General features: G+C 36.1%; 5 protein-coding genes across 13 annotated transcripts; 1 reads left to right on the forward strand and 4 right to left on the reverse strand.

The window, feature by feature from the left end:
- The first annotated feature begins 399 nt into the window (after positions 1 to 399).
- Positions 400 to 2,505, forward strand: LOC126967259 (insulin-related peptide 2). The gene is made up of 3 exons (XM_050811749.1): positions 400 to 461; positions 946 to 1,114; positions 2,295 to 2,505. Exons 2-3 carry the CDS (start codon positions 955 to 957, stop codon positions 2,438 to 2,440), a joined length of 306 nt encoding a protein of 101 aa, XP_050667706.1. The 5' UTR covers positions 400 to 461; positions 946 to 954; the 3' UTR covers positions 2,441 to 2,505.
- Positions 2,506 to 3,661: 1,156 nt separating this feature from the next.
- Positions 3,662 to 7,801, reverse strand: LOC126967167 (uncharacterized). Its single transcript, XM_050811631.1, has one exon. The coding sequence runs from the start codon at positions 7,799 to 7,801 to the stop codon at positions 6,017 to 6,019; it is 1,785 nt and encodes a 594-aa protein (XP_050667588.1). The 3' UTR covers positions 3,662 to 6,016.
- A 197-nt stretch (positions 7,802 to 7,998) lies between these two features.
- Positions 7,999 to 9,818, reverse strand: LOC126967170 (uncharacterized). Its single transcript, XM_050811635.1, has one exon. It carries the CDS (start codon positions 9,746 to 9,748, stop codon positions 8,000 to 8,002), a length of 1,749 nt encoding a protein of 582 aa, XP_050667592.1. The 5' UTR covers positions 9,749 to 9,818; the 3' UTR covers position 7,999.
- Positions 9,819 to 9,949: 131 nt separating this feature from the next.
- LOC126967206 (guanine nucleotide-binding protein G(q) subunit alpha) lies at positions 9,950 to 52,032 on the reverse strand. Of its 6 annotated transcripts, XM_050811693.1 has the most exons (10): positions 51,747 to 52,025; positions 51,067 to 51,270; positions 42,872 to 43,056; positions 36,307 to 36,461; positions 33,110 to 33,238; positions 29,241 to 29,279; positions 23,801 to 23,930; positions 21,846 to 21,999; positions 19,728 to 19,835; positions 9,950 to 13,510 (listed from the first exon to the last, which is right to left on the reverse strand). In XM_050811693.1, exons 2-10 carry the CDS (start codon positions 51,182 to 51,184, stop codon positions 13,428 to 13,430), a joined length of 1,101 nt encoding a protein of 366 aa, XP_050667650.1. In that variant the 5' UTR covers positions 51,185 to 51,270; positions 51,747 to 52,025; the 3' UTR covers positions 9,950 to 13,427. The 6 variants fall into 6 exon arrangements, with proteins under 6 accessions (XP_050667650.1, XP_050667654.1, XP_050667652.1 ...); XM_050811697.1 differs by lacking the exons at positions 29,241 to 29,279; positions 33,110 to 33,238 and adding an exon at positions 32,701 to 32,829 and having other exon boundaries at positions 51,747 to 52,027; XM_050811695.1 differs by lacking the exon at positions 29,241 to 29,279 and having other exon boundaries at positions 51,747 to 52,022.
- A 2,271-nt stretch (positions 52,033 to 54,303) lies between these two features.
- Positions 54,304 to 94,729, reverse strand: LOC126967164 (fatty-acid amide hydrolase 2-B-like). 4 transcript variants are annotated; one of them, XM_050811627.1, is made up of 9 exons: positions 94,596 to 94,729; positions 69,250 to 69,432; positions 67,547 to 67,766; positions 62,999 to 63,216; positions 62,134 to 62,263; positions 61,122 to 61,261; positions 59,085 to 59,225; positions 56,864 to 57,133; positions 54,304 to 56,292 (listed from the first exon to the last, which is right to left on the reverse strand). In XM_050811627.1, exons 2-9 carry the CDS (start codon positions 69,424 to 69,426, stop codon positions 55,990 to 55,992), a joined length of 1,599 nt encoding a protein of 532 aa, XP_050667584.1. In that variant the 5' UTR covers positions 69,427 to 69,432; positions 94,596 to 94,729; the 3' UTR covers positions 54,304 to 55,989. The 4 variants fall into 4 exon arrangements, with proteins under 4 accessions (XP_050667584.1, XP_050667583.1, XP_050667585.1 ...); XM_050811626.1 differs by lacking the exon at positions 94,596 to 94,729 and adding an exon at positions 81,292 to 81,345; XM_050811628.1 differs by lacking the exon at positions 94,596 to 94,729 and adding an exon at positions 75,665 to 75,766.
- Between the last annotated feature and the right edge of the window lie 49,450 nt (positions 94,730 to 144,179).

Consider the following 144,179-nt stretch of genomic DNA (forward strand, 5'->3'; position numbering starts at 1 on the left):
CATTCAACTATTGTACGTGGAGTAACTTAACTCTTACGCTAATAAAATAGCGGCAATTTAAAGGTTATACAGGGTGAAGTAAGTCCACGTAGGTACAGGGGTGAATTTATCAATTAAACTACCTGAAAAAGACCCCATAAATAGCGGTAAGGATTAAGGACGGGCATACCCGGAAAGACCTTTTCGCTTTACGAATCTTAGGTGTAATAATGTTGTGTAAGCTTTTTCATTCGCAAATGTTAAGGATAGTACTTATGTTTTATATTTCATATTTTTTTTTAAAAGAACGTTAATATTGTACAATACAATCCTGAAAACCGCTAGCTTGTGTAAGATATTCTTACGCTAAAAACTTCAGTATCATATATAAACAGGAAAATTTCAAAATTTATACACATTTCCAACCGATACTTTTGTGATCAGCTTCACAACTTAATTTGTCTGCAAAAAGATCATAAAAGGTAGATTACTTTGGATATTTTTTAATAATTATGTTTATCATTAAAGTTAAAATCAAAGTTCTTAAGGTACCGGCGCTTAATAGCTATTCTCCCCATACCATGCAGGAAAAGTTTATTCCAAAGCTTAATGGTGTGTGAAAGATTTCTAAGAACCGAAAAGAGCTTATATATAAGCTTATGCTTCAGTTTGTGGCAGATTCCTTACAATCCTGTCGGTGATGAGGGGTTTGGATAGACGGGGTATAAGAATAAATTTTTCGGTGTTCATTGATGCAAATTTTAACATAACATTGACGTTAAAGTAGTTGGTATAGAGCAATCAGAGCCTACGGTGTAGAGATCCGTCAGGCTAACTAAAACTTTACTCGATTTTGCTTACTTCCACTTTCCTAACTTCATTAATCCACCCAAAGAATCAATATAGATAACATGAAGAGTCAAAATTATTGGTGATAAAAACATTAACCGCTTTGAATGCTTTTAGGGTCAAATAATGAAGTTTCTTGTGGTTTTGGCTTGTGCACTGGCATTTGTGGCTGCTGAGAAAGAAAAGCCAGTAGTGTTATGTGGCCGGCAACTAGCAAATGCGAGGGTTTTAATATGTTATGGAGCTGAGTACATCATGAAAAGGGCTTCACCTGAAAACTTACTCGGTAAGCTTGTAACAATTATTATTTAATTTGTAGATTTAGAAATTTATATAAGAGTACCTCTTAGCAGAATAACATTTTATGAGGTTTAAGTTAAAGTCTCCCTGCAAATATTGAACGGAAGTTTTGAGAGAAGTGCCTTGTGCCATATAGGATCAGCCTTCGCCATATCCAGGCTATCGGCTAGGCCTTCTCCCTTGCTTTCAATATCCACCGCCGATCTATGTGTAAGGTATACCAGAAGATGCCTGCCGACCGTCCATGGCGAAAGCAGTGCTGTCGGTCGTTGATAAACAGGTGACCCTCTAGGTACTCCAAGAGCTGGCGGTTAATTATTATGCTCTCGATGATTTTAGCGAGCAGGGAGGTAATAGCTATAGGACTGTAGTTTGCCACATCCGAACTGTCTCCTTTTTTTTTTTGGATCGGATGGACGAGGGCTGACTTTAAAAATGTCCATGCCCTGTAATATCACATCGGCTACTGCAGTTGGCACAGGCACTGGGATCACACGAAGGGAAACAAACCTTGCCCCTAGGGTAGGATGCAAAAAGGAACGCATCCTATCCCTATCTGCGGACTTGTAGTGGCAAACGCGGCGGATTCATATTGGATCTGGATATATTTTGCAAACATATCTGTTAGGCTGCCAAGCGGAGGCCGACCAGTTACTTTTTATGAGCCCCATGATATAGATATCAAATGTACAAAAAATGTAAATGTAAAGTGTACTAAGATGAAAAAAAAACAAATTATATCAAATATTATCACGTGATCAGTTTTGATAATGGAATCCCATCAATTAGTATATAATAATACATCAATACTTACTGAAGCACTTCTACGTAACCAGTTGATCTTATTTATATTCTACCCTATCATGACTGCTGTAATACGCTGGTTTAGTAGAGCTATCGGGTAGGAGTTATTATCTTCATTTTCAATAGCAAGGATGCATAATACATAGTCCCACTCTTAGTCTCACTACCTTACATCCAATCATATACATCCTAGCGCAGATCTTAAGCGATGAAAAAATACATTTTGTTACGTTGGGTACTATCTGCTCATCCCCTGGCCATCTCATAGTCCCCATCTTTGACTACTCTGCATTCAATGACACTGTTCAAGGTCACTTATATGTCGATATAATAAACAGATATCGTCTGTCCTCTTTTTCCAGACGACGATAAATGGCTGGGAGAGTGGATTTGGAGAGGTCGCCAAGGTGCCATAAGTGCGGACTGGACAAGATATAAGCGCGACGGTTTAGCTGACGAGTGTTGCTTACGGCCTTGCACCACAGAAGTTATACTTAAATACTGCTGAACATTTACTAGTTAAAAATCAAAACTACCCTCATACGCTTAATTTAAAATGTTGTAATTATGGTATAGCCAATCATATTTTAATGTATTTATATACCTGATAAAATTGTTAAAATGGATGGATTATATGATGTAATTGCAAATTATGCTTTTGTTTTATTTTAGTAAACATCATTGTATGTTTATGACAAAAATAGAATATAGGTAACCACAAAGTGAGCTGTTTTACTTTATCCGTCTGCAGTCTATGGTCTGCAGCTGCAATTTCTATTTAAGACAAAAAAAACTGTAAACTGTAACCACAAACTTACTGTTAACAAAGTCAAAGTAATTTACAACAATTTTTTTTTATAAATAAGAGGGGGCATAGAATAGCAAACCGCATCTCCTCCCGTGGATGTTGTAAGAGGAGACTAAGTGATACAAGTAACGGAAGATGTGCAGCAGCATTTTTCCGAGAGAGCATCAACATCTACTGCGCTCGCCAATACGACACACATCCAGATGGTGGGGATGATATCATAGCTGGTGGCGTGTCGTGCGAAGGTGGAATTTGGCGGCAGGAATCAGGTTAAACAGCTCATCGGAACACTCCCCGTGATAAATGCGGTAGAAGACACACAATGAAGCGACGTCTCTACGCAACGCCAAGTGATCCAGCCGTTCACAGAGCACTGGGTCCCCGACAATTCGAGCAATATAATTAATTCTTATTCACAAACTCTGTCGAAAAAACCTTAACACTCGCATTTTGCAATAAGGTAAGCATTTTTTAGCTGTAAATGGTAGAGATGTATTTTCTATTCAGCTGCATTACTCGAACTCCGGTTCCGGACTCATGGAAGTCGACCCTTCTCTATCCGATCAAACAATAAAGAGACAGTTCGGATCCGGCTAACAACAGACAAAATATGAAACTTCCTAGGCGTGAGATGTCAAAAGTGCGGCGTATGTATGCCGTTATCTATGTGTTAACCAATTATAGGTCTGCGTTATTGGTTAATTAAAATAAAGTTATTACATTATTAATTACATTATTAAATTATTAATTAAAGAGGCGGAATTGTTATAAAAGTATTAATAATTTATTTTTATTTCGATATATAAGAAATTGTTTAAAATTAAAAAAAAAAACATACATTTTAAAACATGCAACTATCGATTGCAAGTTCTATGTGAATAATAATCGAATAGATTCAACGATCAAACACCATCCCCATACCTAGTGAATTGTCAAAAGTATCAAACTATATTTGTCAGACCATAGTGGTTGACAAATGAAAAAATGCTATCGATATTTTTTGTCGATAATTTAGATCAATGTATTATAAATTATATAATATTTGTTAATAACATAAGAATACTTTACATAACAGGTAACCTAGGTCAATGTTTTGTAACTATATATTGTATAGTATTAGTTGTTATATATTTTAGTTATCTTAAAGTGTAACTGATGAATTTAACGTGTAAAAACCTTTTTGACACACTGAATTCGTAGATTACAGTAACATTTTCCAAATACATATATGTACAGATTTGACTCAGAATCTTATTAGTGCATACATATAATTTCTGAAAAATAATGTACATATATATTATTACTGGTTATTAATAGCAAAACACGACATTATAACACTATTCATCGTAGCTACGTTCCTGACGCTCTCTAAACATGAAGTACAAGCAGTCAAAAAACTAACTAAGTATGATTGTTTAATCATAGTGATGGCGCGGCTTTTACGCCCACATTACCCTTTCATCCCTTTTTATCTATTCCGTGTATGTACAAATGTATACATATACTTAATATCGACATTGTTTACAATTAGATACAACCCTATCGATACGCATGGATTCAAACTTTGATCTATTTAATAATGACAAATATCTCTTGTACCTATTTGAAGGTTTTTGGACTTTCCGATGAAAATAAACTTGCTGCTCGGGCTACACTACACACCAGGGTTCTCTTTCGACGCGTTATCATGGTGCAAGACGGCAAAATTCATTATTTTCACAGAGTTTCATACGTTATCACAATAAGAGCGCGATTGCCCGCCGGTCAAGCTAATTTCGTTGAAATATGGTCCATCGCTCATATATGCAGCGCACCTGCCCCGCCATAAGGTCATTCTAATCTCTTTTAACTGTTCTGTGGTCGAGTCCATCCTCGGATTTCGCGTTCGGGAAGCCCTGTTAAATCTTCTCGTCCCAAATACCACAGTGTTTGTAGATTAAGCTTTGCAACCAGTGTGTGTTGCCAGTAATGACTTACGGTACGCAGACGTGGTCTGCCACTATGGGCCTGAGGAGAAAGCTCATGGTCACTGAGAGGACAATAGAGAAGGCTATGCTCGGAGTCCTTGCGATATCGAAATCAGAAATGAGGAGATGCACGTAGGAGAAGCAAAGTCAGCCAAATGATTGCGAAACAGGAAAGGCAGTGGGCAGAGCACAGTTTCGGCGGACAGATAGCCGTTGGGGCAGTAAAGTTCTCGAAAGGCGACCACGTTCCGGAAGACGCAATGTTGGCAGGCCCCCAACAAGATGGACCAATGATCTGGTTAAGATAGCCGGAAATCTTTGTATGAGGGCAGCGTAGGACTGATCGTTATGGAGATATTTGGGGAGGCTTTCGTACAGCAGTGGACGTCTACCGACTGATATAATGATGACACATAACACCAGAGGTCAAGATATACTTTACCGGCCTTTAAGTTGGGATGGTGGTATACTCTAAGCTTGAAGGTTTCTAAGTCGCATTGGTTTGGAAAAACAGAGCCGGTCATTGATTCCACAGTGGCTGTGCTCGCAAAACGCTCGGTTATAGAATGTCAAACGTCAAGATAATGCGATTAGGAATTTCGTAATTTTACGTAATGTCCGATAGTGATGTTTGGCTGCTGCTATCAACACGAACAATTCCTCTGAGCATTCCCCGTAATATTGCGGTAGAAGACGCAGAGAGAACCCACATCTCTACGTTACGCCAAAGAACCAAATCGCTTCGATAATTCGAGTCGCTCTTTTTTGTATAAAGTTAAATGGAAGAAGCTGCCATCGGGGGGCGTCTGCTCAAAGGTGAGTACAGTACTTCATGAGTGGTGGAATTTGTGCTTTATATAGTTACAGACGATGGGTTGTAGTGGAATCCTAAACTGGCTACCTAACCCACTGTCTCACCTTACTGAGTACACCAAGCTTTTTATAGGCCAATTTAGCGTTCTCTTTCAAGTGCCCACGGAACTGAACGTAGCTTATACAAGCTGTGGCAGTAAAAGAAGTCTCAAGTCAATCGGATACGACAAAGGGACATTAAACGCACAATCTTATGTTTTCTTAGGGTTCCGAGACTTTGCATAGCAAGTCTAGATTTCGGAACACTATATGCTTAGGTATGGCTTTCTCTGAGGCGCATTTTATGATATGCATATTATATATCATATTATATATAAGTCAGTTCAAAATTTATATTGTTGAGTTCATTTGTAAATAATATTCACCGTGTTTCAGTATTTTTATTAGTGGTCACGAAAGAATTACATATCAATAAACACTACTTTAAAGTTTAAAACTACTCAGAAACGCTTCCGCAATAAATTTCAATACAAAAGAAAATTATACAAATTATCCACCCAAAAATTAATATAAAAAAACTACCCAAGAAGTGTCCAAAGTTTAAAGGTTCCGGTCCTCGGAAATGAGAAATATCGAAAAACAGCCTTTTGTTTCGTAAAAATTGTGCGTGCATGCGTTGCGTGAAACCCGACTCAATGAGCGCACTCAGTTTGAAATTAAGTGGGCCAGCAAGTGGTGAATGTTTTCTCATATAAATAACTGTAGGACTGTTAACTATCTTCTCCGGAATAATTTGGAGCTGTTTTCTTCCATTATTTTTAATTAAGTGATTTATTACCACGTCCTTGCTAATGGCCAAAACAAACTCTGAGGTCTCATTTGAGATAGTCTCCAGAATTCTTTTGGATTTCGCAAAATCTAAAAGCTTCCAATTTCTTTGTACTTCTCGATCATCTGCATAATATTCTTTTAAATAAGCCATGCCGCCGTATTCATATTTATTTGATTTCACCACCTTGAAATCTTCAAGTGCTTCTTCATAAATGGTCTGTTTTATCGCACCTATAAGTGCTGCTTGATAAGAACTTCGGATCACATAACAGAATAATATCCACGAGGTCAGTAATATTAGGAGCGGGGTTCGCGAAGGGATTTTCGTAACAGGCATGCCCATAATAATCATCCATGCGTAAAAAAAAATACTTGAATTAGTCTGTGAAATGTTTAATAACATTGCGGTCCTTTTCCAAATGTAAGTTTTTTTCAAGGAATGAATTGAGGCAATCAATAAAAATACTAAAATCAACGAGAATCTGACGGAGATCTTGAAGGGATGCAGAAGTTTTACCCATGGCTCTTGTTGCTGAGGTAGTTTTGCCACCCAAACCATATCCATTGTATTATATACCATCGATATCTGGAAATTTCCATAGTTACTAATGGTCAGAGGTATTATAGAACAGATTGACGCAAAAGCTTTTCCATTGTGGAGGTCACCGAAAGAGCCTGTCCAGTTATTGTTTTCGTAATGTCCACAATCTTTTTCATCATCAGGAGTTTTAATAACGAGGGTTGCGTTGAATCGGTTTGCTACTAACGACAATAGTTCGCCATCGGTGCCGCCAGGCGGTCTAGAATCATTATAAATCTTGATAAAGGGCGGTTGGTCGAAGCTTGACACTTTAATAGGACATTTATAGAAGTTACTCACTCTTTCTGAAAACAGTGCTTTGAAGCAATCATCATTTGGACATTCGAGGCTTATATTAATCTGGACAGGTTTATCGTTAAAGCATGTATCAGGTTGAAGGATTTTGTAAGTGTAGCTCCGAATTTCCTCACTTCTATTATCAGCTTTCAGAAATATTACATGAGGTACGACTAGTTTGGCCATAGTTTTAAAAACAGAAATTTCATCACATTTACCAAGATCAACAGTTGAACAAACGATAATATATTTTCCCGCACGATTGAACTCGGTACTAACAAGCCATTTAGTCAATTCAGATATTTCAGAAATATCTTCCCAAAATATTACACACTGCGGTATAGATACCGTTTCCGTGGGTCGATACTTCGCCGTAGCTACTACTGCAGATTTATCATAATGTTTTAAAAAGTCAACTGGACTAATGGCGTATTGCAATGTTCCAAATAAAACTAGAGTCACATACCGCCATTCAAAGTTGTAATAAGCTAATTTGGCTGCAGCTTGTCCTAAATAAGATAACACATGTGGACTTGCAGATATCATAATTTCACTCGATGTTTCGTTTAACATAATCTTAGTATTTATAATATGAAATTTTGCAAATTAATAAAAAAATTCGATGCACCTCTCTGTTGCTATGTAGGTACCTAATGACTGCAAGCTATTAGGTATAACGTGAATGTGAAGTGCTTGCAAATGGAAATTTTTCCATTATGAATTGTAATTTTTTAAACTTTCAATCCATTAAGCTGCAATCACAAGTATACATCAAATGTGATTTTTTTTCGATAACATCTTTCTACTCAAATACTTCTCTATAACAACGGCTATTCCAGATATTAGCCAACCGAACAATAACATCACAAAGCAACCTGTGAAGTGCTCTAATTGGATTGGCTTTTCTATTTCTTTTTCGTTTTTCAGTCTAATTAAAATATTATCAGCTATAAACTTTTCGTATAAGCCGCCTTCCACTAAACATGTCAAAATTCGGTCAATTGACGGTTGCAGGCCTGAGTATTTCTTAAAAAATATTACGCTTGGACTGCTTATTACATATTGAGGTAGAATATGCAATTTTATGTGTGACTTTTTTAAGAAAGTTTCAGCTGTCTCCAAATTCATAGCCAAAACAAACTTCAAACCGTTAGATAATTTTAACATAATAGCATGTATTTCCGTACTTTCTACGTCAATCCAATTTTTTGTGATGGTTGGTTGATCTCTATAAAAATCTTTCAGCGCTGGTCCTCCGCCAAATGGGTAGCCGTAATATATAGCATCCTCAATTTTATTAATTTTATCTACATATACGTCTGTTTGTAACGAGTTTATAAGATAGACTTGATAGAACGTCCTCAACCAAAACGAGTACCAAATCCAAAACAACATTATTTGCAAAACTGCCTTTCGTTTTGGCAACTTAGTACTGGGGAAACCCATGCAAATTTCCCAGGCATGGAAAGCGAAGTCGCGTTTACAATGTAACAACCGTGATTTCCATATGTTACTGTTTGATAGGGTGGACGTTAGGATAATAGAAATAAATAGTACGGTTAAAGCGATTCTGGACATGATATTGTAAGGTCTCAAAATTTTAAACGAAGGAGATTCTAATTCGGAAGGATGGGTGACCCAACAAACTTTGGTGTGACCATAAGTAATGGACATTTGAAAATAGAGATATCTATGGAGGGTGATGCTTGCGGAAGTTATTGAAAAATTAGCTTGATCATAGTAGATATCCCCAAGAGAGCCGGTCCACGTGCCATTATCTTCAAGCTTACCCCAACCAAAGCCTACCCGTGGTGTCATCAGTATCATGGAGGCATTCAGTGCTTGTATTATGATTCGAAGCAGGTCACCATCAGCACCTCTCGGTACCCCATTTTCAATATGCATGTATGGTACTTGGTTAAAAGTCGAGACTATCAATGGACATCCGTGAAAGTTTTTAAACTTTAAAGGAAAAAAATTCATGCAGCTCTGTGTATGATTTCTGTAAAAGCAGTCATCCCAAGCGCTCAGTTTAACGGGCGGACCACTCTGGCAATTGCTATCTTGAAAGTAAGTATAACCACTGATCGAATTATCTGTTCCAGTTTTAACAAAAACAACATTGGATATTCCGTAAGTCCAGAACGTATCAACAGCTTCATATTCATTGCAATCAACTGTTTCGATAGAGTTACACACAACTATATATTTCCCTGCATTATTGAATTTGAGTGTTTTCATCCATTCCAATAGATCAATCATTTCTGCAATATTGTTCACGAACAAAACGAACTGTTTTGTGTTTTCAACTATCCCGGAATTGAATTCGTTTTGGCCAATTATAACGCTTTTATTATACTGTTTGAGGAAAAGGTTGGCGCCATAGAGAAGTGTTGTATTAAAGATGACTAAGGAAGCGTATTGCCACCTGAAATTATGGTTTGCTATTAGCGATGCCGTTGTAGCGAGTCGCTCACATGTGGAACAATCAAGCGGTGTCTCCAGTAACGTGCGCCCCATATTCCGTGCCAACAGTTACAACATCGTGTTACTCCGCTCTAATATGTCTATTAAATAAATGTACACTAATTGTCGCTAATGGATCGCCCCGCTGCCCCAACATAACACTTTACAAATAATAGCGTGTTTAACGTTTATTTTTAGATTGATTTGATAATCTTCCGTGTATTTAATGGTTCCGTTGAAAGAAAAAAAGGCACATAGCTGAAAAAAAATTATATTTTATGAGAAATTATAATTTACAATATTACATACAGGCATCCATCTTCAGTCCAAACTTAAGCTAAAATTCTCACAATCTCACGCAAAAAGGTAAAGCAACGTTAGACTATAGTAAAGTTTTAGCAATATTTTAGATATATATGTAGACATCGTCCAATCGTAAAATAAAATCACACCAGTATATGAAATTCAGTCCAAACGTGAAAGGAAGATGGCGTTTGGTCCGACTTCCGGCCGCGTGCCAACATTTACCGACATCAATAATAAAGCTATAACATTATTTTATCTACACCCATGCTATAAATCCTCTATTAAAGATTCTAAAACAGTTAGCTTAATGCCAACATTAAAACACCCAATGCCCTAATAACCACTAACATCAACCAAACGAGTGTTGTAATGAAATTCAGTACAACATTACAACACTCGTTTGGATGATGTAATGGTTACTAGGACTGGCTTTTTTAATGTTAGCATTAAGCTAACGGTTTCAGAATCTTTTGTAGAGGATTCATATTAGGGGTGTAGATAAATTCTTGTATGCAACTATTGATAATTAGCTATTAAAACACTCATTTGATACTATTACCACATTCGCGTTTTAATACCCCTTATTGCACAACAGTTGCATAAATAACTATAAACAAACCGTTCTGTATAATCATAATATGTATAAATAAAGCTAACGTGGTCGTTCAGAGGTAACTCGGCGACAACATACCTAATAGTTCAACATATTTTGTGCTCTTCACTGTTCACTTGTTGCGGCGTGCGCATCGCCTATGGCATAAACAGGTCACTTGACATGTTAAAATATTTGTGCATTAAGCAAATAAAGTCCTATAATTGGATGTAGTTCCTAAAAACGTTCCAAGTCACAAACATCACATTTTAAGGAATTCGTGATTAAAGTTTATTAAACATTAGTGTATTCCATACCAAGTTATGATATCATTGAAAGAGTGACAGTAAGGCATCCTTTTTTTGTCAGTCCGTTAATATGAATCACGTGACCAGTTTTGTGTTCTTAACTCAATTTCGACATGATTGTTTGTTTTCTCTGGAATTACGTCCAATTATATTCCGAATTGCACATTATAAAATATTACGGTACTCTTAATAATAATATATTTAAATCAAGACATAATAATATACACGGATGAAATCTTCCAGGTAAGTTTATTTTCGAGAACATATTCTGACGATTGATTGCACTTAGTATTGCACGTAAATAATAACAAAAGAAACAAACTATTCGATTCGATTCAATGACAGTGATTTAAGTATACACATAGAATTGGTCCTCGGGTTAAAGTACGTGTACATGAATAAAATTATTTAACAACCATTGAATACATACTTATAACGAGTGAAAAAGTGAGATGTGATCGGGGCCGCCCGCGGCGTCATTCAAGACGACTGCAAATCAATGTTAAGACAATAAATTTCATAAAAATGTTCTTTGGTTAAACGCACAGTCATTTCAAATCGACGTCACGAGCGATCTGCCCTCTACAATAAACACTTTGAATTACATCTAGGTAAAATAACAATTTCATAAAAAATCTAAGCAAATCATAACATGGCCGCGAAATGTTGGCACGCCGCCGGCGCGAGTTATAAACCGAAACGCCGAATTAAAATAAATACCTCGCTGTAAGATTGCACAAATTATAATTCCCTATGTACAGACATTAGTTTGGGTACGAGGTACGATACCGTTTGTGCGCTAAGTTCCAAATTCACATTTTGAGCATTCAGGACAGCTGTTACTTTGTACGAAGCAATCAGTTTTGCTATTGACTGTGCTAGGTATCGCGGAGTACCGAGAGTTACACACAGGAAGTCAAAACAACAAATAAGTTAATACGAATAAGTTACATGATCAAAATAGAATCTCTGTTTGCTTACTATACGTAAAATAACTAATCATAGACACGAAACAGCACACTTAATTAAGCATAACTAAAATACTCTTAAATATGGAAGAAACAAAACAATGTAAGTGTTCGCATAGTTTGGGCTTCATTCGTCTACCGCGAGCGTCCCAGTCGTACACGCGTCAGTTCCCTTAGTGGCCGCCAGGGGCGCTTCATAGCTGTCAATGTCACACTAGACAAAACATAGTCGCTGACGCACTGTCGGTAGACACGGGCGTGCCAATAGCAAAAACTGGCTGATAGCACTGTCGGTAGCTCATTCCACTCAGCACATTTAAACCCAAATGTACAATATATTACATACTGTTGCAAGCTTCCGTGCAAAAACATCATTTTAAAATTTAACACATGTCACATTTCGCTTTATCGTTATTAATTGGGTTTCTAGTAAAAAAGGTTTTTATCAAATGCATTTAAAAATGTCCTTATATAACTAACGTAGGTATGTTGTTATGTGTTTAGGGCGCAGCAGGCCCCCGAACGAAAACTGGATACCGGACACAATATTTAGGTTAATTTGTAAACATCTGAGCTTGGGTCGAGTCAATCCTGTAGAAATATTTTAAAAATATACATTAATGTACACAATTGTAACACACCCAATAATCAAAACATAAGATAAAAATAATAATAATAAATAGTCCACATATAACAAACCGGTTTGTGGTGAAGAACACCGGTATCAAGTCACCGTCGGGGACCCTCGACGCATTCCCATACATGATAATAATTAGCTACAAATATTATACAATATACGAAAATTATCAATTGCAGATTTATATTTATTTTATTACACAATAAATTAACTCATCTAATGTGCCAATATAAAAATTAATAATAAATAAATAAAATTTGTAAATCATTTGAACTTTATAGGTTAGTGGCGGTCTCCGATAGCAGTCCATTATGACTTCCAATGACAATATCACCTCGCAACTACATTTCAGTTTATAACATTAAAATTGTTCAAGGGAAGGTCGAGCCAGGCCATAGGCTACAAAGAGACATCGCGTCGGAAGAGGCTATTCGGCTGAACCGAAGCCGGTCACAAGAACATCTTACCTGGCTCGGTTTGCTTTCACTAAACGTCATAGAAATAGTTGAACCGCACGAGGCCAGCCACCGACCCGCATCTTGGACTAGTTTGTTCAAATCCATTCCTCTGGACGTAATTGTATACTAATGTAGTTGTATATTATGGCAACAAACTTTACAAAAATCTTAAAACAATGACTAAAAGCAGCCCGCGTTCGTGGTCGCCCGCGAGCTAATATAAAATGCACAATATTCATCAATATAGACACATACATAAACTGTGGATTACCTCATCATAAAAAAACATGTCAAAAAGATCCCGGGACGACCCGGGGCCGGCCTGTACGCCTTACAATCTAAACCTTACTTCTCATAACCTTAAGGTGAACAACGTCCATCGGTCGAGCGAGCTCAGTTCGTGGATACAGTACACATTCCGCCATGGAGTGATCACAGATCGGTGTCGGCTGGCCCGGCGTCACCTACACGAGGTTGTACTCCTTCAGGTTGGACTGTAGGATGGTGTCTTTCACGGCGGCGAATACGAACCGAATATTCTCGGTGTCTGCAAGCATAACGCACGATCAACCATCTGTTACGGCTGAATTTGCACAATACTACTAATTCAATTTCTAGCCCTCAAAATAACTGCACTAAATAATTTGAATCTTCTAACCGAAACTTGTTGGCCAATTTATAATGTAGAATATATTTGGTTTTACGCTAAAACGAAAATAGGATTCAACATCACTTATTGAACGTCAAAAAACATTCAAAATAGTGTGCCTCAGTTTTCCTGTGTTTAACTACATAACAAATAAATATTAGCGGCAGGAATCTACATTTCCATGCTTCTACATGCACAGCAGTCGCGCCCTTAATAGGGATTTAGAGCACTCCAATGGACAATAACTCTCTTCTTTAAGGATTTATGTGTTTTAAGAAATGATGTCAAATGAAGATAGAAATAAAGTTAATGAAAAAAAAAAGAATAGGCGCACAAACCGCACGCCAAATATGGATTCTAAGGCTCGAAATTTTCAGGTTGGCTGTTATAACAAAAACGAAATGAGCTGGAAACCGCTCTTTTATACCCTCGTTGTATGAATTGGCGCGATCATTGTGATTGGTCGATTGATGTAACGTATTACCCCCGGAGGAGATACGTTACACTGGCCAAGAGACCAAATTTGTTCATTCAACAATGAAAACATTTTATTTTTGTGTTTTATTATTTCTAATTGTTCCATCACATTCAAACGGAATCATTTTTCACATATATGTAAAATATTTAAATTATTATTGTCTCAGAGTGAGTGACCGATGTCAACTTAATGTTTCGCGAAATGTGATTGATATCATATAAACTTTTTTTTTCTTTTAGCATGTAACCTTCACAATCCAATAGGTGCCCACGACGCTCGAGTTAATACCTACTTAATCTCTTGGGCTCCCCTATCATTATATGTATCAAATGACATTAATTTGCAAACATTGACATTTATTTTTTCAAATGAATTTAAATGCATGTCACTCTGTCAGGCTATCCAGCAGATCTATGGTATTTGCTACTAGATCCATCCTATAATTTAAATGGCGCTTATTTGCTAGATAACAGTATTTATACACTGTGAAACCCAAATGATGTCTTATTCGATAGATAAGTAGCAAATAGCCTATTCGTAACTTTACTTAGACATTGTGAAACAGCCCTTAGTAGAATAGTTTAGTTTGTAGATAAAATATATATAATAAAAACGTTTATACATATTGATTCCAGTAAAAGCGTTTTTTAAGCAAAAGAGCGAACCATTGCATAAATCAATCAAACTATACATACAAACATAAAAAATACAATGCAACAACGGCTTACCTTATCATGCTTTTAAGGTTTCTTGAAAAAAAAAAGTATTAAAAATAAAAGCGTAATTTATTATGAAAAATATTTATTACTAAACAACTTAGTAGTAGGAATAAGGTCAAACTCATGCTAAATTGAATTCCTTCAGCGCGGATTGCATAATTGTGTCCTTTACGGCACAAAACACTAATTTAATATTTTCCGTGTCTTTAAAAATATCCAAGGCAGCATGCAAAACACAAAAAATAAATAAAAGAAACCTGTAAGTAAAGTTGAGTGCAAATAGCCAGGCTGAACACTATTTAAGAAGGTACATAAATACATTCATCAAAGCAAGCAGTAGCTATATACAGGTTGGCCGAGAAGTTGACCACCAAAGCTATGATGAGTATACGAATCACCCTATAGTACGTTCTACGATTTTGCGTAGTTTAGGAGATAATAATTTTTTTCCCCTTTTATCCGCTTTTTTCACCTCTTGGTTTAGGACTTTGTTATAATTTTTTTGAACACTTTTAGTTAATTTTTTGTTGATAATTATTAACTACAGTTGCAATAACCACATAAGAAACTATGAATATAAAATAGTTTAGACAATGCGGAACTAGTTTAGAATTGAGTCGTAAGTTCAAGATAACTGCTCCAGCTAAATTCATGAAAATGTTCAAGGTATCAAAGAAAAAAATGGGGAGCCTCTATGGCTTCTAACTATTTTTATAAACTTCCCAGAACATTGGCCAATAAAATGAGTCAAATTAAAATTTTAGCTTTAGACGTCAACTTCTCGGCCATCCTGTATATTTGCGTACTAGTGTCGTATTATTAATTAAATTAACCGTACTTTTGATAGAAATTTAAACAATTAATTAATTAGAAAAAAATAATCCTTACATAATCTAATATATATAAATTACGTGACACGTGATCCGCGATGTACTCCTAAACTAATGAACGGATTTAAATGGGGTTTACTTCATGGAGTGCAGTTTAGTTCAACTTGAGAGATAGGGTAGTTCTTATTTTGATTTGGGACTCATAATTATTTTTATTTCCAATATTTGTTATGTATGAACATATTTTCTGTGAGAGAATTTATTGACGCACGGTTTGACAGATCTGCTGTGATACAATTTCATTATAACAACAACGAGCATATGTTACGAATGATTCTTGATGTTTTGAAACATTATTGGCAAATTCCTATAAAACAGTATTTTGTTTATTATCTACAGAACAACGTGTGGGGTCAGCTAGTATATTATATGAACTGGTAAACAGAAAATCAATACATAAAGATCGTTAAATCGTGTCGGTTGTTGTTGACTATTCGAAAAGTAAATGTACCTTACGCAGGCATTATTATCATCATGCTCCTATTCTTTTCTATTATTTGGTGTTTTTTTGATTGCGATGTTTTAGGCTGGGTTGAATTATATTAGCTGATGGATAGCTAAGGTTTAAGTCAAATTTAACGTTACCACTAACGCGGACTGCGGAATGTGTTGCACCATCGTATTCCTTGGCCTAGTTAAAGTTAAAGAGTCAAATATCATAGTACAAGACCCCACTTATCGATTCTGCAGTTATGTGTTTTATTGATAAAACTAATTGAAGTGATATCTTTTTAGCGGCGTTGAGCACTTTTCTTGGGACTAGTATAAGATTTTAAACTCGCGTCAGGACACGTTACCTGATCGAAAATTCGTAATACAGTAGTTGAAATTATGGATGAAACAAAATTTTTCTGAGAGATAATTTTTTTATGCAATATAAATTGTCATTTTTGTGTACGATAGCGCAATAAATTAATCTTTTATATAACCACATAAATGCTAGTACTTTTAATACTACGTAAAAATTCGTTTTATCAAAAAAACACATATCTGTAGAATCGAGCAGTGGGATATTAGGCTATCAAGTCAATATCGAATATTTATTTGAAACTTTTGACAGGTTGCTATTAACAATAGCTTTAACCGGCGCAGATTGGACGGTTACGGTAAAGTTATGACGTCATCTTAAAATTGTCAAATAGTGCAACACATTTTTTACTGAAACCAACCCAGCTTTAGATGTTAAATGAAAATTAAACATTAACGGTGTCATTAAAAAAAAATTAAGACATGGCTTAGACACGTGTTTTGTTACACAGTCACCTAAATTTATATTTACTAGGAAATATTTTTTAATAATAATTGCTAACAACGTCAGTGACCAAGCATAAAAATAACGACTTCTAAAATTGAGTTTATATTTCTCTATAACAAAACCGTGTTTAACTAAAACATTTTTAAGCACAACATAAACTGAAGTGTAAAGGAACGGAACGCAATTTTTGTCAGCTGTCATCTATCTGTCATCATATAATCTAATATATCGAATATGATCAATCCGTTAGACAAGTTTCTACTCGTCATTAAATATAAGCAGTGTCTAAGTCAGTGTCAGTGTGTGTGATTGTTGAACGCTAAACAACACACAGATTTGTAACAGAACTTTTTTAAATCAAGTGTTCAACACACGTTTAACTTTTTTGTAATATCAGGGTAACTGTCTATATAATAAACGCAGTGTAAAGTTACTAGAAGTTTGAAACTATTTATGTGTTATTACAAAAAAGTTAAACATGTACACGGACGAGTAAAAAAGAAGGACTCCGCGCCGTGATATTAGCAAGTGAAGCACCGTTATGCTAGTGTGTGTGCGGTTACGGGGGATACTAGTTACACAATTTTTTCTCTCTTAAATAATGTGGGCACAAATACTTATATAGTATCGTTTTTACACTCTTTCACAACGCACGACGGCATTTTTAAAATATTTATTGAGACGTAAACTGATCTGTCACAGACGATGACAATTCTCATAATGGCCGCCTATCGGCCTGTAGTAGTGTAAGTGTGTGGGGCTATATATTTACACGTTAACCGGCTTGTTTTGGTGCTTCACAGTTATGTAGGCGAGACAGAGTTCTTCTTTTTTACGTCGTCCGTGCCCGATTATTTGAATTTGGTTGAAGATAACTTGCTACTTCGCTCATCATGGCAAAATCAACTGGCCGCGTTGCGTTGGAGCCGCGCGCCGTAGGGTTGTGCGTCAAATTGAAAGCCCAAAACTTTGGTACACAAAATATGTACAAACTCAAATGCTTTAAATTTACATTACTTAGAACTAGCGACGAACCAGCACCATCTCACGCTGATCTCGCTGAAATACTGCTGCTCCAATGACAGAAGCGCGGTCAATCGCTTATCGATTAGTAAATACTACTGCATTCTCCTACAGACCTGCTACTTTTAGCTGTGATTAGCAAGTGGGCGAGGGACACGCATGTCGATAACGAGTGTCTCTCACGCACCTATGATATATTGCTAGCGAGTATCGAGTGTTTGACAACATAAGTCATAATATAATCATAATTAATGTCTAGCGTAAAACCAAACAATGTAATAATAGCCAACAACACATATGAACAATAATAAATATAAATACGTACCGTGTTGTACATTTCATCATACTAGGAGATAGTGATTTTGAGGACTAAATAATTGAAATACAGGTAAAACTCTGCCACTATTTGCATTGTTGAAACACCTTCCGGGTCATCTGATGGTAGTTTATCGCAATACAACATGACTGTCACCAGCCATGCCAGCTGTCAGACTATACCATTGATATAACTTTATGTCATACGGTTTTGGAAACACCTCCAAGGAGCAATAGAGGGCGTGCATTAAAGACGAGAACAACACTTTTTTTCTTTTTAATATCTGCAATCAGTCTAGATGTGTTGGACATCTAGAATTGTGTGGGAAAAGCGGTCCATCGAGCTTTCTTCCCTTTACTTCAAGTCCAACTCGACAATGCTATTTCGCTTGAGTCTCTTTGGATAGTTTATAGTGAGTAACTCCACTGTCAATGGGTTTGGATGATTTGCTCTTTTGAGAACCACACCCTGGATGTGTTTGTAGATAATGTACATTTATAGCAGACGGACGGATTTATTATAATATATAATATTGTACAATCTTGTACAAACTGATCAGTGGGAGGCGCCTCGCAATACCTTTATTTATTTACGGTGTGTGTGGATTGATGCATCTACTGTACTTAGTAACTTTGTTTGTACTTATTAATTTACATTTACTTTTTTTTTTCTAGTCTTACGTAAGGCGTAGAACACCACTATACATATATTTTAATTAAAATGATTTGTAAATCGATGAAGCTGTAAATGTTGATTAATAGAGTGGTAATGAGTTTTTTGCTACTTCTTCTCATTAAAGCTCAACCTTTATGAAGTCGTAATTGTAATAGGAAAAGAAAACTTTTGACCTTCATAATTAAATATAAATAAATGTCATCTCCTTGACCTAAGTGAATAAAGTGATTTTGATTTGCTTTCTGAAGCAGTAATGTGTAAAGCATTACTGTGTTTCGGTCTGAATGGCACCGTAGCTAGTTAAATTACTGGGCAAATGAGACTTAACATCTTATGTCTCAAGGTGACGAGCGCAATTTTGGTGCCACTCAGAATTGTTTGGTTTTTCAAGAATCCTCAGCGGCACTGCGTTTTAATGGGCAGGGCGTATCAATTACCATCAGCTGAACGTCCTGCTCGTCTCGTCCCTTATTGTCATAAAAAAAATTCTTAATAACTATTTTACTCATTTACCCCAATTAATATGAGATAGTTATTCCATGGTGTGGATGCCATTCAACAAAATATAGAGTTTTCTCGTTACTTTCTTTAACTAAAAAGAAATAATATTAGTATGTACATATTCACTTTAAAAAAAATATAACGTCGTATTAAAAGTGAATTCATTCAATGATTGTCAACATTGACATTCCGGAGGACCGCACCAATTAAACAACATTCAGCGATGGATGGTAGAAAAAAAAGTGAGACATTACGTACCCGTCGCACAAGTGAAATGGGAATAAATAATCTTCTCGGCGTCCGGGTTCAGGTCGACGAACATTCGCAGGATGAATTCGCGCGCTCCCGTTGCGTCGCGTTGTGGGCCTGTCAAACTCGCTACTTAGCAATCTAGCACTCACACATACCTTATAGCTAGCAATCTAACTAGCAAATTATTGAATATATTAGGCTAATGTAATAGTAATTTATGCAACTGTTGAGTAAATTAGGGGTATTAAAACACGAATGTGGGTTTATCACACGAGGTGAAGCATAGTATGATAATAGTATCACATAAGTGTTTTAGTACTTACCTATTTATAAACAGTTGCATACAACACTTTATATACACCCATAATATGAATCATCTATAAAAGATTCTGAAACAGTTAGCTTACTGCTAACATTAAAAAAGTCAGTCATAGTAACCATTACATAATCCAAACGATTGTTGTAATGTTGTACAGAAATTCATTACAACACTCGTTTGGATGATGTAATGGTTATTAGGACATTGGGTGTTTTAATGTTGGCATTAAGCTAACTGTTTTAGAATCTTTAATAGAGGATTTAAAGCATCGGTGTAGATGAAGATATAACCCGGCCGCGAAAAATTTCGGTCACCGACCTTGCTGTACTTCGCCATTCACAATATTCGTTTGTTCCAGCTGGGCCCCCGTGTGAGTGAAACGAATAAGACGCGCAGTAAAAGGTAAATGTGCGAAATCATGTTATGTATTGTAATACTTAAAATATGAAAGTGAACTCAAAACAACACACACGTTCTAGCAATGTACATGTCACAATATATCTACCGTAGCGACTAGCTCAAGTATGGCGTGTCACACTGTTACATATATCAACCTGTGGCTGTCGTGAAGTGTGAGTAACACGTTCTGTCGGGATCAGGATTCTCTTTTAGATATTTTTTAAGTATGTACTCCCGCGCTGGTACCGGGTCACATTTGGGACCTGGGAGTCACATAATATCAACAAATATGGTGAACTTATCAACTTGATCTTCACATAATAATTAAAACTCAATGAGAATATAGTTATATTGTAATTATTATGGCGGGCACTCACTATATATTTTATTAATTTGATTTGAACTGGACGTTCGTGTGTCGTGAATTGGGAAATCAAAGACCAATTAGGGACAAGTGGATAGATTGATGTACTATTAGTCTATTCGGTCTGAACAGCGCCGTAACTATTGATATTACTGGGCAAATGAGACTTAATATCTTATGTCTCAAGGTGACGAGCGCAATTGCAGTGCTGCACAGAATTTTTGGGGCTTTTCAAGAATCCTGAGCGGCACTGCATTGTAATATGCAGGGCGTATCAATTACCATCAGCTGAACGTCCTGCTCGTCTCATCCCTTATTTTCATTAAAAAAAAGTGTTAAGTGTCAATGTTTCAAGAGTTTCTCGCCGCCTCCGCAGTTCTACGATTCATGCAATTAGATCGAAATATCGACATCAAATTAATAAAATATATATCGTGAGTACCCATTATAATCACAATTTCAAACTTCCGCGATGATAAAAGTTTAAAAAAATATAGTTATATCTAAAAATAACAATTCTGTGAGAAGTTTTATATCTTTATAGGGTTTAAGGGGTCAGCAGACAACATTTATTCCTCTTGAGACAACCTAATCGCAAGAAAAGTGGCAAGATAAGGTGTCAAATAAATTACCACGTGACAAGGGTATTATTAGATCCTTAGATAATTATCTATTCGTCTAGATAGAGTCTGTTGCTGTTAGAAAACCAATAAAAATAGACAAGGACTTTAGTGTGCGTGTCAAGCTACGTCTTACACTCGCGATTTGTATGACACTTTGTGTTAGTGTGCCTGAAATGCTCAAATTCAGTTCAGTTCTAAAATCAATTTATTTTGACGTTTTCACAGCTGTCATAGTCTATCTAAACGTATAAATGATCTAAGATTAGATCACTACACACAAAATACACTCGAAAGTTTTAAATAAAGGAATCAAACTTGTAAATGACCTTATGGTATATGATCACCACCATTGCTGATAACCGGAGCGCCCTGTAGAGGCATTGCCGGCCATAGTAATAATTAACCCGAAAGACGCTCACCTTCGTACTCCGGAAAATAGTCTACCAGATGTGAATACATGATCTTCTCTTCTAGCAAATCCTTTTTGTTGAGGAACAGAATTACCGACGAGTGCTGGAACCACGGGTATGTGATGATCGTCTTGAACAATGCCTTTGACTCTTCCATTCGGTTCTGGAAACATTGGATAGACAAAAACGGTTTAGATTCATTGATAATAAGTTAATAACATGGCTGGGTGGCCACCTCACCATGATGAGTGACACTACGTTTTTAAGAATCAATCGCTTTTTTTTTAAGGAAAAGGAGGACACATGAGCGTATGGGTCACCTGGTGTAAAGTGACCGCCAACCGTATTCTCTTGCAACACCAGAGGAATCACAGGAGAGTTGCCGGCCATTAAGAAAAGTGTAGGCACTCGCTTTTTTGGGAACACCGCACGAGGAAGCTCATTCCACAGCTTTATAGTACGTGGAAGAAAACCGCACTGTGGACGAACGCCACACATCCAGATGGTGGGGATGATATCTTGCTTTATGGCGTGTCATACGAAGGTGGAATCAGGTGAAACAGCTCTCGTTCATCTCGTTGTCATTTTTTTTCTATTTAAAAAGGGCAAGACCTCATATATACAGGATAAATCTATGATAATAATAAACGATCTATGTCAGGACATCCAAAGGAGGGATTTTTATATGAGGATGGCGAGTACCAATGATCAACGAACTTAGCAAAAAGGCAGTGTAATGCGTCTACAACGGTTTGTCTTATCACGGGAGTTGCTTGTTCTGACACGTCTGACGGAAGGGTCTGAAGAGGAAATGACTTAACGAATCTCGAAAGTACAGACAACGATTTGCACCGCTTCGACCCGTATGCACATTACAGAAACTGACACGGAGAGTTAAGGATGATTCAGTGAACCCATGAGCTACTTCATATAAAATAATAATATAGCGGCCCGGTGAAACGTGGATCATCGTTCAAACTTAAAATAGTCCGGTACCAAGTGATGATCGTATTGCTGTATCAGTGGAAGGTCACCAAGTCCATCTGTCATCAACTCCAGATTGTCCTTCACATATGCTTTCGAAATATCCTCGGTATTTACTGGCCCGACAAAATTCGATTGGAGCTGGATAGGCCCATGCACTCCGAAGTGATTCCAACCTACATAATATTTACCGAAATAAACTCTGGACCTTCAAGAAAAATGCAAACGTGGCCATCCTAAACGAACATGGCGGTGGAATGTAATTGACGAAGCGAAAGAAATCGGAAAGACCTGGGCCTTGATTTCACTCAAGAGAGATGCTCCTGCTAGAGGTTACAGAAACCTTAATGAATCGTTGTGATTAAACCTTTGGACCGGTATTAGGCATAAAAGGCATTGTCTCAAACTGATTCCTTTAGAATTATTATGATGTCATTTCTAATACTACTACCGCTTCGAAAACGCCGCAAGAGACTCTCATTATAAAATACATATTATTTACTTTTCAGACGGGTTTGATTAGGGTTGCGGACGGCGGTTTTTAAATCTCTCAATTAAGTTTAATATATGTTTAACAATGAAAGAAGTCTTATTTAGTTGAATAGTTCTATCTTCAACATTCAAAGTACCCATCGTAGTAAGCGTAGATAACGCAATATTGTTAAAAATCAGCGGAACACGTGGTTTAGAATACAATATGTATTATAATTCTTAGAACTCATTGTCTACTCATGTATTTGCATTTCCGTTTGTGTTTTTCTTATAAAATAAATAAATAAAACATCCTTCCGCGTGGCGTAGCCGTGCATATACAGCGTGTATAAATTTAAATTTACGAAATAATTAATGTTAGAGTTAGAGTTCAGTTCGCTCGTTTAAACCCTTAAACAATGTTTTATTTAAATATACATCAAAAATAATCTACATATAACAGTGTAGGTATATGTTTATGATCTACATGATTACATAATATGACTCACCTCATTTTCAGACTCGAATAGAATTTGATCATATTCACTAAGAGCTACTAAGAATATGATGGATGTGACATTTTCAAAACAATGGATCCACTTCCTTCTTTCGGATCTTTGTCCACCGACGTCCACCATCCTGTCAATTAATAATAAAATTACTAAGAATAATTATTAATTATTATACTATAGTTGTATTTGTATAGAAAATAATACCACTCCAATTTATATTTATTATTATATTTTTAAACACACTAAGTAAAGCGCCTATTAAAATATGATAAAAACGGTCATTTTGAAACACAATTCGCAATAATTGAAGATTCAGTAGCAATTTTGTACGCCAAAATGGGCGGAGGTACATACATTACAGTGCAGTCACACGGGCGTTGATAATGAACGGTGACAGTCAACTCAACAGGATTTTGTATATTGCTATATTCTTGCTAATAATGTAAAATAACACGAAGCGTATATTAGTAACAAAATTTGAAAGATGCCACGCACACAAGCATCTTTACAAATAGCCAATACACACTACAATATAAAGTTGACGTAATAAAAAAGCTATTGTTCTAAGGTAGAACGGTATCTAGTTGGAGCGCAGCGGAGACCATTACTTTCTCTAAGATTTATTATTAATTTTTTGAAAAGCTCATGACAATGATTGATTAATTGACATTCTTAAAATTCCGTTAGGTACATGAAAGTGTGATGATAGATTTTGTGATAATTTTCGAAGAAGTGCTATTTACAGATATATAATAAAAAAATTATAAAATATGAACTAACATTTAAAGCCATTAAACTTATAAGATATAAGAAAGTTTTATTTTAATATATTCCTTTCGCCAAACGGAACGGAGCTGCCTATAACGGCCGTTCCCAATATACTATCTACAGATAGAGATAAAATACTACCTTCTACTGTCAGTAATTAGCTGTCAATATTCTGAAGCTGTCCCAATATACTCGATAAGTCATTCTTATCGCCTTATATTGGGACGCGTGAATTGCAAAATCCATACAAACTTCTATCGCTGGTAAGCTATACGTCATCCTATTGACAGACAGCGTGTACGGATAAGGTGAGTTACCGTAGACAAGTTTATTGGGATGGAGAAGTCAACGATAGTTACGATTTTTATCTCAAGTAAGAGATAGACTGTCATCTAGTAAATAAACATAGCGGTGAAGTGACTGTTAAACGGAATCTGTGTTACTCGGAACCTTTATGTAGCCAACAATTATTTATTTATCCTATGACAATTTGCTAGTTTACTTTTAAATTGTGAAACAGTGCCTTAACTAGCACTTTCATGCACATTACAGAACAGTTTTAATAAAAGGTTACATAGGTTGCATGATCATAAGGTATTGTTTCAACCTTAGATCATTTACAGCCGTTTTCAATAACCTATCTATGCTTAGTTTAACTTACTAGTAGTAGACAAATATATCCTCTTACGCTGACTTATATTTCAATAAGCTATTGACAGATAGCATTGGAACATATTGGACATCATTATGGACAGATAAGATCCAGTCATTAAACGGTGACAGCAATGTATCCGTAAGGTAAAACTAAGGGTAGATATGTTATTGAAAACGGCCGTTATACGTCTAGATAGACAATGAAAGCTGTGAAAACGTCGACAAAAATAGACTTTAGAAGTAACCTCTATTCTGAGCAATTCACGCACACCAACACAAAGTGTCATGCAAACCGCGAGTGTAAGACGTAGCTTGTCACGCAAAATAAACAAATATTCCAGGCATGTTTTTATCCTTTGTCTAGCAGCAAAAGAATCTATCTAGACGTATTAATTATTTAAGATTTCTACGGTTGATTACTACGGTTCGAAGCTTACCTTGCTTGAAGTACAACGAATTTCCGATCATAAAAACTCTCAAAATGCACATTCATATAAAAACTATAGTAATTTTAGCCTACAGTAGTGGGGTTAATACAAAGTGCCGAAAAATAAATTAATAAAACATGCTATGAAAAGTTGAAGAGTTTACAACTAAATGTGAAAAATTATGAGTGAAAGGGAATAAACATACGAAATTCTTACAAACCTTCGAATGTAAAAAAACATACGAAAAGCAGTATCCTCTGTAAAGTCAATCTTCGGCATTATGACCAGAACGTAAACGTAACATCGAAATAGTTATCTGACATTCGTACGAAACAGATGTCTTCTGCCATCACCAACATCACAGGATAAAAGGTATATAAATAAATGAGTTTTAAACCTGGAGACGAACGTGGTTTTGTGTGTGTGTGTTATATTAAAATATCATAAGTATACACTTTAAACTTTTATTTATTTGTTTTGTATACTGCCTGAAACTCCAATAAGCCCATTAATTATTAAAAAGGACACTCATGGGCGGCATAAAGACGAAATATCTCTGCCGAGTCGGGGTTAATATTATCAAAGAATATATAGAAGTACAAGTACTCCGCATAATCAAAGAAATAGGGACTCTTGCGGTCATACAATAAAGTGTAATTTAGATCACACCGCGCTACTAACCTACATTTTTATACACCTAGAAGTTGCCTCTCTTTCTATCGCGTGACTCTTAGCTCTTCTGACGACATTAGGGTTGTCTTCTTTACTTAAAACTGCACCTACCCTAGTATAAGGTCAACTTATAACATGCACAGATTTTTTCACAGCAATATACGTATGTAATGTTAATTTTAAATCAATATTCTTTCGTTGTAATACCTACGTTAGTTGCAGATAGTAATGTATCGTTCCAAGACCACGACATAGTCAAACCTACTTAGTATATAGGAAATAAATAGGAAGCTATCATGAATGGTAATTTCATTATAATACTATTCACTTTAAATTAGATTGTTTCAGCGTCTTTAGGGAGCTTAAATTTAATTTGGATCGCAATGACCTTTAATATATGATAATTATTTTAGTGCCACAATTAATTATATTTTGCTTTTAAACTATGTCAGTTCAGCTCCAAACTTCACACAATGGGGTCACTGAAAATCAGTGTTGTGCTCATAATGTATGGACACAACTATAACTGAGTGGACTCCAGTTTTGGAAAACCACTGCCACATCAAGTTTTGCTTTTGTTTCTTTTGTATTAAGTAAGTTAAGTATTAGTTAATCTAATTTGTTCTATATTTTGTTCTAATAAACATTTTTGTGTGAATGTGTCAGTTTTTCTTTCAAAATAAATTCATTTTCATTTCATTTCATTAATATGCTTTGCTTTATTTATGTTTCTCCATTTTTAAAATATCGGTCGGACCGGTGAAATAGGTAACGACAAAGCTCGGTCGTGCGTCACTGCTTGCTCGTGAGTCCCTACTGGCTGGTCTACTGTGTAGAGGCCGCCGCGTGAACTTAAGATTTCGAAACCTACACGGGGAGTGAGACAGGCTTGCATGAAATATAATCAAATACAACAAAATTTATAGAATTAGGCGTTACTTTGCGGAAATCCATAATTATACAAATGATTTGAAGTTTTTTTTTTATGTTTTCTTTAGTGTTAATTCCGCCAATATTTGTTCTGAAAACAATTCGACACATGTTTCGCCTCTACACGAGGCATCCTCAGGACGTGTTGTCTCGCCAAAATCTGGCACGAGGAGTCTCGAAGCCAGAATCGTCCAGAATCTCTTTATAACGTCACCAAGTTTTACTAAAATAACACTTCTAAATGAACTGCGATCATTCGAATAAAATTGAAATATTGTTGACCATCTTCCATCTTTGTTGTATTTCACGTAATAAATTATGGTAAACACCAGCTTCACATCTCGTAGAAATCCATTCTCGAACCCAAATTGATCCATTTTTCTTATTCAACAGGAATATTATTAATGCAGCTGCCACACGTGCACGTCTTGACAGTTCCTATCGCGACACTCGTAAGCTCTCGTATGTAAACACCTCCGCGATAAGTTGCGAAAGTATTATCCGCGAGCTTCTCGCAAGACATAGCAGAAATAAATTGCAGGAATTAGTAAAACATGTAAACACTATTGCAAGAACTCATGCAAGACTTCCGCGAGTTTTCTTGCATGTGGAAACGTGGCCTAAGTCTTGTTGAAGGTTTACTTTCGATTAGATTTGCATCTAATAGCCCAAGATCCCACCGGTCGATTCTGAAGATACGTGTTTTTTTGATAAATTAATTTTAAATGAACGTTTAGGGACTATGCCATGTATTACCGATAGGTTTGCTATAAAAGTTTGGCCGCAATTAGGTACCTGTAATTTATTTCAGGATAATTAATTTTCTGATGTAAATTGTTCGTCATTATATAAAATTATATAAAAACTTCGATATTGTATTAAAATAAAAAATGATGACTATAAATAATCTAATATATAAAATTCTTGTGTCATGGTGTTAAACATTGAACTCCTCCGAAACGTCTTAACCGATTCTCATGAAATTTTGAGTGCATATTGGGTAGGTCTGAGAATCGGACAACATCTATTTTTCATCCCCCTAAATATTAAGGGTGGTCCACACGAAATTTTTCTTTTAATTTTTTTTTAATTTGCTCGTTTATGAGTCAGCATTAAAAAATACAAAAACTTTTCACTCATCTACGATCAACAGTTACTTTTTTATCGAGATTTTAATATTGGCAATACAACGTTTGCTAGGTCAGCTAGTTAACAATAAAATTCCTGTTTACATTGGCAAACCTAACGTTGCGGCTAACTGAGAGCTGGCAAGCACTTTTTTTTATTTAAATAATTTCCTTTAAAATGACATAAATGAGAATAAATGCCTTCAAACGGAAAGTACATTATCTACTAAATGATTCATGCCAAATTCGTGTGCTTTATTGGTATGCTATGCTGAACCTAGTACGTATATGCCAAGGAACAAATACAATGGATTTCTTTCAACAATAGGTCTTAATTAAATATATAGTGAAGCACAATACGCCTCTTTTTCTCAGATCATAGTAAAATTATTTTTATAGATAACTAGCTGACCCAGCAAATGTTGTATTGCCGATATCAAAATCGCGATACAAAAGTAAGTGTTGATCGTAGATAGGTAAAATTTGAAGTTGTATGTATTTTTTAATGCTGACTCATAATAAAACAACTTTAAAAAAAATGGTCAAAAAAATAAAAAATAAATTTCGTGTGGACCTCCCTTATCATTTAGGTGGATGAAAAATAGATGTTGTCCGATTCTCAGACCTACCCAATTTGCAATCAAAATTTCATGAGAATCGGTCAAGCCGTTTCGAAGGAGTTCAATGTTTAACACCATGACACGAGAATTTTATATATAAGATAATATAGATATAGATAATAATACCATCGGTAATTTATGACTTGTTTTAAAAATGTGTGTTCCCCTGCTAAACAAGAAATCCAGGTTTTCTTTCCTAAATAATAAAAAAACCGATTATAAAATCAAAATAAATTACCTAAATGACAGACAAAATTTCCAAACCCGTCCTAGAAATCTGAAATCGAAAAAATATATATTTACAAAAATCGTATATTACAAAGTTGAATTTTATTCTATTCTGAATGAATACTAGGTATTTTATACGTAAAGTTGTGTTTTTAATTGCGTTTTCAGCCATGAAAAACTTGCAACTTGGTCTATTGTTTCATCGTGTAAAAATACAGTGTCAATATCTTTTTTGAATTTTGTGACATACTCAAAAATTAATTATTAATTATTTTGTAATTTTGATGATTTACATGTATAAATTTAAATTCTTAATATAAATTTAATTTTGTTTTAGTTACTTTAATAATACCAATCGCAAATAGCATATTGTTAACTTGTAGGTATGTAATAAATATCTAACAAGCGAAGCGTAGTATTAACGTTTGCAAAATGCTCACATCAACTTTATCTTAAAATATTTATATTTTTATTATATAGAAAAAAACACCTTCAATAGTCTGACAACTTCGTGCGCGACCGTCCTACGGGGTGACAGACGGTGCGGTTAGCGGGGTTACAGGTCACAACACCACCCTTTAGTACCCCGTCCCCGCCCGTCTGTCACCCCGTGGGACGGTCGGGCACGTAGTTGGCGGAATATAGCAGGTCGTTTTGAATGTTTCTATTACGTTTCCAATAATCTTGAATTTTGACTCATTGTACATGCTAGATCTTAATAAGACAAAACTTTAAAAAATGAGACTAGGATACCAAATACGGTTTACCCCGACGTTAATAGGATTTCATCTTTTTTACAGGTTTTCAGGATAGGCATCTTTGTTCATAGTCAATACTAAGTTACCCAAAATCTTGTTGGGGTATAAGGTCCCGGATACTTTTCAGATGAACAAAAAATGGAGGTTACCTGGTTTGGAGAAACAGTTGCTAAAATTCGTCTTTGTAACATGTGCATTTTCAATTGGATTCCTGTCGGGCAGGCCGATCCATAACATCATGCTCCCGAAACGCGGTTGTGATGAGCCGGGCATTGTCGTGCATGAGTTGGAACTCCGGACCCATTCACAGTGTGTGCGGGGTAATTACAGGTTCCACTACCTTAGTGTGGTATTTAAATGCAGTCTCGTTTCCTCTAATCCAAATCAGATTGGATTGTGCGCCCATACGAATTGCAGCCCAAACCATTATTGTACCACGTTGTTAGGATCTCTTGTGTATGTTGGAGACATCATTGCCTGTATGGAACTTGCCAAACTCTTACTCTTCGTGAATCTGAATAAAATCCAAAACGAGACTCCTAAGAAAAGAGTATATGTGACCATTGAACATCAGTCCATTCTAAATGTTCCTCAGCCCACAAAAGTATTCATTCGCGATTTCCACGCCGTAAAGCTGGAACTCTTGCAGGTCTACGAGAGTGAAGATCGGCTTCATTCAATCTTCTTCAAACAGTTTGTTCACTGATAAACAACTGGTGGTCGGTATGTAGCCACCGTACTATTTGCTTGGCCGTAATGTTAGGTTCTCTTCTGCCTATATTATGAAGAAAACGATCCTGTCTGCCCGAATGCCGTTACGCGACATCTCCCATGACACGATAACGTGCCCATAACCTGGAGATTACGTTTTAGCTGGTTGGTAAAGACACAGCAACTGCCCGTTGGCGTGTGCCTCTTTCCAATATGTTGGAAGCCAGAAACATGTACGCAATATCTATTTCTTTTCGGCTTTCACGTTCGAAATCTTTGATTTAACTTTGATGAATCTTTGAAAATGAAAAGAATAGCGATAGACAGGTTTATATAAAATTGCCGAGTCAACTTATAAAAATATGTTCAACAAACGCAGCAGAAATATATTTAATTTTTGATTGCTACTTAACCGGGATATCGGGATCTTAGACTATACTACCGAAACCGTCAACTTCGTGGATGCAGACGTGGACTCCGAAAACGAACAAAAAGTCTTGCGGCTCCAAAGTGGAGGCAAGTACCTACCTACTTCAATCTCTACGCAAGAAAAAGATAAATATAAAAGAGAAGAAATTGATATTATACACTGGCGTGGCGAGCGCTTGTACACTGGTTACCAAATGGACAAATTATTGAAAAAAAAAAATCCGAAGTGTTAAAACTTTTGGCGACAATCTCAAGGAATTGTGACGACGCTGCCGTCCTTAGGTTATTGTACTAAGAAATTTTGCACACAGTAAGTGATTCAGTACTGTACAACTAAAAACTAAATTTTAGGTAAAATACACACTCAACAATTATACATAAATGCAAAATTACAATGATGAGATCGTTACATCTTAATATATATACATCCAGTGTCCTGATGTTGTTTCCAGTGAACTCCTAAACGGAATTTAATGGGGATTACTTCATGGAGTGCAGTTTAGTCCAACTTGAGAGATAGGCGAGTTTTTATTTCGATTTGGGACCCATAATTATTTGACACATGGTTTGACAGTTCTGCTGTGAAACAATTTCATTATAACAACAGGGAGCATATTTTACGAACTTATTCTTGATGTTATGAAATATTATTGACAAATTCATAAAAAAACGTCTGTCGGGTCAGCTAGTAAGCCTATATAATCGAAGGTAATGCACAATCATAATTAAACTAGCGAATGTAAGTATATAATTATATTTAAAGATTTACCGCGGGGCAGCACCGCGCAATGCAACCCCTACCGACAATACGATCGACCTTGCTTACAATTAAGCAGATTACTAACGTAAGGTTTCCGCAGTTACTATAGCACAGATACTATAATAGTGGATAACGACATTCCGATTCTGAAACAAAATATCTTAACTTCCACTTTTTAACCGACTTCAAAAAGGAGGAGGTTATCAATTCGATCGGTATTTTTTTTATGTATGTACACTTATTATGATACTCTGAGATTTATGATCTGATTTACGATTTATTTAAAATACTATTATTTGTATGTGCTATATATTGATAGCTTTGAAGTCGGTGCCAAGCCAAATGTAATAGTAAGTACCTACACTCGCCACGCGTGACTTTGAGCGGGATTGCTTCGTCTACAACAAAACAACCCATGCGGACAGACACGCGAGGCCAGACAACCTAAATAGTTTTTGTTTTAGTTTAGGACTTGGCACCGACTTAAAACCTATCAATAGGTAGCACATATAAATAATAGCATTTTATTAATATTAAAGGTAAAGGTGTACTAAATAAAATTTTTACTTATTTGATACTTTTCAGTTTTTGAAGTCGGTTTTTTTAAACGAATTTTTTTTTTTATTGGATTGACAGTTGACCGTCGCACAACTTTTCGAGACTCATAGATAGATCATTTAAACGAGGAACTTTCTGGAACTTACATGGAAAATTTAAACAGTAGTTACAAGCCGTGGATATAAAGAGCGTCATGGATTAGAAACCTATAGCATTCTACAGGGTCACACCCCGGAGTGTTTCTCCGGACGTACCTAAATATGATGCCGTCTAGATCGAATGGGTATTCTAAGATGCCCGTGGTCGGCTGGCGGGCGCGAAGGATATCCTGTTCCGACGGAAGAAAATCCGGTTTCTCGATCCTCTCCAGGTCACTTAAGTAGCTGTAAATTCATGCAATAACTGAAGCACATGCACACTTAACAAATAAAGTGATTCATACTTGCCGTTGTCTGACTAGGGTTGAAGATTTTTGTTGGACACGCGATATCAACCCATAGTTTTGAAATCCATTTTTATTTATCAAAGAAAGGTTTTAATTAGAGGCAAGTAGGATTCACATGACATTCCGGTTAGAAGACACAGGTTCCCATGAGAACATAGATCATGCGCGCACATATACCCAGCGAAGCAAGCAATCCATGTCGGAGCGTGTGGGTTTACCTAAATCTTATCTCTTCCAGGTCAAATGGGTATTCAATGATGCCCGTTGTGGGCACTCTCACGCGCAGTATGTCTTGTTCTGTCGGTAAGTAATTTGGTGCCGCGACACGATCGATCTCCTGCAAGTAACTGCACAAACAACAATCCCTCAGTAGTATTCAAACTATACAATATTTTTTTTAAGAAAATACGAGACGAGACGAGCAGAACGTTCAGCTGATGGTAATTGATACACCCTGCCCATTACAATGCAGAGCAGCCCAGGATTCTTGAAAAGCCCAAAAATTCTGAGCAACACTGCAATTGCGCTCGTCAGCATGAGGCATAAGATGTTTAAGTCTCATTTGCCTAGTAATTTCATCTAGCTACGGCACCCGTCAGACCGAAACACAGTAATGTTTACACATTACTGCTTCACGGCAGAAATAGGCGCCGTCGTGGTAACCATAATCTAGCCGGCAACCTGTGCAAAGGAGCCTCCAACTGGTATTGGCTAACACTACTAGGTGACTCACCGAGCTTACAGCTTTAGACTCTACATCTAGCATGTAAATGATAGCAGTGTAAAGCTGTAAGTACTAAATAAGAATAAGAATTATTTATTCCATGCCACACACATAAAAATACAATCTAAATACTTAATTATATATTCCTAATCCTAACTTAACTAAATATGCTGTGTGGCAAAGGAAAAGGCCGATACTCAGCTTGTGTTGTAAACCATTACTGGCTGCAGCGCTGATTTTCAGCATCTACCTGGTTAACTGTCAATATTGGAATTGCATAACTGTAAAGATGCAATCTTCATAGTATTACCTAATAGCCCTGGCTTTTCATTTGACTATAAATATATACTAAATCTCAAATTCATTCATAAAATCAGAATAATACTTAGAATAACAGGAAAATCTAGCATAACAAAATATCAGGTACACTACCCTATTAGTGACGTAAATCTGACCATAATTATTAACAAACCGTCATGTAAACTTCAAGAATCAAGGGCCACCTTATTTCTAATGTATACTAATGGAATAGTCACTCGATTGTAAACAATATTTATCTACGCCCATGCTTTAAATCCTCTATTAAAGATTCTGAAACAGTTAGCTTATTGCCAACATTAAAAAACCCAATGTTCTAATAACCATTACATCATCCAAACGAGTGTTGTAATGTTGTACTGAATTTCATAACAACACCCCTATGTTTTTTTTCGATCCCTTCATGAGTAAAGAGTTACAACAGACAGCCACATTCTTATTGCTCGATGCGTGGTATCTGTATCAATTTCAAAAAAAGAACATTTTCGTTTACGCGCGTTTTTTTTATTGTTTTGTTTACAAAAAATGAGCGTTCATTTTAAACGCTGCAAAAGAACCTTATATTCGAGTGAATTTTAATTATTGCACTATACAAAATATAAATTACTACTAAAATAAATAATTGTTACATTAATACTTACTTTATTTGTATATAATCAGTAATGAATGATATTAGGTTACTACTAGGACTTGTGTTTTAATTTTAGCAGTAAGCTAACTGTTCCAGAATCTTTTAGAGGATTCATATTCTGGGTGTAGATAAAGTCTTGTATGCAACTGTTGATAATTAGGTATTAAAACACTCATGTGATACTATTATCATTCAGTTCAGTTACACGACAGTTGCATAAATTACTATTAAACCATTTAAAAACTTTACTTATTAATTTTGTAATGAAATATTGTCGGATACCTACTCATTAAAATTTTACAATTGTAAATTATTAGAGAGAGTTTCTTGCGCCGCTTCTTCTCTCTCAGAGCGCCATTTGATTTCCGAAGCGTTAGTAGTATCTAGTATATTAGAATTGACACCAAAAATTAGTCTAAATGAATCAATTTTGAGAAATTAAATGCCTGTTATTCCTTATTATAATAATAATATGTAATAAAAACAAATCTTTACTTGTGAACTTTAAACTCCTGAATATAGGATATTCTTGTAAATTTTGCAAATTTTGATAACGGGATAACTTAGATTTTTATAATCAATAATCAATTGAATATATATGTAATTTAACATATTAAATTATTGACAAAGTAATTTGTACTCAGAACTCTTAAGTAAAACATTCGATATTATATAATAGGTGTGTATCGATATGTTAATTGTTTATGGAAAATGTGACAACAGAATAAAATAATAAATATTATTTTTCAATACAATGGATGTTTGTTTTTTTCATTAACTTGTGACAATAACGGTTCTACAGACAATCATCAACACTATGAAATCATTGGCTCTAAATATTTATATTTAGACAAAATCTATCTATCTTCTTGAAAAGACACGTGGTCTGGTTGGAATTTATTAGTTGGGCATATTTAAATTGATGTTTATATCAATCTTCCTTCAACCAGACCTTACTTAGATTTTTGACTTCCCAATTTCAGTTTCAAGTTTTACTCCAGTGGCAATGGTCTATGTGTTATCAAGAATTTTAATGATGTTCAGCAATATAATATACAGTCGCGAGCAAAAGTCCTTTTTTTATGGAATAGGAGGACAAACGAGCGTACGGGTCACCTGGTGTTAAATGATCACCGCCGGCCACAATCTCTTGAAACACCAGAGGAATCACAGGAGCGTTGCCGGCCTTTCCTTCACTTAATCCGGGATAGCTTCTTAAATACTGGCTTGACTTTAATGAGTTCGGTATCAGTTGAAATGATGTCATGTTTATGATAAGTAATTAAAAATTTATTAAGTAAGCAAGATAGCGCGGAACCAATTTCAGGTAAGTGATTCCAAACTTTTGCTCGCGACTATAGTGTGATTCTTAATTAGCCACATTAAGTTTGAAGTATTCTAATTATTGTAATACACTATATAATACACTGGGTATTATTTGTATTAGGATTATAAGGATGTTTAGTAAAATAACCCAAATAGTTTATCAATGTCGTATCATTGACGATGTGGAAATACTATATATGACAGAATATCCATCTATATATCCTATAAAATGGAAGTCGGTGGAGACAGTCTTAATTGAACATGTATGTAACTACACAGACAGGCAATAAAAATTGAGTTCTAAAAAGTAAATTGTTCTGAATTCAAAAATGACAACAGAAACTCTACTATTACGGCCATTGGTATATTAATGATTTTAATTTTTTTATAAGTTGAACTAATTGAAATAAACTCACTATTTCGCCGAATCTGTTAGTTGGTACTCTCGCCTACGATCGTAGCACTCCTGAATGCCGGCGTCGGCCCACAGTCCCTTGATAGCCTCCACGTACGGACTCTCAAACGTTGTCACACTTTCAAAGTCGATTGCAGAAATTAACTCCGCCTGTTCCTGAAAATAACAATACAACCATTTTTTTTAGTGTGTCAAATTACTCTAACTAGCATGTCTTGTTATAAATACGATTCTTTTTCTTAATCGGTCCCTGACTGCTGATGATCGTGACTCCGTTCGCCATCACAATAAATGCAATTTAATATGCACAATGTCATGGTCCAGAACATTCCGGCCAAACCGCAATATATCATAGGCCCGGCTTACATAGCGCATCGCACTGCTGGACAGAAGCCTCCCCCAAAGATTTCCACGACGATCGGTCCTGCGCGTCCTCATCCAATCCATGTTGTACTATCCTACCAACACTGCGACTTCCGGTACGTGGTCCACATTCGGGGACTTTTCTGCTCTACCGGCCATCTGTCCATCTGTACGTGCCCTGCCCACTGCCACTTCAGTTTCGCAATCATTTCTGATTCGATCTCGCAGGGAAACTTCGAGTATAGCCCTCTCCATTGCCCCCTGAGCGACCATCAGCTTTCTCATCAGGCCCATAGTTAGCGACCACGTCCGCGTACCGTAAGTCATCACTAGCAACACACACTGGTTGAAAACCTTCGTCTTCAGACACTGTGGTATTTCGGACGAGAAGATTTTACGGAGCAAAGCGCATATCTGTATCAAATTACTAGGGACTGCATGATAATATATACGTAATGTACAAGGAGATCCATCCCTACGAAGTCTTGGACCTGACGAGTTGTATGAGTGTTCTTTGATAATCTATCAAACACATTCCTATTTGAAGCCGATTTGCTTTTATCGGAAGTATGTTCTAATCTAGTCGTAACAATCCGTCATTTGGAACGTAGGTACGCTCGGCTAGTATATAAATCTATGAATACATATTTCTTCGATGTCTGCGACAGTATTTAGTTGGTATCTAGTTTTTGGTATATTTTTACCGACTTCAAAAAAGGAGGAGGTTCACGATTCGTCGAAAGTTTTTAATTAATCTTATTCTAGTTTGTTACTTTTGGAGTTAGTGTCAGCAAAGGCATACATAGTTATACGTGAGATGTGCTTGAGTCGCACGCGCGACGAGAGGAGGCGAGAGGCTAGAGCGGGGCCGCGGCGGGAGGATACCGATTCCAAAAATAACAATAATCGTAACTAGAGTTTGGAATAGAGTTTGTAAGTCGGTTGTTTTTTTTTTTTAATTTTTTTATCTGTTATATATGCCCACTCAAACAAAATTCGGAGCATTCAGCTTCTTATCATATTTTATCAAGATATGTTTGGAGATCTGTACAATACCCACTATCATGTTTTTAAAGGCGTGTCCTTATTTTATATAATACTAATAATTCAACTATAACAAAATCCAGTTAGCGATGTAGCTAATACTATTTGGAAGAAAAGTATGGGGAGTTTAAATATAATAAGATATCTTATTATATGAGATATTTACAGGAATGTTACTAAGTGGTCGGTAATACTATATTTTGATGCCTTTGGTATTTTAGTAAGTGGAAGTCAAACAATCTTTATTCAATTAGGCTTAAAATAAGCGCTTTTGAATCGTGTTCAAAGTTAAGTTGTAAATATCTTAATATATATAAATTACGTGACACGTTGTTTGTCGGCGATGGACTCTTAAACTAATGAACGTATTTTAATGGGGATTACTTCATGGGGTGCAGTTGAGTCCAACTTGAGAGATAGGATAGTTTTTATTATGATTTGGGACCCATAATTAATTTTTATTTCCGATATTTGTTATGTATGGAAATAATTTCTGAGAGAGAATTAATTAACGAACCAATTTGGTTATATAACAGGAAACAATGACATTCTATACATAATATTATAGAACGTCATTGACAGGGACCATATTTTACAAAATAATTCTTGGGGTTATGAAATATTATTGACAAATTCATAAAAAAGGAGTATTTTATTAATTATTCACAGAACAACGTCTGTCGGGTCAGCTAGTTATATATTTATTGTAAGAGCACCCGCGTTTATTTTCTTATATATATATATATATGGACTACTACATAGTATAGCGCCTGTTGCAACACATACAGACATCATATGGGTCTTTAAAAATAATCCATAAAACAATATGAACACATTCAGTAGTTATACTTGTAACAGTAGACTCAGTAAGTCGAGACAGTACTTCACTATAAACCACCACTTACAACTATATAAGGCACGAATTCGGCCTCACATGGAGTACTGTTCTCACCTCTAGGCGATCACTCCCAATACCAGCTTCTTGCATTTGATCGCAAACAGCAAAGAGCGGCTCGAATGATTGACTCAAGTCATCTCCGATCGAATTGATTCTTTGGCGTTGCGCGAGTTGCGAGATGTGGGGTTCTCTCTGCACCTTCTACCGCATTTATCACGAGGAGGGGAGGAGCGGTTCGGGTTGATACCAGCAGCCGAATTCCACCAACGGACATTTCGTCAAAATGCTAAATACCACCCGCATCACGCTGACGTCTGGCATTCCACAACCGTGCGAATTGCAAGTAATTTCTTGCCTCGAACGGCCACTTTGTGGAATCAATTACCGACTGCTGTTCTCCCGAACCCAAACGACTTAGGGACCTTCACGAAAAGAGCATGCTCCCACCTTAAAGGCCGGCAACGGATCTCTTGACCAATGGGGTTGCGGATGTCTGTGAGCGCCTGTCTCACCTTATGTTGCACTCTTATTTAGTCCTACTAATATCTTCCCTTTCTTAGCGTGCGTCCGTGCAGAATGTGATGTCGCTATGCCAACTTAATGGCTGACAGGCTTGCCCTGCATGTTTCAGTATCACAACTCGATGACAATTGAATTAGCAGACGCCTCTGTTTATGACATGATTATTCTCACATTTTATTGAGATAAAACCTTTAGTTGCGAATGCAACGGGCACATACTAGTAAAATTCTATTTTTAAATAATTAATTGTGTAATTTGTCCTTTTACGTGCCATATAACAAAGGAATTTAAGAAGTCGAAGAGATAAGATGTAGGAAGGATGCTCAAGTCGTGAGGCAGACCAGTAAGCATAGCAAATGTACTAGAAACAAAACTGTAGCATTGAGCGCGCTTGTTAAATTAAAACCATTAATTATTTGCCAGACGTTGAAGACATGTTGCCCTTATGGATCTATATGTTTACTAGTCCTAGAGTCGTTCCTTTCCCAGACATATGGACAGGAATGCGATGCCTGATCAACACGCCATGATCATAATCGGCATAAACAATTTTATTCGTTACTTTAATAATAATTTTAAATCAAATCAATCGTTTTGTAAATGTATTGTAGAATTACACTACGAATTATTTTTATTGAAACTACCCTTTTATTTTATCTTTCAGGTCGGCCTTATAAAGTTATAGTATTAACATAATTGAAGTGCGGCCGTGTACAGTTCAAGGATTCGATGCCCGCTAGGGACCTGAATTAGAATTCTCCATGTCTGAGGGCTATTCGATCTAATCTAGCACCGGTTGCATAAATATATTAATATGTTAAACGCGAATAAACAAATTTTGACTAGCAAAACTCGCAAATTGGGTCTCGCAAAAAATTTTGAGTGCGCATAGATATTGCTATCGCAGGTCGCAGTTAGCCGAATGCCGAAGGCGGAATACTGGTCGGCATCCTATGCCTACGTATGTATTCTGGATAGAAATCAGTCACAGAAAACTATCGAAATCGACGAACTAACTGGCCGAACAATTTAGCGGCATTCAATGGCTACTAAGAAGACGGTCTTATAATATATGCCCAGAAAATAAGATTCTTACCAACAAAGTAATTCTATCTTTTGCATAGGGTATAGAGTTGTGGGAGTCACAAAAAAACTCAAAGGCTCCAAAATTAATCTCTGAGAACCTTAACAAATTCACCTCTTTTCACTAAAACACTGAATTGCACAGAAATAAAAACACACAAATTAAATTTGTAAATAAAAATTTATGAACGATGCGGGACTCCAACCCGCGACCTCTCGCGTTCCATGCGAGCGCTCTTCCACTGAGCTAATCGTTCGAGTGTTCGGTTGTGGCTGCATCTACAGGATCCACTTTACAGTTGATAACCTGCTCAACCCCAATATTTGCATATTAGAAAATTGACTTGTCGCATGTTTCAAATCTAAACAATTTTTTTAATTAAACAAAAAACAATGAATTGCTTAAAAAAAAACAACCTCAAGAGGAAAGAGAACATACAGGGGAGACATACACCTATAGAAATTAGACACATAAATTATTGTCCAGTCTCAGAACCAAATCAAACCTGTATCACTCCCCGTGTAGGTATCGAAATCGTAAACTGTACGCGCGGCTGCCTCTACTGTGTGGCTTCCTAGAAAGGACTCACGAGCGAGCTTTGTTCTTCATCTACATCACCGGTCCGACCGATCTTTTAAAAATGGAGAAACGTAAAGCAAAACATAAAGGTCTTTGCCACCCAAATTTAATATTTTTAAGCTTCCTAAAGACGCTGAAACAATCTAATTTAAAGAAATTACCATTTATGATAGCTACCTATTTATTTCCTGTAGGTTTATTGGGACGCTTCACGTCCTCCCATTGACAGACAGCGTGTACGGATAAGATGAGTTACCGTCGATAAGTTTATTGGGACAGAAAAGTCAACGATAGTTACGATTTTTATCTCAAGCAGGCCACAACCGGGGATAGACTGAATATTGGGAACGACCGTTAGTCGTGGTCGTCTAACGCATACATTACTATCTGCAACTAATGTAGGTTTGACAACTAAAGAACATTGATTTAAAATTACGATTACATAATATATACCTATTTATGTTATAGAAAAAACTGAGCTATTTTTATGAGATGACCTTATACGGGGTAGGTACAGTTTCAGATAAAGAAGACAACCCTAATGTCGTTAGAAGAGGTAAGAGTCACGCGATAGAAAGAAAGGCAACTACTAGGTGAATAAAAATTTAGATTAATAGCACTGTGCTATCTGAATTTCACCTTATTGTATGGCCCCAAAGAGGCCTTATTTCTTTAATTTATTTTGCGGAGTGAGACTTCTGTCCTTGTACTACGAGTGCATGCACTAAAAGTATCGGGAATGGAATATTTCCACTGTTCCTGTCATATTAAAATCTTTTTAATTGAAAACTCCTTGGTTTTAAAAATCAAATACCATTTATTTACTTAAAACAAGATTCTCGGTCTTGTCACAAGGTCTTTTCAAACTTGTTTAGTCGTTGAGAAAACGGAATTGACTCGAGAAAATTCTAGAGCGATGATTTATTATGACTTTCGAAGTGGCTTAACACAAAAACTGTGTTGACCGGATGATTTGTGCATTCCCTAAAATAAATAATAAATTGCGTGGTCAGAGATTTTCATCGCCTGAAGAAGCTGTGGACGCCTACAAAACGGCCATTTTGGAGACCCCAACTTCCGAAAGAAAGGTTGCTTCAATGATTGGTTCCATCGTATGGAAAAATGTGTCAAATTTCGCGGAGAATACTTCGAAAAGCAATAAATACATTTTTAAATAGTAATGTTGTGTCAGTTCCTTGATTCCCGAAATTTCAGTGCAACCCTCGTATTACATATTATTTGACCAAAGAAGCAAATAAATGGTAGAAGGTTATAAGAAATCACATATGGTTAATATTTACTACGGTAAGAACGGTTACCTGGTGGGAGGGACAGTTAAACACGGCATTAAAATCTTTCGTTATTGGATTGTGAAACCAAACGCAGATTTAAATAGAAAAAAAGATAAATTTCACAAAATGCTGCTAACTAAAGTTAAGGCCGTATTGTTGATATGCATCTTAATCCTGCGATGACTAACATAATCTATTCACCTCTAAATTTATTAGTTCCTTCAATAATACAGGCTTGATAATTACAAAACCATGCACATATCAGTTGGCATACAGGAAATATAATTTAGTGATTTCATTTAATGGTAATACCAATGTTATTAGTAATAAATTGTGTATAATATAAGGATATATTCGCAGATAGAGTACACGTATCAATTAATTGTCTCAATACTTTTGTTTCGTTTGTCATTCTGCTATAGACTAGTCATTGAAATGGAAATGTTTAGGTGGACTGATGATCAGTCCACTAAAACATAGAAAGTAGAGCATGGTATGAAAGAAGATTAGATAATATATAGAAGAGAATATAGAATGACCTGTGGGAGGCTCTTTGCACAGTATAACGGCGAGATTATGGGTACCACAACGGCGCCTATTTCTACCGTGAAACAGTAATGTGTAAGCATTACTGTGTTTAGGTCTTAAGGGCGCCGTATCTAGTGAAATTACTGGGCAAATGAGACTTAACATGGCAACAATGGGCAAGGCGTATCAATTACCATCAGCTGAACGTCCAGTTCATTTAAATCAACTGTTGAGTAGATATAAGATATAAACTTACTGCATTGGACGGATTTCCATACTGTATTTTGAGTAGATCCATAGCTCTTATCATACTCTGCATTGCCATGAAGATGTTCTGGTACACCAGTTTGATAAAACCGCGTTTGTCCTCGTCGCTGTAGCCCGACCCGTGAATGATTCTCATCTGCTTGATGAATGTAGACTTGCCCGACTCGCCAGTACCTGAACCATTAAGCAAACAAAAATACTTTAATATTTTCCTTTGGAGGAATTGTTACAAATTAAAATGGGTGTTATTTAAATGGAAAGCATAGTATTGGTATTGTGAGCAGAAAAATATATTCTGTGAGCAGAAACAGCAAATTGATCAGCAACTCATGGCCACCAAACATTTCAAAATCAATCACAAATTTATGTCATTCTGGGTGACTAATTATTTTTGTACAGCATATTAATTATACTAGTTGCAATTAGCTGCTCCTGTTTAATAAAATTTTGGCAAGCCCTCAGAGGGTAAGCCGCCGGCCACTGCCGCGGCCCGCTACGCTCGACTCGTGCGTTGTATTAACTGTTATAAAACATTTTTTATAAATTATGGACTGGACTGTCACATCTTCCTTTTAACCAATCATTTCTTTCAAGGTTGTTTTTTGTGGCTCACTTTATTTTATAATTGCTAAACATTTAATTACTTCTCAATTAAAATGTGGATGGGGTCTTAATCTAACAACTTATTCATAAACGAGCTGCACGTCGAGCTCAGCAGTACCAGGGTCGGCTGCTATATAGACGGCATTTGTATGAATAATATTAGTTATGCGGACGACATGGTGCTGTTGAGTGCGTCGATCTGTGGCCTCAGAAGGCTGATGACACTGTGTGAAGCTTATGTGGAGAGGCATGGCCTAACCTACAATAATAAGAAAAGTGTAGTGATGGTTTTTGAGGCCGAGGGTAAAGTACCAAAACAACTACCACCCATTAGGCTAAACGGCAAGACAATGGAAAGGGTGTCGTAATTTAAATACCTTGGGCATGTCTTGACTCCCGGCCTCAAGGACGATGCCGATATCGGAAGGGAACGGAGAGCGTTGTCTGTGAGGGCGAATATGCTTAATATGCTTGCTCGCAGGTTTGCGCGTTGCTCAAACAGCGTTAAAATAACGTTTTTTCGAGCATATTGCACGAGTTTTTACACGTGCAGTCTGTGGGCCAGGTACATCCAAAGATCCTACAGCGCAATCCGCGTCCAATTTAACAATGCCTTCAGGGTGCTACTGGGGTTGCCTCGTTTCTGTAGTGTATCGGGGATGTTCACGACAGCGCGAGGAGATTGTATTTACGCAACGATACGCAAAAGATGTGGTTCCCTGGTGCGCAGAATGAGGGGCAGTACCAAAGGTGTCCTGAAGACGATTGGTAGCAGGATAGACTGCAAATATATGAGTCACTGTTGCTCTATCTCTAATGGTATGGAGAAATAGTGACTTTAATAATAGTAATAAGTAGTTGGAGTAATTGAATAAGTTGTTGGAAGATTATGTTTTAGTACTAACGTAGTTTTTAAGTCTAACTAACATTATTTTGAGTCTGTAGTTACTTTGAAATAAAGTTTTATTATTATTATTATTAATAATCTAAAAACGTACATTTCATAGTCAGGGAGTTGTTGTGTTTTTACCTAACAATCGTGTACGAAATAATTTTATTTGATAAGCATTATTATCAAATTTATGATCTGTTAAAATTATGAAATAAAAGTAATTGTTGAGTTTCTTGCCGAACCTTCGAGCTGCTTTACAAATCTATGGTGGATAATTTGTTTATTGACAATTCAAGTTTTATGTTTTTGATGTTTTTCTTTATATTAGTATGTAGTTTTAAATTGCTTTCTTTTTCTTTAATACTTTGACGACCCGATTTGCCAATTATAAATGTAATTTGTTTATAATAAATAAAAAATAAATAGGTAAAGTGCTTAATGAACATACTTGCACAAAAATATTTCCCTATGACATAGTCTTATAGGTGAGTTCAATAGGGTCACCACTGCCAGAACATTGCATCACAACAGTGGTGCCAACTCAAAAGCTCGGAAAGTTGTAGAAGCACCTCCAGTTTGAAATTTATCCACTTCATGCAAGGTGTAAGTCTTTTGTTTAGCAAACATTTACATAGTACATACCATCGAATTCTAATTCAAATATTTTCATTAAAAATAGGATGTGACATCACATTGAAAGTAAAAAAACTACAACCCATTCCAAAAGAATGCCTCAGACCTGAGAAGAACGGGCGCAACAAACTCAGCGGGCTTTTTTTATAATAAAATATGGTTACAAAGTAATGTCGTACAATGAAACTTATTATCTAATAGCCTGAAGACGGTCGCTCCATTCCCAATTGTGGTATCATAAAGTCATTAATGTTATAGTAAAATTTAACACACAAAACGTTTTTCAACAATTCTTTTGAATATCGTAATACTTTTGTTTTGAACATTTTCTGGGATCTTGATGTAAATAGCAATTAGAGATGTGGATTCTCTCAAAAAAGGATGAGACAACCAGTCACTTTTTATGAAAGAGGACAAACGAGTATATGGGTCACTTCATGTTAAGGGATCACCAGAGGAATCATAGGAACGTTGCCAGCCTTTTAAAAAAGTGCACGCAGACTTTTTGAAGGTGAACCCATCACGTATCGTCTGAATACACCGCGCCAGGTAGGTTATTCCATATTTTGGTTGTATGTGGAAGAAAGTTCCTTGAAAACCGTACTGTAAACGGACGCCACGCATCTAAATTGTGGGGATTGATATCCAAATTTGTGGCATGACTTTCTCAGGCAGAATTCGCCGGATGGAATCGGATGAAAACATTCCCCGTGATAAATTCGGTAGAAAACACATAATGAAGCGACATCTCTCAGCAGTGCGAAGTGCCTAGACATTCGCAGATCACTGTATCCCCAAAAATTCTAGCAGCTCTGCGTTGTGGGGTGCACCAGACCAGAGATGAGAGCAATATGCGGACCTGTGCCATGTAGAGGGTTAGAACGCGGGAAAGCTTGAAGTGTTGCCGTGCTCTACTTATAGCCCCCGGTTTTGTTGAAGTCAATTTGGATTGGCCTGCCTGATCGAAGATTTGGCAATCGCTGGAGATTTACTTTTCCCATACTTGGCGAGACATTGAGGGAAGTATTGTTGAAGGTGGTTATAAAACAAATTATGTTGTTTTTTTGTTCAAACACATTACCATTATTGGAACTACAAATGATAATTATATGATATTTATAACTGTGAATAATTATTTGAATCTTTTAGATTAATTTAATGAATTAATCGATGAATGATTTTTAGAGATATCTAAAAAAATTCTTGGAACACAGACAGACCTACAACTTGAACCTAATTTATCAGAAGTGTTTGCTTTTACTTAAGTTTAAGTATGTGTGGGAAAATTGCTGTTTTATTATTAACAATTAATGAATACCTTAACACAGGTATTGAAAATAGGATATGTGAAGGATTTTTTTAACTTTGTTGTATCAGAAATAGGTTTATAGATATCTCAGCCAATTTATTATAAAATAGTATCATTTACTTTGATCTTGAATGTTTTTACAAATGAACAAAAATAATTTATACAATTGTTATACATATAAAAACAAATAAACAAAACGGGACTGCCTCATAGTAATTATTAGCAGTGCCTAGGCACCAATAAAGAGCAAGTTTTTGGAAGAATGCCACTAGGTTCTGGAATAATTTATCTACACAAATAAAAAAAAATATATAAAAATTCAAAACAAGTCATTTAAGATTAATTATATCATAATTAATGCTGATGTGTAATCTATTTAGTTAAGACAATATTATTATTATTATGAATGCATAATTTATAATATTTCACTTATTTAAATATACAAGAGTTTCTATTCCGACTTTTAATATTGACACACTTTTTACACAAATTATTTTGCCCCAAATTAGGCATATATAGCCTGTGTTATGGGTTGCAAGACAACGATATATTGAATACAATATACTTACTTAGACATACATAAATACATTTAAACATCCATAACTCGGAAACAAACATCTATATTCATCGTATAAATGCTTGCACCTACCGGGATTCGAACCCGGGACCTCTACCATAGTCGGTAGGATCGCTAACCACTCGGCTATATAGGTCGTAATATTATACTTAGTCTGGCCAGAAATACTGTTACAATTAAAAATAAACAAAATATTACATTTGAATTGGAAATCTGTCATTTTTGTATGATTGTTCAGTGAGTTTTCTCATTTTGACGCCAATACATTGCACAATATTTTGCGATATTAAAATGGAGTGGGGTGATAAAGAAAAACGAATTGCTGTTATTGCATTACACAAAGTAGGTATGGAGCCAAATACAATTCTTAAAACTCTCCATATGCTTGGTATTAGTAAAATGTTTGTGTACCGGGCTATTAATAGGTACAATGAGACCTCCTCTGTGTGTGACAGAAAATGATCTGGCCGTCCACGTAGTGTTCGTACTAAAAAGGTGGTCAAAGCAGTAAGGGAAACAATTCGAAGAAATGCTGTCCGAAAGCAAAAGATTTTAACATGTGAGATCAAGATATTACCTAGAACCACTTCGCGTATTTTAAAAGATGACTTAGGACTTACAGCCTATAAGAGACCTACTGGTAATTTCTTAACATTTTTTCCAATTTCCAAGAGGTGTCCAATCATATCATTGATATGCAGAAGAAACAGTGGGAGATAGCACACAGCCTTGGGGCAGTCCAGCATTCATAGGCTTGGGATTCGAGCAATAACCGTCAATAACGACCTGTATGCTGCACCCACTGAGAAAGCTGGAGGTCCACTTGCATAAGTTCTCATACACAATCAAAAGCCTTCGCTATATGCAGGCTAAGGTATATATATGCCTTCCCCCAGGGGAAGACAAAAGCAAAGATCAACTCCAAATGTGAAGAGGGGCTGCTGAAAACCAGTGCTGTGCTGGTGTCTTCTGCACTAACACAACAGCTATCCACATAGCACTTTTTCATTTAGAATAGTGTTTTAGTTTTTAAGGGTTCCACGCGGCAAAAGAAAAAAAAACTGAACCCTTAAAAGATTTCATTTTCATTGTTGTCTATCCGTCCATCTGTCTGTTAAGACCCGACAATGTGTGGATGTATCAAGTTGACATTAAAACATATGAAAAGGCTTCATTATGATTCGATTTATGACAAAGAGTGAATGAGACCTTTCCCTTTTTTGTTCCTATAGATAGGTATCTAATAAATATATGGACTTCGGTGTTCCGGTCCGAGTTGAACCTGTCTGATTCTTTTCTATTATTTAATAAAATACTAAATATAGTATTTAATAATTTTCAAAATGTAAATGGAAGGCTGTGTGATTCTTAATATTGCTAATAAAGTTATTTCTATTCTATTCTAAATATGAGTCACTCATATAATGAAATAGCCAAATTAGACATAGATGTTATTGATTCGAGACTTTTGATATTTTTTAATAAATAAAGTGAAATAATTAAGTAGATTAGGAATTTTACAGTTGATTTGATATTAAAATCTTATTCAAGCTGTGTGACCCTATAGCATTGCAATAGGATTAAAATTTAATTTAATTAAGGCTGTAAACTGTAAATGTAATTAATTTAATTAGGTTAGAAATTATTGTAATCTGTTTGGATTGCCTAAATAAATAGATAAATATGGTACATAAGTACATTACAATATTTCTTATGAGATTTTATAAGTAAACTTCTAAGTTTTTGTTTCTAAAAAAACAAAAGAGTTCTTTATAATTTTACTTCTGATAAGTGTTATATGTAAGAAAATGCATGGATCAAAACCTTTCATAAGCACTGGTAGCCTGTTCAACAAATAGGATTGTTTATAAGGTTTTTAGATTTGATAACATTAAATGTTGTGAAGTTATACTTCTTTTGGCGCGATGGAGAAAAATGATGAGAGAGAATTTTTACGATGCGCGCGCATACCGACACCTGAATTCTACATCGTAAAGTTAGTGGTGGCATGAAAGAAAAAAGTAACAGGGTGAAGTTGGTTCCTAAAATTTTCTGATGTATTCATTATTCATTATTTTTTTCTTCTTCATCCATTATTAGAACATCATTATTTAAGAATTGATTGTCAAAGCCATCTTTGCAAGATTTTTACAAAATTCTCCTTCTAAAAACGTAGAATAGGACGTGGAAGATATCATTTTAATGATTTTTGCTTCGATAGGCCAAAGAAGTATAACTTCTTGCCTGCATACCTAAGTACAAACACACATTTTTTTTCATATAAGATGCTGATACAGTTTTACATTAATGTCAAATCTGTATGGATCTTATGTGTGATAAGAGTTAAATACATGTTCAGCAGGCAAAGAAACACCAAACTGCATTGTATAGGTTATTTTAATCAAACAAAAACGAATCTATGTGAATCTACAATTTTGTTAAGAGGGGGACAAACAAACACATAAGCAGCCTTAATCGCTGCCTTAAGCCCAAACGTTGTATAATAGCTGTTCAAGGGAGTTTTTATATAATACTTAATGTGCCCAGTAGCATATTTAAAAGTGCTTGAACAGGCATGCTGTACATTAGCTGTAGAAGATTCAATATGAATCCATAGGAGGTTTAAAGTTTCATGTCATTTCATGTAAAGAGCGGAGTTGTAAATAATCTTTGTAACGCTGTAAGGTTTTATAGAGGACACTTGTAGCTGGTAGTGTTTAAATGCGGTTATACAGTCCTTTTAAAACGATTAAGGTAGTATAATTTTCGTACAACCATTCTAAGAACAACCAGCAAAGCTAAATTATAATATATAAATTAATTTAAGAATTTCACACCATATCTAAAATGCACTTTTTATAGTGTGAAAATTTTAGTGTAAACATATGTATATATATTACAATAAAATTGTACTCCCACTGGTATTTTGCATGCATTATTTGAAAGTCAACTCTTAGCTTAGCATGTTATTAATTTTATCATATTGGATTGGACTTCAATCACCTTCCATATAGGTATTTAAATAGAAGATATCTTTGTTAAAAAATAATATATTATGTTGATTTCCCTAAAATATTGCTCCAGTAAACATAAAACAGAGCCCAACACTAAATTAGAGATACAGACACATCTTAATAGGATTCTTGGGTTAAAGTGGTGCTAGAAGAACTTATTATAGATAGTGAGGACCACAATACTGCTCGCATAGCACTCTTGTAAATTCGCAGAAACATACTTGTCCAATGTCCTTTTTATGTACTTTAATTCGGGAAGTGTACGGCTTGTTATAGAACTTGCATGCTAGTTGGGTAATGAGCAAACTTTCTGGTCATATGATTGTAACTTAATCTATTCACTAGTTTATGTGTGTTGCTTGGACATACATACAGAGAAACAGACAAGAAAATATATAAAGTACACATGCAAAATATTATCTATAAATAGATGTATAGGTTCTAAAATTACCTTGCAATTTTATCAATTATAAATTATAGTGTATTTGTTATTCTTTAAACACAAAAATTTCATAGAATACTATTAAACTACAGCTTAAAAAATTTTATTCAGCATTGTTAACTTTATGTTGCAATTTTATGAATTATTTTAAAATGTTAGTTTGTATATAATATACAACATGATCTTGAAAATACAAGATGGAATAATGAATGTGTTCTTATAGAATTCTTATTTGATTATTTCGTATGGTGATACATATTAAAGATCACCCCAATATAAATATTTGCTAGATTTTCAAATTGCAGTAATACACAGAATTCTGATTTCAAGGCCCTTATTAAGGTTATTGTGGTTTTGTAGCCCCATTGATTACCCATGGCCTACATTATGCCATACCAACAAGTAGGGCCAGGCAGGTAAATCTGTACATACATACAAATTCACATAATATTGTACTGTCAGCAATTATTATAATTTCAAATGCACATCAAATTAGATGAATTATTTATCAAATTGATAATTTGGTTAATTAACAACTAAGTATAAATATGGAAAATAATTTGTTTGACTGATTTTCTAAATATTATGATTTCAGTAAATAAAATGTAATAAAGTACCTAGACACTATTAAGTTTTTACATTGAAAAAATAATTCTTAGATGTACCTATTTACGAATTTTTAGCAATTATTATATACAATATTTTAAGACTCACCGAGCAGCAACAATTTGAGCTCCCTCCTGGCATCTCGTTTGTCCTTTCGAAGTTGCCTCTCTATTTCTTGATTGATTCTTTTCTGTTCTTTGGCTTCTTCTGACATGCAGCACTCCATGTTTCTTCAGAGTGGAGGGTCGTAACTCGTCCTCGCGCGGGCAGCCCTGTCCTTTCGGCAGGCCTTTCAACCGAGGCACACCACTCCTAAAACGATATCATAATTTTCACTCCATTTCTCACAAAACTTTTATAAAGCACGAGTGTTCACTATTAACTAACAGACCAGCTCGACAGCGCGTGTACAACCATCCGAATTAGGAACCGATAAATACTAAAACCGACAATCCGGTCACTGGGTGTGGTGACTTATGATCGCTCATATACATATACGCTTCTGTCAACTGCCGACATAAACACTTCGAAATCCGTTTATATACGACCGTGGAACCTTGTGAAGCAATCGTATAATCTTATTAATGTAACTAGATTCAAGAAACCTATGGCTATTCTCCGCACGTGTGTTTAATGTAATTAAAACTATGAACAAACATAAAATTAATGATACCTAAGTAATCTACTGATAACTGAAACGGCCTATGTCTAGGTTACTATGTGACTTGTAATAGTTCACTGCACCTGCTACAACACGAAATCGTTGCATTTCTTAACACCTTACGTACCCAAATATATATCCATAGGGCACGATCAAGTCTTTCACTTCAATTTATTGCACTAACCACGGTTTTACACTCAAGTCATACAACGTCCGCCTCTCAATATGGCGCTGGGAGATTTTAGGCAATGTAACTACTGCGCGTGCGTCGTGACAGCCTTAGAATATAAAAATTATAAAATATCTATTCAAAATATTTATAATCCAATAAGAATATTTTAATAAATAATGTTAAAATGCAGTATAATTTAGGTGTGTCATAAAATGAGAAAAATTAGGTGGTGCTTTTAAAATATTCATGCATCTCAGGTGACACTTGACATTTGACAATGACAATATGAATAAACATTATTATGATTGATTGACAAAAATTGTCACCTGTCAACTTTGTTACATTGAGGAGGGCTAAGAAAGCTACGAACGACTTGAATAATTGAAAGTGGTAGATAAATAACTTTTTATTATAACGTGTGAGGCGTGGCTTATATAGTCTGTACTCTATTCACAGTCATTTTGACTCTGACATATTTTGAAATTTAACTTTATGTGAGTTTTGCATGTATTTTTCTGTATTGTCTTTTGATTAATATTTAGTTGTTATTCATGCCAAAAAATATTAAGAGAAGTAGTAGAAAAATTGCGCTTTCCGCTCATTAATTTGTGAAAGGAAAATTGCTATTTAAAAAACTTGGACTACTAATAAAAAATATTTGGAAGTGTTAAGTATGTAGTTGTCAGGTATGTATAATAGGGCTGCCTGCCTTATTTGATTTTTTCCCCCGTATCAGGTAGTTTGTAGGGCCATTTTTAACCGACTTCAAAAAGGGGGGAGGTTTTCAATTCGACGGTTTTTTTAAGTTTGTTACCTCAGAACTTTTAACTGTTTGAATTTATTTTGATGATTCTTTTTTTGTTTGAAACTCTTACAAGTTTCGTCCTGTAAAACAATTTGGATTTACAAGGGGAAGTTCAACGATAGATGCAGGTGTTGAGCTCATGAAGATTCGAGTCCCGCATCGTTCATAAATTTTGGTTACAAACTTAATTTGTATAATTAATCCCAAAAGTGAGGGATATCACTTTAAAAATAACAAATTGTACCGCCCCATTGCCATTACCTCAATTTTTTCAAAAGTAATGGAGTCGATTGTAAACAGTCAGCTCTTGGGTTACCTACGTCAGGATCACCCAACTGGCAATTTTTTTTGCACATCTCACCCATGCTGGGCAAGCGGTTGAGTCAGAAACTGTCATCCCATGGATTTCCCGAGAGTTTGTGCAAATAGTTCAATAGCTTCAACGGTACATGCTCGAACTTAAAATCCATAAACGCTGGTTTCCCGCAAGGCTGATTGCTATCCCATACACTGTTTCTTCAGCATATCAATGATATGCTGCAAATCAGCAGTATTCATGGCGAGAGCACAGGCTATACTTCCTACACCGGCCGTGCCAGCATCTGCGAAGATAGCGTCGACAAGACTATGCTTTGCAAAGTATCAGAACGGCACCTACAAAATTTATTCCAATTCAACCCTAAGAAAACACAAGCGTTCACCGCTGAAAAGTAGGTATCCCTTTGTCGTATTTCTTTCGATTCGACATCGCTCCTATCGAATCATCGATGATGAAGTCATCTCCGATTGGCATGAATCAAGCTATTGGCGTTGCGTAGAGATCTGCATCTTCTACCACATATATCACGGGGAGTGCTCAGAGGAGTTATTCGGGATACCAACAGCTACTATGGGACCCGTGCCCAGCAGTGGGACATAAAAATGGATGGCCTCTAAGGTGTGTGAAGCCCGCCAGCAGGCAATCAAAAAAAAAATGCTGGCAAAGATAAACTACTACAGATTTTTCGGATGCCAATTTCGCCGCGCAGTGAGGCCTGGCATTAAGAAATATTTGATAGTGTATAATTCAAGATTTTTAATAGTAAGGTTCATATAGAATCGCCCAAACTTGACAAGAGTATATCATGATTCCAAAGAGGGAAGCATTGGAGAACATAGATTAGCTTGGGGGAAAAAAGACAAAACCGAAATAAAATAAAACACTTTTAAAGGATTGACGCTTGTAATTGTAACAGTGTTTTCACATAAGATTTGTGCAAAAACAAATCCGAACTTTTTGATATTGTATTTGGGAATGTATGCGTAGCAAGCGGTCTGAATATTGTTAATAATTTTATTTATTTATACTAAGACCGGCTCTTACAAAATTGGTGTAATTTCACACTTTGAAAAATTGAGCTTTAAACCAATTTCATTAAAAAAAGTTAAAAAGTTTTGAGAACTGTTTTTGTTAACCCCCCTAAAGTGCCGTCATCTATGTACCACATTTAATTTAGAGATAGTGAAGTTAGGGTGCACCTATATGCCGGTCCGAGTGGATCACCCTGATGACATCTAGTAGAAGGATGGATAACATTGTCCCTATAAAATAATTATGACTCCGAACCATAACATTATACACGTATTGAAAGCAATTTTTACATAAATTTTCAAGACCATCTCCAACATCATGCTTCAAAAAGGAACATAAATGAAAATGATTAAGACTTGTGTTTTTATGTTTTTATTTTATAAAATCTGTAAAAATTTAAATACACACAAACTTACAAAATATACAAACGTAAAATTAATATTTACAAGAAGAAGCACTGTGTGTTTCGGAACATACGACAAAAGTGAAAACTGCATCAAGGCGACGTAAATAATAAATACAATTATACCCACCGAGCGAGTCTCCCTTAGTCTGCCCGAGCTGACTTTAATCGAACCAGCGTTTCCGATTCGAGCGTGACGGCTGAGCCTCATTCATAAAGTGCTCGGCTCGCCTACAGTTTTCAATTATTAAAATATAGATATTGTTTGCGTTATCATATTATTAGTTTATATCTTTAGTATTTTTATTTTGTCCTTCATTCTCTACTCACAGGAACATAATGGATCTTAAAAACGTAAAATATGTTTGAATTGAACTTAAAATTATTTTTTGATCGTTTATTACTTTACAAATTTCAAGAGGATTTAAATATATAGTATTATTCAAATGTTGTAAGCCTTCTTGAGTGTAAATTCCGCTAATTCGACACATGTTTCACCTACACACGAGGCATCCTCAGGAGATGTTGACTCGTCAAATTTTGGCACGTCACTATACCAAGTACGTTCGTAAGACAATTACTGTCCTATGTTTACCTGTTTTTTTTTTCAGAAGCAATAGGTACGAGGATGCCTTTGGATAATGTAAGTAGGTGCCTATATGAAAGATTATTAAGATTGGTTTTCCTTGGCTGTATTTTGGTTGCCTTTCCTACATGCATAAATATATGGAACTAGATACATACTACAAAACCTCACAAACGATTATCGCCAAATTCGTGCAATGATTATTTATATTACTTTTTCAATTCAATTCAATTTTCTTTATTTCCAAATTTGGGTAATGTACAGGTGTTGAACATAATATACGAAAATACATGAGCAGCCAAACTCTGCTCAATTACAGCATGCAATATTAAAAAAAAAACATTTTAATAAATTATTGGTACAAAATTTTCATAATCCTATCATCTAAAATGTCTAAAATTCATTATTATCTATTATATTATCTATCTATATATATAAAAATGAATTGCTGTTCGTTAGTCTCGCTAAAACTCGAGAACGGCTGGACCGATTTGGCAAATTTAGGTCTTGAATTATTTGTGGAAGTCCAGAGAAGGTTTTAAAGGTGAATAAATAGGAAAACGCTGCTAACTAAATTAAATAAAAACAACAAATTTGTCTTTCCTTTGATGTGTCCATACTTAATTTCTATGAGAGAATTTATTGAGGCACGGTTTGACAGTTCTGCTGTGAAACAATTTCATTACGACAGCAGGGTGCATATTTTACGAAGTAATTTTTGATGTTATGATATATTATTGACAAATACATATAAAAACATTATTTTATTTATTATATACAGAACAACGTCTGTCGGGTCAGCTAGTAATTAATATATGTCAAAAAAGTAAATAAGTTAATGTCAAAAACAAAATGTATAACAGTTAAAAATTTTCCGTAAGGTAATCACAGATTGTATAGTGTGTCTTATCTATCAAAACATTTTTAAATATCGAGATCTCCTCCGTTTCTTTAATATCTCTGGGTAGGTGATTATATAAACGAGGCCCACCGATTATACAATAAACCTTTATTAATATCTAGTTTATGGTCGCATGAGTTTATAGAAAGTTATCATGCAGTACGAACACCATTGAAGGGTTCTTTGTTGGGTGGTACCCAGCCTCCAAAAGCTTTTTCAAATTCTCTCGCAACCGCAATGGTAAGGTGGTCGTTACACTTATTAGCGACCACCTGAATTCCAACAGGCATACCACTCTCTGTCAATCCAAGTGGACAATTAGTAACTGGCAATCCTAGGGCGTTAAATATAGTTAAGTATCCACAGTTAAGGAACTTATAAAAAATTCTGTAGTGAAGATGTGCAGTGTCCGGAAAAGTTGGGAACAGTAGTACTGCATCGTTAGATAATGCTTCCTGAAAAGGAAAGAAGGAATAATATTATTCAGAAGGAATATAATTATGTGTAAACACAGCTTGGTTCTTATTTGGAGCCTACGAAAATACTATGAAACCTGAAATCTAAAGTAGAAAAGTTATCAGATTCAAATTTGGGACTTGGTGTTACGACATATTTTGTGAATATTTAATTACTTTTGTAACAGAACTTATGGCCAAACTATCATTAGAAAATAGTTCATACAGAATTTAGAAAATAAATCAGTACTATCTTAATGTGTGTTACGGTAAGATTTACTAAATCTTATAAGAAAAAAATATAAAAATATACTACAAAGCTGTGGAATGAGCTTCCTTGTGCGGTGTTTCCGTGACGATACAACATGGATACCTTCAACTAAAAGCGCGTACATCTTCCTTAAATGCCAGCAACGCTCCAGTGATTCCTCTGGTGTTACAATTGACTGTGGGCGGCGGTGATCACTTAACACGAGCGTTAGTTTTTCCTCCTTTCCATAATAGAAAGTACCTATTTTAAGATAAAACGTGTCTGAGTAAATCCTTCAATATTTGAAAACATTGAACTTACTGAAAAATCAGTTTTAACTTGCTCAAAAACTTGTAGTAAATTTTGATAGTAGCTATCTGGCAGCGCGTCCAAGAATTTTTGTACTGGTGCATAAAGGACGGCTGTCAAATTATGATTAGACATTCCAATTGCTTTCTTCAGGACTTCCGGCCAAACTGATATCAACTGATCTCGCTTATTGGGGTCTGTGTATATGTTGCGGACATGTCGAATTTTGAACAGCACTCTTACACTTATCTCCCACATGTGCTCTACGTTCTTGATATTTAACTGAAACAAATTTAAGAAAATAATGTACTTTCTCATCTTTAAAAAAAATGTGTGTGTACTTATGTATGCACGCAAGAAGTTTTACTTCTTTGGCCTAACAAAGCAAAAATCCTTAAAATTATTTATACCTTGTGGTATTCTACATTTGTAGAAAAAACAATATTGTAAAAATCTTGCAACGATGGCTTTGACAATTAATTATTAAATAACGAATACGGCTTGATCCTAATAATGGACGAAGAAACCAAAAAAAAAAATAACGAATGTCGCAAACGTCAGAAAATTTTAGGAACCAACTTTATCCTGTTACTTTTGTGTTACAGTGATGCGCGCGCATCTTAATATTTCACTCTCATAATTTTTTCATTACGCGCCTAAAGAAATTTTAGTTTCAAAAAGAAAAAAACAGCCGTTCTGGTTAAAGCTAAGACATTTTATTTATTAAGATAATTTTATTCTTATACTTTCCTCCCACAAACATAATTAACGGAGTACCTTTATGTAATGGTGCAGCAGCCTGGCGCTTAACGAAATTTTAATTTATTTTTTATTTTGTTGTTGTTTTTGTTTTTGGTTAACAAGACATAGCTCAAAGTGACGAGCGAACACTTTTGGGTTTTTCAAGAATCCTGAGCAGCTCAGCATTTTAAGGGGCAGGGCTTGCCCATCTTCGACAACTTTCTTATTTATTTATATATTAATTTATTTCAAGGAATATCAACAGCTATTTACACAAAATAAAAATACAATAAAAACTTAGAGCTAATTACAGATATTCACTAATAGACAATAGAAGTAATAAGAAACAAAATTATGAAGAGTAAACATGTAAAATTATAATCCAATAATAAGCACACTTGATATTTACAGGTTAGGATTCAAAAAATGTTTTCATGATACATTGTTTCATTGCTTTGACAGTTCTATTAAAAATATCCAAATTAATTATTTTACTGCTTAGTTTATTACAAGTGGAGCTAGCTCGCAAGATATAATTCTTATTCCAAGAGTAATCACATAAAGGTCTTTAATCTTTTTAACCGACTTCGAAAAAGGACGTTCTCAATTTATTGGTATTTTTTTATGTTTGTTACCTCTGTTGTTACTGTTTCTTTTGCACATTGTATCATATATATATATATCTCATGAAATTTTGAGTGCATATTGGGTAGGTCTGAGAATCGGACAACATCTATTCTTCATATCCCTAAATGTTAAGGGTGGTCCACACGAAGTATTTTATTTAATTTTTTTGAATTTTTTTTTTTAATTTGTTTGATTATGAGTCAGCATTAAAAATACATACAACTTCAAATTTTCACCCTTCTACGAACAACAGTTACTTTTGTATCGCGATTTTAATATCGGCAATACAACCTTTGCTGGGTCAGCTAGTATTTTATAATAAACTCCCAAATGATATTAAAATATTACCTATTAAAAAAATTAATTTAATAAATGTATCGTAAAAATAAATTAACATCTAATGCCTATTATAATGTGAAAGATTATTTGAATGATAAAGATAGTTGGAATTAATGTTCTAAATTTTGTACTTCATCCTGATTTGCACTAAATTACTTATAAAGTTTTACATTGAATAATGATTTTTTCACTTTGACTTGACTTGACTTTGACTTTGACTTGACTTTGACTTGACTTGACTTGACTTTGACTTTGGCTTTGACAACGATCCGTGTGAGGGAAGACTCACGCGCTAAATGGTGGCACCGGCTATTAAATACGTAAGCGACCGCTTACAATGTCAATCACGAGGTGTATCTTACATCTGTCGGTCGTAGCAAAATTTCTCGGGATAGCTACGAGAAATGGAACTAAATTGGTTTGTAATCAATCTATGGAAAGTCTACCCAAATAATACACAAGGATGAAAAGTCGTGTTGACTTTAAGCTGTTTTAAGAAACATGACGATAAAAATGATTTAGCTACCTTTGGTACATCAATGTTATAAGTAGATGCTATATAAGTTCTCGCTTTGTCCATTGCTTTTCTCACGTCACTGCCAATTTTGTTTGTTACGTTACTTCCATCCCCGTCCATCCAAAAGAATTTTAACCTGCTTATATCGACCTGCAAATAATACAATGGCTGATGAAAAAGGTTACAGCTGAGTCTTATCGTAACAGTAATCTATCTATCTATATATATAAACATGAATTGCTGTTCGTTAGTCTCGCTAAAACTTAAGAACGGCTGGACTGATTTGGCTAATTTTACTACTTACTGCTAGCTGACCCGACAGACGTTGTTCTGTATATAATAAATAAAATAATGTTTTTATATGAATTTGTCAATAATATATCATAACATCAAAAATTACTTCGTAAAATATGCAACCTGCTGTCGTAATGAAATTGCTTCACAGCAGAACTGTCAAACCGTGCGTCAATAAATTCTCTCATAGAAATGATGTATGGACACACCAAAGGAAGAACAAATTTGTTGTTTTTATTTATTTTAGCAGCATTTTCCTATTTATTCACCTTTTAAACCTTCTCTGGACTTCCACGAATAATTCAAGACCAAAATTAGCCAAATCGGTCCAGCCGTTCTTAAGTTTTAGCGAGACTAACGAACAGCAATTCATTTTTATATAGATATAGATATACAGAACGACGTCTGTCGAGTCAGCTAATTAGGAATATAATGCAAACGCAAATAGTTTGAATCCAGTCCAATGGTTGATGTTTACTTAATATTTTATGAGTTTACTATAGAAATGCAATAACCCTGTAAGTTATCTGTACACTTAGATTCCAGTGGGAGCTCCTTTGCACAGGATGCCGGCTTGATTATGGGTAGATACCACAACGGTGCCTATTCCTGCCGTGAAGCAGTAATGTGTATGCATTACAGTATGTCGGTCTGAAGGGCGCCGTAGCTAGTGAAAATACTGGGCAAATAAGACTTAACATCTTATGTCTCAAGGTGACGAGAGCAGTTTTAGTGCCGCTCAGAATTGTTGGGTATTTCAAGAATCCTGAGCGGCACTGCATTGTAATGGACACGGCGTACCAATAACCATCAGCTGATCGTCCGGCTCGTCTCGTCCCTTATTTTCATAAATAAAAAAAAGATATCTATAAAGATCTTCTGATTTTTTGTATGTTATTTATGTATTAGTGTGGTATTGTTGGATTTCCGAATAATAAATAAGTATGAACGCTCAAATAATAATCTATTGCATCACTTCAAAACACCCATAACCCTTGGCAAATCCAATAACAAACTCTGAATTTATTTATACATGTGAGAGTTTTTTTTAAGAATACTGATGAAAGACAATAAAAGGGAGGAGAAGGAACACTTTAAAAGGCATAAAAGTTTTCTCATCATTGATTTCTTTAGAATTCTTTTTGATGTCATTTCTGATAACTACTAGATACTATTACCGCTTCGGAAATAAATGGCGCTCTGAGATAAAAGAAGCGGCGCAACTAACTCTCCCAGCATTTTTTTGTGCGCTCTTTTCAATAAAAATATACAATATTGTACAGTCATTTCTATCGCTATAAAATAATCACAATCTAGTCCCAGGCTGTCCGATCATTTAGATATTCAGCAGTGGAGTAATAGGATTTACGACAGAGCCATTTTTTTATAAAACATTAAAATTTATTTATAGATAATGCCTGGACAGTGGCTGGTACTTTATTATAGAAGTGCATATATTTACCCTTAAAGCTATTATGTATTTATTGTTGTAGTCTTTATTTTGAACACTGATATTGAAGTATAGTGGGAAAATTGAGAAGTATCCTAGAAAAACAATAAGTAATTCAACAACAGGAGTGTGTTCAGCACATCAGCATCATTTCAATCGGAAGACGTCCACTGCTGGACGAAGGTCTCCCCCCAAGATTGCCATGACGATCTGTCCTGCGCTGCCCTCATCCAACCTATTGCGGCGATCTTGACTAGATCGTCGGTCTATCAATCAGCACATATCTATTACAAATATATTACCGGCTTGTCAAACGGCACGTCTGGTCCACCAGGTTGCTTGAGCACTTTCAGAAGTAATGGTATGTCTTCTGAGTACCGGGTTATAGGGCCAAGTGCAAAGTATTCTTCAAACGTTGGATCTAAGCAATCTGGTACATGACCTACAAATTAATTATAAACATAACTATTACCAATAATTTTTTATTCAAGTAATTTTTGACAAGAAAGTTTTACAAAATTAGTACAAAGTATACCCATCTGAGATGGAAAACTTTAAAATGACTTTTAAATATTGCCTATTTTCCAGCACCAGTAGGAGGCTCCTTTGCACAGGAAGCCGGCTAAATTATGGGTACTACAACGGCGCCTATTTCTGCCGTGAAGCAGTAATGTGTAAACATTATTGTGTTACGGAATGAAGGGCGCAGTAGGTAGTGAATTCACTGGGCAAATGAGAATTAACATCTTATGTCTCAAGGTGACGAGTGAAATTATAGTGCCGCTCAGAAGTTGTGGGTTTTTCAAGAATCCTGAGCGGCACTGAATGGATAGGGCGGATCAACTACCATCAGCTAAACGTCCTGCTCGTCTCATCCCTTATTTTCATAAAAAAGGTATATTTCCGCGAAGTACATAATTTGTCGGTAAAAAAGATATAAAACAAGAGATGACTGCAATATATTACTAAAAATTTTACAAACAGATTACTCTTTAGGATACCTTTTGATTTGTATTCACCTTAGTTCTAAGCCAAGTGTTGTTAAATTTGAAACATGTACTTCTTTATTTTAAACTGAAATTTTATCAAAGGTTTTGCTTTAAAATTAACATTGTTCAAACAACCTTCAACCCTGTTCTTAAGACCTTTAACGTTGCACTTCCCAAAATACTTGCTTCGATAAGGTAGTAGTTGGCTAAAAGAACCCTATTGTCTTATTTTCGTAGTCCTAACTTCAGCCACAAGACAAAGGAATGCTTTTTTTTTATAACAATAGGATTTTATGCGATTAAGTATCGTTTGGTATTCAAGTACCTTCAATGGATAGAAGCTTTGGTGTAGGTTTGTGCCCAAAAATACCATTGAACATGGGTGGAAGTCGAAGAGATCCAGCAATGTCCGAACCCACGCCCATCAACGATGCCGCTGAAGATATTAAAGCAGACTGTAAATAAAAGATTTATAGGATAAAGGTAGTCCTTTAACATTACAAGGTATTAATTCTTTTGATTTTTTTAAGTAAGGCGATAGAAGGACTAAAAAGTTACTTGATTGTATGCGGTTACTAGCGCAGGAGAGAATCCCCTGCAACACCATACACAAAAAACCATCAGCGAACAGATAGCCCGATAGATTTTTTAGCAGCACGAATTGTCGGCGACCCAGTGCTCTGTGAATGTCTGGATTACTTGGCGTTTCGTAGAGATGTCGCTTCATTATGCGTCTTCTACCGCATTTATCACGGGGAGTGTTCCGAAGAGCTGTTTCTCCTGATTCCTGCCGCCGAATTCCACGTACGACACGCCACAAATTAGGATATCATCCTCACCATCTGGATGTGTGGCGGTCCTCCACAGGGCGATTTTCAAGGAGCTTTCTTCCACGTACTACAAGACTGTGGAATGAGATTCCTTGTGCGGTGTTTCCCGGACGATAAGACATGGGTACCTTTAAAAAAAACGCACATCTTTCTTAACGGCCAGCAACCCGTTTGCAAGAGAATGTGACCCGTACGCTTTTTTGTCCTCCTTTTCCATAAAAAAAAAGACGCACCGAGATATTAAGCAGTTAAAGACTGGCAGATAAGGTGAAGGCATTTTTTTACGATTGTTCATAAGTTTTGAAACACCAAATTAAAACAAGCCAAGGAATATTTGTCAAAATTGTGACATTTGCTCACCTCGCCACCAGAAGACCCACCAGTTGTACGTTTCTGATCATAGGGATTCATGGTAAGCCCAGTGACGTTATTATATGTCTCCCAGTTCATACAATGTTGTGGAGTGTTAGTAACAGCGATCGGTATTGCTCCTGCTGCCCTTGCAAGGCGGACTATATCAGCGTCTTTCTTTGCGGGATTCCGGTAGGGGAATACAGTTCCACTATCATTGCTCATACCTATAAAATTTAAGAAATTTCTCACTTTAATAATAACCTTATCAGCTTCGAACATAAATTGAGTGTCGAGGACCGGAGGCCATTCTCCCCCGTCCTTCCCCCCCCCCCCCCCCCCAACAAAATATGAGAGCGGTCCTAAAAAATAAATTACCCCAGGAGGGTACCGGCTCTTGTAGAGCCGGAGAATCCCTCCCCGAGCATTCGCGCTCGGGCTGCCCCTCGTATTCTGGGGAGGGCACAGTACCGCGTATGTCACAGGACAAACAGGGCAGCAACACCACGGCACCCCGCTCCACGCTTAATGTGGACTTTTGTAACATCCGGGGAATTCACTCCAACTTAAACGCCGTCCACCACCACCTTGAGACGGCGCAGCCGGCCTTGTGTTTCCTTACGGAGACGCAGATATCTCGACCTAGCGATACGTCATATTTAACGTACCCCGGGTACAAAATTGAGCATAATTTCATGCCTCATGCCGGGGTATGTGTGTACGTTAGGGAGGATATCTGCTGTCGCCGTCTCGGCAATTTTGAGGGTAGGGGCCTGTCTACTCTCTGGCTCCGCGTAGATTTAGAGGACCGCGTCCGCATCTATGCGTGTGTCTACAGGTCCCATAGTGGTAACGCAGAAACGGATCACCTCATGGGCTGCGTTCAAGCGGCATTTGATGACGTGCTTGCTCAGATCCCCTCCGCTGAAATCGTAGTCTTGGGTGATTTCAACGGGCACAATGCCGAATGGCTTGGATCACGTACCACAGACTACGCAGGGCGATCTGTGCATAATTTTGCATTGGCGTATGGTCTGTCCCAATTGGTTGAGTCGCCGACGCGGCTCCCGGATGTGGATAGCCACATGCCGTCCTTATTAGATCTTCTGCTGACTACACATCCCGATGGTTACCAGGTCTCTGTCGACGCCCCTCTCGGAACGTCCGACCATTGCCTGGTCAGGAGTGTAGTGCCTATCCGACGCCAACGTCGCAGACCACCAGCGACCCGCCGCGTTTGGCACTACAAGTCAGCAGAGTGGGATAGGATGCGTTCCTTTTTTGCATCCTACCCTTGGGGCAGGGCATCGGTGGCAGATCACAGCCCTGGTTCGATGCGTCAGTTAAAGCAGCATCTGACTGCAAAAAACAGGCGTATCGAACTTGGGTTGCGGCGCTGGGCTCAAAGGATCCGAACTGCAAAGTTCTGAAGAGGAAATATAACCGTGCCTCCAGATTTTTTAAGCGGCAAATCGCCCGTGCGAAATCGAAGCACGTCGTCAAAATTGGCGAGCAGCTTTCCAGTTACCCGACCGGAACACGCAAGTTCTGGTCGTTGTCGAAAGCTGCTCTTGGTAACTTCAACCAGCCGTCCATGCCGCCGTTGCACATGAGGAATGACACCCTGGCCCATACGGCAAAAGAGAAAGCCGATCTCCTGTGCACTCTTTTTGCCTCCAACTCGACTCTTGACGACAACGGAAAAACACCGCCGACTATCCCGCGGTGTCAGAGCTCCATGCCTGAAGTACAGTTCCGACAGAAAACTGTTAGGCGAGCTCTGTTTTCGTTGGACGTCAGGAAGTCGAGCGGGCCGGATGGCATTTCTCCAATCGTGCTTAGAACGTGTGCCCCTGAGTTGACACCGGTGCTAACGCGTTTATTCCGGCACTCTTATTCAAAAGGCGTAGTCCCTGATTCATGGAAGTCAGCCCTTGTCCATCCGATCCCAAAAAAAGGAGACAGTTCGGATCCGGCAAACTACAGGCCTATTGCTATTACCTCCCTACTCTCCAAAATTATGGAGAGCATAATTAACCGCCAGCTCTTGGTATACCTTGAGGGTCACCAGTTGATCAACGACCGGCAGTACGGCTTTCGCCATGGTCGGTCGACTGGCGATCTTCTGGTATACCTAACACACAGATGGGCGGCGACTATTGAAAGCAAGGGGGAAGGCCTGGCAGTTGGTCTGGATATAGCGAAGGCCTTTGATCGTGTATGGCACAAGGCGCTCCTCGCAAAACTTCCATCATTTGGGCTTCCCGAGAGCTTATGCAAGTGGACCTCCAGCTTCCTCACTGGGCGCAGCATACAGGTCGTTATCGACGGTTATTGCTCGAATCCCAAGCCCGTGAACGCTGGAGTGCCCCAAGGCTGTGTGCTATCTCCCACGCTGTTTCTTCTGCATATCAATGATATGTTGGACACCGCCAACATGCATTGCTATGCAGACGACAGCACTGGTGATGCCGTATACACGGGCCATGCAGGTCTCTCTCGGGAAAACGTCGACCAGTGCCGGGTGAAACTTGTGTCTTCTATCGAGTCCTCTCTCGAGAAGGTCGCGGAATGGGGTAAGTTGAACCTTGTCCAATTTAACCCCCAGAAGACTCAAGTTTGCGCGTTTACCACTAAAAAAACCCCATTTGCCGTATCACCGCTCTTCGAGAACACTTCCCTTAAAGCCTCGCCTAGTATCGGAATACTGGGTCTCGAAATCTCCAGCAATTGCCAATTCCGTGGCCATCTGGAGGGCAAAGCCAAACTGGCTTCAAAGAAACTGGGCGGCATAAATAGAGCACGGCAATACTTCAAGCCGGCCCACATTCTAGCGCTCTACAAAGCGCAGGTCCGGCCTCACATGGAGTATTGCTGTCATCTCTGGTCTGGCGCACCCCAGTATCAGCTCGATCCATTTGACCGCGTGCAACGCAGAGCAGCTCGAATTGTCGGGGACCCAGTACTCTGTGAACGGCTGGATCACTTGGCGTTGCGTAGAGACGTCGCTTCATTGTGTGTCTTCTACCGCATTTATCACGGGGAGTGTTCCGAAGAGCTGTTCAACCTGATTCCTGCCGCCGAATTTCACCTTCGCACGACACGCCACAAGTTACGATATCATCCCCACCATCTGGATGTGTGGCGGTCCTCCACAGTGCGGTTTTCAAGGAGCTTTCTTCCTCGTACCACGAAGCTGTGGAATGAGCTTCCTTGTGCGGTGTTTCCGGGACGATACGACATGGGTACCTTCAAGAAAAGCGCGTACACCTTCCTTAAAGGCCGGCAACGCTCTTGTGATTCCTCTGGTGTTGCAGGAGAGTGTGGGCGGCGGTGATCACTTAACACCAGGTGACCCGTACGCTCGTTTGTCCTCCATAAAAAAAAAAAAAAAAAAAAAATTTATAGATTCTCAGGCCGTTTCGGCAAATAAGACTTAATATCTTATGTCTCAAGGTGACGAGCGCAATTATAGTGCTGCTCAGAGTGTTTGTGGTTTTCAAGAATCCTGAGCGGCACTGCATTGTAATTGACAGGGCGCATCACATACCATCAGCTAAACGTCCAGCTCGTCTCTTACCTTATTGCCATAAAAAATTATAGCTGATTCAAACATAACATATTATTAATAAACTCACAGGCCTTTTCAAAGAACCGGGGTCTTGATATCGCGCCTAGGTTATCAAAACTGTCTCGATGAATGCCTCACATTTTAGCCTCTGAGTCACAAAGCATTGGCTGCAGCCATCCTCCAGTAACGCAATAACAATTTTGCTGGATTTTAAAACATTATCCACAATTTTGAAAACGCTAAATAACGTTACCAGTAGAAAAGTGCCAAGAGATACCAGATACCAGTAACTTTACCAAATGAATGAAACTTTTTCCTTTGCATTTATCACACAGGATGAAATCAAAACTGTCTTTTGAAAGGTTTATATTAAAATAGTTACATTAGTTCGTAAAAAAGATGAAAAAGCCCCATTTATATGGTTTTTAATATACCTACTTTGATGTTTTAATTTAAAATTATTTACTACTATAGTTTTTAGGTATTAGTTATGTATTTATAATATTTTTTGGTACATAAAATATGTGCAATGTGTTGCTATGACCATTGAACCACTTCGGCGTTAATACTTAGTTACGTTTATGGTAGAGCTGCAATATTAATAAAATTATTCATTTATCATGTCTATTCATACCTACATCACAACCTGATTAAGTTAACGTAGGTCATGCGATTGGTGAAAGTATTTACTGTACACAACAGTATAAGGACAATAGCTGTACTTTTCCGCAATTAGATCATAGAAGTGGTGACCCTGTTAAGGGCCGTAGCTAGTGAAATTACTGGGCAAATGAGACTTATGTCTCTTAATCGTCTCGAAACATCTTATGTCTCCTGGTGACGAGCGCAATTATAGTGCCGATCAAAATTTTTGGGTTTCTCAAGAATCCTTAGCGGCACTGCATTGTAATGGCCAGTGCGTATAAATTACCATCAGCTGAACGTCTTGCTTATCTCGTCCCTTACTGTCATAAAAAAAAACTCACCTTCAACTGCAATGCTCTCTTTTACAGTCATAGGTAACCCCAAGAGTGGAAACTCAGCGGCAAGTTGTTCAGCAGTCCGATCGTTTGAACTGATCATCTTATCAATACATTTTGCTTCTTTGATGGCCACCTCATATCGTGGTTCCACAATAGCGTTGAGGTACGGATTTACTTCTTGGCAACGTTCTATATAAGCTCTAACTACCTCTTCGGAAGTGATCTGAAAATAAAATCCATACCTTTTTATATCCATACATATCATCATCATCTTCAAAACCAGCCGGAAGACGTCCACTGCTGGACAAAGGGAGGCCTTTGGAGGCCAAAGATTTCCATGAAGATCGGTCCTGCACTGCCCTCATCCAACGTATTTCGGTGATCTTGACCAGATCGTTGGTCTATCTTGTGGGGGGCCTACCAACACTGTGTCTACCGGTCCGTGGTCGCCATTCGAGGACTTTACTGGCCCCAACGGCCATCTGTCCATCGAACTATGTGCCCTGCCCTGTGAGCGACGAATGGCCTTTATCGGATTGTAATGCTATTCCTAAGCTAAGCCTAAATTTTTACAAGCGTATCACAGGATTGAATCAATGTCTGAACTACAAATTTTGGATATCTAGACGAGTTGTCAAATTTTTTTCAAAGTTTAATACACAAATGTATAATTTAAGGTAGTTGGCGAAATCTTTTTAAAGGAACATCCAGCCACAAACAGCCTTATTGGGAAAACAGCAACGGGCAGATAATGAAACAAATTGGTTTTATAGAATCCAATCAAAACGCGCATTTGTGGAATGCAAGACAATCTGTCAACCTGTCCTCAAGCTGCATCCGTAGTTGAGTATCCATCCCTAGTAAATTCAAATCATTTTTTTTATTAAGTAATTGTGTTAAAACGAGTAAGCATTTGGCTTAAAATAATTTACTCAAAATTTTTCCTATGGGTCGACATCACTGAAACAGGACGATCATATATCAGCTGCTTTTTTTCATTTCTAGAGATCTGAAAATTTTAATTATTTGTGCTGGGCTTACAAAACTGAATTTAAATTTTGTTTACATTCTTATTTTCCACAAGAAGTGACTCAGCCACCCTGGTGGAGCGGCTGATACAATGCAATACAATGTTAGGCAAATAGATAAAACAACCTACTTATTTTATTGAAACATTTCATAATTATTGAGTATATATGCCTTTGAAAACTCGCCTTTAAAGAAGTCAATATTTTGCCATTTATTATTTCCGAGGTTAGGCCTGTTATATATTTGAGCTCTCTTAAAGGTTATTGTCTGTTTTCCATAATTACTTCTAACTATTGGCAGCTCAATATGACTGGCTCTTCGAGTCACAGTTCTGGAAAGATCATTTTTGTAAAGAAGGGTGTGTTAGTGTGAACTATTTTATTTAAAACCTTGTAAATGAGTATGTTGTGAGTGTACTTAATTGTCTAATTGCCATATTTTTTTACTGTGTAGGTTTTTTCTGTTGAATTTAAGTAGGGATTTCTTTAGTTTAACTAATTTCGACTTAGCCGTAAAAACTCATATTTCTATGAGATATAATAGGTGTGGTTTAACTAGTGAGTTGTAAATTGTAAAACGGACATGCGTGTATTAATAACACATAATATTCGCGATGGTAGTATCACGTTACGCCCACGGACATGTTATAAATGGCTGAAAAGAAAAAGGAAAATTACCTCTTTATTTCTTATCATCCTCGATAATGTGGTTGCTGAATGGAATAGTATTGGATTTGTTGGTGGCGGGCATTTTTTATTCCTTTTAATATTCAAAAAGAAGGTAAGAGGATGAACTATTATTGCAAGTAACGACACCAGGAACCTCAAAAACCATCGCATGAAGCTGTTCAACATGACGACCTGGAAAAAAAAATTAATAATTAGCATTCATAAATAAATTAACTTGGCTACATTATATGAAAACGGTTTTTTTATGTAATAAGAGGACAAACGAGCTACTGGTCTCGCAAGAACAGTGGAATGTCAAGAGTCAAGAGAACGGTTCTGGTGATTCTGGAGTTCTGACATAATATAATATTTTCCTATTATCGTGCGCAAAGTTCAATTTTGCGCATGCATTTGCGTTCGCAAAGTACCATTTTCCCATACATTGACAAGAGCGTGCGGGAATGTTTGAAAATAATTATAGTGGTCGAACTTTGCGCAACTTAAAGCTCTGTTCAAACTGAGTCTACTATCGCGCGGGAGGTGGGACGGAAGTCGCTCGCGCCGATTGGTCAACTACCTTGTATGGACGTGTTCAAATTGACGCGAGTAGTCGCCCAAGTTGAAGCGAAACAAGAGCGGGACGCCCGGCGGGATTGTTTAACCTCACAATGCATGATGTTTCTCCACTGAAGAACCAAAAATGACACGCGGGAAGTCGCGTCAGTTTGAGAGGCTAAGCGAGCGAGCGAATTGCTCTAAAGCGCGTCCCGCGCGTTATTCCCCTCAGTTTGAACAGAGCTTTATAAGAAAAATAGTATACGATACTCGTGCGCACGTCGGTCATCATACACTCGCTTCGCTCGTGCGGGAACGACCTACTTTGCGCACTTGTATCGTTATGTACTATATCTTCATAATATCCGTGTCAGAATAAAACATCTTTGAAGTAACTACGTAAGAGTTAAGTAAGACTATAAACTAATTATGTTATAAAGCGTTTGTTAACAATATCGCAGTTTTTATAACTGTATTTCTAACACTTATAATAAATTATTATTATATGTAGTAAAAACTATAACATAGTGAAAGTGTACCGACAATATTGGCAGAATATCCGTGTTGGATAGCTCGTGGATCAGTTGAATGAAATAGCTGCCAGATGTTTACAGGCGAATTAAATGGGTTTCTAGTAGTACACAAATAAAATTTGAACACAAAATTTTATGAACGATGCGGGACTCGAACCCACGACCTCTCGCGTTCCGTGCGAATGCTGTGAATGTGTAAACATTACTGTGTTTCGGTCTGAAGGGCGCCGTTGCTAGTGAAATAACTGGGCAAATGAGACTTAACATCTTATGTTTCAAGGTGACGAGCCCAGTTGTAGTGCCGCTCAGAATTTTTGGGTTTTTCAATAATCCTGAGCGGTACTGCATTGTAATGGGTAGGGCGTATCAATCACCATCAGCTGAACGTCCTGATCGACACGTCCCTTATTGTCATAAAAAAAATCAGTTTAGTATAGTCGAACAACAGCCAACATGTAAAATCACTTCTACGAGTTTCATATTTTCGGTAAATAGTAATTATTATTTCATCTCTACAATGTAATTTTGGATATAAAGTTATGAAGAAATCGTATTATATCTTATTTTGTATTAATTTGAATGAACACTTTGCTCGTTAATTTTAGATAACTTTGTGAATTAAACCTAAGTTAAGGCGGAGTACAACAAAAAAGGAGAGTTTGAAGCGTAAATTTGTATGGAATTGTGGGTCTAGTGTTATTAATAAGTATAAATATATTCAAATTCAAATATTTTTATTCAAAATGGGATATGACACCACCCATTCCAAAATGAATGGCTCAGGCCTGAGAAGAACGGGCGCTACAAACTAAGCGGGCTTTTTTTTCATCAAAAAACATGTTTACAAAGTAACATTGTACAATTAAACTTATTATTTGATAGCCTGAGGGCAGTCGCTCCATTACCATTTTGTAGTATCATTAAGAAAGTCATTTATGTTATAGTAACCTTTACCACACAAACGTTTTTTAACAATTCTTTTGAATAACGTAATACTTTTGTTTTGAACATTATCTGGGATCCTGTTGTAGAAGCATATTATACATCGCCCCGACAGTGACGGTAAAGAAACAAAAGAGTGACTATAGTCCAATAGTTAATATATGGCGTACAGAGAAACAGCTTTCCTTTTTTCCGTTTCCGTTTCTTGGGATCTATATTGCGAAAAGCTTGGCACCTTTCGTAGGCCTACCCAAAGCAAGTTACATAAATAAATGACTATTACCCAGTACCTTTAATGTTAATGAAATACTATTATTTGTATGTGCTACCGGTACAAAATAAAGTTCAGTTTCCATTCTCGATAATTCATTCAAAATGACCCTCTATCGCTATATCCAAAAGTCAAAATCTTATGTTCATATGTAATCTGTGAAAGTGGTTATTTTTTTAAATTTTAGCAAAAATAATGGATTTAAAACATTAATTAATAGCTTTTATTAGTGTTATTCATTGCGTGTGTGTTCCTAAAATAGCTATAAATGATGAAAACAAATCTAAAATGTGTGATTGTCCGAAAATAAATGAATTTCATTCAAGGTCGTGTTTGTTTGCAATTTAAGACAAGTAAGGAAAAATAGACTATACGTCAAATATTTACACGGGCAAGCGCGAGACTGAATGGCGTAACTTGGCCGAAACTCCGAACAACATGTACAAGATGATCCGTTTAGTTTTAGAAAATGTAATATGATAATTTGGAAAAAACTAGCATTATCTTTAGTAAAAAATAAGAACAGAAAATAATATTGTATCATCATCACCATTATCATCAGCTGAAAGACGTCCACAGCTGGACAAAGGCCTCCCACAAAGATTTCCACGATGATCGGTCCTGCGCTGTCTTCGAACAACTTATTCCGAAGATCTTGACCAGATTTCGATGATTCTTTTTTAATTGGAAAGGATATATACTTCAAATGTAGTTTGGTTAGGTTCTGATTATGGGATCCATGACAAAGTAATGAGACTCTTCAATTGTTAGGAGCAAATTAACGATACTCGGCCGAATATTTTTTATGCTATCCTGTTATTTGAATCACCTATCGTAACGTCGTTATAGTCAAGTATTTGTCGTAGTCGAATATGATAATCAATAGAACTCCTTAACTCCGCCTCCATGAGGGTTCATTTCGCTCGGTTGGGTTAAACACAAGTTTGTGCAATACCAACAAGAGTCAGTAAAATTTTATAGAATATTATTGTAAAATTGTTCTAGTCATAAAAAGACATTTCAAAAATTGCAAACGTATATACTCGCAGCGAATTTCAGTACCTATTCTAGAAGGAAGTTTGATTAGTATTCATTTGACGCACCTTATGAGCAGCCTAGCGAAACTCTCTAAGATCAAAGCGATTCACTGGATTGTATGAAGCGTGCAGTCATTGATAAATTGACAGATGACGGCTATTATCTTGTAAAAAACGGAGATAGCAGAATACCACTACGTTTTAAGCAACTGTTCGCTTTCAAACTTAGCAGGATTATACTTCGGCGTCAATCGCCATACTGTAACAATTACTACTATTTCAAACTTATATCAAATCACTGCACGTTTCATACTAAAATAAATTTGAATTTTTTCTTACATCCTTGCTTAGTAGTAAAATAATACAATCGTAATTTATATTCAACATAAATACGCATACTGAATCTGTTTAGTTATCTGATGTGTAGTAGCATTATTATATTATGATTGTTTAACTCGAAACTGATGTAGAAATAATTATAACAACAGATAAACTTTATACGAACGGAACTGATAACTCCATTAGTTATTTTTATAGTGAATAGAGTAATAGACAAATTCATTCGTTTATTAAATTAAATAAACTTTTATATAAAATACATGCAAACCAGCGGAGAAATGGACACTTATTAGCTTAGATCATTTATACGTCTAGATAGACTATGACAGCTGTGAAAACGTCGAATAAAATTGTGTTTAGAACTAGTCCCCCGTCCAATCTCCATTAAATGTCTCCTCTCCCTAGTTTACACTCATTTTGTAAATATTTTGTGTAAATATATCAAAATAAATGAGATTAAGTTGTAAATATCATTAAGTACTCAAATTAATTAATAATTTAAGTAATTCTATCTGTGTACGTCCTTTATAGTCTGTAACAGCATGTATATTATTTGTTTCAGATACTATAAGAAAATAAAACTTTATATAATCTTAACACCGATCATTACCGTCAAACTTAAGAGAGACATACTCAAAGCTTGGTAGTCTACTTTAGCGTGATACTGGCAAATCTGTGGTGTGTCTTCCACAGAAGCCACAGTGGGAAGAAAAAAAAACAAATCGCGATTGTAAGACGTAGCTTGTCACGCACACTAAACTAATATTCCTGGTTTTATCGGTTGTCTAACAGCAAGAGACTCTGTCTAGACGTATCAATTATCTAAGCTTATTTGTATTTTACTAAAAACTTAATAAATTTGAATATTACCTTCACAGACAATAGTGTCACCAACAATTGAAATAAATCACAAACAAAATCCAGCACGAGACCAACACACTTTGATAGTAACGGTGAGGAAAACACTTGATAATTATTTAATAGTATTTCGACCAAAACAAAGGTTTGATACACACATGTACTTATAATCACTAAAACAACGCGCGTAAATATATTAAACGTCATATTAGACATGTAATTACCTTCACAACTGAGGGGTTAAGTCAAATGGAAGATTTACCGAAATATTGATGGACAACCATTGGTAACATGTCGTCTGTGACTCACAGATGGGCTACAACGAAACGGTCGATAAATGTTATCTGTGTACGCTTTAATTATGTATTACAATAATAATTTATATATAAATTTATCACGCATATTGCTTGGTAATTATTGTATATTATATAATGATATGTCTATCACAATACTATCTTTACTTATTTTAAACTAGCTGACCGCTGAAACGCTGTTTTGTCAATAGAAAAAATTATGTATTTTATGAGTTAAAAATGAAACAAAAACGTATTTCTGAATTATAATATTATTATGTAGTAGTAAAATGTATCGTATTTGTGGAAACAGAATATATTACCGCTTTATAATTGCCAATTTTTCAAAGTATTAAAATTGATATAGTAAGATTTTCTTAAGAGATAGACATATGGCATCGAGGACTTTTCTGTAGGCCTATATAAGATACACAATTCCATAATACATTGTTTTGTTATATCTCAAAGACAGCGTTTTCGTTGAAAGCTCTCAGACATTTTGTCTGAATATGCTATACCTACTAAATTTTGCAATTCAGCAATGAATGTTAGCATAATATTGAAATTTGATAACAGATAGTTTGAAATTCTGCCACAGATCGCACCCTTACTGTAAGTCGTTATGGAGTTCCATTGATCATTACGTATCCATATTCGATTCAATTACTTGACCATAACCGACGTGACGGTAGGTGACTCAAATATTCGGTTAGCATATAAAATATTCGGCTAATTTGTCTTAGATCCCATAGTCAGAACCTCACCGAACTCTCATCAAACTTCGCTTGAAGAACATCAATTCCAATAAAAAAAAAGAATCATTGAAATCGGTTCGCGTGATATTCGTCCATTTGTCGCGCACATACTTAATGCAAATTTAAGACTATTATGGTTACTATTATTTCTCATGGATGCCACTATCACATCCGAACCAAATTTCAATGGTAGTCCCAACCCACAGGAAGCTTTCAAACAAAAAAATAATCATCAACATCAGTTCACCCAGTTGAAAGTTCTGACGTAACAACCATAAAAAAATACCATCGAATTGAGCACCTCCTCTTTTTTTGAAGTCGGTTAAAGAGGAATTTATTTTCTCAAAATTGATTCATTTAGAATTCTTTTTGATGTCAGTTCGAACACTACCACCTCGGAAACAAATGGTGCTTTGAGAGAAGAAACTGCGCGCAAATTGAGTTTATAACTTACAGAAGTATAAATTTTTTTGAAGGGTTTTGGCGTCAGACTCAGGTTGTGGCGTCATTCACGTTCATGGCTGTGAGTTGAACAAAGCATACAAGACTTTATGACGATGCGTCACCCGAACGGTTGGCTCAGCACTGGCACGGAACGCCAGAGGTCGTGGGTTCGAGCCCCGCATCTTTCATAAAGTATTGTTTTGAAATTTTATTTTTAGTATTTTCTTCTATTAAATAGAATACTTTTTTAAGGGATTGTTGTTAGATTAAACTGTATTTACACCCGTTTTAACCTTTTAAAAAGTATTTTATTTAAACAAAGATTTTTTCATTAAAATTGTGTTCTTCAGCAATAATAGTAATAAAAAAATTATTCTAATTTTGAATGTTTACTCACAGTTATATAGTTACGATACTTTTATTATTTTCGGACTTCAAAAGCGTTTTGTATCACAAAAAACCATCCATATAGTCTGTAAATTTACTGAGAAGAATGTTACTTTGTATAACGTGATGCTACAGACTAGTCGCGATAAAAACTACAGATATTGAATTATTGAGTAATTATTAATGTGTCCAAATGATACGTCTAATGATAAATGGTGATAATGAATTAATTAATAAACGTTAAAATATATATCAGCACGTATGTTTTGAATTGACAGTACCTAAGTAATACCTACTTGTAAAGTTGTTTGATATTTATTACAAGACTAGTTGACTCAGCAAACGTTGTATTGCCATATAAAGTAATAAGAAAATTAATAAATAAAATTTTTGGGGCATAAAAAATAGATGACGACCGATTCTCAGACTATATAATATTTAGATTATATAGTTATTTTATAATTGTCGAGGCTAATCATTTACGGGTGTGCAAAATAGATGTCATCGGGGAACAGCTGTTATATTTCTGAAGGTTGGCCAAGAAGTGCTTAGTATCATTTAGGAAGAAAGATGTATAAAATCTAATCTCTCTGGACTACCACAAATAATTCAAGACCAAAGTTAGGCAAATCGGTCCAGCCGTTCTCGAGTTTTAGCGAGACTAACGAACAACAATTCATTTTTATATATATATATAGATTAATATTTGTTATATTGGGATATATTTAAATCAAAAAAAGTGTGTGTGTCAGCTCCGACGCACGACTGGAGTTTACTCCTCAAGAACGATTGTCTTTGAACAGGTACAGGAACAAAATCAAGTCCAATGGAGTCGGTTACAAACAGACATACAGCAGAAGCTAAATAATTATGTGCATAGCTCATATAAATTTGTATGAACTATATTGATAAATCAATATTTAATAAATACAAACACACATGTTTATATATACAATACATGTCATATTAATGTATGAATTGTAACTTACTTAGTACCCACGTGCTTATCAGATTTTCCGGCACTATTATTTATACCAATTTCTTCCATAATTTAAAGAATTTTTCACTTAAATTTATGAAAGTATAATAATAAATCAATTTCAATAATATAATACATTTTCAAAATATAAGAAAAGAAAAATGATGTTTGCTATCCTTATCACTGCAATACAACTTAATATACGGACCGAGCGTCTAGACTGTCACACCAACTGAAAAGTGAAAGGTGCGCGAGAAATGATCCCATTTGATGAGTAGGTTTTACTCTCCATATTTTTCTCATACCGGGCGCCATATACATGAAAATCGAAACTTAAGGAGTTACTCCAAAATAAGGTATACAGGCTGCAGGAGGCCTTCACCCATTCTGTGGTTCCAGTCGATTAAATAAACATTAAGTGACTAATAAGATACATAATAGCTTTAAGGATAAATATATACACTTTTGTAATAAAGTCCCGGCCACTGTTCAGGCATTATCTACAAATTCATTTAAATGTTTTATTAAAAAATGGCTCTGTCGTAAATCCTATTCCTCCATAGCTGAATAGCATTACTTCATTAGTTAACAATACTTCAAGCCAGCCCATATAGCTCGTATTGTCGGGGATCTCTGGTCTGGCGCACACTGGGAGATACTTCAGCTCGATCCATCTGACCACGTGTGACGCAGAGTAACTCGAATTGTCGGGACCCAGTGGTCTGAGAACGGCTCGATCACTTGGCGTTCCGTAGAGACGTCGGTTCATTGTGTGTCTCCTACTTTATTTATCAGGAAGACTGTTCCGAAGAGCTGTTTAACTTGATTCCTACCGCCAATTCCACCCTCGCACGACACGTCATAAACTACGATATCATCACCACCATCTGGTTGACTGTGGTTCTTCCGCAGTTCGGTTTTAAAGGAACAAAGTTTTCTTCCACGTACAAGCAAACTATGGAATGAGCTTCCTCGTGCGGTTTTTCCCGTGACGATTCCTTCGAAAAAGCGCGTATTCCGGCATAGGCCGGCAACGCTCCTGTGATTCCTCTGGATTTGCAAGTAAATGTGGGAGGCGTGACGTGATCATTAAGCGATCAGTAGATCTACTCTAATTCATCGAAAAACGAAGTTTCGATTGAAGTTTCGGATGTTTTCTACAACATTCGTTTCAAAGTTTCGTCCCGTACGTCATTGCTTGACATTTCGAATTTATAAACCTTCTCTAATTCATTTACGTTCCGAACGAATATTATGAAGATGACAGCTGTTTGTTCGGAAATTTAACATCAATTTGACACAAAAATGTTTGTATTTTGTTGCAAATTGCCTTGAAATGTGAAACCATTTCAATATATATCTTTATACTTTCTAACAGTTATACTAATGCAGTTCATGCTCTTAGCAGAACTTCGTTTTTCGACCTTCTGAAGTACATTTTGACATGTTTACATTGCGTCTGTAAAACAGATATTTCTGGTTGTCATTAGTTTCTACCCAACGTTGGCATGAAAAAAATCTCTTCAAATTAGCTGGATTAAAATAATGTTCATTCCAATCATTCACCATTCGTTCACGAATATTGTCTATGGTTCCGAACATCGTCGATGTGTCCGAACATAGGGTAGGGTCACTATCGAAACTTCGTTTAAATTTCGTTCGTTTACGAAGTTTCGTTTCGGAGAAAGAGAGTAGACTCCCAGGTTACCCATACCCTCGTTTGTCCTTCTCTTCCTTAAAAATACCTTTTTGTTGTTTTAATATAGCAGTGAAATGAAAAAGAAAAGTGTTTATTTGGTACGTATAGTACACATACATATACAAATAACTTAAAATAAAACTTATAAAGGAGACAAATAATAAACAAACAAAATCTGAAAGAATACCACCTATACGTCACAAAAATGGTCCCAACTCAGCATGTTTGCTGGTGTTAAAACCAACGCTGGTCTTCCGTAGGGCCATTTGGTGATGTCATGCTAAATATAATTACAAAAGTAAATTTAGTAGCTAAATTAACAAAAGTTATGTTAATTAACGTAAAGAGAAATTAATACTTAACTAAGAACTTATAGAACTATAAAAGGATTGAAATGGCGATTAGATGGGCAGGACACACCTTGAGAAGCAATATAGGAAAATGGACAAAAAATATTATAGATTGGTATCCACAACAAGGGAAAAGGAATCAAGGAAGACAATCCATTCGATGGGAAAATTAAATAATTTTCTGGTGTGAAAAAAAAAAGTGACTGGACCAACTTGGAGACGATCTGCTCTGGACAGATCACAATGGAAAATTCTGGAGGAGGCCTGTGTCGGAAGACAAGCGAACGATGTAGAAGATTAATAATATCACTTGTCTCGTGCCAGATTTTGGCGAGACAACACGTCCTGAGGATGCCTCGTGTAGAAGCGAAACACGTGTCGAATTGTTTAAAGACAAATATTGGCGGAATTAACACTAAAGAAAACTCAAATCATTTGGATAATATCACTTAGATTAGAATATAAATTAGATTAGTGTATTACTTAGATTAGATTATTACTTAGCTTAGAATATTACTTAAAAGGCATAAAAGGCATTTATTTTCTCAAAATTGATTCCTTTAGAATTCTTTTTGATGTCATTTCTTATACTACTAGATACTTCTACCACTTCGGAAACAAATGGCGCTCTGAGAGAGAAGAAGCGGCGCAAGAAACTCTCCCAGCATTCTTTTTTTTGCGCTCATTTCAATAAAAATATACAATATTGTACAGTCATTTCTGTCGCTATAAAATAATCACAATCTAGTCCCAGGCTGTCCAATCATTTAGATATTCAGCAGTGGAGTAATAGGATTTACGACAGAGCCATTTTTTTATAAAACATTTAAATTTATTTATAGATAATGCCTGAACCGTGGCTGGGACTTTATTATAGAAGTGTATACATTTACCCTTAAAGCTAATATGTATCTTATGAAGCCTACTAGAATTAGTTACAAGCAATACCTTATTTCTAGTGTTATAATAATGAAAATCACTATTAAGAGCAAAAAGGTGACGATTTTTGTAAACATATATTAAATTTTCATAAATGTACTGACAATGAACAGTCATAATATTTATATCTTTAAATTTTTCTTTGAGAGACTGTCCATAACCAAGCTGAAATATAGCACGAACAGCTCTCTTTTGCAGTGCAAACACTATATCAATGTCAGCAGCATGACCCCATAGTAATATACCGTACGTCATGATGCTGTGAAAATAACTAAAGTACACTAATCTAGCGGTCGCAACATTCGTGTACTCTCTAATCTTTCTAACTGTATATGCCGCAGAGCTGAGTCTATCTGCTAGATGGGTAATATGTGGACCCCACTGAAGCTTTTTATCTAACGTGATACCCAAGAAGACCGTAGTGTCCACAAGTTCCAACGTCTGGTCATTTATAAGTACGTTGGTTTGTACCTCCGCTGTGTTTGGTGTAATGAACCGTAAACACTTTGTTTTTTTACTGTTTAAGTGCAGATTATTCGTCTCAAACCAACGCACTATCTTTGAGAGTGCATTGCTTACCTCGTCATCAATATCCGCACGTCGCTTCACTTTAAAAATAAGTGAAGTATCATCAGCAAACAATACAATCACAAAATACAATCACAATCACAAACAACAAATTAGATTAGATTATTACTTAACTTAGAATATTACTTAGATTAGAATATAAATTAGATTAGAATATTACTTAGATTAGATTAATACTTAGATTAAATATATATTGTACTAATATTAACATTGTTTGAAATAAAGGCTTATTCATTCATTCATTCAAGAACTTATAGCATTTCGTTAAACATAGTACATAATTGTCAACCAAGCCAGTTAAAAACAGCTATTTTCCATTGGAGAGGCGCAATCATCGTAAGTTTCCGCGATCGTTCCTAAATAGCAACTTTGATCTTTACTCGATAATATATATAGTTATGTTTTATATACGGACATGGAAATTATTAATATATATTAATAAAATATAAACAAATCATTTTGACACATTTGGAGATATTTTTAGATAAGTTGCATTTAAAAATGACGCTCTAATTGCATATTATGGTCTTATACTTGAAGAACTATTCAAGCCTTTAAGCAAAGCATATTTTTATCCGCTGATAAGTAATCTTTTTATTTTATGAAAATAAGGGACGAGACGAACAGGACGTTCAGCTGATGGTACGTATAATTGTTACGCCGTGCCCATTAGAATGCAGTGCCGCACAGGATTCTTAAAAGACCCAAAAAATTCTGTGCGGCACTACGACTGCGTTCGTCACCTTGAGACATAAGATGTTAAGTCTCATTTGCCCAGTAACTTCACTAGCTACGGCGCCCTTCCGACCGAAACACAGTAATGCTTACAGATAACTGCTTCACGGCAGAAATAGGCGCCGTTGTGGTATCCATAATCTAGCCGGCATCCTGTGCCAAGGAGCCTCCCACTAGTAAATTTTAATAGGTACATGCGCACATAAAAGTTTATTGTTATTAAAGTGATTTTAAGTAACAAAAACACAAAACTCGTTATCCGTGATATGCGATGCTGTACAGAGCGTCCTCGTATAACCAACTAGCGATAAATTTGGGTGACTGTTTTCTAAAAGCGACGAAATTACCGTAAGTGTTTGTGTGTCAGTGTCGCCTGGCTGCCCCATTACGAATGCCATGCATAATACCAGTGGGAGGCTCCTTTTCACAGGATGCCAGCTAGATTCTGGGTACCACAACGGCGCCTGTTTCTGCTATGAAGCAGTAATCTGTAATGTGTAAACATTACTGTGTTTCGGTCTGAAGGGCGCCGTAGCTAGTGAAATTACTGGGCAAATGAGACTTAACATCTTATCTTATGTCTCAAGGTGACGAGCGCAGTTGTAGTGCCACTCAGAATTTTTGGGTCTTTCAAGAATCCTGAGCGGCACTGAATCGTAATTGGCAGGACGTATCAATTACCATCAGCTGAACGTCCGGCTTGTCTCGTCCCTTATTTGTATAAATAAATACATTCCAGCGGGGTGGGAATAAGAAGTAGTGGTAGAAAAATTTGGAAAACGGTTGATCCTAAAGGCCATCTTCAACTTCCAGGTTCATACCTAATGATTCATATTGGACTTATGACGATTTTGAGCTTCGAGCTCAAAAATATCATTTGTGTTGTTTGAAGAGTTCAACTCTTCGAGGTCAAAAGTCTGGTAAAAGTTTAATAAAACACGATTTTTTCATTGTCAAACGGCAATAACTTTTGAATGAACGAACCGATTTTCACGTGGTTGACGGCATTCGACGCAGTTTTTTGAGAATTATTTATTAATTCTTTAGAATTATCGATAACTCATGGACAAATCAACCGATTTTGACAGGTTTGGTGGCGATCGACATGGTTTGTTGCTGTCAAGAGCCGATTAATTTTTGGAATTCAAAAACTAATCCACATATAAATAAAATTGTTTTCGTAGTTTTTTTTTTTAGATTTTTTAAAATCTACTGATCCGAATTGTATTCAAAATCAAAGTTTGGTCAAGCCCTTTCGAATGGCGCTAACCGCGATGAAATTGGTCGAGCCCTTCCAAACTTATAAGTGGTTTACATACATCCACACACACATAATACTACAGACGTACGGACACCATCGCGGGAATAGCCTGGGATGCTTCATAGGACCTTAAAACGTCGTAGGTAAAATCAATAATTCCCGAATTTTCGAAATTTTTCAACTTTCTTAGCGGGATTTGAAAAATAATTTGCATCGCTTACTTTATTGTTACGTAGCTAATTAGTTTACGTAGGTAGGTACTTATGTAATCGAAATAAGATATTGAAAAACACACTGAAAAGTTTTTCTGAAGCACTTTATTATCCTTTTATTATTTTTATCTTCAATTTGGTTCGAATACAATGACTAATAAAGATAATACAGCAAAAACGATACTTTAGCAATGCAGCGTTTAAGTACATTAGCAATATTCCAACTTCCTTTCTATAGGAAAAACAAGTTTGTAGTAGGTATGCCTCAGACTGTAGCAAGGTGACTCTAATTCAGCACGCGATGTGGAAATTGCACGAACTGTTAGCTAGGAGTCGGCCAGGCATCGTTGCACCACATGTCTTGTGTACTTTACAAAATACTTGCTTCAAAGCCGGAACACTATCCGCTATTTCGTGTCCGCAGGTCGATGTTGTACCTTCATACATGTTTACAATTTCTGCAATCTAACTCAAAGGAAATTTACCTCTATCAACAATACTTGGTAAGATTTCGTTTCGGCAAGGTTTTCTAATGTCAGATATACAACGTGTTACAAAATACGCCGTAAAGAATATAATTAACTAGCTGCCCCGACAAACGTTGTCCTGTAGATAATAAAAAAAATACTGTTTTATAGGAATTTGCCAACAATATTTCAAAACATCAAGAATTATTTTGTAAAAAATGCTCCTTGTTGTTATAATGAAATTGTTTCACAGCGGAACTGTCAAACCATGTGTCACTAAATTCTCTCATAGAAAATATTTCCATACAAAACAAATGTTGAATATAAGAATAATTATGGGTCCCAAATCGAAATAAAAACTATCCTATCTCTCAAGTTGGACCAAACGGCACTCCATGGAGTAATCCCCATTAAAATCTGTTCATTAGTTTAGGAGTCCATCACGGACAAACAACGTGTCACGTAATTTATATATATTAAGATTATCAAAGCCAAAAATTTTGTCAACCCTCGTAAGCTGTCATGTCAGGGAAACTACGTACCTATTTCACCTAATAATGGTCTACTTTAATAGTTTTTATATTTTTCATTCATAAATGTTTGCTAGCTCAATACAAGGATGTCATTATACTCAAGTACTGGCTTCAAAAAATGTCAAGTTGGAAAAAATGGTTATGTGAAGGACAGAGTGTATTTTTCCGATTGCCCAACGGTTGCAGAGATGGAATAGCGTGTTGGATGGGTTGTCGCACCAATTACACCGACGATGGTGCGAAATACCACACAAGCCATATCCCGACGAGCTAGGTTGTGTATTGAACAAGGCGGAGCACACTTTGATGAAAAAGTGGTCGTTTAGGTTGTTTCGACCTCACCTAAGTCTTTTAAAATTTTCGTCGTTCCGCGAATTAGGTAGAAATGTAGGCATATTCTGCGTAGTTCCCTTTAATTTTACTGAAATAGGGTTTGCATATCAGTAAAAATAATAATATTTTTTATTTCTTTGGGGTATGTTATACAGCGATACTTCGGTTCTTAAATATTGTGAATGGACTCGATTGAAGACCCCATTTGACATCCTATCGGCTTTACGGGTAGTTTTGTAACACCCTGTATAGGCTGATAGATGTGCGTGTTTTGTTTTTTTCTGATTTTTTTTGTATGTCATCGTCGAGCGTCTGTGGGTCAAAGGCTAGTGTGGTTGAGTCGCAACCGCCGGTTCAATACGAGCCAAATAACAATGTATTCAATTTATACAAATTCAAATGTATGTTTAAATTCATATTAACGATCGTACTGTGAAGTGAAGGAAACATCGCGAGGAGACCTACACATACCTTTAAAAACTTACACCTGTGAAAAATTTCAATATTTGATTGAATAAACAGTACCGGACCAGCTTGGATGACTTTAAAGTCTAGGCTGAAAAGGGCTCGAAGTTCGAACTGTTTTCAGGAAAAATAGGCGCACAGTACACGTAGAGTTAAAAAAGGATCCATTCTAGAACCCGTCCAAATAAGGAGGTAACCTACCTGGACTAACATAAAACTGTCCGTATCTAAAATTTAATATAATATACATTATTGGTACTATAACTTCTTCATAGAGTGAGTTTAGATACGATACCAGGTACCAGAGCATCAAAACTAAACAGTATATCTACAATTTACCAGCTGTCCGTTGATGTATACCTACGACCACTGATGAGGCACCCGCGTTGATATCCATCAATGAACAACGAAAATAGCCATCGACCACTTGATTTGATTTCATTTACCATTTCGAATCAAACTATAATGTTATTCTAAACAATATGTCATGTTTTTAAAGTGATAACCCTCACTTCTAGGATTAATACACAAATAAAATTTGAAAAACAACATTTTATGAACGATGCGGGATTCGAACCCACGACCTCAACCCACGACCGAAGCCACAACCTGAGAGTTGAACAAAGCAAACAGAATTTTATAACAAAGCGGTACTCGAACGGTTAGCTCGGTTGGTTAGAACACCGGCACGGAACGCCGGAGGTCGTGGGTTCGAATCCCGCATCGTTCATAAAACTTTGTTTTTCAAATTTTATTTGTGTATAATGTTATTTTTGCCCTGACAGAGCGCGCTTTCTTACCTTACTTGCGTTAGGTAAATAGCCAAGCGTGACAACTAAGTCCCAATCATGATTTACAAAAAAAAAGTGCTAAAGAATATTTCAGTCCAAAATTAAATAAATATTAAATAAATACTGCGTATGTATCGGATACTTAATCAGAATGCTTAAGTAATAAATTCCGACTATTGCCGATACATCATTTTCTAAGTCAATTTGTGATTGATGATTCATAGCACGCTTTACTTTATTTATTAGAAATGTTTAACATCCTGTATATTAATATAGTCGGTAAGCTATCGGTGAGATTGACCGAGACATGGATTTTCTTAAGGCGAAGAGTAAGCAGAAAACACGCAAACATGGTGTTTTTAGACAAGTTTTGTGGTGAAAGTAAAGCATTTCGAGCTATGAACACTGATGCTTGCTGTTGGTTATAGTTAACACTGCCGAGCCTTTTTGAACTACCACTTTTCTTTGAAGTTAAACAAGTTATTTGGCATGGCGTGACGCATTTTTTTGGTACTTCTCTCAGAAAAGTTATTCTTATAGCTTTTACTTTTTGGTGAAGGGTTCATTTATTCAGATAAGTAGTGAATAACGAGGATTGTAAGCATATAAACTGTTTTCCACCCAAGAATTTTGAAAATATTGCCTTTGTTACATAGATGGCGGGTCGGCAGCCGTGAACTCATATCGCTCAAGGTCGCTGGCATTTAGTGTCGCCTTAATAAAATAAGCAATTTTCTTAGCATAATCGAACCTGTAGCCCAGTGCCTAAGCCTTTAGTTCAATACGCAGACTTATGCAACTTGATTGGCAGGTGTTTTTTTTTTGTAAAAGTTTGTACAAGAAAAGAAAAGCTGTGTGCACGAGGACTGAACTAGTATTCTACGTAATTTTGATAGCCGTTACTGTGGGAGAAAGTCGAGCATTGTTTGCAAGCAGTGTCGTGAGGTTTTAGTGGCTGTTTTTATTACCTACGCTGTTTCTGTATCTGTCATCTATAGAGCTAGTGGCAAAGAGAAAATGACTTCGTATTGCTTGTCACGAATTATTATTCGTTTTTTTTATATTATTAAGGAACGGGACCAGCAGGATGTACAGCTGATGATAATTGATACGTTATAATGCAGTGCCACTCAGGATTATTGAAAACTCAAAAATTCTGAGCGGCACTACATCTGCCCTCGTCACCTTGAGACATTACTGCTTCAGGAAATAGGTGCCGTTGTGGTACCCATAATTTAGCAGGCATCCTGTGCAAAGGAGCTTCCCACTAGTAAATTATATAGTTTATTATATATACTATAGAAAACCGAACCAATGATCCATTCTAAGTATTAGGCAATGCGGCAGACTTCTCTCATATATTGTGTCGGTACACATCTATTAGTTTAAAAAAAAAGACTTTATTTTAAAATATTCTAAAATGGAATTATCACCGCTAAGTCGAGCAAAAACAAGCGGCTTTTCCGTTACCATTCTTTTTTCGAAGCAGTTCAGGCCTCTTCAACTTCGTAGTGGAAAAAACTAGAAGCCTGAAAGCCTAGTCAAAGTTTCTTAATTTTGTCACTCACTGACCGATCATCAAAGCTCTAAGGCACTTTTAGAAGACATAGAAGCCTCGAATTTAGAATACAATTATTGTTTAGTATATAATTCAATTATTGTTGGGGCAGTAAAGTTCTAGAATGGCGACCGCGTACCGGAAGACGCAGTGTTGGTAGGCCCCCCACAAGATGGACCGACGATCTGGCCAAGATCGCCGGAATACGTTGGATGACAATTCTCATAATGGCCGCCTATCGGCGTGTAGTAGTGTGTGTGCATGGGGCTATGTATTTACACGTTAGTCGGATTGTTTTGGTGCTACACTGTTATGTAAGGTGACACGGAGTCCTTATTTTTTTACTAGTCCGTGTGATTAATATGTTTTTAACCAATCTATATTCGTTTTAATTACTTAGACTACGTTTTACAATTATTAAGTATCGATTATTTTAATTAACGTTTTCTTACTAAAGCAACCTGAGAAAACACAATGGTGGAGAAAAAAACAGCATATTTAAACGTTTTCTAACCAGTCAATCTAACGTACGGCAAGAATCGCGCACCTTTTTTGTAAACCTTTGTATAAAATGTTGGAATTTATTTGTTCAAAACTATACCTACAATATTCAAAGGGATCTTCCTTATACCAGAAATCGAATGAGGCTTGTTGATTTCGTCATTAAGTCGATCGAATTACTCGGTATTTCGTGCTTATGTCTAAATTAAGTCTATCGATTTACGGTCGTTCCCAATATTCAGTCTATCTCCAGATATGGCCTTCTTGAGATAAAAATCGTAACTATCGTTGAATTTTCTGTCCCAATAAACTTATCGACTGTATCTCACCTTATCCGTACACGCTGTCTGTCAATGGGACGACGTTTAGCTTACCAGCGATAGAAGTTTGTATGCAAATTGCAATTCACGCGTTCCAATATAAGGCGATAAGAATGACTTTTTGGGTATATTGGGACAGCTTCAGATCATTGACAGCTAAATACTGACCGTATAAGTTAGTTATATATCTCTATCTGTAGACTAGATATACTAATATTGGGAACGGCAGTTACTCGGTACGCAATAAGTCAATCAATGTGAACTGTTTGTATAATAGTCGAAAAATCGCACAAATCATTCCCATACTACTTGTATGATTTGTGCTTGTGTGTTCTGGAAAGACCTTAAAAATTGAAGTTTTCGTCGCGAATCGAATATTTCAAGCTATTGAAGGAGAATGGTCAGCTTGCATGTATTTTGGGACCCACTGAAAGAGAATAGCGTTACGCTTTTGCACAACAACTTTTGTCTATGACGTTCTATACATATGGACATATCATTCGCAGTCTAATAACGGAACGGCAAAAGTGTGCTTAAAGACAATGTAAGCACACTTTTCTCCTTAGTCGTGTGTCAACTCAACTGTGTGTCAATCTACAAGCCTAAGTGTGCTATAAAAAGTGCATAAATAATACATTAACGACTCTAATAAAAGATAGTGTGACTTATCATCGGTAAGGTTATTTTATTTATTTATGATTGATATGCAAAAAGCGGAAGTAATTTAATAAAACGAATATTTCTTCCACGGACTAGTAAAAAAAGAAGGACTCCGCGCCGTGATATTAGCAATTACAGCACCTTTATGTTAGTGTGTGTGCGGTTACGGGGTATACCAGTTACACAATTTTTTTCTCCCTTAAATAATCATATATCCACAAATACTTTTATATTATTGTTTTTACACTTTTTCACAACGCACGACGGCATTTTTAAAATATTTTATTGCGACGCAAACTGATCTGTCACAGACGATTGCAAATCTCATAATGGCGACCGATCGGCTTGTATTAGTGTAAGTGTATGCGTGGGGCTATGTATTCACACGTTTACCGGCTTGTTTTGGTGCCTCACTGTTATAGAAGGTGACACGGAGTCCTTATTTTTATACCCATCCGTGATTTTTTCATTAAATATGGTACAATATTATTGACAAGTCCCCAGACAAGACTGGCTTGTCAGAATGGGACAGATAACAAAGTAACGGCAGTCTTCAATTCTTAGGAGCAAATTAACTATACTAGGCCGAATGTTTTTTATGCTATCCGGATATGTGAGTCACCTACCGTAACGTCATTATGGTCAAGTTATTGTCGTAGTTGAATATGATGATGATCAATGGAACGACTCGATGACTTACAGTAAGGGTGCGATTTGTGGTAGAATTTCTAACGGTCTGTAATAAAATAACAATGTGCTTAAGTTCATTGCTGAATTACAAAATTACATACTAGTGCTATTTACACATAATTATGGAAGTATCGTTACCTAGTGATAATTGATACTTATTTACATCGCAAATATGTAAAAGCTAATATTTCAGCTTTCCCATACACGAGATAATGAAAGAGAATTGGCGCCAGTTTGAGATGAGATTGAGATTGAGATGTGAAGAAATTTACGAACCAAATAAGCATATTTATATATCACCACTAAAGGATTTAAGTTTTTTGGATTTAACCACATTAAATATTTAACAAAAGCTGTCAAACAAATATAATATATTGATGACCGCTTAAACTTAACATTCAAATAACCAGTTTCTCTAATTATTTTATGTAAAAATATTATATTTGAGTATTAGTTTCTCTCATTAAAGGTTACCTGAACTTATTAAATCCAAATCTCTTTAGGACGTAAAGAAAGTAAAAAATATAAATACAAGCCCATAAATAAACATACAAACTTACCCCTTTATAATATGAGTGTGATTTATGATTAAAAACGTAAAAAACCTCCGACTGAACCGATCGTGATCGGAAAATAGGGACAGGCTGACGAACGTAAAACTTATATCAACCCTCTTTTTCGTATGGATTTAAAAAAATACCTAACTGCTACTCCACTGACGTCACTGTCCAAATCGGGTTCTAACTTCAAAATACGCAGTTGAAACTGAAAGTGCTTACATTGCTGCCTATTGACCAATAATATTTTTAACAACTGGAGTAAACGCAGAAATGTATAGACATAGCAGTGAATGGTTATTATGATGTCATTTGTGGCATGTGCCATATTTCGGCTTTGATTTTGTATGAAGTGAATTGTCTATATGTATAGAACGTCACGGTTACTAACAACCAACTTTATATTAATATTTTCTTTCCTTTGACTCAATGATATTATAGTATTAAAAGAGGTATATATATGTCACTAGCGCACCGAAAACGAATCGCCTAAATGGAGGCAATTGGCCTCTTTGGTCGTAGTCGCTCTCTCGATTCGAAAACGGGACGCACGCGTTTGTTGTTGACAGAATTGCTTACAATTTGATATAGGTACAACAGCGTTATTATTCTAAGGGTACAACATTAAAATGCCGTCTTGTGTTAAGGGAAGATGCACTAATTACGAAGATAAAAAAATTCATAGAATTACATACCACATGCAAATCATGAATTATAACATTTTATTTGATTTCATTATTTCTCTAACAAAATAAATATGACGCCATGACATCGCCGATCGCCGCCAAGCCGATCCAAGCCGAACGCCGCAACGCAACTCGAGTCTCGAGTGCGAACGTAGATAAACGTACAGAAATGATGAAATATTGATGCTGTCTGTTGCGGGATGATCGAGGTAGTATATTTTTGGAAATGATGTTAAAAATGCGTTGTTGCTGTGAATGTAATACGAAATGTAATATTTTTTAATAAACAAGTGCGTATATAGGTAGCTGAACTATCAAACTACAAAAACAAGTTTGAGGGTAGGTAACGGACGAAGACAGTGAGTGCTATTTGCTTACGTAGGTGTTTTTTTTAGTAAAATTGTCCCTTTCGGTATATCCTTTGCTTACTGCAGAAGAATCAATTGATCATTGTCTTCTTTTTTATTATTTTATGTACAAATAACTGATATCACCAATGAGGCTATATATTTTAATCAATATTAAATTATTTTTTTATAAAAACAATGACACTTTATTTACCTAATTTCAATGCAGTTTTAGTACTTTATAACTTTTACTACATGAACACGAGAATGAATCGTATTTTAGGCATAAATGACCGTGTACGGTAAAAATCATATCTGATGAATTATTCTGTATTTTTTCGTTTCAAATACGAAGCAATTAGCAAATTAGATTCATCTCTTTTTCGCTTGCGATAATTGCATTTACTATCCTTCTTTGACGTGTAATCGTAATGTAGTGTGCTATTGCAATGTTAAATTATTCATGTGTGCGTAAGTGTATCATTTACAAACACCGAATGTTGTTAGGTAACATAATATCTATAACTACTTTTAAATATCATTGTTTTGACTCCCATAACCTACAATTTCAATATTTTTTATAATATATTAATTATAACTCTAATTAATAATTCTAACTAATAACCGAATTATAATTTATAATATCTAAAGCAAACGAGGGCTGTTCCTGCTATATATCAGCTTGGTTATAGACAGTCTCTAAAATAAAATTTTAAAGAAATAAATATTGTGACATGAAAATTTAATAAACGTTCACAAAAGTCGTCACCTCTTTGCTCTTAATAGTGATTTTCATTATTATAACACTAGAAATAAGAGATTGCTTGTAACTAATTCTAGTAGGCTTCATAAAATACATAATAGCTTTAAGATTAAATGTATACACTTCTATAATAAAGTCCCAGCCACTGTTCTCTCTTACTCCACAGCTGAATATCTAAATGATCGGACAGCCTGGGACAAGATAGTGATTATTTTATAGCGATAGAAATAACTGTACAATATTGTATATTTTTATTGAAAAGAGCGCAAAAAAAGAATGCTGGGAGAGTTTCTTGCGCCGCTTCTTTTTCTCAGAGCACCATTTGTTTCCGAAGCGGTAGTAGTATCTAGTATATTAGAAATTACATCAAAAAGAATTCTAAAGGAATCAATTTTGAGAAAATAAATGGCTTTTGTGCCTTTTATCAACGTGCCTTTGTAGGATGCTACGCTATTATTATGTGGGTCCATTTCTGCCTTAATCATATATAGTGTCTACATATTTTAATATCTTAATTAAATTAGAAATTAAATTTTAATATCTACATAAGTACCTACAGTCAAAAGATGTAATTTGTAACCGATTCCACAGCGAGTTCAAAAATTTAGGTCGCCATTTGCATTCATGAATACACCGGAGTCGTTTCGCAGACATGGCCGAGTTATCACTTATTTTATGACTGTCATTCAGAAACAAGTCTCAGATGAGTTCATTACTGATCTGACTTACGGCCGTTTTCTATAACGTATCTCTAGTTACGGATAGATTGCTATCACCGTTTAATGACAAGATCTTATCTATCCATATTTATGTCCAATATAGTTTGTTAATAGTTATAATCCAACGCTATCTGTCGGTAAGTTTTTGAAATGTAAATAAATGTATAAGGATAGATTTTTCTACCCTTACGGCCGTTCCCAATATTCAGTCTATCTCTTACTTGAGATAAAAATCGTAGCTATCGTTGACTTTTCTGTTCCAATAAATTTATCGACGGTAACTCACCTTATCCGTACACGCCAATGGGACAGCGTATAAGCAGCATAGAATTTTGTATGGAAATTGCAATTCACGCGTCCCAATATAAGGCGATAAGAATGATTTATCGAGTATATTGGGACAGCTGCAGATTATTGACAGCTAATTACTGACAGTAGAAGGTAGTTATTTATCTCTATCTGTAGATAGTATATTGGGAACGGCCGTTAGTAAGTTAAATTAAGGATAGATAGGTTATTGAAAACGGCTGTTAGAACGCCATCTCTTACTAAAGTACCTATAAATTAAGCAAGACATCGAAATAAGCGATGGATAATTTTGCTGTTTGATTGTCTTGCCTGTTTGTTTCATGTATGCATGTTTTCTCTCATCCCCGTTTGTCTGTCTGTCATTCCGTAAGCATGTTTTTCGGAATCACGTTGAAGGAGGTTCTACTTTTATTATCATCAAGCTATTTGCGTTGGTTTTGTATTATTAAATTCTTACTTTTATTGAAATTGTCCGAAATTGTCATTAATTGTCCCCCTCTTTCTTTTTTTTAATTAAAATAAGGGACGAGACGAGCAGGATGTTCAGCTGATTGTAATTGATACGCCCTACCCATTACAATGCAGTGCCGCTGAGGATTCTTGAAAAACCCCAAAAATTCTGAACGGCACTACAACTGCGCTCGTCACCTTGAGGCATAAGATGTTAAGTCTCATTTGCCTAGTAATTTTACTAGCTACAACGCCCTTCATGACCGAAACACAATAATGCTTACACATTACTGCTTCACGGCAGGAATAGGTGACGTTGTGGTATCCATTCATCTAGCTAGCCGGCATCTTGTGCAAGGGAGCCACCCACTGGTCTTTCAAGATTCTCTTTCCGGATGACGTGCATGGTTGTATTAAAATCAAAATTCCCAAGTCAAATTAAAAATATGGCCATTTATTCTGCAAATTTAACTCTGCAAAAACATCACAATTATAATATTTGATAAAATTCAAGGCCTCACATCACAATCACACATCAGGAAACATCTAGATGTTGTAAAATTGCATATTTGTCATTGTACAATAATAAACAATTTTTGATGAATGAATTTAAGAAGTTACTAGCTGATGCCCGCGACTTCGTCCGCGTAGATAAAGGGCTTTAAAAAATAATAAGCAAGTTTGGAATTGAAAATTATCTCATGTCCTATTCTAGTTGCGGTTCCCGTTTTCGTTCCCGTTCCCAACATATTATATGAATCTTATATCGAGGAAGATTATGATAAGCTATGGCAAACTAAACCTACTATTGGTAGTTTTTCACAAATCCCACGAGAACGAGATATTTTCGGGATTTTTTTTATGTTTATTTATACTTTTCGCAGTCTAGTCTATCGATGTCCCAAATATCATCAAAACCGGTTCAGTAGCGCAAAAGTGTAATAAACAAACTTTCATTCACATTTATAATATTAGTAGGGATTTATACTATAACAATAATCCGAATCACATTGACAATTCATTATTCGTCATTGCGATACAAGAATGTAAAAAGAGTAAGTTAACGGTACTCCGTGGATTGCACTCCTTGCCCGTAGGTACCTAGCAAGCGCGGCATCATTTCTCCATTATGTACCGGCTTTCTATTTTGCGATCATCTGGTACACCGTACACAACAAATTTCTATTAGATGGCACAATCTTTGCCTTTTCACCATTTAAATTCAAATTGTTTATAATACAATAACGATGCACTTATATCATAATAAAATTATATATACCTAAATGTTTTTAAAGGAATTTTGGAGATAGGTAGGCATCGGATTCGCCAAACATGATATTGATAAAATGTAATGAGATATTTTATCTAAGTGTTTTAAGGTGTGTCAGTAGATATTTTACATATTTTTCACTTAAATGAAATAAATAAATGTTTATTATGTAGGTATTTTAAGAATATAATTAACAATTAATGGTTAAAATTTATTGCTTAAACATTAACTTCTTTTGTAATTAAGATTTTTCAATTATTTACAATGTAAAATAGTCACCGATGCTATTTTTACATTAAGTACAATATATTTTATATTACAAATACATCTAGTGTCTTATTTAATTGCTTAATAAATTTTAAAATTGTTCATTAATTTTATTATTTTAATTTTAAGTTTTTAATTATTTATTCAATTTTAAGTCTCAATTATAATATTTAGTAGTAGCTTATTTGGCTTCAAATTACTTAACAACATAATATGTATATAGTTTTTAATATCTCTTATTAGATGTCATCTTGAGGTCAATTACCTACCTACTAAAAATAGGACTCATTAAATCCGTTAGTAATAAATTATGTTAAAGTATTAGGTAAATGTATGAATTTCTGTGCATACTACATAAAACAATAATTAAATATTGTATTATACAATGATAGGATGTATAAGTATTATTTTTACCTATATTATGTAGTTGATATACACTTTATAAATTTATGAATAAATAATTCTCATTAAATAATTAATAAATCTACTCACGGCAAATCCTTAGATTATTATGGCGATATTAATCCTTTTATTATTAAAGTTCTTCATATAACAGTCAAAGTGAGGACAAACTCACGTCCGCCTACAGAGGGCGTGAGACGCAGACTTCACTGAATAAACCAAAGTGTGTTTCTGACTTGAACGATGATTACTAAAAGGATTTCGCACGCTCGTGTCAAATAATAATATTATTTTAAAGCATATACACAGAATCCTAAATACCTAAAGACTTAAAACTTTATTAATAACGCAGTTTGCTAATAATGTGCTAACATAAACCGGACAGATACGGAAATTGCAATAATAAATCAGTATTTTTTTAAAATATTAATTTGAAACTATTGCGAGTCAGAATGTAATTATTTTTCGTTGTATTTTTTATATTTAAATAGATTTCTATAACATGAGTACTTAACATACTTTAAGGTTCGATTAATAGGTATGATAAAGGTTATTCATTAGCCTTAGTCAGTAAAGCCTTAGAACTTTGCATCATTATCGATTTTCAACAAGTAGGTATGGGTTAAACGCTGGAGAAATAAGTGGACTTTTGCAAGGTTAGGTAAATACTACAATACTCTTTGTAAAGCAAAGATAAAGTAGGTAAAACTTCTTAATATTTACCTCTAAAGTAGGTACTATAACAAGGAGACCTTAGTGGCATATAAGACCTCCTTACTTTTAATTAGCATTTTATAGAGTAAATAACATTTGTCGAAATGTTAATTATGGTTGATTAATCCGAATTCTTCATGCTAATGGTGCATCATTTTTTTTTATTTGCGTTTACATTCACATTGGACAAGAAATCTATTATGCATCTTTTATTTTATTGTATACATGATTAATTATTGGAGTAATTATCTTATTTTTATTAATTAAAACTGTTGGCCACAAAGGCTAGAGAATAGAGATAGTACAAGTAATTTATAATTGAAAATTTTAAATGACAGATTAATGTAAGAAACAATTTCAAGAATAAATTGAGTTGACGATCGGCCTTCAGTCTAACAAAATAATTGTATAATAGTAGTAAGTAATATATATAGGTATGTAGTGATTGAATAAAATATATAAATTAAAACTCTTTTAAATCAATATTAACAGTTTCTTCATTTTTTTTTAATAATAATATATGCAAAGTGATGTTACAAAAGTGGTAAAGTAAATGTTTTTCACCAATGAAGAATAATTTGATGATATATTTGGTTGATTTATCTTATAATTAAATTAAAATAACGTTGATTGCAATCATAAACTAGTACTTACACTAGCGGCACGCTATGATGGCCGTTTTGACATAATATTATAATAGTAATGTGAAATGTCAATTTATTTATGACAAAAATATAATAAAATCTATTAGTTTTTGTTGCAAGTAGTACCTGATTATAAAGGTTTAATAAAACAAAAACATAAATGTTGACTTAATATATTTGAACGAACTGAATTGGAATGAAAATGAATATACATACTTTATATGCACATAAGAAACATATGAATACAAAAAGAGACCAAAAAAAGTTGTAACAAAAAGCCAGATTTAATCAGATTCGTCCATACTGCTATTTTCACTGTCGTCACTGCTAGCATCACCTACATTAATTATAAGTTCGTTTTCTAAAATATTATCTATTTTCACATCTCTTTCATAATCTTCCCTTTTAATTTAACTGTTCTATTCACAACCTTTTCCCAGTCTCCTTTAGTCACATGTTCACAAGCTTGTTCTAATATTTTTAGCATTTTTGTTGTGGTAAATGGGGGTTCTGTATTGCGTCTTGCAGCATATCCTTTAATTTGAGCCCACATCAACTCAATTTCATTATATTCACAATGGTAAGGCGGTAACCATGTTCTAACGCTATTTCGTCACTGACGTATCGGATCTTGGTTGGTGTGTTTTCTTTTAAAAGACGTACTAATTTCGCTTTTAACATATTTATGTTTGCATCTACGCCATTTTTTGAAGCCATGCGACGATGTCAACTTTCTTTTGAGATTAGGCAGGTGGCTTGTCAATTTGCATCGAGTGGTATGGGGCGTTGTCCATAATTATAATAGATCAGATATAAGAGATTTTAAAGTTAAAAGGCAAATCCGTTGGTATCATAGCGAAGTATCAACACTGTTTGCCCTACTACAGTAAATGGAAATTAATAATAATTACATAATTCAAACAAAAAAAATTGGAAAACGAATTAAGTACTTAAAAAGTAAAGGAAGTCAAAGTTTTTATTTTCATAAACATGTTAGATTGATGTCACATAAATATTATAAAGTACATGTTTGCCATATTTATGACGTTCATATTTTACAAAATACATTACACATTACTAAATCATTAGTTACATTAATTATTATATTATATTATAAGTATTATCTTATGATTATTAATATTTATTATTCTATTGTATTATAAAAAATTGGTAACTTTTTCAACTGTAAATATTCGTCTCATGAATGAATATATTATTCAGTTTTTACTAAGGTACATTTTCAATTTTGATGACAAAAATTACTATTTGACGATATCTCTCTTTTTTATGCACATAGAAAAACAGTTTCTCTGAAACAATGTACTTCTACAGTAAGGTATGTTTCTAAATGGTGGGTAAATGGTATTATAAATTTTAAATTGTATAAGTTTTGTCTTTATTATATTAATATTTAAATTATTACTTTCTAACCATACGCCGATTTAATGATTTCATCATTTATGACCAATTCGTATGGTCTTTTTGAGTTTGAGTCAGGGTTAATTATTGCTATGTCATCAGCATATAACACACACTTATTTTCTGTAATATTTGGTAGGTCGTTGATATATTACAAATAACAATGGTCCAAGTACACTGCCCTGAGGTTTACTTTCATTCCAACTTGATTCATATTGTACTATATTTGATCTTACATCTTTTCTATCTAGACACACTGTTGCCTATTTTTAACCGACTGCAAGAAGGAGGAGTTTATGAATTCGATCGGTATTTTTTTATGTATGTACACCGATTACTCTGAGATTTATAATCCGATTTACGTAATAATTTCGACATATAGATAATAATTGAATGCAGAATGGATGGCATTAGATTACACCCATAAAAATATTACACAGTTTGGCCCAGTAGTTTTTTATGAAAATATTTGTTTACCTGGATGATATAATTGTTTTTTGTGTACGGCTTTTTTAGGAGTTTTCATTCAGGTTGATTATAAATTATCATTATTAACTGACACTAAAAAGTAAAAAATAAAAAAAAACTACGTTTAGAAAAACCGACTTCAAAAACTGAAAAGTATAAAATAACTTAAATTTTTTTTAATACACCTTTACCTTTAATTTTAATAAAATACTATTATTTGCTACATATTGATAGCTTTGAAGTCGGTGTCAAGCCAAATATAGTAGTAAATACCTACACTCGCCACGCGTGACTTTGAGCGGGATAGCTTCGTCTAGAACAAAACAACCCAAGCGGACAGACAAACTTAATAATAAACCGTAAGTAAGCTGTTTATAATATTACGTTTTATTTTGTTAAGGGCTTGGCACCGACTTAAAACCTATCAATAGGTAGCACATATAAATAATAGCGTTATATAAATATTAATTAAATTTTTAGTTATTTTATACTTCTCAGTTTTTAAGTCGGTTTTTCTAAACGTAGTTTTTTTTCAATATAACTTTCCAGCGATTTTGAAGTGACATCGATAATCACATATTTTATTTATTTTTAATTAATATACGATATCGCCTATCCACGATTAAAATTATGTATTTAAACTACAAAATTAAACATTATATCTATTTAGATAAGGAAATTAACAAAAATAAGCTAACTAAACTTTTTAGTAACTCATTCATCTAAACAGTATTTATTATACGATGATATTTTGGAAATTATAATTTAAGGCGCTAGTCCTAAAAAGTAACATTTTTAAAAATCTACTTAAAATACTTCTACAAATACTACGGTTCCAATATTTTGACATGTTTATCTTTATTTCTTTATCTAAATTATCGCTGTTTCGAAAACACGATTACGAAAAAAAATCTCGATAGATTTATTTTTTGAAAAATAGTCTTTTTTATTTGAATTGTTTATATTATCATAAAACTATGATAGCTATAAACACAAAACTTATTTTATTCGATAGTTTATTGTTTTGCCCTGTGCTGCCTCGGGGCGTAAAAAGAATAGGGTAGTCCCAGGTCCAAGGGTGTCGTAAGAGGCGACTACGGGCTTTTTGAAAGTGGGAGAGTCACGCTGCTGTCTTATGACGTCAGCACAATCGGGCCAGACTCGTCCGGGTTACTTACCACACTCGCACAGAATACCGGCGTGAAGTAGCGGCCTAGTGCCGCTATGTTTCGCATAGGTTAGTGTCGAGGACCGGAGGCCATTCCCCCCCATCCTTTCCCCCCCCCCCAACAAAATATGAGAGCGGTCCTAAAAAATAAATTACCCCAGGAGGGTACCGGCTCTTGTAGAGCCGGAGAATCCCTCCCCGAGCATTCGCGCTCGGGCTGCCCCTCGTATTCTGGGGAGGGCACAGTACCACGTATGTCACAGGACAAACAGGGCAGCAACACCACGGCACCCCGCTACGTCATATTTAACGTACCCCGGGTACAAAATTGAGCATAATTTCATGCCTCATGCCGGGGTATGTGTGTACGTTAGGGAGGATATCTGCTGTCGCCGTCTCGGCAATTTTGAGGGTAGGGGCCTGTCTACTCTCTGGCTCCGCGTAGATTTAGAGGACCGCGTCCGCATCTATGCGTGTGTCTACAGGTCCCATAGTGGTAACGCAGAAACGGATCACCTCATGGGCTGCGTTCAAGCGGCATTTGATGACGTGCTTGCTCAGATCCCCTCCGCTGAAATCGTAGTCTTGGGTGATTTCAACGGGCACAATGCCGAATGGCTTGGATCACGTACCACAGACTACGCAGGGCGATCTGTGCATAATTTTGCATTGGCGTATGGTCTGTCCCAATTGGTTGAGTCGCCGACGCGGCTCCCGGATGTGGATAGCCACATGCCGTCCTTATTAGATCTTCTGCTGACTACACATCCCGATGGTTACCAGGTCTCTGTCGACGCCCCTCTCGGAACGTCCGACCATTGCCTGGTCAGGAGTGTAGTGCCTTTCCGACGCCAACGTCGCAGACCACCAGCGACCCGCCGCGTTTGGCACTACAAGTCAGCAGATTGGGATAGGATGCGTTCCTTTTTTGCATCCTACCCTTGGGGCAGGGTTTGTTTCCTTTCAGATGATCCTAGTGCCTGCGCCGTTGCAGTAGCCGATGTGATACTGCAGGGCATGGATATTTTTATACCAAGCTCTGTAGTACCGATCGGTGGCAGATCACAGCCCTGGTTCGATGCGTCAGTTAAAGCAGCATCTGACTGCAAAAAACAGGCGTATCGAACTTGGGTTGCGGCGCTGGGCTCAAAGGATCCGAACTGCAAAGTTCTGAAGAGGAAATATAACCGTGCCTCCAGATTTTTTAAGCGGCAAATCGCCCGTGCTAAATCGAAGCACGTCGTCAAAATTGGCGAGCAGCTTTCCAGTTACCCGACCGGAACACGCAAGTTCTGGTCGTTGTCGAAAGCTGCTCTTGGTAACTTCAACCAGCCGTCCATGCCGCCGTTGCACATGAGGAATGACACCCTGGCCCATACGGCAAAAGAGAAAGCCGATCTCCTGTGCACTCTTTTTTCCTCCAACTCGACTCTTGACGACAACGGAAAAACACCGCCGACCATCCCGCGGTGTCAGAGCTCCATGCCTGAAGTACAGTTCCGACAGAAAACTGTTAGGCGAGCTCTGTTTTCGTTGGACGTCAGGAAGTCGAGCGGGCCGGATGGCATTTCTCCAGTCGTGCTTAGAACGTGGGCCCCTGAGTTGACGCCGGTGCTAACGCGTTTATTCCGGCACTCTTATTCAAAAGGCGTAGTCCCTGATTCATGGAAGTCAGCCCTTGTCCATCCGATCCCAAAAAAAGGAGACAGTTCGGATCCGGCAAACTACAGGCCTATTGCTATTACCTCCCTACTCTCCAAAATTATGGAGAGCATAATTAACCGCCAGCTCTTGGTATACCTTGAGGGTCACCAGTTGATCAACGACCGGCAGTACGGCTTTCGCCATGGTCGGTCGACTGGCGATCTTCTGGTATACCTAACACACAGATGGGCGGCGGCTATTGAAAGCAAGGGGGAAGGCCTGGCAGTTGGTCTGGATATAGTGAAGGCCTTTGATCGTGTATGGCACAAGGCGCTCCTCGCAAAACTTCCATCATTTGGGCTTCCCGACAGCTTATGCAAGTGGACCTCCAGCTTCCTCACTGGGCGCAGCATACAGGTCGTTATCGACGGTTATTGCTCGAATCCCAAGCCCGTGAACGCTGGAGTGCCCCAAGGCTGTGTGCTATCTCCCACGCTGTTTCTTATGCATATCAATGATATGTTGGACACCGCCAACATGCATTGCTATGCAGACGACAGCACTGGTGATGCCGTATACACGGGCCATGCAGGTCTCTCTCGGGAAAACGTCGACCAGTGCCGGGTGAAACTTGTGTCTTCTATCGAGTCCTCTCTCGAGAAGGTCGCGGAATGGGGTAAGTTGAACCTTGTCCAATTTAACCCCCAGAAGACTCAAGTTTGCGCGTTTACCACTAAAAAAAACCCCATTTACCGTATCACCGCTCTTCGAGAACACTTCCCTTAAAGCCTCGCCTAGTATCGGAATACTGGGTCTCGAAATCTCGAGCAATTGCCAATTCCGTGGCCATCTGGAGGGCAAAGCCAAACTGGCTTCAAAGAAACTGGGCGTCATAAATAGAGCACGGCAATACTCCAAGCCGGCCCACATTCTAGCGCTCTACAAAGCGCAGGTCCGGCCTCACATGGAGTATTGCTGTCATCTCTGGTCTGGCGCACCCCAGTATCAGCTCGATCCATTTGACCGCGTGCAACGCAGAGCAGCTCGAATTGTCGGGGACCCAGTACTCTGTGAACGGCTGGATCACTTGGCGTTGCGTAGAGACGTCGCTTCATTGTGTGTCTTCTACCGCATTTATCACGGGGAGTGTTCCGAAGAGCTGTTCAACCTGATTCCTGCCGCCGAATTTCACCTTCGCACGACACGCCACAAGTTACGATATCATCCCCACCATCTGGATGTGTGGCGGTCCTCCACAGTGCGGTTTTCAAGGAGCTTTCTTCCTCGTACCACGAAGCTGTGGAATGAGCTTCCTTGTGCGGTGTTTCCGGGACGATACGACATGGGTACCTTCAAGAAAAGCGCGTACACCTTCCTTAAAGGCCGGCAACGCTCTTGTGATTCCTCTGGTGTTGCAGGAGAGTGTGGGCGGCGGTGATCACTTAACACCAGGTGACCCGTACGCTCGTTTGTCCTCCTATTGCATAAAAAAAAAAAAGTATTTAAAAGTTTTCATTGTGGGATTTATCAATACGCTTTGTGAATTATTTTATATTATTTTTTTTCGTCATAAACCAAACGCGACGCCTTGGTTGCATGCTCGCTCAAGCCAGCAGTACGCCCGTGACCACTGTCAAGGAAGGTATTGTGTTCGTGTCTCTCGGGCTCACATTACGTAAGACTTTAGCAAACAAGTACAAAGCGGGAGTCATAGTAAAAAATAATGATGATGCGACAGCGTATTTGTTGAAATATATAGGTAAATGTTAGTCGGAAAGTACTAAAATAAAATTTACGTAATATTATTTTGAATATTATGCCACGCGGGATTTTTGTATATATGTACTTTAGGGAAGTTAGATAAATCCAAGATGGCCGCCGCACATAATTATGATTTCAACAATATGGGTATCGTATCCGAGGTTCTCGAGGGTGCAGAGAACGATTCTGTGATCATTTTTGAAATCAAAGATGGCCGCCGCACAAAATTATGATTTCAGCAATACGGATATCGTATCCAAGGTTCTCGAGGGTGCAGAGAACGATTTTGTGATCATTTTTGAAATCCAAGATGGCCGCCGCACAAAATATGATTTCAGCAATATGGATATCGTGTCCGAGGTTCTCGAGGGTGCAGAGAACGATTTTGTGATCATTTTTGAAATCCAAGATGGCTGCCACACAAAATTATGATTTCAGCAATATGGATATCGTGTCCGAGGTTCTCGAGGGTGCAGAGAACGATTTTGTGAACGTACGTCGATAAATTAGATTTACTTACTTCAAAAATGCATAAAAAATATTACCACAGTAATTCCGTACTCTAGCACAACTGTAAGTTTTAAAAAATATTACGCGGACCCAGAACCCTTCTGGTCGTTAACCGCCACCCCTCGGTTCGTTCTCAGCCATGCCCGACGCCCGTGTCCCTGCGTACCTATCGAATCTAACGTTCGCGCAATTTTTACCTAAAGTGTTGTGAAAACCTCGCCTTAAAAAGTAGTTCGCCTTACACATCCGTTCCGAAAGGAGCCCACCACGCGTCTGAGGCCTAACCGCGCGGCATGGTATCTCGCAGAGCTAGGACTTTTCTAAACGATTGAAATACAGCGTTCCATCAGGGGTGACCCTGCTTGATGCCATCCGCGTAGACTACAGATGTCATCCAAATATTGATCTGTGTCCTTGGATTGTGTTCGCGTGATTCGATCCACAGTTGGAGAGTTTAGATTACATCCGTTTAGCTGACGGATTACATGTAACAAAGGCAGTTGCGGTGTTACAGGCTATGAGTGCGGACGTATTTGAGAATAAAATGTCGCGTGAAGACCATGTCCGTAATAAATACTAATGAAAGGAATAAGAGATAAAACAACACGTCTTTCTGTATGATCCATATAATATATTATACTATCATTATATTTGAATTCTTTAAGTGGTCTCTTCCTTTATAATAATGAATTTATGTATCTGCATTTCTCTTAAAATAAGTGCATCAGCAAACAATACAATCGCATGGCTATAATCTATCACAAATGGTAAATCGTTGGCATATATAAGAAACAAGAAAGGACCGAGAATAGAACCCTGCGGAACACCTATTCCTAAAGGTTTACCCGGAGACCGTTAGCCGTTTCCGCCTACTATCTGAACTCTTTCGCTTAAATATGATTTTAACAGATTTAGAGCTGTATTTTTTACTCCATAATGCTATAATTTTAGATTTAATCCGCCGGCAAAACGGATGTTAACTACACTGTACAACCGCGGATGGAATCACGCGCCTACAATCTAAGGACGATTTAGGTTATATCAATATTTGGATGACACCTGCAGTCTAAATGCATGGCATTATTATGATGAAGGATTACATCCATCTAGAAAAGGCTTTACATTCATCTAAAAAGTGCTTAACTGGGGCCACCGCCCTTCCTCCTGATGATTTCCCGCCGACCTTGCACATCATAAATGTGCGCGCAGTACTTTAGCATTATTTTACAATGTTATATTAAAACTCTGATATCTCCTAAGATAGAGTATTGACATCAAATGATGTAAAATGCTTTTTTAATTAAATACTTATAATGAATAACATATTTATAGTAGTCATACATGATTATTGCAATAGTTTAACCGTTTACGCAGCGGAAGCTCTCAAAAGGACACAGATCCCTGATTTTGAAAACACCGCACCTATTGGTCTTGGGTGGTGATATCTTCCTCGATAAAAGGCAAAGAATTTTCAAATCGGTTCAGTATTCACTTATAAATATTCGTATAGACAATTTTCACGTCTAATTATTTAATTTTATTTATTTATTACAGTTTACTGACAGATAGTACACAGAAACATAATTAGAATACGTATAGACACTTAAAAAATATAGTGAACATCCAATTATGAGTAACCACCGCAAAATTAGTTATTATACTTAATCGTAAACAGAGGTAGACAAGAATATGTTGGTATGGTTGGTATGGTTATATATATATATATAATATTTACTTCGTTATTGCTTAAGGTTAAGGTAACCTACCTTAGGTATACACCAAGTATTTAAATATAAGTGTGCTATTTGGTATTCCAAACACGCTCTTTTAAACTTGATTAAACATATTATATTATCTAAATCAACATCTATGTCGTTGAACCATGCATTTTGTTGACGGCATGTCCGAGGGAAAGGACTGCGAAACCCTAAATTAGTTCGGTAAGAATCTATTGCAAAAGGCTGAAAGTTATTTAAAATCATAAATGGTAATCAAATTAAAAAGTTAACCCGACATTTTGTGACCTACGTTTAACCTAAATTTTACGCAAAATTTTATGTTAGAACAAAGTTAAAAAACTACACGAGTTTTAATCCTTTAAAAATGTTTTTTTATTTCGATGAGTAAGGATGTTTGTAAATGTGAATGTTTGCCGAAGCGAGTCTCTTGGTCGCATATTACCAAAAAAATGATTATACGCCCTTTTTTGGAGGAGTAAATCTTTTTAACAGCAAAACCTGCAGAGCTCAATCTATTTGCTAAATTATCTGAAAATTAAATTATGTGTTTTGGGAAAATCAGTAGAGAAAGTAATAGATTTTTTTTCATCATTTCATGCAAATTAGACTTAACATCATATGTCTCAAGGTGACAAGCGCAATTATTGTAGTGCCGCTCTGAATTTTTGAGTTCTTCAAAAATTCTGAGGGGCAATACATCCAGCCTATATATACAGCCATTTACGAGATGGAAAAATTTGTGAAGGAGAATCACAGTGTGATATACTTACAACAAAAACATATGACCCATAGTACTAGAATACTTAGGAAAGCTGATAGGTTAGTGACTAGAGTCGTTCCACATTTCAATTTATTTCAGAAAAATTGCTTCTGGATGGGCATGAAAATTTTCAATGAGATCCCTGATTCATTTAATTTGATACACTTCTGAAGATTTAAAGTATCCTTACGGCCGTTCCCAATATTCAGCCAATCTCTTACTTGAGATAAAAATCGTAACTATCGTTGACTTTTCTGTCCCAATAAACTTATCGACGGTAACTCACCTTATCCGTACATGCTGCCCCTCAATGGGACGACGTATAGCTTACCAGCGATAGAAGTTTGTATGGAAATTGCAATTCACACGTCCCAATATAAGGCGATAAGAATGACTTGACAGCTAATTACTGACAGTAGAAGGTAGTAATTTATCTCTATCTATCGATAGTATACGTAGATTTAAGATTAAAAACGTTTTGTTGCAAATTTTATAGGCTTTAATTCTTAGAAACTAAAATTATACATTAGTAACATTTTTAACTTAAAAAAAAAACAATAAAAATAGACATTTTTAGTTTAGTGTAAAAAAAATCAACTAAAATGTATTACATGTTATTTAATTATTAATAACTGGTATTGCCTCCTCCAGCTCTGATTACAGCTTCGAGCCGGTTTGGCATACTGAACACTAGGTTTCGGAGCCGATGTTGGGGAATATTCTCCCATTCTTCTACCAGGGCCTGCTTTAGTGCCCTGAGGGTAGTAGGTGATGGTCTGCGATTTCTGACTAGCCTCCCAAGCTCATCCCAGGCGTGTTCAATCGGGTTGAGATTAGGACTTCTTGATGGCCAAGCCATAACGCTGATACCGACCTCCTGAATATACTCTTGTACGATATGAGCCGTGTGTGGCCGGGCATTATCATGCATGAGCATCGATCCATCACCCATATTTGCTAAATACGGCCCTGCATACTCATTGAGAATCTTTTGAGCATATCTTTGCCCAGTGAGGGTGCCATTTTCTATGGCTACTAGCTCTGTGCGACCTTCTGAAGATATGTCAGCCCATACATGTACACTGCCTCCACCTATTGGACTCTTTCTGAGATGCAGGCTTGAAGGTATCGCTCACCAGGTCGCCTGTAAGCACTTCGCCTTCCATCAGAAGTGTAAAGGGAGAATCGAGACTCATCTGCAAACAAAATTCTTGACCATTCTTCTTCATCCCACTGCATGTGTTCACGGGCGTATCGCAGTCTCGCTACTCGATGCTGTCTCTCGAGTTTTGGGCCACTCGCTGGTATTCGGGGTTTCAAATTTGCTTCAGCAAGTCTTCTTCTCACTGTACTGTCACTAATGTAGTCCCTCCGGGTCTGAAATAGCTGTTGCTGGACTTCAACTGCGTTTTGGTGGCGATTTCTTAACACAGTGGAAATAATATAACGATCTTCTCGGGCACTGGTACACCTGGGTCTGCCATTACAAGGTCTCCTCAGATGGTGTCCAGTCTCTTCGTACCTTCGCTTTACCTTCTGGACCGTTCGTACCGTCACACCCACCATTTTTGCAGTGCGACGCATACTGATGCCTAGTTCCAGAAAAGCCATGATCCTAGCACATTCTTCAACTGAAAGAGGCATGATAAATAAATGTTATGTGCTTTTTAGCATACATTTTTAAAACAAGACCCATCGATCTTGAAAAAAAATTAAAACAGAAAGAAAAAGGTGAATGGTAAAATTGTAATTCGGAAACGTCCACTTTAAAAAAGGTATGGTTTTGTTTTTGAAGTTTTTTTTCAGCCAATTCTTAAAAGAAGGTTACCCACTATAAAGTTTTTATGTACAAAATTAAATTTTCTTTCGAAAGTATATCTTGTGAACTTAAAACGTTATCCCAATTTTAAAAGTGTGATACTTACTTTTGAAGGCCAGTGTATATATTTAAATGAAGTAGGTATATATATATTTAAATGAAGTTCTAGTTAAGTTTGTTGTAAGTATGTTATTAAGTTTATGACATCTGTTTATTATCGTTTGAAATCGCTGTCGGTACAAAGATAATTTGCTTTGTTGCATCACGAGGTAAAGTGGAAATGATATTATGCCAAGGTATGTTTGTACTGGCCGGGCCTGCATACATTACTCAATGCTTCTATACGCTCCACCAACTGTATTATATATCTTATATTGAGTTGTTCTGAACTTACTACCTACTCAACTATATATTTAAACACTAGGTTTTACCCGCAGCTTTGCTCGCGTTATTATATTTAAATAAGCGACAAATATCAGTGAAATGAAAAAAAAATTCCGCAGGCGTAGTCACAAAGTTCGGCAACTAATAATAATAATATTGACACACTTTTACACAAATTATCTTGCCCCAAACTAGGCATAGCCTGTACTATGGGTACAATACAACGATATATTTAATACAATATACTTATTTAAATATACATAAATACATATAAACATCCATGACTCTATAAATACTACGCTAATACTCGAGGCAGTCTCGAACTATATGTGAGTTCTGTTAAATTTTCCTAATAATTAAAACTAAACTGCCGGATTGCGTAGTAAGACTAAAAATAATACTAAAAGAAATAAGAAAGACACTGGGTTCACATAATATGGGACGACCTATATATATATACCTATATAGCTTACCAGCGATAGAAGTTTATATGGAAATTGCAATTCACGCATCCGAATAGACCCGATAAGAATGACTACTTATCGGGTATATTGGGACCGCTTTAGATTATTGACAGCTATTAATTACTGACAGTAGAAGGTAGTAATTTATCTCTATCTGTAGATAGTATATTGGGAACGGCCGTTAATGATTTTGCCATATCATTATCTCTGGGCCTAACGTCGATGGCGTCACATCGTCACTTTGCTACGGTTGGCAAAACAAGCATCACTAGGATATTATTATTATTAATAAATAAACGACGATTTATTTTTTCAGTATTTGGTTATTATTATTATAATAATGAAAAATTAATGAATGAATCTGGGCTAAGTAAAAATAGTATAAGTCTTTTTTCGTCATTGGATTCGCGCACTTTTATTACGGTTCAAAGAAACCTTTCAATATAGAGATTAGAGAATATAGAGCTAAATCCCAAATTAAAGGTCGGCAACGCATCTCTTGACATCTCCCTGTCTCTCTCTCTGTCGCTCACGTGAGCCTCTTGTCCGTTTGCACCCTCTCATATAAAAACTATTACCCCTAAAATTAAGAAATTCGGATTTTTTGTGTCTTAGAAGAGTTATTTGATCCATATTTGCAGGAGCGCTTGGATCCTCACTTTGGCCGATTTGATGATACTAAACACAAACAGTGAAAAATCTTTAATAATTTCCATTAATCTCGTACAAGTGTGATCGAAGGAAGCCCACTATTTCGGTATTTCAAATAGCTACGACTTAGGGACCTTCAAGATAAGTGCATACCTACTCACTTCAAAACTGCTCAAAAAAATGGTTGCTCGATTTTTAATTGGGGTTCCGTAGCCATATGGCAAAAAACAGAACCCTTATAGATTCGTCATGTCTGTCTGTCTGTTTTTTCCAAAACTGGAGAGGAAAAGAATGAAGCCCCATTTCGTCAATTTTGTGTGAAGAGGTAACGGATAATCGTTTTTACGACATAAAATATCAAAATTTCAAAGCAATAATTTCCCGCTAATTGGAGATAAAGAAGTAATCTATTTGTGGCAATATTTAGTTTTGTTAGATTTAGTTTCATTTCAACACAAACTCTACCGAAAAATATCTTATTTTTGTCGGATTCGTAAACGCGTCCTTAATACGTATATATGATGATAGCTCATTTGCACTGTATGATTTTGCGGAACGTTTTTTTGCCTTTGCCATTAAAATAATTTAATATCATTTTCCTTTCTATATAACTTTTATATTATATTATTTGCTGCTTCGGCTCCCTCCATGGGCGAGTCCGGCCGCTTTTTTAAAAAACATAAACTGTCTGTTTTCTGACTAACCTACTAACCTAACCTAAACTAAAATACGGCTACACCTATTTTGAGTGTATTTTGTAAAGGAAAGCTAAAGTTTCATTGATTTTTACCGATTTTATCTATTCTTTATTTGAAAAAATCTTTCTTTCAGTTTAGTCTCATTATTATAAATCCAGATGTGATAATATATCAGTAATTAAAGGAACTTCACAGTTTTCAAGTAAATGTAATTGAAAATAAGAACTTTTAATCCCATCCTGCTTTGAAAAGAGCAACCTTAGAGTTTCTTGCTCGTTCTTCTCTAAGGATATCTGCCTTCCGAACGAGCTGTATGGAAAAATTACATATTTCAAGTGTAATGCAATTTACCTACGAAATAAAATATTTTTGATTTGATTTGGCGATTTTGATTTGTGAAGAGTGAAGGAGAAGAAGACAGTTGTATGAGATAATGGATTTGAAACGACAATAATAAAGAAATGGACATCAGAACTCATGGGTGGCAAAATAGTTAAGCGACTAGAGAGTAACTCAAGCTCTGTTAATTCCGTCAGAAAAAAATCTGGGAAAAAACAACTAAAACTATAGTTAAAATTTAACGTTATTTTTTTTGAAAATCATCAGAATTAATGAAATGGCGGAGACCCATCAATAAATAAGAATAAAAGAGAAAATCAGGAACCTGTTAAGGGGCCGCTATACCTCAACTCAAACTGAGAAAAACCTCCGCGCGTGTCCTTGTCTAAGGCCTGGTTTCCACCAAAGAGGAGAGGAGATGCGTTTTGATAACTAAATCAGATTTCGTTATTACCACATCTCGTCTTCGCTTAGCTTCGGTGGAAATGGATCAAGCGGCGCCCCTTTCCCCGCGTCTCGCACTTAATTATTCGACTGACTGATCATGAATGCAAAAGGCTTTCCTTTCGTTTTTTAAACCGACTTTAGTAGTTTAGCGTATTTTAACTTAAAAAAAGGAGGAGGCTTCAAAAATATTCTTATAGAATTGCATTAACTCTTGTTATAGGTACATAATAATATAGTCGGTAATAAATAAAATTATTTTTTACTTTTAGTTGTTATTGAAGTCGGTTTTCTTTTAATATTTTCAGTTAAGTTTGCAAAATGAATGATGAAAATGTTTCCGTCGATAGTTTGAATATTTAAGAATTAATTGGGTTTCTTCAACCTCAGACATCAGTTGACTGATTTCGAGCCCCCCGCTACGCATCTCCTCTCCGCTTTGGTGGAAATAACCTGACCGCTTCGCGGCTAATCTCCTCTCGTCTCCTCTCATCTCCGTGCGCTGTGCTTATAACAACGCTTAAGGGTGCGAGGCGCGGGGAGAAGGTGGCGGGGGGAGGAGATGCGTAGCGGGGAGCGCGGCAGCGGTTGATCTCATGAATGAGACATCTCCTCTCCTCTCAGCTTGAAGAAGCTAGGCGGAGAGGAAATGTGGAAATAACGAAATCTGATTAGTTTTCAAAATACATCTCCTCTCCTCACCGCTTTGGTGGAATATGGTCCTTACAGGCCCTGCACAGATCTGTCGCATTACATCGATGCGATGGTTGGATTATATTCGCACCAAAGCTGAGGTCACTGGTCAGGCGAGTTCAAATCAAACAAGCGATTTTGTAAAAATACCTACTTTATTATGATAAATTATGGCGTTATTATAAAACTTGTCTACTATTTATTTTGGAACCATATTATATTGAGATGATTTATAGCTATTATTTAATAAGTATTTTTGTATTTTAAATGCCAAATTTTATTTGTTACTATTTCACGGCAGCTTTAATGACTTTTTCAAACAAATATAGATATTATTTTAAAACAAGTAACCTTAACATTTACAGAATACCTATATTAAATATACTATTGTACGACATTTTGATATTGGTAGTATATGCAATACCTATAGCCAATATTTCATTAAAAAAGCCTTTTTTTAGTTTTCAATCTGTACAAATTATACGACGACGAAATGAGACGACGAGACGAGCAGGACGATCAGCTGATGGTAATTGATACGCTCTACCCATTACAATGCAGTGCTGCTCAGGATTCTTGAAAAACCCAAAAATTCTGAGCGGCCTCAGCTTGAGACATGTTCAGTCTAAATAGGATTGGTCCTAGTAAGGAGCCCTGCGGGACACCCTGAGAACATCATGAGGCTGGGAGAAATTGTCTCTGATGTTAAGTTTCATTTGCCCAGTAATTTCACTAGCTATGGCGCCTTTCAGACCGAAACACAGTAATGTTTACACATAACTGCTTGACGGCTGAAATAGGCGCCGTTGTGGTACCCTCAATCTAGCCGGCTTCCTGTGTAAAGGAGCCTCCCACTCGTTAGTGATTAGTGAGTGTTGAATCACTAGCGTCCATTAAATACTTTTTCAAAATAACAATCTATACAATCTTGTGCTTATGTTACTCAAACAAAAAAAATATATTCTTTTGAAGTGAAAACTACTTTAGCGGCGTTGAGCACTTTTCTTGGGATGAGTATAAAATGTTAAAAAGTCGTTGAAATTATGCATGAAAGTTGATTTTTCTGTGAGATAACAAATATTGGCGGAATTAACACTAAAGAGGGCTTAAATCATTTGTATAATTATGGATTTCCGGAAAGTAACGCCTAATTCAATATATTTTTTTTTTAATTGTAGTAAATTAATTCTGGAGTGTTAAATTTTCATGAAATATAAATTGTCATTTTTGTGTTCGTAAGCGAGATAAATGAATATTTTGTTAAACCACATAAATGCTAGTACTTTTATACTGATAAATATAGCAATTCGTCCGAAATTATTACCTATCCATTCCAAAATATCCAAAAATGCACAAGGCGCACCCGGAGTCTTTTTTGTATCTTTATCGGTTCATTTGTCCACACTTATCTCAGAAACGGCTAAGCTGATTTGATTGAGGTTTTCACTGTCAATGCACTGTGTGTAGTTTGTAAATTGTAGTAGTTGTCAATGCACTCTTAGTTTTGTATTCTGTTTTATTCCTATTGTAAATAAAATCTAATTCAGTATTCTGATTCTCATTAGTCATTACCCATTATTGATAGGAAACGAAAAATTCTACGATTAATAAAAATGCCCTTTAATTTTCTTAATTTATCACGACGTGGTTTGCCCTTCAGAGTGGTTTATGGCTGAGTGGTGTATTATTTACAGAAATACAATAGCCGACTAATAATTTTTTCTCTATAAAAACAAACACCAGAGTAAGCCTTTGCGCTAGCTACATAGAATATATAATAGTACTAGTCTCTCTCTCCGCAAAATCAATTAAAGAAATAGGGCTCTTGCGGTCATTCAATAAGGTGTAATTCAGATCGCACAGCGCTATTAACCCACATTTTTATCCACCTAGAAGTTGCCTCTCTTTCTATTTCGTGACTCTTACCTCTTCTGAGGCATTAGGGTTGTCTTTTTACCAAAAATTGTACCTACCTAGTAAAAGGTCATCTTATAAAAATAGCTCATTTTTTTTTAAATAGGTATGTACTATGTAATCGTAATTTTAAATCAATATTCTTTTGTTGTTAAACCTACATTAGTTGTAAAAAAGTAAAGTTATTGTCAAATAGTAATGTGTGCGTTGGAAGACTATGTAGTGGTCTTACCTATTTATATCCTAGGTAGGTACCATGAATAGTAATTTCATATTAATAATAAAAACCACTTAAAATTACATTGTTTCAGCGCCTTTAGGAAGCTTAAAAGCTTAGATTTGACCTTTTAAATGCTTTGGTTTTTTGTGTTTCTACATTTTTGAAAAATATCCGACCAGTGTGTAGTTGGTGACGAACAAAGATCGCTCGTGAGTCCCTACTGGCTCGTCTACTCTGTAGAGGCCGCATACTTACGATTTCGATACCTACACGGGGAGTCAGACAGGCCTGCTAGCTATATAATATTTGTAGGTAATTAAAATGAAGTTACAGAGTCCATTTAGATATTTACGTAAATAAAAAAAGGAGCAAAGTTATATTATTATGGCGATCAAACACCTAAGTTACTTTTGGATGATTTTATGCAGTTTCTATCTCTTGTATTTTATGTCTCGTATATGGGTGGAAGAAACAGTCACGTTTCAATGTATTTGAAACATACAATTAGAAAAAAATTTCAAAGGCAATGTGTGTCATTTACATCTTTTTAGTATTTGCCAAGAAAATTACTGCATTCGCTGTTATGTAATTTATATTATGAAGAACGAACGTAAACGTATCATGGAGTAACGCTTCAGTGACACCGATATGTATAATAATTGTGCAAGTTGCAATAGGGCTGCCAACATTTTCAGAAGTTGAGTATATCTGATATCGGAGAAGGTAAATAAACATTGATTAATAAAACTTAAAATAAGATTACATACATTGATATTTAGAAAAATTTTCAGTTAAAATTTTTGTGATATGGCAGCACCAGTCGGGCGCAAATTATTTCGCCAATGACGAGTGGAACTGAAGAGACACATAATGAATGGTTGATGATAACTGGGAATTTTGATTGAATTTAAAATCTTTTAATTTGGATAATTTAAAAGTGGCAGGTTTTTTAGAGTATTGCGTTATTTTAAAATACACACTAAATTACATATTTACAGCTTAATATTATTATATTTATCATAATTACTTAAAAAAAAGTACAATTTGGACTAAACACAGACATTAGCAAACATTCAACATTAACTGGACGAGGTAATTTCGGTGGAAGAACGTCATAAAGAGGATGAAGAAGTTTAGGACAGGAAAAAACTATATGAGAGACAGTACCTTCGACGAAGCCACATTCACAGAAGGAGTGATCTCTGACTTGTATCCTCGAACAACTTCTCACCACGGACGAGTAAAAAAAGAAGGACTCCTTGTCACCTTACACAACAGTGAGGCACCAAAACAAGCCGGTAAACGTGTAAATACATAGCCGCACGCATACACTTACACTAATACAAGCCGATCGGCCGTAATTATGAGATTTGCCATCGTCTGTAACAGATCAGTTTGCGTCGCAATAAAATATTTTAAAAATGCCGTCGTGCGTTGTGAAAAAGTGTTAAAACAACACTATAAAAGTATTCGTGGGTATATTATTATTTAAGGGAGAAAAAATTGTGTAACTAGTATCCCCCGTAACCGCACACACACTAGCATAAAGGTGCTTCACTTGCTAATATCACGACGCGGAGTCCTTCTTTTTGTACTGGTCCGTGCTTGTCACATTGACATTTAATTTTGACGATTGTCTGATTGCGGATGATTTCAAAAACTCTCGATTTTAATTGCTTTCAACCAGTAGGTATATTTAATTCAGTTAATATGTAATCTTTTTTATGTTTTGTATAAATGGAATGGTTGGCGTGTGTTAAAATAATCAGCTTTTATGAAATGTGTATTTTAGCTTAATCTATTAGCGTTATAGATTATGAAGAATATCTACATGAATACCTACTGCATCTTCTACCGCATTTATCACGGGGATTGCTCAGAGGAGCTGTTCGGGTTGATTCCAGCGGCCGAATTCCACCACCGGACATTACGTGCAAAGTAACACCCGCATCACGTAGACGTCTGGCATTCCAACCGCGCGTTTTGTTAGAAATTTCTTGCTTCGCACAGCCACTTTATGGAATCAACATGTCTGAACAGATACGACTTAGGGACCTTCAAGAAAAAAGCATAAATTAAAGGTCGGCAACGCATTTCTTGACACACCTGTTGTTGCGGATGTCCATGGGCGGTTCCCTCACCTCTCCCCATCCCGTGAACCTCTTGCCCGTTTGCCCCCTCTTATATAAAAAAAAACCTACATGAAACAGAAGAACAATACTTTCTTTTAAACTACGATTGGCAACCCTAGTTACTAGTACTTATACATAGTTTCCGCAGTGAAAGTGTTAGAAAGGAGACAATATAATGTATAGAGGGACACACGAAATTCGTTTATTGATCGGGATTATTTGGAAAAGTTAACAGTCTGGTTGTAAGGCATTTGTTTTCAGTGCGGTTTTCAAAGGACATTCTCCCGAGTAGGTACGTACCTACACGAATGTTCGGCCACGCTCATGCGTACCGCTTGTATTTGTGCATAAATACTTATATATAACAAAAATATTATTTTAATGATTGACTAGTTTTTTGGAATTAAAAGAAGAGATAATATAAAACTAACAAAAACTAAGAGTACAACTGAATTCAAAGATGTCATAACTGTGTCCAAAACATTAAAGTGGAAATGGGCGGGGACATATGCTACGTGACAAAAGCGAAAAATGGACAAAAATAATACAATAACATAACGGAGTGGTATCCACGAGAATGCAAAAGAAGCAAAGGGCGACAAATAAAACGTTGGGAGGATGACCTTAAGAGAGTGGCTGGCCTAGAATGGATGAGAATGGCGAGAGAGAGAGAAAGATGGAAGTATTTGAGGTCTATGTCGATGGGCAAGCTGTTAAATAATCGTAAGCACAAAACAGCAATAAAGGCATATTTTATTTATTTTTTATTGAGGTATTTACCTGACGTGATTTAATAAAATAACATATGGCATGAGTGAGGACCATGATGCCAGTAGGTATACCAAGGCATCACAAAATGTAATATCCATATGAGGAAAATCAGTTGATTATCGATTTCAAACGATTCATTGTTTGCAGAAATTCAAAGGCTTTGAGATCATCAGCCAGAAATAAAAATGCATTCAAGATGGCCGCGGCGGTTAAGATTAATTTTAAATCTAAATATAGAAACAAGATTTTGGAACGAATTTACCTGACTTATATACTGAGGTGATTTGAAAAATTTTGATACAAATATGTAGATGTACCTATGTGCCTCATAAATTGATTAAATAACTACAATTTTCCGGTCTTGGATTTAAAAATATTTAATAGAATTAATTAATAGGTAACTGAAACAATATAGGGAATGGAAAACATACGGTAGGCTGAAGGATTAAAATGAATTCTTGATTACGCACCGAAAAGTCACAGGATATAATATGATTCACTGTTATAATATATATCTTAATCACACTGAGGAAAATATACGGCTAGTTTTGTGCCTGCTACACCTGGTGTGCTCCAGGGCTCTCATCTTGGTCCACTTCTTTTGAACGTTTTTACTAATGATATGACACATTGTTCTTAACATACCAAATTTATTTTTATGCTGATGACACAAAAATAATTACTTTTGCTAATGCTGTTTAACATTGTCAGCAGTTTCTATAGGAATTATATTTCGTAAGTATTGCTCAACAACAACCTTACCTATTCTAGAAAGAAACATTCGATCGTTTATAAGTTTGATAACATTAAAATTGAAAGAGTGACCTTGTTGAGTACAGCTTGTTGTGAACTGATCGTTGTGCTCATATTGACAATATTACAGTTAAGCTTTTTTGAGTTCAGGAGACAGGACTCAAGACCTCGCCCGATTCTATGAGTGCCGTGCTCTTTCTGGAGATATTTTCTCTGCTCTTCACGCAGAAATAATTAATATTGGCCTTTTCACCGTGTCATCGGCGATCGAGCAGTTCCTCCTCCAAGCTGTCTCCACATTTAACTGCATATCCATCTTAAATATAGACCAGCGTTTTTTTAACACAGTGTATAGTTCTGCCACCAGCCACCAGATTTAATTCTGCCGTAACATAATTCAGGTATGATGTATGAGGGTGATATAACAGACACAGAAACTCTGTCTTAAGCCTCAGGGTGACGGGCGCAGTAAGATATGGTTTATCTAAAGAGCCTATAAAGTATTAGCTAATACACGAATGCAAATCTACCGTAGACTACATTCCATCATTGTGGTTTCTTAATGTATTATTATATTTCTAATACAAAAATATAGTTTAACAAGACTGGTTTTAAGAAATATATCAAATTTAAAAAATATTAACGTAACAGTAGCAAATAATAAATAATTGTATTGTAGGACTACCTAGTACAGTACTAAAGTACTAACTTTAATTAATTGTATTCGATGAAAACGTGTTACTTTGGAAGCGCCATCTATGATTTCATGAACGTACTGCTGTATAATTGAGTAACAGAATATAACATGGCTTCGTAAGCATTAGTACATTACTAGTTACAACTAGATGGCGCAACATTCAACAAGTTTACTAGCATAATAAGCTTATATTTCTATACGGTGTTAATAAAGTCAGAGATATTGGGAGAGAATGAGAGTAATTAAAATTTTAGAATCATTGAATTCTCTTACAGCATCTTGAGAATAGGGTAAAAATATTGTTGATTTTCCTACTCGATACAAGATGGCACTAGAGAGCATAGTAAGTTGAAGGGTGGTATCCTTAGGTATATTATGATATGATCATCTATGTATTGTTAAAAATATTTAAATTTTAAATTTAAATATTAAAAATATTTTAAATAATGATGTGCTCGCCATTTAACCGACATTTGAGTATGAAATTGATAAATGGAGTTTTGTCGGTAATAAGTAATCGCAGAGTACCTAGATATTTGTTTTTATACCTACAGTCAAATTTGCCTTTACACAATGTAATTTTGTAACTGTAACGAGTGGCTTGTTTGTAGCGGAAGTTAAATAGAATAAAAATCAGTTAATGACAAAAAGCGAGCTTGCCGTACGCGGTAGCTCCTCGCGACATGTTACCATAAATCAGAAGGGGCTGTTCCCACCCACAGCCCTCAGAGACGAACTTTGAGGCTTTGGGGCTCTAGACAAAAGTACAAATTACTTTTGTGTTTATTTATAAATTATATCTTAACTAATTAAACACATCGCGCTCGTAGTATTAATATTGGGAATTAGTATAATTAACTTACAAGTTTAAATACGTAAGGTAGCTAACACACGAACAAAAATTTTTTTTAAGACAGAGACTGTTTTAAACCCCGTTGTACTATATTTGTTTGACAAATCTACAAAAATCACACAAATGATACGCACACTCAGTCATCTGTGTACTTACATTTAATATTCGTACTGTGTGACGATTCGCAAATTATGGCATATATACCTACTGCTTAGTATTGTTTTAAAACGGTATAGGTAACTAGGGCATATAATTGAAATTCAAACGAACTTACCAGGTGAAGTTTGATTCCAATTATACTTCGGGTTACAACCAAAGACAATTACATTTATTAGATGGTCATATATCTTAACTAACCGACAAACCAAAGATATACAAACCGAATTTGTAAAGCAGTATGTATTTACCGCCATCAAATTGTACGAATTTGAAACCATCAAAATTAGTACAACTAGTGTATACTAATAACCAATATTTGACTTTGAACTTACATTTGAAATGAAAAAGCAGTGCACAGGGCCTCTCTTTGTAAGAGTACGACCACGAGGGTGATCTTTACGTAGATTTTACATTTTTATAACGGACTTCCACTCGAGGTTTTTATATTCGTTTCCAAATACGAATGATACGTTGTGATGAACAAGCTTCCTTTGTTTACTTATTTAGTATCACCTTTATAAGCTTTGGTTAGATACCTAGAAGAGTTTAGGTGAATCCATAATTTAAAGTTTATGTTTAATATATTTGTTGTGATTTACTCTTTGTTCTATGCAATGTCTATGCAAAGGAAATGTACTCTGTTGTCTCTTGCCACCACGCCCTGCGAACTTTGTGTAAGCAACATGTAAATGTTAATTAAAGTATCCCTGAAATAATTATAGTAGTTTTCCTTGCCGGCCTTACAAATTAAAGTTTATAGATATTTTCCTACAAAGGAACGAATATAATAATAATACAATTTGTTATTTGCCACTAAACCAAGTCCCACGTTGAGGCCGCAAATTGTGCATCGTGCAATCCGCAAATAGATTTACATTTTATGGTTTTGGCCGATTTTCCGTAGCACAATATGTATTTTATTTTTTTTAATTTATAATACGTAATAAATATGTTAGTATCAAGGAATATTTATTAATTAAATTAATTTATATGAAGTATAAAAATAATTTTGATTATTGTATCTTATTTATATAATCTAACGAAATATTACGATAAAATCATAAAACCTTTCAAAATAATATAATCAATTTTTACAATGTATGATCTTTATAACATGAAGATGTTTATACTAAGCGAAGCTTCTTACCGACACAATCGACTTATTTGTAACAATCCCAACCCCATCCACTTGCACTCGACTCGAACGTAAATAATTTTTGTATATACGTCGCTATCTTATTAGGTCCTATATGTGTGTTCTTCTCCTTCGTTACACTCTTGGCAGAGTGGTCATGGTCATCACGAAGTGACATCTTTTGGGGCAGATATAATTCGCCCCAGGAGCATTCGCAACATTTCCCTGCTGGCCGACAGTCTGGTACACTCGTTCATTGGGCCGCCCACAGCAGAATTAATTTGGTCGGTCCATCGCATGGGCGACCTTCTTCACCCTCTGGTGCCCTCCACTTTGCCCTGCACGACAAGGCGCTCAATAGACTCACTCTCGCGCCGGGAGACGTGTCCATTAACTTCAGAATGCGACTCTGTACTAATACCGAATATATAAGGTATGTATATATTTGACCATTTATAATGGCGACATCAAAAATGTATGTTTTATAGGAAGAAGCTGAAACAAGCATATCCATCATTTAATGGTCTTATTATATGCTTGCTCGTGTTTTCTTGCAACGCCAGAGTTTTGTATTATATGACGAGACAAGGCTGGTCACGTGGTTTGGATCTTCGTTGTTTTCCATTTTATTGTGGGCGTTCATCACGACCGCAAGTACGCTTTTTCACTTTTGTTATACTTCACGTTACATCTATAGATTACACAAGAACGTGGTGTTCCCGGCAGGAACGTGCGACACAACCACCTCGCTCGAAAGTTCTTCTCTGAATGTCTGCTCCCCGCTCACCCGGCACACTATCTCGACCGCACTCGCACCGCACGCAGATTACACCTGAGCTAAGACGAGTACTGAAACATCTTCGTACTCACTCGTGGATCCACGTTCTTGACTACCACACATTAAATATATAAAATAATAGGACCCAATCGTTGTGTCTTTCTTACTCCCTATTAAAATGTTTCCATATCTGCTGACACACGTCTCAACAATGGAGCTGGGTCACTTACCTACGCTTGCACCTACAAGTAAAGGGGTCTATTTGATCAACAATAATTCTCAAACTATTAGACCGAGAGCAGTTACTCCTATATCAATGTTCAGACTCAGCTCAAATATTATTATAGTATATAGATATGAAATATATCATGAAATTAAGAAAAAAAATATGGGTTAGTAAAAATATGAGTAAACCATATTTTTTTTCTAATTTCATCTAATTTTCGCATAATTTTTGAGATAAAGTGCCCAGATGTGCTAAAATACTGTAAAAAATAAAAATTTCTCCTCAATATTTTATGTAAAGTGCATTTAAATTACTTCGTCTTCTTACCAATGTATCAAGTAATAATATGCTTCAAACTAGTATACAACTAAAATTTCAAAATTGTTTACATCGTCAAAACTCGTTAAGCAACGGTTATTGATATGATAATATCATCAGCAAAAAAACACAATCCGGTATTGATCCATAGCTTATCAAAGCGAAAGCGAAGAATAACATATAGGAATATTTTTAGAATCACTGTCGCCTTACCTTTACAAAAATTCAAAACAATCTTTTCAAAGTCGAGTTATCGTAGTAATTAGTATTGTGTGACATAATATTAAGTCAAGTTAAATAAGTAGATCGCTAATTTAAGTTTTATAATAAATTTGTAGTAAATAATTTGAGAAAGGTGAAATTATTTTGATTATTATATTAATCTTCCTTTATCTTAGATTTTATGATCGCTTCACAGAGGTGCCTATAACTAAGATGTACGAACACATTCTTCGGAGTCACTATATAATAATAATTCGTTATCCCAAGGGAATTTAGTTGTATATCACAATGCCCCGGATTATTCATGAAACAACATCAAACCTATTAATTATGTGTATGGTCTATATTTAAAAATATCGTTTTTGGTATATCATTTTTGACTATACTTTGTAAAACATCGCCTAGAGTTAAAGCACATGTTTATTATCAAACAACGCAATATTAAGCAGGTGGATATATACCAGTGGGATGCTCTTTTGCGCAGGAAGTCGGCTAGATTATGGGTACCACAACGGCGCCTATTTCTGCAGTGAAGTAGTAATGTGTAAGCATTACTGTGTTTCGGTCTGAAGGGCACCGTAGCTAGTGAAATTACTGGGCAAATGAGACTTAACATCGGAGACAATTTCTCCCAGCCTCATGATGTTCTCAGGGTGTGCCGCAGGGCTCGGTACTAGGACCAATCCTGTTTGTAATCCGAGTCCTTAATTAAACATGTCCTTGATCGCACTGAAAACACTTGATCGTGGATTATGCATTGCTCACGAGACCTCGCAAATACAGATATACACAGGTCTGTATCGCATTGCGCTACGCCATCGCTGTGCCCTAGGTCGTCATATAATGTGCCGTGACTCAGTTAATGTCACTGTTACGAGTGAAACATTGTAATTAACACCAGGTGCACTAGTAGCTTAATACATCACTTATTCCCATAAAAAATATGCTTTAAATATTATATTTAAATTACTTTTGAAAATGTTTTTATAAATACGATATAAGTTTGAGCATAATTTATTACAAAATAAATTAGAGATCTTTTCTCTAAAAGAAATTTAATTTATGAACAATCTCTGTGATGGCAATAAATGACTTGTTTCTAGGAAACGGATATAATACCATTTGAATTTAAAATTATTTTATAACAATTTTGAGATATGTTTTATTCCTTGGGAATAAGTTAAGATATTTTAACTTTTAGCACGTAATATGTTAAAACCATCGCATAAATATTCAGCTATACAGAAAAAGGCTTATACAAACTTAGTTACAACTGGGAATCAAACCTGAACAAGATATCACTAATAGATCAACACAACCACCAAGAAATATGTAGAAACTGAAAGTGAAATTTGAGAATTAATATAGAACACGACTGTACTATAATGCACCTTAATACTAATAGTACATAGTTCAATATTGATTGTCGACATTGGATGTGGCCTCAATTTTCCAAGACACACCGTCTTTTCCTCCGTGGGTCACCACCCAGGGGAGAAGGCACAAATCCGACTCACATAACATGTTATAACGTATTACTGAATAACGTTAGCGAACCAAACCCTTCTATGCTATGCAAATTCTTCTATTACAACTGGTAAATATGTATAAATTCTCCAGGGGTACCTTCTCAAAAAGAACAGATAAATCTATGCTCTTACAGCTAAAAAATATAAAAACTCAATAAAATGCTAAGTAAGCAGTTTTGTACCAACCAAATCTGGAAAATTTGTCCTGGTAGACATGGTGACAAGTACGCGATCGTCAGTTGTTTCCGTAGCGGCAGCAGTGTACTATTTGACGTCAAAAAGAATTCGGAAGACCAATCTGCGGAACTTACAGGCTTTCAAGCAACGACCGCCCAAAAGAAGAAAAATATGAAATTTTTCTGAATTATGATAAATTTGTTGATTCTTTATCACTATAGAATGATCTCTCTATATTTTCGCTTATTATTTATTTATTTATTGCATAAGTAAATCATTTTTGGAAGCAAATAGTCGTGGTGATCATGTTAGGACATAGTTGCAAAGGTTTTGGAAATTATTTTATAGGTCCTTAATTCCCTAATTAATGTGGGTGATTGTTTTTTACGAAAGTAAGAGACGAAGCGAGCACAACCAAATTCGAAGATCATTAATTCATTTACTTTACAAAGTGACATATTGAAAAGTAATTATTTAAAATGATATAATAATAATAAAGCCGTTTTATACCGTACTAAAAAAATAACATTTGAAAAACCAATAAGGTAAAGCTATAAACTATAATATATAATATCTCTTAGTTGTGCGTGCCGGTTGGCAAAGGCCTCCTCCAACAATTTCCACTCTTGTTTGTTTTCGGCTTCTCCGGTTAGGTCATGCTGTCAATTTATATCATCTTACCACCTTGTGGTGCTGTCTTCCTCGTTTTCTTTTGCCATTTCTTGGGTACCATTCTGTAACTTCCCCAATTTATCTCGCACCTTGTGTCCTGCTCATCTCCACTTTTATTAGTCGATTCGTTTGAGTATGTTGGTAAGTTTCTAAGTACTTTTAACTTCACAATTTCTCTTAACAAACAGTAGTTTTTCCAACTCGTTGCGATCCTGGGCTTGATTTCCTTCATCATTTGATATTCCATAGAAATGACTTGGCCTCGTCTTTAATTTTTATATTGAGTTTTGTGGAGTTAGTCATTATTTTAGTCTTGCTGCTATTCATTTTTAGTCCAACCTTCATGTTCTCTTCTTTCGAATCGTTTATAATACACTCAAGGTTTTTAAGGAATTCTTCAAGTAATACAAGGTCATCGGCGAATCTAAGATGGTTCAATTTTGATCTATTTAAATTGGTGCTAAATTTGTCTCATTTTAAATTGCGGATCATATTTTCGAAAACTGCTAAAAACAATTTTTGGGATAAGGGGTCTCCCTATCTCACATCTCTTTGTATGCAGAATTATTTTTTGAGTGTTTCCAACTGAATTTTTTTCCGTACTGTTTATATGAACTGTGTTTTTGATATTGGTATAGGCCCTCGGTATTCCTTGTTGAATAAAATATGACTTTGCCATATATATTCGTGATTCAATGTGTCGAAAGCTTCTGCATAGTCTATAGAAGCTACATAGATTTTCTTATTGTATTCTTATTTATTTTTCTAATATCTATTTGAATCCATAGATATGATCAATAGTTGAGAACCCTTACCTAAAACCTGCGTGTTCAACTGGTTGCAGTTCGTCTAATAGTTTGCTAATTCTGTTTATTAAGGTATTTCCCAAAAGGCAGATTGGTCTGTAGTTTTCTATATTGTCCTTATCTCTTTTTTTATATAATATTATAATGTGAGATTTTACCCATTGTTTTGAAATCATGCCACCTGTTGAGATTTCATTAAAAAAATGCTAGGATTGGAGTCAGTTCTTCTATTGTTCCTCTTATGAGTTCATTTGTGATTCTGTCTAGCTCTTTTGAATTTTTTTCGACTTCGCAAGTTCTGTATCCGCAGTTTCTGATCCTGTTTCGTTAGTTTGTTGGGTAAGTACTCTATTGTGGTGACTTGTTGTTCTTAGGTCTTGATGGGCATACAGTTGACGGTAGATACTTTTTGCTATAGCACTGATGTTCAGTCTTATAGTGGTACTCTTCAATTTTTTTTGAGTTTAAGTTTCCGCTACTTGCCAGTTTCGCGTATTTCTTTCAGGGCTTTCGACGCACCTCCTTTTCTTTGGATGTTCGAATTGTTTCAATCTCTTGACTTTGCGATCTTTGCACATGCTTTATCTTATTTTTTTACTTAATCCTGCAATTTGTTTGATGTTTTATTTATTGATTAGTTAGTTATAAGCTCCTTTCTTTGTACTATAAGCAAGGAGTGCATGTTTGTAAGCTATACTCACTTAGTTGGTACTTGTTCGGTTTTTCAATGATATTTTTTGATGTATAGAAACTTTCTAATTATATTTTAATGTTGTTTCCATTTAATCGTTTGTAATGTGTATATTTATTTATTTATAACGGTTTACCTTTTGCTGGCTTGGTTGTCTTTGCTGATCATTTATGTTATTTTTGGTATGGTTCTGATATGGTTTTGTTTGGGATATTCTGAACTCAGCGCACCATGCGATGTTTTGTATTAAAGTTCAGATTGGTTATTACAGTACTGTCGGTGAAAGCTTTTGAACAGTGGCTTATTAAATAATTAATCTCTTTTTATAAGAACAATCTGGAAATCCATGTCCATTTCTTATTGTTTTTCTTTTTGAAGTTTGAATCTAGCACCTATAAGTTACGCTCCATTAGGAATTCAAGTAATTTCTCTCCATTGCGACTTCTTTTTCCATGTACAAAATTGCCAATTATATACTCATTACTGTTTTGCCTAGTTCAAATTTGTGCATTAAAATCCCCCATTAAAATTATATGTTTCTCGGCGTTGTTTAATAATGCTAGTGATAACTCGTAGTAGAAAGTTTTGAGCACTGATAGTTCCGCTTTTTCGGTTGGTGCATATGCATGTATAGACTGTATTTTTTTGTATTCTAGTAGGTTTATTTAGTATAGCTAGTTTTTCTGATATTCCTGTCAATTCCTGAATACAGTATTTCAGTGACAATTTTATTAAAAACCTACTCCTGTTTGACCTGCAGTTTTACAGTTGTGAAAGAGTATGTAACTGCCATTTTCGTCTATTTTTTCGCCCTGTCTTTTCATTACAGATATATCTAGGATGTGGTATTTTATGTTTTCCAGTGATTTTTCTTATTCTAGTAAACTCTCATGTTGAGTTTTGCAACATAAAGATGGCTCGTGTAAAGGCAATACACGCGAATAAATGAATACACTTTATTGCATTAAAAAAATTAAATTATAAAATTTATACATAAATATGGTAGCACAATTAGGCGACCTTATCGCTATTCAGCGATCTCTTCCAGGTAACCTAAAGGTGTAGGAGATCTTATTTATAAGTTGACAGATGGCAATAAATTAACATACTCTAGGATATACATGTATGCATAATATATTATATATATATATATATATATATATATACATACAACTTATATTTATACGGGTAGATATACGCACAAAAGAGGAGGAAAATAAATTAGATATAACGACTACAAAAATAATTATTAATAAAGTAAAAATTTTATCAATTTTTACTAATACTTTTAATAGTAATAATTTGCCGAAGTCATTTTGTAAAACTTAGCGGAATTAACACTAATGATCATCAGAATAACGCCTTGATATTTTAATTTACTTATATATTCTCCATTTACAGCCATTTCCTTTTTCGAAAAATCACTAAAAAAGTTTTCACTCCAATAAGTAACCCTTACATGAACACTTCATTGTTAGCTAATCCCCTGTTGGAGCGTCATTGTACACACGATTTGGGTCATAATGAGAAGTTTAATAAATAAAATATTATAAAAAAGACATTAATAATATTACTAGTATAGCAGTAATACTATTTACTTCACAAACGGATCAATTAAAACACCATCAAATAAATATATTTTCAGCTTTAATTATTTCATGCGCTTTTCCCGCGTTCAACTTTTTCAATATGTCGTCGCGAGAGCCACCATTAACCACCGACACTTCACCGTTGCTATAAACTCACAAATCATGAAACGTGCCCTACCATCCTCTTCAAACAAATCTAGCCTCTATCCCTTTACATAAAAGTCGAAAATGCCATTATTGTACGCCACAGATCGACGGGAACAAAATACTCAAACCGGCGAATAATTTTGAACCTTGCTAAGTCAGGAGAAAATCTATTTTCGATTAATCGTGTGAGGAACAAAGAGAGAGGGAATCGAGGCCAACATTCGTTAATAATGTAATGTATATTTATTCGTCTACATGACTCCACCGTCGAATACCGCCATCGGACGGTTTACTCAAAATGGCCTTTTATTTAAATTATCATTTTGCAAACACATGTAAAATTAAGCGATTTGGTTTTGTAATTAAAATTTACATTTAATTTTAATCATATTATTTGAAATACATATGTCTTAGCAAATATATAAGGTAAACTTTAGAAAATATTAATTTGTGATTTTTATATTAATATCTTTATTGCCTATCATAAATGTAACAAGGTAACTTACGCTTCACTAATTTTGTTTGTTTAATTTGAGTTAGCAGCATAATAGTACTATTTGCTGTCCAGTAAAACAGTTATAGCATTTCGTATTAGGATTATTTTTATTTTATTGGATAAAAAATCCCTTTTTTGCGGCCTAATTTATATAGAATCGGGCACTCTGCATCTAATCAATACAAAGACTCGGTGCGGCGTGAACAGAGCATGTTCGGTGAGCGTCGTGAACCATCGCCACAGCTGAGCGGGACGCCTTTATCGGCATTTCACCTCTCTCGCTTCAATCGTAATTCCATTTTCCGCCCGCCTTGGCAAATTGAAATGTCGTAACTCTTGGGGGAATATCGGCTTTCTACCCAAGAAAAATACAGCTTAGGCATTGTAACGACGCCTTTGATATTATGGAATATTTCCAGTCTATCATACAATCGGGGTGAGTCCCCTTAAATGCTTGTAAGTAATCATAGATGTCCCACTTAGCCGCTCAGATTTTCTACTGTCTCTCTCGCACTGTATCTTATCCCAATTTTTTAACTTTATCTTTAGAACCACAGATTAACCTTATTGCTAACGAAATGATAATATTTTTAATAATATCTCAAAGACAACATCAACGTGTATTACGGTAGGTCAGGAAAGTATATCCCCAACTTTTGTAATACATAAAGTTTGTGGCACTGTTATGAAACATAAACATATTGGAAGTTTTTACAACTGATGTCAAGGTCGCGCGTTTTTAATAATCTCTTATGTGTTTGAATATTACATTTCATTGCTGTTTTTTTTTTAATTAACTCCACTATTTTTGTTCAGAAAATTACGGCGATTATTTTCTCTTATACTCCTATGAAATTTAATATACGTTCACAAAAATCGTCACCGTTTTGCTTTTAATAGTGATTTTTATTATTAAAACACAAAAAATAAGGGATTGCTTGTAACTAATTCTAGTAGGCTTCATAAGATACATAATAGCTTTAAGGGTAAATGTATACACTTTTATAATTAATTCCCAGCCACTGTTCGGGCATTATCTATACATTTTAAATGTTTAATTAAAAATTGGCTCTGCCGTAAATCCTACTACTCCACAGCTGAATATCTAAGTGATCGGACAGCCTGGGATTAGATTACGATGATTTTATAGCAATAGCAATTACAGTACAATATTGTATATTTCATTAAAAAGAGCGCAAAAAAAGAATGCTGGGAGAGTTTCTAGCGACACTTCTTCTCTCTCGGAGTGCTATCTGTTTCCGAAGCGGTAGCAGTATTTAGTATATTAGAAATGACACCAAAAAGAATTCTAAAGGAATCAATTTTGAGAAAATAAAAGCCTTTTATGCCTTTAATGATTCCTATTGTCATTATTTTGCACACGATTGCTGCATAAGTAGCTTCAAATTTATTTTAACATACTTAGCATCTTCAACGTTGAAAGCGTAATCAGCAATGTACTGTAAAATACAGCAGCTATGTATTTTAAATAGGTGACGGTCGTTCCATTTAGAAATTAGTACTCATAATTTTTCTATTACCTTCATCTTTAGATTTATATGGTCGTAACACAACGAAAAATGACCTATTGTTTTACCATGTGACTTTAATATAAAAACATGATAACTGTAGCCTTTCTTGTACATTCTTCTTACGGGCTCTACATTTTCTAATTAAAGTAATATTAGCAGTGTGAGGTTCCTTTGAACAGTTTGCCAGCTAGAATGTGGGTTTTGCCCGGCGCCTATTTCTGCCGTGAAGCAGTAATGTTTAAGCATTATTGTGTTTCGGTCTGAAGGGCGCCGTAGCTAGTGAAATTACTGGGCAAATGAGGCTAAACATCTTATGTCTCAAGGAGACGAGCGCAGTTGTAGTGCCAATCAGAATTTTTGTGATTTCCAAGAATCCCGAGCGGCACTGCATTGTAATAGGCAGAGCATATTAATACCATCAGCTGAACGTCCTGCTCGTCTCGTCCCTTATTTTCATAAAAAAGGGTAACGTAAAAATCTAATAAATAGTTCACAACCAAAGGTACAAACCTTTCTTCTATATAATATAGAGCGAGATATAAACAGCGCATCACTTTCTAATCAAAGTTATTGTGATGTTCCCAACCGAAAAAACAACAATTGTAATGGAGCACTCCAGTAATTTGGGCGTTATATTAGAGGCCTACTAGGTCAGATAAATTGAACCCTTAGCTGTGTTGCTCACACGTAAATAACATGTAGAACGAAGGAGGTGGGTGCCGGCAACCCTCGCTTAACATCACCAATATCATCCCAAAGCAAACAGCTACGGGAAACTCGGTCTTACTACGTGCTGATATGGCACAGGAAGGCTTTGTCAAGTGTAAATAATTGTTGCGTTCCGTGACAGATAGTATCGCAGTGTTTGCGAACGGAAAATAACTTTTCACACAAAGTCCCACCTTATGACGTGGGAAAAAGGTGAAATAATCTTCGATTGATATTAAGTAGAACGGAAAGTGAGAATGGATTTTACACGCGATATTATTTCCGATTTTATTTGTTTGATTGTGCAATCTGTTTTATTTTTTGATTAGGTTTTGTTAAGATATTATTGTATAGAATACTTCTTCTCTTCTTCAACCTTGATCGACCCAATGCTGAGTAAAGGTCTCTTCCATTTTTGACAATTTTGTGCGGTCCAGTGTTTTCCACATCCAGTCCATCTTGCTGTAGGAATACTCATACTAATAAATCTTACCTAAGTCTGCCTCGAAAATATTTAGTTGAATCAAGCTTGTTTATTACAAAATAAACTTTAGTCTTATTTCTTTTTCATGAAAATTAGGGACAAGACGAGCAGGACGCTCAGCTGATGGTAATTGATACGCCCCACCCAGTACAATGCAGTGCTGCCCAGGATTCTTGAAAAACCTCAAAATTCTGATTGTCACTACAACTGAGCTCGTCTCCATCAGACATAATATGTTAAGTCTCATTTGCCCAGTAATTTAACTAGCAACGACGCCCTTCAGACCGAAACACAGTAATGTTTACACAGTGCTGCTTCACGGCAGAAATAGGCGCCGTTGTGGTACCCATAATCTAGCCGGCTTCCTGTGCAAAGGAGCCTCCCTCTGGTAGGAACCTAAACAAGAGATTACAATAATCTGAAAACTGATGCTTTTGACGAATGTTGAACAAAATTGGAAATGCAGTCACAATGGAAGAAACAGGTAAGTATAACTAAAATTTAAAGCGAGAAGGAAGGCAAGGAAAATTGTGGGTTGATCTTAGATTAAGGATTGGTCTCTGCTGTGCTCCAACTAGATACCACACTATCTAAGAACAATAGCTTTTTATAACGGCAACTATTAGATGTTTCTGTGCGTGGCATCTTGACACTCAATGGCATCCTTCAAATTTTTTAACATACGCTTCGTGTTATTTTGCATTGATATTAATAAAATACAAAGTACTTACTGATGATATGTGATCCCAGTGTTTTTCTTTTTTCTTAAAGTATTTATTTTTACAAAGTTTTACTACGCAACCCGGCATTTTAGTATAAATTATTAGAATATTTTTGGCACGTCAACGTCACACATTGCTCGGATCTGGTTCGAGTATGCCCGCCTGCGGTAGCTAGTTGGAGAGCAGCGGAGACCAATCTTAATCTATGGGGTTGATATAATAGTTAGTTAGTTAGTAAGAAAAAAGGTAGGCATCTATCCTGAGAGAGAGATTACAGCAGTCACATTCATCTGTGCTACTGAGCACCAAGTCGATGTTATGGCAATCATCGACAGCGATGACTCCATTGATGGCAAAGCGCACTGCATGTGACTTAGCCGAAATCCACTACGTTCTAACCAACTACACTACTATTATATTTCGTGGGCCAATTGTAATTACTATTTTAAACTTATGTCAAATCTGACTTCAAGCTTCGTTTCAACTAAATTTAAATTTTTACGTAGGCAGTCTCTTATTACATAGTATTTACCTATATTATATACCTTCAACAAAACAAAACGTGCTACCGTCAGGAATATATAGATTACAGTTTTAAAATTATGATTATTATGTACAATTATGTGATCGGTTAATAACTTATTATTATATCACATAAAGTAAAGTTATTATCATTTTTGTCTCATGCGATATTAACAACACTATTTCAAGACCAGATCGGTCTTCTAGACAATAAACAAATAATTGTTACATAACAAAATAATACAGTTAAGATTTAGTAACCGTTACCTACAAGATTGTAAAGTTTCTTTCAGATCTCGAAGGCTGCTGGAGTTGGGGTGGGCTGGGTTTAAGGGGTGAGGCTGGGGGTGTGAGGTTAAGCGAGTTTTGAATTAATAATGTTTATATCGGCCTGCCTTCTGATTAATTTGATTATTTGTCTTATGTTTGCTGTGTTTGAACCAACAGCTTACCAAACATTAACTAATTAGACCTCAATGCATAAGAATTGCTATAATATTTTATTGTTATGAAATTTATATCTATATTGATGTTAGGTACAAATATAATGATTAGATATTATATAATATAAGGTTTTTTTATCATAGTAAGGGACGATGCGAGCAGGACGTTCAGCCGATGGTAATTGATACGCCCTGCCCATTACAATGCAGTGTGCGCTCGTCACCATGAGACATAAGATCTTAAGTCTCATTTGTCCAGTAATTTCACTAACTAAGGCGCTACTAGGTAGGTAGGAACACTTAACGAATAAATTCCGACGGGGCCTATTATAAAACCAGAAGGTGTGAAGTATGGATTGTGCGTTTTAGCTTTAGTTTATGAATGTCAGTAAAAGCCCCAATTGAACGCGTATTTCTGCCCATTTTTACATCGAACGATACGACACCGGTATATCGTCGTTCGCCATTGCTCTCGGTGATATTCGTTGCCATGCTGTGCGACACCGTTCGTAAGAATATGCATGATCAGTCTCAGATTCTATTACAGAAGCCATTATTGTGCATCATTAAGTTCCTTTCTTAAATATCTTGGAAGCTGATTTCAAGAAGCGTTAGGAAAAATCTGATAAACTCAGGTTTGTGGAATTTAAAATGGAGGTAGGGTCCAAATACGTGGTAAATAAACAGTACTATCTACATGATTCCATTAAAAAAATCGTATCTAATCTCAATATAGATTATCACGGGAAAATCAACACACAGAACAACGCAAATGGACTTGTATCAGCCCCGATGGTGCCACCAAAAATGAGATCAACTTCATTATGTCGACCAAAAGACATATATTCAATTACGTCTCCGTGATCAACTGGGAGTGATCACCGCATAGTAAGAGGCACATTGGATATCAATCCAAAACTGGAGCGGTCTCGACTGGTGAAGTCTACCCTCCAGCCTGCTCCCATCCAGATCCAAAACCCCGAAAACTTTCAACTCAATTTTTTTCTTTCAACGCCTCGCTGACTGCGTCGACGTGGACGAGTATAATAACAGGTTCGTGGCAACTGCTCAAACGGCTGGGTCTAAGTTTTTCAATGTCAGCCGTTCAATAAGAAACCCGAAATATCTCAGACTATACCCTCAAATTCATGGATGTAAGGCGCCAAATGACCCTTCAGTCCCCGGACGATGCTTCCCAGCTTGGGCAGCTGGTACGCCGCCAAAATACAGATTGTGTGAAAGTGGCCATAGACCGTAACAAAGGCTCAAAAGTATTCGCACGATCGGACAGAGCCAACTGACAAAGCTGAAGATCGGTGACGGCAGGGTCGTTTCGTCTAAACCCGAACTTTTGAGGGAAGTCGAGAAGTTCTACGGACAGTTATACACGACCGCACGGGCACCTGTTACCAACAAGGCTGAAGACCCAAGAGCTAATTTAAACCGACACTATACCGAAGATATCCCAGACGTCAGCCTGTACGAGATTAGTATGTATATATGTAGTATGGCCCTAAAACAGCTTAAAAACAACAAGGCGCCGGGTGAAGATGGAATTACACCTGAGCTTCTGAGAGCTGGTGGTACCCCTGCACTTAAGACCCTCCAGAAACTATTCGATTCCTAAATCCACGAACGCAAAACGCCGCAAGCATGGCACAGAAGTATAGTGGTGCTGTTCTTCAAAAAGGGCGATAATATTCTTTTGAAGAACTATAGGCCCATATCATTTCTGAGCCATGTATATAAGCTGTTTTTCTAGGGTTATCACAAATCGTCTCGTGCGCAGGCTTGACGACTTCCAGCCTCCCGAACAAGCAGTCCGAAAAGGCTTTAGCACCATAGACTACATACATACGCTGCGGCAGGTTATACAGAAGAAAGAGGAGTATATCCGGCCACTATGCTTGGCGTTCGTGGACTATGAGAAAGCCTTTGATTCGATCGAAAACTGGCCGGTGCTTCAGTCTCTTCAGAGGTGCCCCATTGAATACCGATATATCGATGCGTCGAAGTGTTTGTGTATAAACGCCACCATGTCAGTCCGTCTCCAGGATCAGACCTCGAAGCCTATCCGACTGCAGCGGAGAGTCAGACAAGACGAAGACTGGGCATCAATATCAACGTCGAATACATCACTCAACTTTGATTCGCAGACGATATCATAATCATGGCAGAGACCATGGAAGCCATATTTTCGATGGCCTCAATTCAGCATCCAAAGGAGTAGGTCTCAAAATGAACATGGGCAAGACGAAGATCATGTCTAATGTCCATGTCGCACCTACTCCCATATCATTTGGGAACTGTACTCTCGAAATTGTCGACGAGTACGTCTACCTTGGACAATCAATTCAGTTAGGCAGGTCCAATTTCGAGAAAGAGGTCACTCGTCGAATCCAACTCGGATGGGCAGCGTTCGGGAAGCTCTGTAAAATCTTCTCGTCCCAAATACCGCAGTGTCTGAAGACGAAGGTTTTCAACCAGTATGTGTTGCCAGTGATGTCTTACGGTATGCAGACGTGGTCGCTAACTATGGGTCGCAACAAAATCTCTGACGTATGCGTCATTCGTGATTTTTTTTGGTTTCTTCGTCCATTATTAGGACAGGCAAAGGGTTCAAGCCAAACAACAGTATTAATTATTTAATTATTAATTGTCAAAGCCACCTTTGCAAGATTTTTACAAAATTGTTCTTTCTAAAATCGTAGAATAGCAAGAGGAATAAATTTTAATGATTTTGCTTCGTTAGGCCAAAGAAGAATGACTTCTTGCGTGCATACATAAGTTTTTTTTCACACACACACATACTTTTTTTTCAATTTACTTACTTGTGTCTATGAGCGGTTATTTCAATTTGCTTTTCATAAACTAGAATACTTATATCCTATATATATATATAGAATATTTAAGAAGCTTTAGATATATCGGAATTATATATAACTAGATAAGTTGTACTGGGGTCGTGCACATGTCTCTCGGGAAATCGCCGACCAGTGCCGGAAGAAACTTGTATGCTTTATGGAGGATTAAGAAGGTTTTTTTTTTAATTATGAGCATACCACTTGGTGAAAACATTAAGGTAAGCTCTCACATTAACAAACATAATAATATAGTGATGCAAATTATGAAATTTGTACATGTGTGGTTATGTAACCATCGTTGTGGAAGACTTTAGTAATGTCATTATTCACATAAAATTTAAAATTGATTAAGTTGATTTATTTAATTAGATTTTCTATGCCTATGCTTTTGTAATTTTAAATTAAATTGATAATATCCGGACGACCAAGCCTTGCTCGGATTTTTAAGAATGTACAAAACTTGAACAAAAAAAAACTAATAGGACATCTCGATTCGAACCAGGAGGTCTACTCGCAAAATCAACAGCGATATACTCGGAACGATACGATAATATCCCGAATATATCGCACCTACCCTACTCTAACAAATGTTCGTATTCCATATCGTTTATCGTAACAGCATCGTAACCATAGACTAATATTTTGATTTTTTACGATGTTAGAGTGACTGAATTATGCGCTTGAGAAAGTAAATATTATCTGTGCTATTTCGCTGTTATGTGTCAAAATTCAAAACATAGTTTAGGCGCTAAGAACCATGCAAGACTCTGTACCACCCATTTGTATCATTTACACAAAATGTAAATATTCAAAAAATATGAAATGAATATAATATGACCACTTTAAATTGAAAAAATAATTCAAAACTTACGGATAATAAAAGTATTTTCAACCCTTCTCGTCGACTTCCTATTTCTCAGGCGGCCATTTGCATTACTTTCTACGCATAAACGATCAACAAAATGACTTAAATTACTTGGTAGTGTTAAAATCCTGTTGAATAGTAAATCAAATATAATTATTTTAATAATATTAATTAAGTATGTATATTTTATGGCAAATATACCTATACAACTTGAAACGATAACAGCAACGACTGCCTAGAAGGTGTCGTTCAGATTATCGTAAATGTGACGTTTGATTATATGTCAAATTCAAATATTCGTCTCTGACATTTTCAATTAAGAGTAGGGTAGCGACCGATAATATCGAAAAATGTTTCGTTTATTCAATCATCGTTTCGACATTGAATACGATGTAACTAAGAGTAGGATTCGACACGACTAATGCCACGATATATCGAATATCGATTTTAGGAGGAGGCCCCCAAGGTCCTCTGCTATCCACATCACGCAATGTCCCATTTGAGCTATTATAGTCTTGTATAAAGTGGCGAAATTTACTTTTGTGTAAGAATGTTATTGTAGCTGTTTCTCATTTAAACACGGATAAAACTATATTTTTTTAAATTGAAACCAAGCTAGATCGATTTATCGCCCCCGAATCCCCCTGTATACTAAATTTTATGAAAATCGTTGGAGCCGTTTCCGAGATTCAGATTATGTATATATACAAGAATTGCTCTTTTAAAGATATAAGATTAATGTAACTAATGATTTAGTAATGTATAATCTATTTTGTAAAATTTGCACGTCATAAATGTGGCAAACATGTACTTTATAATATTTATATAACATCAATCTAACATGATTATGCAAATAAAATCATTGACTTTGACGGTATTTTCATTGTATTGCCTAAATTTAATTCATGTATTAAACGGATATTGTGTACTCTATAACTTGAATTCAAGTCAGACTACGGAGAAGTTTGGCGAGATCAGTTGCCATCCAACGTACTGTATAATAAATTCATTGTCTGGTTACAGATCCACGCTTATGAACTCTAAGCAGCCATATTAATATTAAATAATATCATGATAACCATTATATAGCTTAAGAAAACGAAATAAATTCTCATTGAAAACCTTGATATCAATTACAATACGAAAAAGAACTAGCTGAAAACAAGTGTACACGTTATTATTATATTACTAGCTAATGCACGCGACTTCGTTCGCGTAGATAAAGAGTTTTTAAAAATAATAAGCAAGTTTAGAATTGAAGATTATCTCATGTCCTTTTCGAGTTCCGGTTCCCGTTTTCGGTCCCGTTCCCAATATACTATAAGAATCTTATTTCGAGGAAGATTGCTATGGTAAACTTAACCTACTATTGGTATAGTTATAGCTCATTGACGTGAATTTCTGTTTTTCACAAATCCCGCGGGAACCATGAAATTTTCCAGTATAAAATGTAGCCTATGTCCATTCCCAAGCTCTAGTCTAAAGTCTCTCTGGCGTAAAAGCGTAACAAACAAACATACATTCACATTTATATAAGTAGGGATATCACCAGCTGAAACAGGCATGCGATTTAATCAGATACACAAATTAACTATGACTGAGATGAATCTTCAAGAGATATTACAAGATGACATATGTATTACTTATTGTAACATTTGTTAAGAATGATATGCAAGATTAAGCCCTCTATTAATCTGTAATAGATGTCATAATCAAAGCAGTTGAATACATTTTTGAATCAAAGACAAGCCATTTTGTGCAAAGAGGACAATGAGGAAAGTTTCTATTTCGTGAATAAATTATAATGATAAGGGCATGCCTTCGCAATATTGAAGGCGTCTGATCATTAACCGGGACCCGCCCCACCCGTTCACTTTCAGGGTATTTTTCCGGGAGACACGATCATTTTAACCACCCTTCGGCCACGTTTATAAGTAGACTCCAACTTCTTTGATCTCTGGTTTGTTGGACGGGAAAAGATTACTGAATTTCGGATTGATCAACTCAATTGTACAATTGGCGGTGTTCATGCAGAAATTTATTGTAAAACATGTAGGTCATGACCTAATTTAAGGGATTTCGTCCCTTAAATAAAACTAATGAACTTTTATAGAATGACTTACTGATTTGTCTGTCTATAAATTTAACGCTTTTTTGTATGTAACAAGATGACGAAAAGGAAAAACACAAAAATAAAAAAATCCATTTAAATGTACTCTCGCAATCAAAAAATAAAACATTTAAAAACCAATTGTTTTATGAGTGAATGGGTTTACGATATCAAGAAACGTAAATTATGCCACAGACTATTAAAGCACATCTTTAATAAAACCAAGAAAGAACGCGTACTCAAAGATAGCTGCTATTAATAATGAAAATTCAATCACTTTTCATATTAAAATAATTGAACGAATTACGAATCACTTCTTCAGTTATTGTAATTTCTCCTTGAGATGACCACTTGCAGACGAAATGACAGTGTAAAAAGAAGGTATTTAAAATGGATGTGGCATTATGTATACTATTTCCAAAAGTCAAGATCGGTCAAGGGAAGAAAAAGGTTAAAAGGAACGATCGTGCACAGTAAAATTAAATTTCTATCATGCATTTTATAATACAGTGTACGACGGACAGTAATACAGTAATCTTGTACCTATGACATGTCTCTACGTATATCTATCTACTGCGACATAAATAGACTCACTGTGTTGTGATGTTGGCATAATGGAATATTAATTAATTAACAATAATTTAATTTCTCATAAGGCCCATAGCTAGCGACCACGTCTGCGTACCGTAAGTCATCACTGGCAACACACACTGCTTGAAAACCTTCGTCTTCAGACATTGTGGTATTTGGGACGAGAAGATTTTACGGAGGTTACCGAACGCTGCATATATATTTCGAGAGTACAGTTCGAATTGTTATGACAGTAGGTGCGACATGGACATTAGACATGATCTTCGTCTTGCCCATGTTCATTTTGAGACCTACTCCTTTGGATGCTGTATTGAGGCCATCGAGCATATGGCTTCCATGGTCTCTGCCATGATTATGATATCGTCTGCGAATCAAAGTTGAGTGATGTATTCGACGTTGATATTGATGCCCAGTCTTCGTCTTGTCTGACTCTCCGCTGCAGTCGGATAGGCTTCGAGGTCTGATCCTGGAGACGGACTGACATGGCGGCGTTTCTACACAAACACTTCAATGCTTCGATATATCGGTATTCAATGGGGCACCTCTGAAGCACCGGCCAGTTTTCGATCGAATCAAAGGCTTTCTCATAGTCCACGAACGCCAAGCATAGTGGCCGGATATACTCCTCTTTCTTCTGTATAACCTGCCGCAGCGTATGTATGTAGTCTATGGTGCTAAAGCCTTTTCGGACTGCTTGTTCGGGAGGCTGGAAGTCGTCAAGCCTGCGCACGAGATGATTTGTGATAACCCTAGAAAAACAGCTTATATACATGGCTCAGAAATGATATGGGCCTATACTTCTTCAAAAGAATTTTATCGCCCTTTTTGAATAACAGCACCACTATACTTCTGTGCCATGCTCGCGGTGTTTTGCCCTCGAGGTTGACGGAAATGAATAGTTTCTGGAGGGTCTTAAGTAAAGGGGTACCACCAGCTCTCAGAAGCTCAGCTGTAATTCCATCATCACCCGGCGCCTTGTTGTTTTTAAGTTGTTTTAGGGCCATCCTAATCTTGTTTAGGCTTACGTCCCAGCTGGCCAAGATATCCCATCTTCGGGTCGGGTTAATTTGGCTCTTGGGTATTCAGCCTTGTTGGTAAGAGGTGCCCGTGCGGTCGTGTATAACTGTCCGTAGAACTTCTCGACTTCCCTCAATTGTCGATCGGGCTTAGAGAAAACGACCCTGCTGTCACCGGTCTTCAGCTTCGTTAGTTGGCTCTGCCCAATAGCATTCGAAGCGGTTTTGGAATTTGAGTAGATAGCTTTCGGGGTTTTGGATCTGGATGGCTGCGGGTTGGAGCGTAGTCTTCATTTCAGTTTTGCATTGAAGTCTCCCATGACTATTTGAAGTGGGTCTTCAGAGTGTGAATGGCTGTTGAGCGTTGTATGCGAGCGTTGAATGTTGTCGGAGCATGTATGACCTTAAACGAATACCGTTTAGTAATTCTGAGAATTAGGTAAGCTACCCTAGTCGACACGCTCCCCACCTCAGTTATGTTGTTGACGAGAGGCTTATGAACGAGGAACCCGACACCAGCCTGGGACAGTTGGGTCGCCCTCCCGGAAGTAGAGCATGTGTCCGGAATTTAGAATAATCGAGTCCTCACCCTGTCTTCGGACTTTAGATAACCCCACAACATCCCATCGTAATCTGCTCACAGCTTCCTCCAGTTCTTCCAACTTCTCGTCGGTCTGCAGTGTCTTGACATTGTATGTTGCCAGGGCCACTGGGCTTCGTTTGGGGTAGCGTTTCCACACGCGGGGATTCTTAGCACCCCCTGCCCCGTCGCTTATGTGGCTGCTACCGTGGCCAACACGGGAACTGGGGGCCGGGGCCTTATAGTATATGTCATGTTAGGGGGTTTTTTGCCATAATCGTCACACTTGGCAGGCGGGTTGGCGATCGCAGGAGATGGTGTGCTCTTAACGAAAGATGCTGCTGCCCATCCTCCGTTGTTTGTATCCCTTAGTCGCCTCTTACGACACCCACGGGAGGAGATGGGGTGGTGCTATTCTGGTGCGACACCACAAACATCTATTAATACATAAAAATAATATATCTTACCGTAGGTTAATTAGGTATATAAAATATTTAAAATATTTATTTCATTTGAATACAGACCGAACTAGAAAGCAAGGAATAATAACCATGTATTGATGATAACCTTTCATTCACGATTTATTCTTCAAAGTCATGGAGAAACAATAGAAACACATTCGAAGAGAGCCTGTACTGATGGGAGACCCCGGTAATCCTCTAGGAACTGCCTGGCGTAGGTCCTAAAAGATGTGTCCGCTCGGCGTTTGGTGAATGAAATATGCGAATAGGCCTGTGCCCGGTGATTGATTGATTCAAGGTTTACAGGCGCAAGAGACATAGTTGGCATTAGATCAACCAATTAGATATTAATCTGTTGTCTATAGGTATCTCCCAATTTCCTACAGGAAACTATCTACACTATAGTTTTCCTTATCAAAAATGACAAAATAAATAGAAAATAGACAATTGCGGCGCAAACAGACATATCCATTCCTCTTCAATTTGAGTTGGGAATTGTTAACTTAATTTAATGCAATATCACAAAATCGGTTGTTTAAATGCTGAGACACAAATATAGTAAGAATAAAAAAGTATGGTTGCCTTACCAACTCCATTCTTCACAGATCAGTGTTGTCTGGCGGGCGGAGGGTGTACTCCGTGTAAGGGCTGGGACTCGACCTGTTATTAACATTACTATACTTTATACATGTCTGTGAATGTTGTGAGACTCCGTTACTCCCATGTAAATTAATATGCGTTGCGTACTTATATTTAGACCCAAAATATTTTTAGCAGTAACTTTTCTGGCACAATGTGTAACAACAATGAAAGGTACATCATTATCAGCTGAAACACCCATTTAGTTACCAATAGTAAGATTAAAATATAAGTCGTTACATAATGTCATATACTTGATGCAAATATAATTTTCGAGAAGGCATATTTTGCTATTTTACGTTTAGAGTATTCTTATTATGTAATTGGAAAGATAAAATGGACTAGAGAAATACTAGATACTAAGATAAATGGAATATTCAAATATGTATGTCACATAATAGACACAAATGCTAATAATCACTGATCAAAAGTCTTCGCCACGACGTAATGCATCGTCAAGAAGCATTGTTCCCGCTCAGGTATTACAACCTGACTGAATGAGCAGGCTATGTCATGACTCGTCCATGGACAGGTATTAGTAAAAGAAAATAATAAAACAATAAAACATTTACTTCGGACTAATCCATATCTTTGCTAGTAATATTTTACTTAAAACTAATGTTAGTAGGCTTAAGTTGAAGGTAATTATTTTACTGATTTCGAACATGTTGCAAACTTGCGAGCCTAATGTAGTGCCTCCAGAAAAAGGCATCCTAAACATGAACATAATAAATACCATGCCATAATATAATAAATAGTCACTGAATAGTAACTCAAAAATTTCAATATAAGTATAAACAAGATTTTAAACTTTCTAAAGAGGTTCTGGAGGGTATTACTCAAAATGGGATTGTATACAAAAACATTTCAGAATTTTTTGAATAGGTATTCTCCCAAAAGAAAATATTCGTCAAAATTGATAGACAAAGACTGAACATGACAACCCTTAAGTTCTTGATAAAATATGTCTTGATTAAGTTGAAGTATATTTTTCTCCAATGCCTGCAAATTTCTTGTGATCTCATCAAGTATGTTTAACTAATTACCTGCAGGATCAAGCTCTGTTATTCATGTGTATTCTATAATGCATACTCCGGCAGTAACAATCAAATCCAATATTAGAGCATGGCCCATGAATCGCTGTTTGACAGATGCATGCCTCTATTACGGTCAGCCTATGTGTGTGTGTCGTGCGAGGGAGGTTGCGCATATGTCTAGAGGGGGATCGGGCTGAAAGTGTGAGGAGGGTGTCCCGAGTAACTGCTCAGGCTTGTAGCTAGCTCGGTACATTTTATTGTAGCCTCTCTGGATACAACTGGATATTTGATGTACTTTTGTCGATATCGATGCTATTATAACAATGTATTTTTTGGAGGATTTACGAACACCGAATTAATATTGTTACCTGCTCTGGCTTGTTATTTCGTGATTTAAATACGCCTTTAACCCTCGGGAAACGCTATTTCGCATTTGCACTGCAATAGGTGGTCCATTTAAAAGTCACATATTTAAGTAAAATATAAACTAACAATCTTATTAGTATCTTATTTATAAAACTAAGAATATCTTTCCCTCAGAAAAAAGAAAGTTTCTCTATGAGATCACTCAAAAACAATTAGAAGTATAAAACAACACTAGAAGTGTAATATTATTCTTCTACTTCGCTAGTTTTATCTGTCATTTATACAGCCACGAGTAGTAATAGTATAAACTTTATAGAATCTTAAAATGTCTATACTCTAGGTCCTAAAATTGCGTTGCTTGCAGTGCTATAATTTTGATAATTTCATTTTACGTGAATTTGAATGAAGCTTTGCCTGTATCATTTGGATATTTGGTACCTATCTAGAGTCTTTCAATTTTCTTCCACGGGAAAACGATGACTTAAAAAAATGTAATTGAAATTCAGCCAAAATTCGTCTTAGGTCGCAATCACGAGGTACCCTTCCCCATACCGACTTTTGATTATATGTGCTGGAATAAACTCGTTAGCACCGATGTCAACTCAGAGGCACACGTTCTGAGCACAACGGGAGAGTTGCCATCCAGCCCGCTCGAATTTACGTCCAAGGAAAACAGAGCTCGTCGAACTTTTCTGTATGAACTGTACTTCCGACTTGGAGATCTGACATTGACTTACTCTTTTGCTCGTATGGGCTAGGATGTAATTCCCCTTTGGTAGGGTCTGCTGGTTGCATCGAACCAGGGCTGTAATCTACCACCGATCGGTCGTAACTCTTTTTCTCGAGATTCTCTTCTCTGGATATTATGTTACTTAATAAAATACCTTTTCAGAGCTTTGTGTTGATTTCAATCATATTGTTCATACTGCTTTACTGCACGGAATCCCAAAATTGTCATAAAACATGCAACTAGTATAACTTTTATCCTCGAAAAAATTTACATTTCATATTCATCGACATAGTGCATGACAACACTATACAGGTTAACTCATCGTGGCTGGGGCGTTGCCTTAACTGCCCTCTGTGTGGCCAATAATTTTATTACAAGTTCATTAAGACGCTCGCTGTGCACGTAAACCAATTTTTTCACAATCTGTTTTAGAGCTGTTCGTAATTGTCTCGATAACGGCGTATCAATGCCAATACAACACAACTTAACAAAGGTATATTTTACTGTGATTGCGTCATGATTTTCATGTTATTGTAATGCGATGGGTGACGAAAGAATGCTTATGGAATTAGCAAAATATTGAAAATTTTTGGCTAATATCATAAACACCAGTGGGAGGCTCCTTTGCACAGGATGCCGGCTATCTACCCATAATCTTATGGGTACCACAACGGTGCCTATTTCTGCCGTGAAGCAGTAATGTGTAACCATTACTGTGTTTCGGTCTGAAGAACGCCGTAGCTAGTGAAATTACTGGGCAAATGACACTTAACATGTCTCAAGGTGACGAGCGCAGTTGTAGTGCCGCTCAGAATTTTTGAGGTTTTTCAAGAATCCTGAGCGGCACTGCATTGTAATGGGCAGGGCGTATCAATTATCTTCAGCTGAACGTCCTGCTCATCTCGTCCCTTATTTTCATTAAAAAAATGATCATTGATATTTGTAATATATTAACATGATATTCCTGAACCTGACCTATACTTGAACAAGTTACACTCCCTCTCTCTAGAAAGAGACATCTTATGTACGCTCACTCGCTTTTGTCTCTTTTACACCTTATCCGTTTTTTTTTTATATCTGAAAACACATTACGTATCGAATTGTATCTAATAATCTCTATAGACTCATATTATATCATCAAATCTAGTCTATTTCATAATATGACTTGGAAGTCACACCTAGTAATTGTTGAACTCCGTTGATAAATAATTTGAAGCGTAATTTTAGACACTTCAACGATCCTCTCAAAGTTACGCAATGTGGCGGTAATTAATAAACTTCCGACAAATCTCTACTTACGTACCACACCATGTAGAGCTATAAGAAAAGCGATAAATTTGTTACATAACTTAAAGATTGTATCAAATGTTAATTTTATCAATAATACTACTGCTGATATT

This window comes from Leptidea sinapis, chromosome 12, assembly GCF_905404315.1.
Source record: "Leptidea sinapis chromosome 12, ilLepSina1.1, whole genome shotgun sequence".
Lineage (NCBI taxonomy): Eukaryota > Metazoa > Arthropoda > Insecta > Lepidoptera > Pieridae > Leptidea > Leptidea sinapis.

What these genes read in the sequence shown, in the direction of transcription:
- LOC126967259 (XM_050811749.1), top strand. Translation starts at nt 955, where the DNA reads ATGAAGTTTCTTGTGGTTTTGGCTTGTGCACTGGCATTTGTGGCTGCT. An exon ending in TTCACCTGAAAACTTACTCG is followed by an intron (nt 1,115 to 2,294) that starts GTAAGCTTGTAA and finishes CTCTTTTTCCAG; the next exon opens with ACGACGATAAATGGCTGGGA.
- LOC126967167 (XM_050811631.1), bottom strand. Translation starts at nt 7,801, where the DNA reads ATGTTAAACGAAACATCGAGTGAAATTATGATATCTGCAAGTCCACAT.
- LOC126967170 (XM_050811635.1), bottom strand. Translation starts at nt 9,748, where the DNA reads ATGGGGCGCACGTTACTGGAGACACCGCTTGATTGTTCCACATGTGAG.
- LOC126967206 (XM_050811693.1), bottom strand. Translation starts at nt 51,184, where the DNA reads ATGGAGTGCTGCATGTCAGAAGAAGCCAAAGAACAGAAAAGAATCAAT. An exon ending in CTGGAAGAGATAAGATTTAG is followed by an intron (nt 29,280 to 33,109) that starts GTAAACCCACAC and finishes TTTCGATTTCAG; the next exon opens with ATTTCTAGGACGGGTTTGGA. An exon ending in CTATTTTCCGGAGTACGAAG is followed by an intron (nt 19,836 to 21,845) that starts GTGAGCGTCTTT and finishes CGAGTTTGACAG; the next exon opens with GCCCACAACGCGACGCAACG.
- LOC126967164 (XM_050811625.1), bottom strand. Translation starts at nt 73,991, where the DNA reads ATGTCTAATATGACGTTTAATATATTTACGCGCGTTGTTTTAGTGATT. An exon ending in AGAGAGCATTGCAGTTGAAG is followed by an intron (nt 63,217 to 67,546) that starts GTGAGTTTTTTT and finishes TAAATTTTATAG; the next exon opens with GTATGAGCAATGATAGTGGA. An exon ending in ATAACATTGATGTACCAAAG is followed by an intron (nt 57,134 to 59,084) that starts GTAGCTAAATCA and finishes AATTTGTTTCAG; the next exon opens with TTAAATATCAAGAACGTAGA.